General features: G+C 41.3%; 1 protein-coding gene across 1 annotated transcript; it reads right to left on the bottom strand.

Moving 5' to 3' along the window:
- Positions 1 to 9,952: 9,952 nt before the first annotated feature.
- Positions 9,953 to 100,421, bottom strand: LOC121863713 (cadherin-23-like). The gene is made up of 35 exons (XM_042362454.1): positions 100,160 to 100,421; positions 75,308 to 75,421; positions 74,568 to 74,752; positions 67,670 to 67,890; positions 67,206 to 67,328; positions 66,755 to 66,895; positions 66,036 to 66,260; positions 65,400 to 65,520; positions 63,448 to 63,669; positions 63,124 to 63,226; positions 62,736 to 62,825; positions 62,103 to 62,385; positions 61,374 to 61,560; positions 60,240 to 60,359; positions 56,711 to 56,880; positions 54,557 to 54,664; positions 48,558 to 48,742; positions 38,363 to 38,493; positions 36,866 to 37,021; positions 36,283 to 36,407; positions 35,808 to 35,915; positions 35,185 to 35,340; positions 34,791 to 34,907; positions 34,396 to 34,582; positions 33,901 to 34,127; positions 33,455 to 33,581; positions 30,899 to 31,074; positions 28,356 to 28,476; positions 27,899 to 27,987; positions 25,320 to 25,415; positions 24,351 to 24,499; positions 23,895 to 24,111; positions 13,995 to 14,182; positions 11,890 to 12,004; positions 9,953 to 11,584 (listed from the first exon to the last, which is right to left on the bottom strand). The coding sequence occupies exons 2-35, from the start codon at positions 75,418 to 75,420 to the stop codon at positions 11,210 to 11,212; spliced, it is 5,457 nt and encodes a 1,818-aa protein (XP_042218388.1). The 5' UTR covers position 75,421; positions 100,160 to 100,421; the 3' UTR covers positions 9,953 to 11,209.
- Between the last annotated feature and the right edge of the window lie 1,154 nt (positions 100,422 to 101,575).

The raw sequence follows: 101,575 nt of genomic DNA, 5'->3' as shown, positions 1-101,575 counted from the left end.
ATAAGTTAAAAAACAACCATAACATAACTCCTACCTCAGCATAGTAGGGAGAGGGCTAGGGGATGTGGATGCCCCAGCTGACTGGCGGGGGGGGCAATTTGGCAATTTGAATTTTTGGCGAGACCCAAATCTGTATAAGCAGGGAAAGCTTTCATAACACGTAAAAGAGGTGGTTATTTAGGAAATTCATACGAGTGATCTTTCATATCTTAAACGTTCATATGGTGAAGGATTCCTGTACAGTACTGCGGTGGTCACTTGGCATTCCATTATTATTATTATTAATTATGGATGTATCTCATATCCCCAGGGCTAATAGTACAGTTGTACCCCACTTAACGCGGTCAATTGAACCCAGAGGGTCCCGCGTTAAGTGAAATCCGCGTTAAGTGAACAACAGAACATATGGGATTAATTCCAATAGAAACCGGCCCGACCCCCAAACTCCACTTTTTGAAGGCACATACCTATGTTGTAGTAAAAATAACATCTTAATTTTATGATGGTACATGCACACAATTAATACTTAAGAGAAATAGAGAAATACAGTCGCCAAGTTAATGTCCATTCAAATAATGGACTCAACTCCCTCCCCCTCTCACACTACACAGCCGGCTAACAGATGGTCGGTCGGTCCCTCCCTCCCCCCCCCCACCCCCCACCAACCGTCCCAAGGAGATGTGTGGGATAACCTCAAACTAAAGTTAGGAAAATATAATTGACATTGCTGGATTCCTTGTAAGACCAGGAATATTTTGAATATAAATGTCATATATTTTGCACAAAAGATAACATAGTTACCTAGAGAAAAATTTTTATCTAAAAATTGTAAGTTTAAAGCAAAATATATGATGTTTATATTCAAAATGATCACCAAATTATAAGAATTCCAGCAATGTAAATTATATTCTGACCGGGTAATTTGTATGAATTTTATGAGCTAAAACAAATATCTTCAGTTAATAAAAAAAAAAATAATCTTCACGACACTATCTGTCAATCAAAGTACCCCACCTTGCCTCCCCCCCTCTTCCAACCGCGCGGTCAGTCCCAACCCTCCCCCCCACCCCCCACCAATCCTCCCTTCCAGAGTTTTTAACATTTAGTATTAAATAATACCTCAGATTAAAGTTAGGATAATATAATTGACATTGCTGGATTCCTTGTAAGACCAGGAATATTTTGAATATAAATGTCATATATTTTGCACAAAAGATACCATAGTTACCTAGAGAAAAAATTTTATCTAAAAATTGTAAGTTTAAAGCAAAATCTATGATGTTTATATTCAAAATGATCACCAAATTATAAGAATTCCAGCAATGTAAATTATATTCTGACCGGGTAATTTGTATGAATTTTATGAGCTAAAACAAATATCTTCAGTTAATAAAAAAAAATAATAATTCTTCACAGGGTAACAGATGGTCGGTCGGTCCCTCCCTCCCCCCCACCCCCCACCAACCGTCCCAAGGAGATGTGTGGGATAACCACTAAATTTTAATAAATAATACCTCAAACTAAAGTTAGGATAATATAATTGACATTGCTGGATTCCTTGTAAGACCAGGAATATTTTGAATATAAATGTCATATATTTTGCACAAAAGATACCATAGTTACCTAGAGAAAAATTTTTATCTAAAAATTGTAAGTTTAAAGCAAAATATATGATGTTTATATTCAAAATGATCACCAAATTATAAGAATTCCAGCAATGTAAATTATATTCTGGCCTGGTAATTTGTATGAATTTTATGAGCTAAAACAGGCAGGGTGGCGGGTGGGGCAAATCTAAAAATAGCGTCTCGGACACTCACCGCGTATATGTGGAAAAAATCCGCGTTAAGTGAAAGTTCAGCTTTGGCAAGGCACCGCGTATATGCGAAAACGCGTTAAGTGAAACCGCGTTAGGCGGGGTAAAACTGTACATTTATAGTAAAAGATTAGTGTATTTCTTTGCAAGTTAAATTACAGTTTTATAAAAAATTCTTGTAATATGGATGTAACATTTTGTTTTAAGGTTAAGTTTTAAATTCTAATATTGCCATATGTTACTTATTTTTTTATAGATATTCCGTATTGTACAAGTATTTATGTAATTTGGTGGACAAATCTATATCTGATCCATATTGTACAGTACTGTATAGAACTTTAATTTTGTCCAGATTTTTTCAATAAGGTCAATCTAAATGATACATTATACTGTGAGGAGTATGAGTGAAATCTGGAAAGAAATTACGGTATACCTGTATTGTTGTTTAAAGACAAGGGATAAGTAATTGAATTTGTTTCTTTGTTAAATTTCCTTTATGAAATTATATCATACAGTCAACAAAAATGAACATCTCTTGAAGAGCTTAAAGCATATGAGGTGTTCTCCATTTTTTCTTCCATCAACTGATTATTTTGTTCATGAATTCTAGTCAATCTCATGATAATATAGATGTACATGCTGATACACCAGTACTTTACATTACTGTACACAAGATAATTTTCAGTACTGTACCATTTAAATTATTATGGTCCCACGAGCAAAGTAATTCTTGTTTTAATATTATTAACTATTATTTATAAATTACTATACTGTATAGGCATTAACTGTAGCAGTGTACATACACTAATGCATATGTGTACTGTATGTGTTAGTATTTTATAAATGCTCAAGGTTTCATTTTCATAGCAAAATTTACTCAATCCTGGAGATGGATTTTCTTCATATAGAAGTAAAATGGGAACTGGGATATTAAGATATTGGTGTACTAGTTCTTGATGGATTTTCCTGCAGTCCTGGTACTAATACATGTAGTTATATGCTCCTGTTATCAAGTCTGATTTCATTTATTTTAATGTAAATTTTCATTGTTTTAATTTTCCTATTTAAATGTATCATGCTTGTTATTGTCATTTCTAATAGGATGTAAAGAATATCATCTGCTAATTGATTAACAGTGCATTGTAATAAGTTTTCTTGAACTGTATTGCTTAACCGGCCATTACACTTATAACGTTGTGGCATTATGTACCATCAAATGTACAAGTATTAAAGAAAAAACATTTGGTGCTCATATGTTGTCTAATTTCACCTTATATTTACTCCATTCTTCCCCTCCATATCTTTTATTAACAATATCCAATAATAATTCCCCAAATTAAGCTTTTGGGGAGGAAGAGTTTTAAGGTAGAATGAAATAATAATGATTTGCTTTTGGCAACCTGAGAGCCACAATATTTTTTACTGTTAACTCCAAATTTGTTATTTCTATAAGTTTGATGAGTCACCTGTGACTTTGGACATGTTACTGTAGGATCAGAGTTAAGAATCTGTTGATTGGAGTACGGTGTTAATTGACGACTCTTGAAATAATTTCACCCATCGTATTTTTATAAATTAAATGATTCTTGTATGTTTTTGTTTCCACTTTTATGTATATTTTAGTTAGACTCGGTCTTTGGATTCATTTAAACCTGCTACTTTCCAATTTGAAGAGAAACCAAAATTCTTCTAAATTTTAAGATTGTTGTAACATTAAATATAGGCACAGTATTCATTAAAGAGTTCAAAAAATATAAATTTTAGTAAAGGTTGTTAGTTAATGATCAAGAAATATTGGACCGGATATCCTTAGTGTGAGAGCAGTCATCCATATGAAGGAAGGTGTAACTTGTGAACAGTGAGCAACGGATTTGTTGATTCCAAGACTGGATATCTGGTAGGACTAAGCTCATGAATATTTTTGTAGTAATATAGTGCACTACCCAAGTATGACCACCAGGAACATAATGAGTTGAGACACAGAATAAATGACTTTTGAAAATTATTGTCATTTGTATGAGATTGGAAGGCCTCCTGCTTCTGCTTATTATCAGAGGTCATTAATATGTATAAGGAAGAAGACAGGCACTTGAAGACAGTCTTGGGGTACCCCATCATTTGTGGAGAAATAGTTAGCCCATGAGCCCTTCAAGACCACACACAATGTATGTCTGCTCTCTCAGCACTTATATGCTGTTTATTATAACTGTCAATTGTTCAGAAACACATAATAGGTAACAAAAATATTCCAAATTTTCTTTTTTTTTATCTACACATACAAATTACAATCTTGAGGGTAATATGTACTGTATATATTTAAAATATCACTAGTATAACTAGAGTTTACTTTATATATTCTAAAAATGAATACTGAATCCACTTTCAGATTTACTTAATACAATATTCTATATGTAGAATTACAGTATGTACACATAATTACAATCAAAACATACATTCAATAGTAAATTCAACCACATATAAATTTGGACTTTCAATAAATAACGTAATCAATTTCTTAAGTTTAAGTTAATGCAGGTAAACAGGAAATCTCTGCTGAGAATTAACCTGTCACACTACACATAGTGTGGCAACAAGATAAAACAAGTACTGTAATGCTTTTCTAAAATATAATAATCAACCTTAGTCCTTAGGATATATATTATAATCTTATAATTCGTTTATTTATATAACTTTGTGACTGGTCATAACTGCTATGTTCAGATGATACTGGTGGGTAGTCTCTTAAACTTTAGATGCACTCAACCAGACGGCTTTGTATAATATTCCTACACTTCAAAATGTGCCTTTTAATCACTCACTGTCACTTAACTGTTGGCACAACAGGCACCTCTGTCACCATTACAGTAACATAATGTCCACATAAAATATTGATCCCTGCAACATTTTACCAAGACTTTTAACAAAAACACAATAGTTGATGCTTATATAGTAAATATTTTTTTTTCCCTTGACTTTAACATCAGTTAAATTGATTTGGCTTGGATTCAGCAAGTGTGTGTAAATAATCACAACACATATCATTTGCTCAGATCTAATATCCTCCTGCGAGTGAGGTAGTGTACTGATGATGTGTTCCATGTTGGCAGCTTGTTTCATCTGATTCCTTGCATTCTCTATCAGGTTGAGGTCCAGTGAGTTCCAAGGCCACTCCAGTACTCAAAAATTCTTGCATAGCCTTGTGAAGAGTGGTCGTTTGGCAGCATGACATAATGGCATGTTCAGTTCCTTTTGTGGTTGGTGTTGAATTATTTGATCTGACATTTCTTGAAGGAGGTTGTGGTGGGCTTTCTTCATCTCTGCTATAGATATTTGGCCATTTGTATTATATTTTAGTAACAGTGATGTCACAACACAAAAGGATTGGTAGTTCTGAGACCTTGAAATTGGCAGGTCTCTAAAAATATTAAATGTAACATAAACTAACAATACAAGTAGTACCTAAACTCCATGGGAACAACAGCCGAACAGTGGAATATACAGCTCCTCCCCGACTTACGACCTACTCGACTTACGACCACTCGCACTTACGACCTGCCTCAGTCGTACCAAAATTTTGTCAAATTACGTATTTTCGAGTCCCAACGTCAGTATACAGAGAACATTTTTGTTTGTAATTCACATTAAAATGGCTGGCAAGCTTAAAAGTGAGAGTTTTGTGGTGCTGAGAAGAAAAAGAGACACCCATTTTAGATTTTCTATGTATTTAAGCATTTTTGACTTACGATCTGGATTTGGGTCCCTAACCCCGTCGTAAGTCGGGAGGAGCTGTACTAGGGGGGGAAACATTTCATAAGGACATGCAGAGCCATCATCCAAAATAGCAAATAGGATACTGCAATGACATCGAAAAAATAAAATAAAATAAAATACAGGAATTATTCAGTTATCGGTACTGTATACAGTCAACCCTCGCTTTACGCGGTCCCACTTTACCCTGCCGAACATGGAATGCTCACTTTCCGCGGTGCGTGTACCCCTTTACGAGGAGAGTGCCTGGCGGTCCTCTCGCGCCGCGCCATTTTTGGATCCAAACCTCCCGCCATCCGCCATGTTGTGTAAGCGGCGCGAGTAGGTTGCGCAGTGTATGTCTATGTTGCGTTATCGGTGACGTCATATGACGTAGCGGACTGTGATTGGGCAAAGCATCCTTACCTCCCTCCCTGCTAGCTGTGATTGGTTTAATGTAGTACTATGACGTGCCCCGCCGCGGGAGCGTTCAAGTCCCTTGACCTACCGCGTCAGTTACACCCCTCCCGGCTACACCGTGTATATCGGTATCCGTTGTTCCATAAGAATGGCTTCCACCGGACCACCACCACCACCACCACAAAGAAACCTTGCATTACCTGGACCCAGCCGCCCTAAGCCAAAGAAGACACGACGTTCCTTAAGCTACGAAATAAAATATAAGATCATACAAGAGTTGGAGAAAGGAACAAGACAGGTTGATTTCGCGTGCCAGCATGGTGTTAACGAATCAACTATCAGGACAATTAAGAAGGATGCAGCCAAGATAAAGGAGCACATGAACATCACAAAGTCTACAGGTGCTTCTATGATCAAGTATTTCCACAACCAGGTGCTTCTCAAGACGGAAAAATTACTTGTGAGCTACTTGGTGCTTCAGGCGCGACGGAACCTGGCGGTGGACACGCGCTCAGTTAAGGAGTACGCACGTGAACTGTATGCTGCAGTGTCACGAAAGATGGGAATTACAGAGCCCAAACCCTTTAATTCTTCCTCTGGGTGGTTACAGAGGTTTAAGAAGAGGAACAAGATCACCAATATCAACATTGGTGGTGAAGAAGCTAGTGCTGACCGTATTGCGGCTAGGGAATTTCCTCCGTTTTTACGTGAGATTATGGAGGAAGGACAGTACACTGACGACCAGGTGTTTAACATGGACGAATCTGGTCTTTTTTGGAAAAAGCTACCTTCCAAGACCTTCGTTGTGAAGAATGGCAGCAGGTGTCGGGGCCGGAAGTTGCAGAAGGAGCGCATCACCGTCCTGTTTACCACCAATGCCTACGGTACCTGTAAGCTCAAGTTATCGGTGATCCACACAGCACGCAAGCCGCACGCCTACAAGAGCATTGACATAACCAAGCTAAATGTCCACCGGCTGACCGCACGTAAGGCGTGGATGTTCTCTACACTGTCCCTCTCCTGGTTTGATGACTGTTTCGTTCACGATGTGAAGAAATTCTGTGAGCAACAGAATGTGCCATTCAAGATTTTGTTGCTGCTTGACAATGCACCAGGACACTCGCCCCTACTGTTAGATAATCACCCCAACGTAAAAGTGGTCTTCCTTCCTCCCAACACTACATCTATAATACAGCCCATAGACCAAGAATTGATCTGTAATGTAAAAGCTGCATTCTCTGCTAAAAAATTCAACCTCCTGAACGACTATACCTACACCAAGGAAGAGTTGCGTAACCTGAGTGACACCAACACCAATAGCAAGAGCGAAGATGACGAGGATCAACAGTTGGCAGAGCAAGAAGTACTTTTGAAACAATTCTGGAGAACATTCAACGTCAAGAAAGCTGTGGACTTCTTGGTGGAGGCATGGGATCAGCTGTCTGCAGCAACTGTTCGTCACACATGGAGACATGTGTTGCAAGGCATTCCGGGTGTTAGGCAGAGTAAATCTGTGACTGGTGAGGTTCAGACTGTTGCAGTAGCAGTGGACCTTGCCAGAGAAGCTGCGCAGAGTGTTACAGCTGCAGACTTCTCCGAGACCACCAACGACGACATCCTGGAGGTGATAAGGGATCCTGATGTGACTACCGACGAGATGGTAGATGATGATGACGTCAGTAAAGAGGCAGGTGGTGCGTCATCCCAAGAAGAACGCCGCTTATCCCATAGTAAAGTAAGGGGTGCCATCGAGTGTATCGAGAAAGTCAAGCTCCTCCTTTAATAATAATAATAATAATTAACGGTTTATTGAAAGAGCTTGGCAGCCAGAAGGTTGAAAATATACAGTTACATATTTGGGGAATGGGTTTCGAATTACAAATAATATACAAGTAACATAAGTGATACAAATAAGATATAATAACTAGATGGGGAAAAGCTCAAACTACAGTGCATTTCAGCATAGTGACAGTGCAAGAAGTAGTATTTACTGAGAGTGAATACACTGGTTTATTACAAGTTATTGATAATTTTTACAATGGTTGGGACTGGGCTGTTCTTATAGCGATCAGTTCGTGCACGTATGGGCTGGATGCGGTTGTGGTGTCGAACAGCAATTCTCGGGCAAGGGATCTCAGGTGGTAGTAGGAGCCGGTGTCGAGGATGGTGTAGAAGCTTCTTACCAAATTTGCTGATGAGGTCGTGGTGATGGTCAGTGAGAGTCGAAAGGGTCAGTGTGTTGAGCGCTTCTTGATATGTGGAGTAGGAAGGGGAGAGAATAATCTTGCATGCCCTCTTTTGCACTTTTTCTAGGTGTTTATGTTGTGTGGCATTTAGGGAGGAAGACCAGGTAGGGGAGGCATAGGTGAGCTTGGGAAGTATGAATGTTGTGTAAACACCGAGGAGCTCGGGTGCAGGAACTCCGAGGGACTTGAGTCGGAGGAGGAGGTGGAGACGGAAACTGGAGGATTCGACAACTTCACTGACGTGTGGTTTCCAATTTAGTTTGTTGTCTATGGTGACGCCGAGGAGCTTCGTGGAATCTACAACCTGGATTGTGTTCGGACCTAAAGTAATGGAAGGAGGTGGGACAATGTCGGAGGAGAGGTTGATGTGCATAACCATGGTCTTGGTATGGTTGATGGTGACATGGTTGTTGGTGGCCCAGTTTTGGAGACTGTTCAATAAATCCTGAAGGGCGGTATAGTCGGGAGCAGAATTGTTGACGCTGATCCCAATGGTGGAGTCGTCGACATATTTCCAGCGAGCAGGGGTTTCTCTTAGGGCATCATTGATGAGCATAAGGAAGCAGAGTGGTCCCATCTTGGTGCCTTGGGGGACGCCACAGGTGAGTGACTGAAAGGTGGAGACAGCCCCTCGGAAGCTTGGCGTCGGTCACTGAGGAAGTCTGTAAGCCATGGTATACGACTTTTCTGAAGCCCGAGGTCAATAGCTTTGTTGATGATTATATTGTGGTCGACTAAGTCGAATGCCTTAGTGAAATCAATGGAGGCAACAGCTACAGACGTTTTTCGTTTCTCGAGATGGTGGTATATGTAATCGAGAAAGCTAACAAGACAGTGAGTGGTGGAGGAAGTTTTCGTATTGCCAAATTGCTGAGGGTCTACGACTCCTGCAATATCAGCATAAGCCCAGTCGAACACAAAACTTTCACAGATTAGGCTGGGTATTGGGGTGATTGCAATAGGTCGTAGCTGATTTAAGGATTGTGGGCTGGTTGACTTGGGCACTGGTGATACATAAGAGGTCTTCCAGTCAGCTGGGCATCTGGCTTGACTGAGAGAAGCATTGATGGTGGAGCATAGGGGTTTAGCAAGCTCCGGGGAGAACTCCTTGAAGAGTTTCATTGGTAAGTCAATGGGGGTGGTAGAGCGTTTAAATTTTAGTTTGTCCAGGCGTTTTGCTACTTCAAATTCTTCTACTAAGTCCGACGACCCTGACACAAACAGGTATGAAATGTTCACTACCCAGCTGTTGCAGACTATGGAGCCCTACATCAAGGTTTATCACGACAACATAAACACCAGCCGTCAGCACAGCATAACAGAGTTCTTCGCCCGCAACCCACCACAGCCAGCCCAAGCCAGTGATAGTGACAGAGGCAGAGACAGTGATGATGACTTTGAGGGATTTGTCAGGGAGGCACTAGTAAGTGTGGATGACACCGATGAAGACTCACCTGAGTGCCAGTAGCCTGCCCTCTGCCTCGGAACCAGCCTCCATTCCCCTACGCCGACCCATCTCTTCTACTAACATAAGTGTTAACCCCAACCTTGTTTTTTTCTAACCTAACCTTCAGTTTATTATTCTCTTATTGATTGTTCCCTTCTATATTATGTGTGGGTGAATACCATCATAAAGTTAAGATGTTATTTTTAGTAAAACGTACGTATTGTGTCGGGAAAAAGTGGAGTTTGGGGGTCGGCCCGGTCTCTATTTCAATTAATCCCATATGTTATGTTGTTCACTTTACGCATTTCTCACTTTACGCGGGCCGCCGTGGGTTCAATTAACCGCGTAAAGTGAGGGTTCACTGTACTGTAATGGACATAATTGTTTGGTTTTTTCCTAAACAAGAGAAAAGAAAAGAAAAAAACAGTAAACATTACAATTACCCAAATATTTTGCCATAAAACAAGTTCATAAGATACCCAAACACATTTGCCTCATCTTGGACCTTTCCTAGACGGTACTGTATACTGTAATATATAGCCAAACCGAAAATAACATTACATCTATTACCAACAAAAGTGCCATACAGTACTTACTACCATACTTGGGGACACAAGAGGATGATTCTAGGAATGTAATGCTTGATAAATTTTCAAGTGTGATGAATGACATGAGTCATGAGAGGTCTTTGGGGTTGAAGGTAAACATCAAGTGGGTACAAGGCAGTGTCTTAAAAATATGTAGATTTCCTTCGGAAATGGTAATTTAGACGTTTAACTTCTTTCTTGTTAAACTGTATTTCACAGACTTTTTCTATTCATATATAACAAGTTGAAAAATTATTTGGGTGAAGGTAGGCACCTGAAGGCCTCGCCCGAATGTTCCAATAACAATCGTCCAATTATTTAAAAGTAACATGAATGTTTGGTTTAAAAAAAATTGGATTACGGATCGGAGGGTCACTTTCAGGATACAAATAAGTATCCTCAGTACTTAAAAATTGGTTGATTGTCAGATTCTTCATCACTTTTCATCTGATGAGCATGTTAGTGGCCTTGGAGGTCTTTTTTGGTCTCCCAGGAGATGATTTTTGAGGTGGAACAGAATTAGCAGGAAAACTGTGAACCACACATTTCATTCAGAGGAACTTTTTCATCCAACAGGGCAAGGATGTGAGCCATTCCTTGTTACCCTTGGTGACTGTTCTAAGAGGAAAAATATGGGGTAAAATTTTTTGTTTTATCAGAATGTGGCAGAAACTGATGCAACCACCCCAGAATACAGTAAATGTACATTTAAATATACTGGTCATGCAGGAATCTCATGCACAGAGGTTCAAGACACTAATGAGTTGGCAGACAAAATTTTTTGTACCTACCAGTAATTCAACTCAGCTGGCTGTAATCTGGCTTTAATTTTAGCATAAAAGTGCCTCTTATTGCATAACCTGGATCAACATTTTTTATGGACACTGTACAGTGGATTGTTGCTCATTCATTTTCACATATGGAGGAGTCTCTTTGATGTGTGGACCTATCGCTGAGCACTCCTGTAGGAGACAGTGTCAAGAGGGAGACCTCGCTCCTGCCATTCGTATGCTCTGGGAGGCTCTGAGCTTAGGAGTGATGCAGGAGGCATAGCACCATTGGGGTGTGGGGGACCAGGTGGTGGTGGCCCTGGGGGCAGCATGACGATGGAGCCTGGAGGAAGCACTTGGGTAACTGAGGGAGGACTTTCCAACAGTCTGAGGTGCTGCTGGTAGCGTTTCAATCGCCGTCGGTAGTGATTGTAGAGACAGCAGACAGAGATGGCAGCCACCGTACCCCCAACACCAATGAAGGCAGCAATCACCAGCACCCAAACTTCCACCCAGTCAGCCTGGCGAGACTCTCGACGAGGCACACAACGCTGTGACAGAGATAACCATGTTTGATGCACATCATAGTACAAATACTACAACTACCCTGTAGTACATTACTGTACTCATGAATTTGCTACATAGTTTCTATTTATATATATTTCAACATTACATCTGTACTTAATCATTATGTAAAAGTTGCTTATATAAAGAGCATAAAAATTTTACATTATAACTAGAATTGTTTTATTCTTAAGCATTTGAGCAGTGAGTAAGTTAAATAATATCATGTGACGCTACAATTTATTACAGTACAGTACCGTATACGTAATTACAACATACACAGACAACCTACCTCAACCTTCTTGACAGTGTACCTGTCAAACACCCTCTCCAACTTTGTATTTTGGGAAGCGTCGAGCAATACTTTGGTGTCATGCATGTTGCGGCCCACCAGCTGGAAGCACGACCTACCCACAATACACCAATTAAGACTCAACTACTTATGAGCACTAACCAGTAACCCAATGACATAAAAAAAAATTTGCATTCTGCATGTTGAATTGATATTGATATACAAAAAGTTTATTCAACCAGAAAAATACAGATAGAGTGGATTTAACATAAAAAGTATGACTACGATTTCGATTACCACATCAGACTGCAATTTCTTTAGTCTATGAACGTGTACCCCGGGTGGAGAACCCGTTCACCCTTACCTCATATAGGTATGGCTGACACACGCATTAAATACATGCGGCCATGGAAGTTTGACAAATTTATTTAAAATCGACAAATATACGTGTACCCCGGGTCCGTTATGTAACCCGGGCGGTTGCGCGCCCCAACCGGGGTACATGTACATTTGTCGATCTTTAGATCTTTTAGCCTAATTTTGAGTCATTGACTGGCATCATAGAAATAAACAAAACAAAACAAAAATAGGTGAAGTATACTACATGCTGAATATGTTTTGCTAAATAATTAAGTTGTCTGAGGAAAATGACATCTTGCCATAGCCTACATGAGAAAGTTCATATGAAGTTTAAAAGGAATGTTAATATGAGAGAAATAGCAATAAAACTGATCCATCATGTCAAGTTTCTAACAAGTTACATGAAAAGCTATACAGTGCAGTACTTAATCATCTTGAAGAGATTACAACAAAAAGAGAAGTTTTGTACAACATCTAGCGATGAATCTAGACATTCAGGGATAACACTGTCATCTGTAATAAAACTATTACATTTATTTTAATATTTAGTTTACAGTGATCCCTCAGTTAACGAATTACCTTCCATAAGATTCTTCACTTCAGTTAACGAGCAAACCCTCGGTTAATGAATTCCTTATGAATTTTTCCCAACGTGTTTTCGCCTGCATTTGGCTGCCCACCAGCTGTAGTATTAGTCCGCCAATACAGTAATCGGTTTTAGGGCTAAAATTCCTTACCATTTTAGTAAATATCAAGAAGGTTGTACTATTCAATAATTTTAAAAGTTTTATATTAAATTTTTTAGTCATTTTAACAATTATTGAACATAATTGAAGTACAGGAAACTAGTTATTTGCGCGCCCAACAGCCACTCAACACACCAAGCTTGGCGTCAGTTTGTTTACCAGTTCAGAGGAAGGAACATCTTGTTTGAGACTTCAACATAAATGCTTTTTTCTCTGCTTCCAGTCAAATTATTGGTCATTTCAAAATATATTTTACACATTGATAATATATAGCGCAATGCAGTGTTGATTTAAAGAAAATAATCTTGAATTATACCAAGTGAACTAAAATTTTATGGGTGAAATGGCAGCATGGGGTGACTTCTCTTCCAACCCCACTGCCTTCTCTTCTCCCTTCTCCTCCACCCCCATTCTAATTCCTATCAACATCATCAACCAGGAGCCTTCTACATGCACACGTCAAAGTAAATGTACCTTACTGCATTTATTTTTAGTTAGTATGTAATTTTCGGTGAGCTAGAACCAATTACCCAAAAACCCATTGAAACAATGGTTTCGGTTAACGAATTTTTCGGTTAACGAGCAACCTTCTGGAACGCATTGTGCTCGTTAACCGAGGGACCACTGTAGTTAAATTTCAATGACTAATATTGTGAACTACAGTAAAGTACAATCTTAATCAATCCTTACTTTTCACTGGAACATAAAAAATAATTAGATATGCAAATTTTCAAAATATTATTTGAAAATGGGACTAACACAGTCCTTATTTATTCAAAATTATAATTATTTGATAACCATCATATCCCAAAATTCTTATATTAACCATTATTCCATCACTTTGTCTAAATACCCATAATATTTACAGGAAAAATCACATCAGTCTATTCTTATACAGTACTGTATTAATATCATGTCCCTCTTAAGACCATAGGAGAGGACCAAGGAACACTAATCACCGAACAAGAAAACTTAAAATACTACTTCCCGTGACCTCACCCAGTGCTGGAGAAATCAATGGCACCATCAGCATCAGAGTAGTAAGCAGTATCATAGATGTTGAGGGAGGCGGCAACAGGCAGGACGTTCTCCACATCCTTCCTGAAGGTGCCAAGCTGACGACGAACCTCCCCTGGTGTGATGCCAAACACAAAACGCAACAGATCTGAGTCTCGTAGCACATAAATCTGGAGATGACAAGAAGGATTCTAAAAGGTGAGGTAGGACTGACAAATGATATTGGCTGAAGGCATTACAGCATATTAGATAAACATTATCTTCAATGTTGTCAATGAATATGATTCTAAAATAAAATTTTGTTAAGTAGGCTGAAACAATGTAGAATCTCAACTGTACTTTAAGTAAATATAATTATCAGGTCCACTATAGAATACCAAAAAAATGTATTTAAAAATATGCAAAATGAGTAGACCTCAACCAAAAAAGGTTGAGTGTATGTGTTAAGCAACCAATACTGTAAATAGAATTTTCAAGGAAGTGCTTCCAGTATTTCTTCAGTAACTGCTAACACCTGGGGGTAGGTAAAACATTTAGGGATAATTTTATTCAGCCACCTTCTATATTAAGACAAGTTACCAGAAATACTTTTATCCAGCTTCACCACTCATCGGCTCGTTAGCCGCTTGGGTGATCGGTCACGTCTCTGTTACTTTTCCTTTTCTTTTATCCTCTTCAGCAAATGATCGGCTCGTTAGCCGCTTGGGCGATTGGTCACGTCTCTGTTATGCACTGTTGGCAAGTACTGGGCATGCACCGGCTCCTGAATGTACCTGAACCTGCTCTAGTATTGGTCAAGTCTTGTAGATTGTTCCAAGAGTTCACAACTCTCACTCCGAAAAAGTTTGCCCTCACAGTTTTCTGGAATTGTGGTTTCTTCAATCTTGAGCTGTGACCCCTTGTGGGGCGAGCGTCCGCCAGCTCTAAGTAAGGACACTTGACTGAATAGTGCCCCTTGAGATGCTTATACACCTCAATTAGGTCACCTCTTGCCCGTCTGTAGTATAAGCTAGGCAAGTTCAGGTGCTCCAATCTCTCAGGGTAGCTGAGGTGCCGAAGTGCAGGCACCAGTCTGGTGGCCCTCCTTAGAACATTTTCAACCAACTGACAGTTCCTAGTATATCTCGGGGACCAGGCGGGGTGACAGTACTCCAGATGGGGAAGCACTTCATTCCTAAAGATCGTTACGAGGGACGGACCGTCTAGATATCTGGACGAACCTTCTTATAAGACCCAATAATTTATTTGCCTGATTTACCTTCTTGCAATGGCCCGAGAACTTCAGCTCATTGTCAACATACACACCTAGGTCCTTCTCACATTCAGTCTCAAATAGAGCAGTTTCTTCATCCCGTTGGGACATATGATACGCATCCTTCCCATTGGTACGCCCCAGGTGCATCCTCTTACACTTTGTGACATTGAATCTCAACAGCCATTTCTTCGACCATTCTTGGAGCCCACAGAGGTCCTTCTGCAGCTCTTCACAGTCCACTTGGTTCTTGATTTCCCGAAATAACTTGGCGTCAACAGCAAACATTTGTATGGAGGAGTGTACAACGTCAGGCATGTCATTTATGAAACAAACAAACAACAGCGGGCCCAATACACTGCCTTGTGGTACCCCACTTGTGACAGGTGCGAATGATGATTTCATGCCATTAATTACCACACACACTGCTGTCGGTCATGTAGAAAGTCTTCTATCCACGCTAGGACATTTTCCCGGATTCCGTACCCGTCCAGTTTGATTTTCAGCCTTTCGTGGGGTACACTGTCCAAAGCCTTGGCAATATCTTTGTAAATATTGCTGATATTACCACCCTGTTCCAGAATTTGGGCCCAAATATCCAATACCTTGAGCAATTGTGTTAAGCAGGAGCGTCCCGGCATAAAACCGTGTTGGCAATCCTTTGCAAGGTTGTTTTGAAGTAGATGTTCCATCGCGGCATCTCTGATAATACTCTCAAGTACTTTACATATTATGCTGGTCAGGGTCACCGGTTGTTCATGGAGTGACGATCGCCTTTCTTGAAGATAGGACTCACATAAGCCACTTTCCATTCACTGGGGACCATTTGTTCATCCAGACATTTACAAAACAGGATCTTCAGGGGCTCGGCAAGCTCGTTGCACAACTCTCTTAGCACTCTGGGATGCACCATGTCAGGGCTGGAACTCTTATGAACCTTTAGCTTTGACAGTTTATTTCTAATACCCTCTTCTGTGAACACAATGTGGGTCAGTGCTGTGTCGAACTGTCTGTCCTTAAACGCAGGAAGGTTAATCGCATCCTCTCTTGTGAACACCGAGGAAAAGAAGCTGTTCAATGCCTCAGCTTTATCCTAGTCAGAATCTGCGTAACTACCATCTTCAAGCCTCAGGTTTGATACTCCTACTCGCGTTTTTAATTTCGACTTTGCGTAGCGGCAAAACACCTTTGGGTTTAACTTGACCTCGCTTGCAACCAGCCTCTGGAACTCCTTTTCAGCTCTTCTACACTCTGACTTTGCTTGGTTCCTGGCTCGAGCATACATCCTCCTGTCCTGCTCATCGTTTGACCCAACCCACGTCTTGAATTTCTGGATTTTCTTCTTAACTCTGTCGACCGCCGCATGGTTCATGTGTAGGGATCCTTTCGTATTCCTAGAGGCACTGGGTTTGGTCTTGGGTATATATTTATCGATCAAATGGGTCACTTTACTAGTTATGATATTCAGCATAGTGTCTGCGTTCTTATCCCTTAATGAGTCAGGCCAGTTGATACCCCTCATCCCATTGTAATTTCCCTTGTAATATTTGCACCTTGGCCTGGCCTTATCTTGAACTAGGTAACAGTTAAATCTGAATGACAACACTATATGGTGACTGGTGCCAACTGGAGCAAGGTGTTCCAGTTGACCACCATACCCTCCTCGTTTGTTATGATGAGGTCTAGTGGCTTGGGTGTTTGCTCCCCTCTGTAATGTGTAGGGGTCTCGAACATGTGGGAACAGAAAATTATCTCTCAGAGTTTGTAGGTTGTGTATCTATGCTACTGTGCCGAGTAGCAACCTTGTAAATAAGCTACTGTGCCGAGTAGCATTTATATATGTAATTACATGGCAACACTGCACGTGTTACGTGGCAACATTGCCCCGAGGCTGCCATATGGCAAGGCAGTCTCAGTCTGACTCTGTGGGTCGTGCAAGGCACACGCTAGTCACCACTTGTATTTCTCCTTTCCGTTAATAAATGGACTTCAGTGTTACCCGGTGTTTCCCTACCCATCACTGCCTTCTTCAGGGAAGACTTGGAACCTTCATGGCGCAATGAGTAGGATTTGCGGACTTACAAGTGTGTGAACAATGGACAGTTAGCTGGCGATGTGCGTGTCGACTCTGTTGTGTTGTGTTGCATTGTGTTTCCCCGCGACGTGCAGTGTTGCGCCGTCACAGTGCGTTTTAGTGACGGTGGCAGTATTAGTGTCAGTGTATTAGTGTGTTTAGAGCTGAGAGTTGAGCATTGGCCTCTTTTTGTGGTACCCACGGAGTACGCAGGCGTACACCCTTCTCGTGTGACATCCAGGGAGACACTAACGTTCTCGCCTCCGCAGCGGCTCCAGCCACCAAGGCCACCCGCATCTGCTGTCTCAGACACACACACACACGCACGCACACTGTTTATGTCATATATATGTGGTTCGAGCTGATGAGGCACCACTTTATATACTAAACAGCGCAGTTCAAGCATACTAAGATGGGCGGTATGAAGGGACAACGTCAAGATGAGAGACACGACTGTAATAGGCCCCTGTCTCATCAACAGAACATATTATATAAATGGGTCAATACATCTGAGATTATATTCAGATTCACCCCCTGTAACTTTCCACTGTCTATGAGTAAGACATGAGTTGAACACGTGAGCGGGCAACTCTCCCAAGAGGGCGAGACCCATAGCTCAGCATTTCTGTAAACCCGCACTGCGAGGTCGTCACAGTCAGTAGCTCACCTCAACTTATATCGTAAGGACGTGACCTAACGTTTATTATACATAAACGCCGTCCCTTTCTCATTCACTCCTAGACAGTGAGACTTACGGTTGATCTACACTCAGGAATTATATACAACCTTTTATAATAAAACAAAGGAACTACCGTTTGGGTTTCGTTACTTAAAACCCAAATATAAATATATGTGAACGGACTGGTTAATTGGACAAGCAGCCGATTCACGACTCCCCTCCACCATCCCCTCCACCGGGTGCAGACTCTCATCCTTCACCTCCAGCGACAGACATTGCCACAATTCTGAGGTGGATGGACGACAGGGACAAGAGACGCAGAGAGATGGAATTTCAGAGGGAGGAGATACGAAGAGAGGAGGAAAAGGCGCATTTTGAGGCACTATTGGTGACCCTGGAGCTAACCCACCCTCCCTCACTTGCAGGTATCGCGCACCAGGGCGCCAGTACCCTCCCTCCTCCACCACACCAGCGTCCTCCAGGCACTCTTGCTACTCCAACAGCTCCCAAGGCATCTGTTCAACCCCCACCCGCCCTCTCACCAGACGTCACGTTTCAGCTTTTTCGTGAGTGGAGGCGGCGGTGGATAGATTACTCCACGATGGTGGACCTTGATAGCATGCCTCCAAACAAACAGCTCATCCAACTGCGGATGTGTTTGTCGTTGGAGACCGGAGACCCAGAGAGTTTTGGAGCACACGTTGCAAGTGCCTCCCAATTCTGTCTTCAGTGACGGATGTGCTCGACCTTTTACAGGAGCACGTTAAAGGTCGGAATAACAAGGCTTTGCGTCGCCGTGCCTTCACCAGCTGCAAGGCGGAGAATGAATCCTTTGACGACTTTTTTGTACGTTTGAAGAGTTTGTCGGAGGAGATCGACGTCTGCAAGGCGCACAGCCAGGAATGTGAGGAAGCCTGGATCAAGCACGGGATTTTGACAGGTGTCAGGCAAGAAGAGTTGGTGCAGCGACTCATTCCCCTGGACGCTTCCTCCACACTCCAGGTGGTAGTGACTGAATGTCGGTCGTACGAGGCCACCAAGTCCGCCACCTCTGCCTTACGGGCCCCACCTGCTGTGAGAGCTATCTCACAGTTCGAGAAGGGTAAGAAGGCAGCCAACAACGTGAAGGCTGCCGCACGTTCTTCCACGCTTCCGCTTAGTGCTTCCTGTGGCAGCTGTGGAAAGCAGCACAGCCCCAAGAAATGCCCGGCCACCGACGCACTGTGTCGTGGATGTGACCGTAAGGGCCACTGGTCTAACACAGACAGGTGCCGTGCACGAGGCCACAAGTGTCAGGCCTGCGGTCGCTATGGACACTACGACAAGTGCTGCCGCCAACCCAAGCCCAAAAGCCCGAGATGAGGAGGAAAGCAGCGCACTTCCCTCGGGGTGGTTCGCATGCAGCCCCCTTCAAATGGCCCACGCAGCCCCAAGCAGCAGCTGAGTCACATCAGGAGGGTGAAATCGACCACACGCCCCAGGGCTACCCCTTCCCCTACCATCCGCGTCGCCGTCACACACGGTGATGTGTCAGGTCACATCGAGGTGATACCGGACACCGGCCTGAAGCACCTCCAGAAACTGGGCCTCACCAAACGCGACCTGGGACCACCGCTGCAGCTGCAGTACTACAATGCGGACGGTTCCCAGATGCCAGACGCTGTGGGCTCCTTTCAAGCGGAGATTACCTATGGCGACAGGTCGTGTCACGGATGGATGGACATGCAGCCTTCTCTTGCTATACCTTTGTTGTCGTGGGAGCACTGCAAGGAGTTAGGCGTGGTGCACAGAGACTTTCCTGAGCAGATCCCAGCTGCTCGGTACACCGCCAGCAGGGTGCGTGAGTCAACGAGCGACGCGCCTGGCGCTGCCACACAGAGCTGCCCAGAACCCGCGTCCACTCCCGCCCCGCCTCCACCCAAGTCATGGCTGCTTCCTCTTCACAGCGAGACGTCTCCTTCAGCCGCAAGGGCCTACTTCCTGAAAGAGTACTCGGATGTGCTGGTGACGAAGGAGGCCCTACGCCGCGCCACTGAAGGCTATGGCGGGTCCACCTATGAGGTTACACCTGCGGGAAGATGCGCAGCCGTTTGCCATACACACTCCCCGGTTGATCCCTCTCACCTTCAGGGATTCAGTCAAGAAGGAACTGGATTCCATGGTGGCCCAGAGTGTCATCGTACCCATTGGTGACGACCCGTCCCCTTGGTGCCACCCTCTAGTCGCTGTGGCTAAGACTAACGGTGGAGTGCGGATTACTACCGACTTGTCTAAACTTAACAGCCAGGTGTCCCGTCCCGCCCACCCTTCACCCACACCTTTTGCAGCTATACGGAGTGTGGACCCGAGGGTACGGCACTTCTCGACAATGGACGCCCTCTGCGGTTACTGGCAGATCCCACTGAAGAAGGAGAATCAGCCACTGACCACTTTCATCACGCCTTACGGACGCTTCCGCTACTGCCGTAGCCCTATGGGATTCGCTGCTACGGGGGACGCCTTCTGTCTCTGTGGTGACATGGCACTTCAAGGCGTGACCAACTGCGTGAAGGTAGTGGATGACGTCCTCCTCTACGATGAGGACTACCTGACGCATCTTCGCCTCATCGACGAGCTACTGACCAGGTGTAGGACGCACGGCATCACTCTGAATGCCGAGAAGTTTGTCTTGGCCGCACCTGCAGTGTCTTTGTGCGGCTTCCGACTCTCAAGGGATGGCATTGCTGCGGACCCGGAGAAAGTTCGCGCCATAGCGGACTTTGCCAAACCTGCCAACCTTACGGATCTCAGGTCTTTCATGGACCTGGTGAACCAGCTGGCAGAATTTTCTCCTGACGTCTCCGCCGCTGCCGGGCCTCTCTGCCCCCTGATGAGCCCCAAGAGGACTTTCACGTGGACCCCTGACCACGACCTCGCCTTTCATAAGGTGAAGGAGACCCTGTCAAGTCCACCTATCCTCACTACTTTCGACCCAGCGCTCCCCACCGTCCTCCAGACAGATGCCTCGCGCCTGTACGGGGTTGGTTACGCCCTTCTCCAGGATCACGGTGGAGGAAAGTACCGGCTCATACAGTGTGGCTCTCGCTTCCTCACCGATGCTGAGTCTCGCTACGCTACCATCGAGCTGGAGCTGCTGGCAGTGGTATGGGCCTTATCGAAGTGCAAATTTTACTTGATTGGCCTACAGCACTTCGACCTCATCACAGACCACAGGCCCTTGGTCCCCATTCTTAACCACTATTCGCTGGACGCCATCGAGAATCCCCGCCTCCAGCGCCTGAAGGAGAAGATTTTGGCCTTCGTCTTCACCGCAGCTTGGCGTGCAGGTAAGGAGTTGTGCATCCCGGATGCCCTCTCCCGCTCCCCAGTCAGCCGCCCGACACCTGAAGACGAGATGCTCAGCACCGAGGCCGGTTTCTCCGTCAGCAACATCGTCACTTTGCAGGCCGTACAGTACCTCGCCAGCACCCAGGCCTCAGTGTCGCCACCCGACAGTGATCTGGCCCTTGAGGAACTACGGACCGCGGCACGCGACGACCCCTCCTACACTCAGGACTGGGTTCCCTCACGACCGTTTTGACCTCCACAACGCCCTACGCCTGTATTGGAAGATACGTGAGGACCTCTATGCAGATGGAGACCTCGTCCTGTACGGTGCCCGTGTGGTCGTCCCTGCAGCTCTCCGTCGTCGCGTTCTGGCTGGCTTACACAACAGCCATCGTGGAGCAGAGGCCACCAAGTGCCGCGCAAGGCAGGCTGTGTACTGGCCCGGCATTGACGCGGATATCGTCAATACAGTCTGTGCCTATGAGCCTTGCCAGATCATGAAGCCCAGTCAACAGCAGGAGTCCCTCTTGTGCGACGACGAACCCACCAGGCCCTTCGAGTCCGTGTCGGCTGATTTCTTCAGCACAGCTGGGAAACATTTCCTAGTCGTTGCCGACCGACTCTCTGGCTGGCCTGTGGTGGTTATCTGTGGCTCAGACACGACGTCCACGGCCACCATTCGCCACTTCCGGCACCTCTTTCGTGACCTGGGCGTCCCCGTACGTCTGCGGACGGACGGTGGGCCACAGTTCACCAGCCGGGACTTCACAGGATTCCTGGAGCGTTGGGGAGTCCGCCACATCGTGTCAACACCCCACTACCCACAGTCAAACGGCCACGCTGAGGCTGCGGTCAAGACAGTCAAGCACCTCATCCTCAAGGTGGCCCCTTCAGGCAACATAGACTGTGAGGCGTTTGACAAAGGACTCCTGGAGTTACGTAATACTCCCACCCACACAGGACGCTCCCCTGCCCAGATCCTGTATGGTCACCCTCTACGCTCTTGCGTTCCTGCACACGCCAAGGCCTTTGCGAAGGAGTGGCAGACCAGAGCCGAGAGCTGCGAACCGCCGCTTCCTCCGGCCAGTCCCACCCCCTGCTGCTGGCCCCCTGACCGAGGACGAGTCCCCTTCACCTCACAAGCGCGCCCCACAGTGCACCTCGACGCTCGGAGCGACTTAGGACTAAGAAGTCCGCTCAAGACAAAGACTATGAGCGTGAGGGGGGGAGGGAGATGTAGGTTATGTATATAAGCTACTGTGCCGAGTAGCATTTGTATATGTAATTACGTGGCAACACTGCACGTGTTATGTGGCAACATTGCCCCGAGGCTGCCATATGGCAAGGCAGTCTCAGTCTGACTCTGTGGGTCGTGCAAGGCACACGCTAGTCACCACTTGTATTTCTCCTATCCGTTAATAAATGGACTTCAGTGTTACCTGGTGTTTCCCTACCCATCACTGCCTTCTTCAGGGAACACTTGGAACCTTCAGAGTTTCTACAAAAAGAGTAGCAGGGTTATTCAAGTCATTTGGGGTGAACTTGTTTCTCCAGTCGATGTCGCCATAGTTAAAGTCCTCCATGATAAGGAGGTGGTTAGGGTTGAGCATCGCCGCATTGTCTATTAAGGCTCTTTAAGTTCCTCTGATTTAGTGAGCCACAGTTTGGGGATCTGTAGATACACCCGACGTTAAGTAAGTCCCCTCCCTTTAATTTAATTTTACACCACTTTGATTCTTCAAAAACATCCTCTCCCTGTACCCTCGCCTGGCTGGCTCTAAGGTCTTGCCTAGCATAGATAACCACACCCCTCTTGCAAGTTTCTTGAGAAAGGTTCGTAAATGAGTCATATCCAGCAATACTGAACTCACATTCCTCTGGGTCGATTCTCCTGTTCTTGTACAACAGTTCTACAACACCTACAATATCTGGTTGGTGTACTCTTAGTAGTGTTTCAAACTCCTCTCTCTTATCAAGGAACGTGTCAGTATTAGTGTACATGACATTCAAGCCAGAATTTGTTCTCGGTAACGTCTCTGCTCTTAGTAGTAAACCCCCCCCATTCTCAGAAGCTGCAGCATTTGCTAAGTACACTGTATTTTGCAGGGTGTGGTTAGAAATGTCATTGTTTACACGGCGCTCGCCTCTTCCTGTCTGGTAGGCGGAGCTGGTGCCACTTCCCGGGTGGGGGGTAGAGCGGGTGGAGGGTGCGCTGCTGCCCCCTGGCCCTGTGTCGGCACACTTGCTTTCCACTACCCTCCCCCTGAATATAACCCATGTACACCCGTCCCCGTTCCTCCTTGACTCCTCCCTCTTTTGCTTCAAGTCCTGCAGGAGCTTCTTGTGCTGTTCCCTCTGCATTACCGTGTGATCTGGGTGAATGAATACATCCCGAAATGCCTCATTAAGATACCGTATGTAGATGGAAAAGCTCAGGCATGGTCACGGTGCATTATTAGGTAAGATAAGCATTTTGAAATACTAAATAAGTGTAAAAAACAATGTACAAAGAAGTCTCGGTGTAACTTTATCTGCCTTCCTAACACTCACTATAACTTTTACAATTGCAGGTTCATCAGTGGGTGTAGAGTATGCAGTGATGAAAGCTGTGAAGATGCCATGGGCATAGCGAGTGAGAGGTGCATTCGTCCGCAATATGCCTGAGGGCTCCTCCAGCAGGAAAATACCCGTAGCATTGACTTCCTCATCAGGTAAGAGCTCCACTGTATCCTCAATGTGCGAGAAACTGATGTTGTGAAGCCCATACCTAAAAAAACAACCCGGAGAATGTCTAAGTTATTATTGTTTATTTTCAAGTTTACCTGCCACATAGCTGTAACCAATGAGTGGCTATCATATTACACAGTATACAGTATCATGTAGCTGATTATATATGAACCCATGCAATTGCTACTGTTTGATCCAGGAATCAGAAAATGACTTAATTTGCAATATGGAATAACAGCTGTACTGGGGAAGACACAAAAGTCTAGTAAGAAAGAGAACCTGATAGGGAGGGCAGTGGGGTCCTTGTCTTCTGCTTGGAGACTCACTACCTCTGTTTGCAGTGCTGCATCAACTCTCACACCTGATGTCTCCACTGCCTTTGCAAACATGGGCTTGTTATCATCCAGATCGTTCACCAGTATGTGCACCTTTTGAATACACATGTTACCTTATTAGCAAACTGTGCCAGAAAAACATAGCCATGTGTATGTACAGCATAATTATTACATGAAGAGCAACAGCAAAATATATATATTCCATACAAAATGCCCTAGAAAAAAGTATTGTTTTCAGTATATTGTACAGTACAGTATATAGGATATAATAGTGTCTGGCAAAGAAGGAAAATTTTGTGACCAATAAGGCAAATATTTAGGGTCTGTCATTTGGAGTGTAAAACCATTACTACCTGAAGATTATGTTCCTTCAATAATTCACAATCTTCAATTTCTTGTAGCCTTTAATAATAATCATAAGTCAATGAAAAGATAGAAAATGAGAAACATATAATGAAGACATCATAATGAATAAGTAAGAAGTACAGAAATATATAAACTGACCAACCCTGAATTCTATCATTCGATTACAGTATTTATCTTTTTATTTATCTTTTATAAATAAACACTGTACTTTGAACAGCTTATGGCCATACTGTTAGTCATTACAAGGACTAAGTTTCAGACTATGAAAGATGTCCCTAGTCACACTTAGTGATTCTCTCTCACTCTTAAAGGACCATTCCTTCTACAGTGGGGAATCAAGAACAACATACAATACCCTTCTCTCCTTATATAGTATTGCCAGTCATTTTCTCTAGCTTCCTTAAAAGCCTTACCAAATGTGTTCTGTTGAAAAGATCCTTAAATATCATGAACTTTCTATTAAATATTTTTAAATTCCTAAATCTGAATGTAAAAGGTTTAAATCTACCTGAAGCCCTCACTTTGAAAAATAAATTTGAGAACACACCTGCATCATGGCTGGGTTGGCCTGGTCATAGGTCTTCCTGCTGGACATCCTGCGACCAAGTTTGCCACACAATAGCGTCAGAGTCACTGAATCAACCTGAAAATAAATTCCTATAATACAATACTGTACTGTATTCTGACACACAAAATACTAACATGGTGATTCATGAAACTCGGGCTGTTTGGCCTAAGTCCTTATTCTTAATGAGTCATACATTAAAATTTATCCTCAGCTTGGGATAGTTAATTAACAGTTATGGTAGAATATTACTTAAATTTTAGGTTATTTTAGCTTCTAAATTAATGATGTAACATGTATGTCATTTAGATGCACTCCCAAAATTCTCATACAGTATCATGGAAGCCACACATCCTCAACAATGCTAAAGCAGCCTCCCGAAAGCTGGGAATGCTGTACAGAAGCCGTAGCTACTTCACCCCTGAGCAGTTGCTTCAAGTACAGTGGTCCCTCGGTTAACGAGCGCCTCAGTTAACGAGATTTCGGTTAACGATTTACCTTCCATAAGATTCTTAACTTCGGTTAACGAGCAATCCCTCGATTAACGAGTTTTTTACGAGCCGACTTCAACATGTTTTCGCTTGCATTTGGCGGTCCACCAGCTGTAGTATTAGTCCGCCAATACAGTAATCGGTTTTAGGGCTTAAATTCCTTACTATTTTAGTAAATATCAAGAAGTTTATACTATTCAATAATTTTAAAAGTTTAATATTAACTTTTTTAGTCATTTTAACAATTATTGAACATAATTGAAGGTAAAGAAACTAGTTTCTGGCGTGCCATCCAGCCTGTTAACACACCAGACAGGCGTTAGTCTCTCTCTGTTTTCAGTGGAGGTAACATCTTGCTTGAGACTCTCTTCAACTAAACGCTTTTTTCTGTGTTTCCAAGCAAATTATTGGTCATTTTGAAATTTATTTTACATATTGACAATATGTAATGCAGTGCAGTGTTGATTTAAAGAAAATAATCTTGAATTACACCAAGAGAACTAAAATTTTATGGGTGAAATGGAGCCATGGGGTGACTTCTCTTCCACCCCAATGCCTTCTCTTCTCCTTCTCCTCCACCCCCATTCTAATTCCCATCATCATCATCATCATCATCATCATCATCATCATCATCATCATCATCCAGGAGCCTTCTACATACACACCTCAAAGTAAGTGTACTTTTCTACCTTTTTTGTTGAATTTAGGCAATTTTCGGTGAGCTGGAACCAATTACCCAAAAACCCATTGAAACAATGGTTTCGGTTAACGAGCAACCTGCTGGAACGGATTGTGCTCATTAACCGAGGGACCACTGTATATAAGGGATTCATTTGTCCTAACTTGGATTACTGCGGTGGCTTTTCTTCTGTCGAATTGTAAGATAGGGTGGAATCAAAGGCATTTCGTCTTATTAACTCTCCTCCTTTAGTTGATAATCTTTCTTCCCTTTCTTTTTGCCGCAAGGTTGCTCCACACTCTCTCTCTTTTACAGGTACTTTAACGGGCAATGTTCGGTGGATTTGGCATCCTGTGTACCGCCAGCAACGCCATGGGCTTGTAACACACATCTTGCCTGAGGTGCCTACCGTTTCTCTGTGGATGTCGGTCACACTAGAATAACCCGTTATAGTACCTCCTTCTTTCCTCACACAGCCAAACTGTGGAATGCTCTGCCTTCTTCTGTTTCCATACTCATACAATGCTCTGCCTCACTTCAAAAAGCTGGTTTTCTGGCATCTTTGTAGTACGTATAGATTAATATAATATTTTTCTTTTCTTTTTTTAACTTCTTTTTACTCTTATTTTTTCGCCCGGATAGTACGCACCATTGTGGAGGTTAGACCAAGCACAGCGGCTATGTCCACAGCACGTTCCCCTTTCTCAAATCGGGTTAGTACATCCATTTTCGTAGCAAGGGTAATGGTCTTACATTGCCTCTTCACTACACTAGCATCAGTAGCACTTGATGGGCACTTGGAAGCCCTTTCGAATGGTTAGAGTACAGTTTTAGAGCAAAAGTACTTAAGCACACACGAATGATGTGAATTCGTAACAGAGACTGGCTTGGCATCTCTTGGGGATGCTGTGACGTTCTGTGAGTGAGGGCAGCGCCGAGCCGAGGGAGAGTAACAAGGACAGACAAGAGTGGGTGATGCGCCGTAGAAAGTAGTCAGTGACGACGCAAAACGACGTAGTATCGGATCACCGGGACGTTACACAAATTTTTGGTCTCTAAAGTTCAGCGACGTAGTACCAAAACAACGTTAAGCGAGGACTTACTGTGCAGTACAATTGTATTAAGTGATTATAAATACACGAATATCAATACACGAAAGAAGAGCTTATAAGCTCTTCTTTCATTTGTGGTGGTGGTGGTGGTGGTGTGTGGATTAGTGGATCCCATGTTATTGACCTGACCTGATGTTTTGTAAGGTCACCCTGTGAATATAAGCCTCTCTCAGTCCCTGTAAATTCAGTTGCCTCTGAAGATGTCTTAAATAAAGACGAAAGCTAAGGTGATATATATATATATATGAGGTGTGAACCTCCCAGCAGAGTGATACTTACCGCCTCTCTGTCGATGCGCCCCTTGACAAAGATCATTCCACGGTTGTCGAATGTCCTGTTCACCTCAAACAGACCATCATTGTTGCCATCTGTGTAACATCAGTAACGCCTTATCGTAATATTCACTTTAATGTCTGGTAAGATTTCAATTTGGCTATTTTATTTACCAAATACCTTCCTAAAATCAAACAATTTTGCCTTGAAATTATTTTATTTTTCCATATTCTTAAAATGAAATATATCATGTTTAGACATTTATACTGAAATAATTTAAGACTTAATTTTATGGCTCCAGAAACAAAGCCTGGCACCTGTGCTGTACGAACTTTCATTTATACAAACTATATTTTGGTTAGCAATTAAAAAGCAAAAACTTATATCTAAACCCTTAAATTCCAATTTCTTTATACAGTATATGCATGCCTATCTGCCTCCCTCCCTATCTCTTCTGACTCACAAGTGATGCGGTAATCGATGAGGGAATTGTCGCCACTGTCATTGTCTACAGCCGACACGTAGCCCACCACAGTGCCAATCGCTGCCTCCTCCTCCACCTCCAGCTCCAGTGGCTTGTCTCCCTGCATGGGTAAAAAAGTCTTAGTGAACACTCATTGAGTGAAGCAGGATGGGAGTTGACAGAACTGTACATGGGCAGTTGTAGCAAATGATATCTATCCATATACTGTATATGTAGGTTACAGCAACACCACCATTAAAATGATGCCACCACATGAGTACAGTAAAGCCTCTAATAATGACGATATTGTGTCCTCCAATATTGCAGTGTAAGTTGAATCATCGTATCGTGAATCATTAATTACCATTAAAATAAAGCAATAATAATGAGATGCATCCCCAAGTGTGACCTTTTCATAATCTTTGTGTGGCTTTTTACCCTCTTTTCCCCCCTAACAATAAAATTAATGAAAAATGCAAACTATTTTCTTTAAATAATGTTTATGAATACACCTTATAAATATAAATGAATAATGATAAGATCACACAAGAGGAGATGGGATGCTATTGTTGTCAGTGTTTACACCCATAATGTCAGTTATCCATCTGAAACTGCAGAAAATAAGACCCTGGTTGTTGCTGTAGTAAAATTAATGTAAAAAAACATTTAGGTTTTAATTAATGTTAAATATATAATGCACAGTAAAAGTAGCCATTGATGTTAAAGAAAAAAGAAGAAGGTGATAGTGGAATGGCAATGTATACTTGCGCCCTCAAGGAAACCGCGTCATTTATTTTATTAAGAATATGTACAAAAGATTCATTATTGTTTATTACTGAATATGTATTTGATTGAATTAATGTTTATATATATATGTGAAATGAACAATGCAATTCATTAAAAAGACGTAGAATATTAAAACACACAAGAGGAGATGAGATGGCATTGTTTTCGTGAGTGTTTACAGCAGTGACGATGTTTCTACATAAGAAACTGAAGAAAATAAGACCCTGGATGTAGCTGTACAGTAGTAAAATTAATGTAAACAAATTAATGTGTATGTTTTAAGTAATGTTATTTAATGTTAATAAATGGAACAATAGAAGTAGCTAACCATTCATGGTAATGAAAAAACGAATAGAATAGGAACACCATAGTATGTAAGTGCTTACATGTGAAAACATCGTCATTTCTCTACATAAGAATATGAAAGCAACACTTACTACTGTTCATATATGTTTTAAATAATACTTACTAATGTAAAACAAAAATTTTACTCACAAATGGTGGTAAAGTCTAAAACACAAGGACAGCCAATGAATATTGTGCTAGTTTTTACTCATATGATGAAGTCATCAGGTTCAACTCTGACTGAAGCTGAAGTTTTCCATAAAGATATCATAGCTGTTGCTGAAACTGTTACTGAACCCAAAGTTGTTGCTAAAACTGCTTATGAGGCTGAATTTGATGGTGTAGCTGAAGTTGATGGTGTAGCTGAAGTTGATGGTTTAGGCCTTCGATAAAGTTGTTTAAAGAGCCTTTCACAGCCACATTCTTTTCTCATTGTACATCTTTATGAGGAGGTCATATGCATTTTTCACGTCCCCGTTAATTTTAATGCTTTGTTCTGTTAATCTATCCACTTCAGAAAATATGTTCATTGCTTGCTCCATATAATATCCACAGACCTCTCACCTTTTTAAATGAACTTTTAACACATCTAGTTTCTCGGCTAAGCTTATACACTTTCTTTTAGCTTTTGAGCCAACACTATCATCACTTGCTCTCTTGCTCATGTTGAATAGGGATGCAAAAAATGCCGTAAGAAACCTGAGAAAGTTTTTTCCTTTTCCTGTTCAGATGCGACTGTTTATACTAGTGATGCTGGCATCACCACTCACAAACCTGGCAGCCTCGGTGTATAATACATATCGGGGTTTAGTTAGTATTTATATGAAAGTGTAATTTTACTTTATTTTTTATAATATTTTTGTCGTAAATACAAAGAAAATAAAGGTGGAAATTGAATTGGATCCTAAATTAACCAGGGTCTTAAATATGAATCGTTGTTAGTAGAACCGTCGTTATCGGAGGCTTTCCTGTACTGTACTGTATTACTATATCTGTCAGAAACAAGAGAATATGTCTCTTACAACAAGCTTTACAGAATAATATATAATTCACCAACCTAAAATGGTCCTGTGAAGACTGTCATTCTAAGCTGTACAATACCGTACAGTATAAAAAAAAAAAAAAAAAATATGCTAATGGGGCTTCAAAGGATAATTTTATTTTTTCCTTTTTAAGATACAAAATGGGACTACCCTGTACTTATAAAAATAAACAAAAGGCATCAAATATGTAGTTGATCACCAAGAAAGCCTAATTTTGACAGGGTCCATTAAGTGTGTACTGTATAAAGAACATAGTAGGTAGGAATTGTAGTTGCAACTGTGCCCACAAGAATTTTAATCATCCTTCAATATCTAGCAAGGTTTGGTCAGGTAGTACTTAGGTAAAAGACCCAAAACACTGGTGCTCACTGGCAGCCTGACAAAGGCAGGAGGGTTGTCATCAGCGTCGGTGATGTTGATAACGAGGAGGCGGGAGGCGAGCTGTGGGGGTCTACCCAAGTCCTGAGCTACCACCACCAGTGTATACTGTGTCCGAGTCTCACGGTCCAGCTCAACCCGTGTTGTAATCATCCCGGTTGTTGGGTCTGTACCAAGAATATAAGTCAATATATGAGATGTATGCACAGTACAAGTACTGATGAATTAACATGAGTCAATTATTATAAACAACAATGGAAATGAACTACTAAATAAATAAATAAAATATTAAAAGAATTAATGAAAAAAACAGATGAATAAGCGAATGAATAAAATAAGAAAGAAATAAAAAAAGAAAAAACATACAGGTAGAGAAATACAGTACTGTACTGTACTATATAAAGACAAATAATTATATAAATAATAGAGAAATAAGCAACTACATTATTACAGCACTGAGGGATAATTCTACTAATGTACAGGTTTTACATACAAATAAAGAATACAGTATATAATACACTAGCTAACTTAACCTAAAATATGACCCGTCTAAAACTCACTAAACTTGTCACCTGGAGAGAAAAAACCCCATATCAACTGAGCCTTTAGTACATCCTTACAATCTATCATTAACAATTTTATGAAGTAATCAAGAAAAAATAAATAAACATACCTGTGCAGTACAGGTAGTTCTGCTATAACGCGATAATTGTGTTCTTGTAAAATATCGTGTTATAGAAAATCGCGTAATAGAAATAACAGGGCTTATGGAGAAAATAGGGTTAGGTGCAGATTACTCGAAATCGAAAAAATTTAGTAGTTAGCCTAACACAAAGGATAGCACAGTCTAAATAAATGTTACATTCATATCTAATAATGAAATAATACAGTAAATTTAACACTTTACCTTGAAAAAATATGAATGTAACTTGATGGGGGAGAAGGGTGATTTTGAGGTTGATAACATCGAGCTTCTCTTCAAGTGTTATATCCTTTCTTTTACGATAATCACCGGGAATTCTATCATCAGAACACTTTTTGGAGATATTCTTCTTTACCATATTCACAGTTAATACCACAAAATTGGAGAAATAGTAAGCAAAAATCGCGTTATAGCAAACAAGCGTTCTCGTTATACAAATATTGTTCTGAATTCATAAATCGCGTTAGAGCAAATTCGCGTTATCAAAACACGCGTTATAGCAGAACTCACTGAACTTGTTAATGCCTAGTAAGTACAGTACTGTACATAAAAAATCAAGATAAGAAGCTGCGTCAATACATATAAAAAGGACAATACCATTTGAGTTTTCTTATTGTTCAAGAGAAACAACTTTTATTAACCCAGCTGCAGTCATCAAGCAACACATTTCTACTTAAAACATTGAGGAATCTTTACCTCAAATCTGCAGTTCATAGCGGGACAAAGTAAAATGTAGGAAAGTAATATTTATATCTAAAAACATACCAATAATGGTGGGTTATTGGAAATTGAAACCAGTTCACTGATTCTCATATCTGTTGTGAAAGCTAGACGTCGCATTCTGGATTGAACAAAAATTAAGTAATTTTTTTTTTTATACATCTCACTAAATCCAAACAAACTAACACTAAGCCTAATCTAATCTTGACACTGAAAGATATGTACAGTATACAGCATAAAGAAATTCAATTTCACTTATGACAGAAAACTTACCTAAAACTCTGTACTGTACATAGTTTAGGGTTTATAGTTTGCCTAATACAGTTAACCCTCACTTTACGCGGTTAATGTAACCCGGAGGGTACCGCGGAAAGCGAGAAACGCGTAAAGTGAATAACATAACATATGGGATTAATTGAAATGGAGTCCAGGCCGATCCCCAAACTCCACTTTTTGACGACACATAACTATGTTGTAGTAAAAATAACATCTTAATTTTATGATGGTACATGCACACAATTAATACTTAAGAGAAATAGAGAAATACAGTCGCCAAGTTAATGTCCATTCAAATAATGGACACGACTCCCTCCCCCTCTCACATTACACTGCCGGCTCTTCCCTCTCTGAGAAATTTTGGGGGGAAAACCAGGTATAGTAATAAATAATACCTCAAACTAAAGTTAGGATAATATAATTGACATTGCTGGATTCCTTGTAAGACCAGGAATATTTTGAATATAAATGTCATATATTTTTCACAAAAGATAACATACTTACTCAGATTAAACATTTTATCTAAAAATTTTATGTCTAATGCAAAATATATGATGTTTATATTCAAAATGATCACCAAATTTTAAGAATTCCAGCAATGTAAATTATATTCTGGCCGGGTAATTTGTATGAATTTTATGAGCTAAATTAAAAAAATTATACTTCACCGTGTAAAGGGGTACACCCACCGCGGAATGTGAGCATCCTGAGTTCTGGCAGGGCACCGCGTAAACGTGGAAACGTGGAATGTGGGACCGCGTAAAGTGAGGGTTGACTGTAATCTACTTAGTATAAATATTCTTTAGTCAAATACTTTAAACATCTTAACAAGGGCAGGTTGTACTAACCAATCTCAAAGACACCATCGTCGCTGCCATCGTCGAGAAATGAGTAAACAATCTTGCCATTGGGTGTGTTTGGGTCATCCGGGTCCTCTGCCTCTACCTGGAATACTGCCGTCCCCACCTTCGAGTTCTGGAAGTGATAGAGTCCCTCATAGTAAAACTTATTGCTCAAAAGACCTTGCTAAACAATTCCTGACATATACAATACAGTACTTTTTCAACTGTGACACAAACCAATTCATTTTACTGTAATCATGTAAGAAAATACAGAAAAAAATGGTAATGATTCAAAATGTAGAGTATTTCAACCCCAAAAAATCAACTTTTATTAAATTCATATACTGTACTGTATTGTTCACTACACTTAATCTTACCATACATCAGTAGAATCAATGTAATGTAATTGATAATGTAATGTAGATGAAATTTTTTCAAGTTTGCTTACATACCTCCAACACACTTGCTCCCTCATTAGGAGCAGGACGCAAGAATGTAGGGACGCCGTCATTGGTTGAAACATCACCAATGAAGAGCCTGATGGTGGCCTCCGAGTACTGCTGGGGTGAGCCCCGGTCCAGTGCCCGCACTGTAAGTTCATAGTGCTCAGTGCGGCCTTTACCACTGAGGGGTGCACGCACTGACACCACACCACTCTCAGGGTCCAGGGAGAACAGCCCTTTGTGGGAAAACAATATCATCATAGTTAAGAAAAGGTTATTTTAATTTATTGATACAGAATAGCCATTACACAAGAGTATTATCGTATAGTGCCTATGTGTGACAATGAACATAAAGAATAAAATAAAAAATCTAGTGAGAATATCAAAGACCTCCCCTTAAGATGTATCTATGTATTATAATAATCGTTATAAACTCACCATGAAAAGTTATTATCAAAAGCAAGTGGTGGAAAATGACTCAAACCACCAGGACTAGTGACTCACCATCAACTTCGCCCTGAGGTTCAGGCAGCTGGTATTGGACAAGACCATTGATGCCAAGATCTGGATCAGTGGCCAGGACAGTGGTCACGGGGCTGCCCACTGCTGTGTTCTCCGCCACCACCGCTGTGTATGATGACTCGCTCCACTGCGGTGACTCATCGTTCACATCTGTCAACTCAATTTCTACCTGTAAGTGATGAATTATTGGTTAGACCCTTGTACAGGAGAAAGGGGATAGTATCCTGTAGAGTCAGTATATTTATCAAGAACAAAGGCAGAAGTCGGGATACTTTAACAAGTGAGTTGATAAACACTTACTGGATACCATGCAAATAGTGTTACTTTATCAATAATAATATTAGTGCTAAGAAAAATAAGTGTGGTACAGTACTGACAATAACTGTGGTCTTGCGCTGGTTGATGCCGCCCCTGGGTGTGTCATGGGCAGTCACCTCCAGGGTGATGGTGGGTGTTGTCTCCCGGTCCAGCTGAGCCCCACGAGCCACAACAATCTGTCCACAAAACACAAGAGTTATAATGAACATCAACATAATATGGTGTATCAACTACAGTATAAAGAAAAATCAAGAAAAATTTCACTGATTTCCCACATAATATTACTGTTATAACTAAACACAACACAAGAAACATATCATTGGTTTCTTATATGAATGATTATCTAGGGTAAACAAATGTATAGTTCAACATGAAATATCTATAGAATAAGGCAAAATATCTGTCCTTTTAACATAAATCATAAATCATGGATACCAAGTGTGTGAGACAAACCTCTCCTGTGGTATCGTTGATAACAAAGAGAAGCGCCCCCTCCCCGCCCAGGGTGTAGGTCACTTCACCATGCTCTTCTGTGTCTGCATCTGTCGCCTCTACAGTTAGCACTGACTTCGGGAACCGGGCGTCCTCAGACAGCCGTGCATGGTACTCCTGGAGTGAGTACAGTGTCAGTGTTTTGTTGCTTTTCAGATAGTATTTACAGTATTTCTTCTAAAGTATTGTAACCTATTTTTATCAGTTAAAAGTCTACTTTATTATATTCTTATTGTTGTGAGGTTTGATACACATGTCTAATTCCATTTTAATCCTAATATTGTAATAAATGACCGATACAGTATAGTACTGCACAGTATATATATATATATATATATATATATATATATATATATATATATATATATATATATATATATATATATATATATATATATATATATATATATATATATATATATATATATATAGAGAGAGAGAGAGAGAGAGAGAGAGAGAGAGAGAGAGAGAGAGAGAGAGAGAGAGAGAGAGAGAGAGAGCTATAAAATTACTCTCTCTAGAACATATGTGTAATACAACACACATAATCTTAAGTCCTCTCTTGGTATGAAATAGTTTCTCACATTTTCTGTGAATATGGGACTGTTGTCATTTACATCCTCGATGTTGACGATGACAGTGGCCTGGCTGGAGCGATCTCCGGCAACGGCCAGTACCTGCAGTGATGTTGTCTGAAGAAAAAATTGTGCTGTAGTCGTATTTATTCTAAATAACTTTTGTTGACAGCTATGATGAAATTTAAAATTGTATTATACTGTGAATTCACTAACTGATGACACAGTAAGAGAACTGTGGTTATTGTGAAAGCAGAGACCAGTGTTAATAGACAAATTTCATTTTTAATCGTACTGACACTTTGAAATCTATAATAAAATCACATTTTAAGATTTTTTTTTTTTTTTTTTTTTTTATACAGTATATATAGAAATATGACAGTTACTATAAACTCCTGAGAATTAGAACACCCATAAAATTTAATATCATTTTGGTCATCACTTGATGAGCCTTGTGGAGTTAAGCAAAGAATGAGGCACTTACTTTTGTCTCAGAGGCTTCATAGTCCAGGCGAGAGTTAAGGGAGACTTGACCAGTGATGGGTGCCACAGTAAACATCTGGTCAGGGTCAGACCCAGCCACCTTTTCATAGCGTCGCACGGGCTGACCTGATGACATCAAACAACCCTACACTAGATTCAAATACAAAACTTTTGTCTGATGTCAAATAAAATACAGTAATACATCCTGGATTCATATAAATATCTTCATATACTGTAGTAAAGTGCTGAGGATACCAATACATTGATGAATTATAACAGTGGAAATAATGTCTACACACTAACAAATAATATTGTTATTTCTTGTGTGTAGGTACTGTAAGCTGCTGATGACCACCACTTACACCTGCCTTCATAATTAATAAGAAGCTGACAGTTCTATTCACTTACCTTGAATTTATACTTGGTTTAACACACAGTGGCACAACTCTTAGTTCAATGAGTGATGAATTAAAGACTGACGCTTGAAATGTGTAACATTGAGTATACAGATGCAATAGTTGTGATCTGACACTGGAGTAATGATCAGCTAAACATACTTTTATGGATGTAATGCTGAGGCAAACCTGTGACGGGATCTTTGGCGGTAACAGAAAAGACACCGGTGCCAGGGTCCTGCTCCTCCTTGACAGTCACTTCCAGCTGGGGACGTGCTGGCGTCCAGGGGGGTGCAAAGATCGGATTCTGGTCACTGAATGCCTGCACGTAGATGGTCACCTCAGCTGATGGGGAAAGATGAATACATTATACCAATGGACCATTTCAACTTGTTATGAGTGTGAGAAACTGTACAATGATAAACAGACAAAGAAAGAAAGAGGTGATGACAGTGCCATGCTTATTTTTGCTCTCCCACTGAGGACTCCCACTACCCCATTGTTGATCGAATTACATTGGCTATTAAACTTAGGATAGTGTTCAAACTCTGTCATGTGACTTCAGGCACTAATGTTTGATGAACCTATAGTATCTGGCCAACCTACTAATTCTTCTGACTACACATTCTGAAATGACTGTGCATAGTAGTGGTCATACTTCATCCCTTGAGGAGCTTGGAGCAGCACAGGAACATTCTTTTACTGCCTTATCTTTTTCTATACAACACCCAGATTGTATAATTGGTTGCCTGCATCCATGAAACAGTTGACTTTTATGGAGGCCTTTAAGAAACAACTTAAGACTTTTTTTAAGCTTATGATCTTGAACAGGATACAGTGATGGGGAATTGCAGGGTTTAAAAAGTATTAAAACTCAAGTCTTTGACTTTGTAGTGTTTTGAGTGCTAGTGAATTCTTAACCCTAGATCGGAAACCCTGACCCAGTTTGTGAACCTGATTTAAAATTGGTGCACTAATTTCCCACCCTATCCAAACTTGGAAAGTGTGGGTTTGTCATATTGTCCTGCCTCAGTGCGACATCAGTCGTCATCGGGGAAGGACACTCTCACTTCACTCTGTCCAGCCCTCACCTCCTGGTGACTAGCTCTGGTGCCAAAAGACCAGGGTACTCAACACATGATTGTTTGATGTTTTTTTTATTTGTTCACTCTAATGTGGATATTATGAGCTTGTGTACAAAATTTACAGAACAGCAGAAACTATGAGAATAATAATTAAATACTGTATATTATGAGACATGATTTGGTGCCTTCTAACTGTTGCTAATGTTTTTTTTTCATTTTCAGATTGATGTGCGGCCTGCTACGTTACAATGGTGAGGAATCAGCTTGTTAGTTGCTGGGGGGGGGGAGGATTAGTCATGTCTCTGCTATGCACTGTTAGCAAGTACTGGGCAATTTTCAGTGTTAACTCTCTTATTACATAAATAAAACAATGAGATCTTACTTCAAGAAAGGCTAATGCCCTGCAACAGTTGCTAGGAAGGGAGGAGAATGGAAATGAGTTACCTGGGTTGTGGGTAAAATGGGTTCCAATCTTGATATGTTGCAGTTTTCAAACCCCTAACCTAACCATACCATAAGAAATGGGCCCACTAAGACTGAGTACAGTATGTTAGATTAAGGTTTATTAGGATAAGAGCCCATTTGGCCATAGATCTATTACCTGTGTCAGTCTGGTTAGGGAAGGCTGCTGAGGCATTGTTGTCAGACACGGTAAGGGTGAGGATGATGACAGCAGCAGCATTGTGGTCCAGACTCCCAGACACTTCTACTTCACCTGTTGTCTCATTCACCCTGTAACACACAGTCTTGGTCTTACTTGGTTCATCATCACCCAAGTTTCTAATTCTAAAAATTTTTCCTTCACCATAAGTACAGTGGGGGATGTAAGTTATCTATTCACAGTGATGCCATTCGGCCTAACAATTGCGCCAAAAGTGTTTACAAAACTGGCGAACATCCCCAGGGAGATCCTTGCGAAGGAGGGCATAAGAAATTTCGCTTATCTAGACGATTGGCTGATAGTGGGAAACTCTTTCAAAGACTGTCAAAGGGCGACCCAACGTACACTAGTACTATTTAAAAAACTAGGATTAAAGATAAACCAGGTCAAATCAAATTTCCTACCATGTAAGAAATTGGATTGGTTAGGTCTCCATTGGGAAACTAATCAGCAGTCAGTTAGTCTACCTGAAGCAAAGGTAACAGATGTGATAAACCAAGTAGAAGCCTTTTGTGCAAAGACAGAGGTTTCTTGGCACGATTAGGAAAAACTACTGGGTCTGTTGAATTTTGCCATCATAGTAGTTCCTTTGGGCAAGTTAAGGAAGAAGCAACTAACTCATCTGGGGTCGAAGTTGCTTCACAGAAACAGAAATATTGCTTCTTCTCTCCCTCTTCAGATCAAGAATCATCTGTCATGGCGGACAAATTTGGACAATCTAATCGGTTAATCTCCCTGTGTTCCCCCTCAAACAGACTTGGTCGTTTGTACGGACGCGTCCGAGATAGGATGGGGATACCATTCCTCAAAAGGAGACTTCCGTCAAGGGAAGTGGAGCAACTCCCTTTGGGACAAACACATAAACATAAAAGAATTAACAGTAGTCCTATTCTTTTAGTTGGCAAACACAAATTTAAAAAACATGATGATTCTGTTTGCCATGGATAACAGAGCGGCAGTGTTTTGTCCCAATCATCAAGGCTCAACCAGATCTTGGTCCCTTCTCACACTGTTAGGAAAAAAAATAAAATAAAAGTTTGTGTAACACAAACACTTTACCTCAAAGCAACTCATATATCGGATGTACAAAACAATTGGGCAGATGCGTTGTCCCGTCTCAGGCCAGTATCGATGAAAACAAAATGGTCCCTAAAGATATTGAAGTTCAAGAGTTTAGTGAGGAAAAATGGGACTCCACAAATAGATCTCTTTGCTCTCACAAAACAATTACAAGCTGCCAATTTATTCATCTCTGGAACGATCGAATCTTTTAGGAAATGCTCTACTCATAGATTGGAACTGTTGGAATTCAATCTATCTGTTCCCATCTGTGAAAATGTTGCCCAAAGTGGTTCACAAACTCAGATCCTACAACCGTGAAATCTCAATCTGTTGGAATGGTGCCCGCATTGACTACAATTGCAACAAGGATGTCTAGACCAGGTACTGCACCCTCAGTTTGAGACACCCTTGGCACTTCACACTTGGAGTTTCTCAAAAGATGTTTAAATAGATTGTTGGGTAATTCCAATATAGTTAACCGAGTGATAGCAGGTCATAGACCCCAAACTTCTATGCAATATGAGAAAGCTTGGAAACTTTTTCACCAATCACATTGTCGGAAACAGTGGTGTTAGAATTTTTAGATTTACTGTTCAGAGTTAAAGGCCCTCAAGGATTGACAATTGCATCTTATAAATCAACATTGGTTGACCCTCTAGCGTGGGGTATTAATATTACTTTGAACCCCAGAATTTATCTAATGCTTAGATCGTCCTTTTTCATTCAGAGACCCCCTCGGCCTAAGAGAATCCCACCTTGGTCTCTATATAAAGTTACTAAATTTATTATGGGGCCTAATTACAATATAAATCTGAACCGGGACAGATTGCTCCAGAAGGCAGCCTTCCATCTCGCAATAGCAACAGGTATGAGAATCAGTGAACTGATTTCAATTTCCAATAATCCATCATTATTGGTATTTTCTGAGGAAGGTGTCACTCTTTTTTCTACGGAGATTCTAAGAAAAATGAAAGGGAGGATTATGAAGCTCAACCTATCAGGTTAAAACAGCTAATGAATGAGACAAGGGTTCCTCATATATTGTGCCCAGTCAAGAATCTTCAAGAATGGTTAACCAGGTTCCCTAGTCAAAGCCCCAATGTATTCTCATCACAGGATGGTAAGAAATTGTCTCCTAGTCAAATGACGAAATATTTATCTCAGTTAGTGAGTCAAGCAGACCCTGGCAAGAAATTTTTGGCACATGACGCCAGGAAATATGCAGGGTCTTTGGCCTTTCTGCAGCATATGAGCCTCAGTCAGATCAAAGAAGTGGGCTTTTGGAAATCTTCAAAACCTTTCAAAACAGCTATCGTCATCTATCTCTGAAAGATGTTTATAATTATAATCTGGACCGAAGCTAGCAGAGCCTTATACGCAGTGTCACCTCCCGCTCAGGTAATCAAAGCTAGACGTCGCATTCTGGATTGAAAAAAGTATTTTTTTTTCAAAAAAACAGCGACGTCGACATCCCACCCATCTCGACCCCTCGAGAGTAGACATTTGTTTACTGCTCGCCCTAGGGCAAGAGATGATGGTAGCAATGCGTGTGATGGAGGGTGCGGGAGGGGGTTTTGAGAATTGCAAATAAATGCCAGGTAGCGACGTGTCCTCCTAATATTACGTATTTATGTATTTATTAGATGTTTAAATTTCCTGTATGTTGGCCTGGCAAGTTAATGCTAGGCATTTACATATGTAGGTATAAAGCTAGACGTCGCATTCTTTACTTTATCACAAAAACATTTTTTTCTTCAAAATAAACGACTTTTTCTTATTTTATAGTTTTATAGATATATTTTTTAATTTCTAAGTCACAGTAAAGTATTTTAATATTTACTCTTGTGCTCTGTAATAAAGAAAACGGTTTTACTAAGGTGGACTATAATATTCTTAGTGATATAAGTTATGTGTTTATTTACAGACTTACACTTGAATTATACATAGAGAAATCAATTATTTATTTTTATTTATTCTATATTTTGTATAAGTGACCAAATTACAGTACCTGTAGCATACATAAGTGCCGCACTGTTTATGTAGCGTTTCCCCTCCATCACCTGTGTCACCTACCATGCCTCTGTGTCACCTACCATGCCTCTGTGTCATCTACCATGCCTCTGTGTCACCTACCATGCCTCTGTGTCACCTACCATGCCTCTGTGTCACCTACCATGCCTCTGTGTCACCTACCATGCCTCTGTGTCACCTACCATGCCTCTGTGTCACCTACCATGCCTCTGTGTCACCTACCATGCCCCAGCCCTGTCATCTACCATGCCTCTGTGTCATCTACCATGCCTCTGTGTCACCCATGCCTCAATTATGTCTCTGCCTAGGCCACCCACCATGCCTCTGTGTCACCCCATGCCTCTGTGTCATCTACCATGTCTCTGTGTCACCCACCATGCCTCTGTGTCACCCACCATGTGTGTCATCTACCATGTCTCTGTGTCACCCCATGTCTCTCAGTCATCTACCATGTCTCTGTGTCACCACCATGTCCCAGGTCATCTACCATGCCTCTGTGTCATCTACTATGTCCTGTGTCACCCACCATGCCTCTGTGTCACTTACCATGTCTCCAGGTCATCTACCATGCCTCTGTGTCACCCCATGCCTACACCATGCCTCTGTGTCATCTACCATGCCTCTGTCCTCACCCACCATGCCCTGTGTCATCCACCATGCCTCTGTGTCACCACCATGCCCTGTGTCACCACTCATGCCTCATGTCATCTACCATGCCTCTGTGTCACCTACCATGCCCTCTGTGTCACCCACCATGTCTGCTGTGTGTCATCTACCATGCCTCTGTGTCATCACCATGCCTCAGGTCACCTACCATGCCTCTGTGTCACCACCATGCACTCCATGTCTCTGTCACCCATGCCTCTGTGTCATCTACCATGCCTCTGTGTCACCCACTACCATATCCATGCCTCTGCACACCATGCCTCTGTGTCCACCTACCATGCCTCTGTGTCACCTACCATGCCTCTGTGTCACTTACCATGTCTCTGTGTCATTTACCATGCCTCTGTGTCATTTACCATGTCTCTGTGTCACCTACCATGCCTCTGTGTCACTTACCATGCCTCTGTGTCACTTACCATGTCTCTGTGTCACCTACCATGTCTCTGTGTCACCTACCATGTCTCTGTGTCATCTACCATGCCTCTGTGTCACTTACCACCATGCCTCTGTGTCACCTACCATGCCTCTGTGTCACTTACCATGTCTCTGTGTCATTTACCATGCCTCTGTGTCATTTACCATGTCTCTGTGTCACCTACCATGCCTCTGTGTCACTTACCATGCCTCTGTGTCACTTACCATGTCTCTGTGTCACCTACCATGTCTCTGTGTCACCTACCATGTCTCTGTGTCATCTACCATGCCTCTGTGTCACTTACCATGTCTCTGTGTCACCTACCATGCCTCTCGCCTACTATAGTGCTTCATTCCTTACCTGTAATGGTGATAAGTGTTACTTTTTGACCTTTAGTAATTACATGTACAGTATAGTCTCGTTTTACGCGGTCAATTAAACCCACGGAGGTCCGCGTATAATGCGAAACGCGTAAACGAAATAACAGAACATATGGGATTAATTGAAATAGAGACTGGGCCGACTGCCAGACTATCCTTTTTCCGACACAATACGTACGTTGTAGTAAAAATAACATCTTAAATTTATGATGGTATGCACACACAATTAATATTTAAGAGAAATATCGATAATATTAGGTTTTTTAACACTTACGTTAGTAGAAGAGATGGCTGGGCACACGGGGATGGGGGATTGGTTCCGAGGCAGAGGGCAGATTATTGGCCCTCGCCTGTATCACCTGTATCACCTGTATCACTATCCACCACAGAGGCTAGCAGGGCCTCCTTGTCAAACCCCTCAAAGTCCATATCCTCACTATCACTGACTTGGGCTGGCTGTGGTGGGTGGCGGGTGAAGAACTCGGTAATGTTTTGTTGACTGGGCAAGCAAGGTTAAATAGACCAATCACAGTTCGCAGCGGAGGGGATGCGTGGCCCAATCACAGTCCGAAACGTCATCTGGCGGTGACGTAAGAGCGACCTAGCACTCAGCTTGTCAGTGGCGCTTCCCGCGTAAATTCAGGAATGTACCGCGTAACTAATAATTGGCGAGTATGGACAGGTGCCGCGTAAATGACCAACCGCGTATAAAAAACCCGCGTAAACCGAGACTATACTATACACATATATGGGTCGATAATTTTTTATCGTTGTATTTTTGTAGGAGGGGGAAGTGCCTCGATAAGTCGGAATTTGGGATAACTCCGCAAGGCCAAAGCCCCATTTATGCCGAGTTATCAAGGGTTTACTTTCTTACATACATATTTGAGTTTGTGTCACATTTTTGGATCATAAAAAATTTCCATAGGAATGCATCTCAACTTTTATAATGGAAGTACAGTACTGTATATGGGAAAATTTGTTTCGCGTTACGGATTTTCGCGTTACAGAAAGATTTTCAGGAACAGAACCTTTCAGTAACCCGGGGATGCCTGCACTTATAATTTACTCATTGAGACTTGATTTAAATTGACAGAAATAGCTGTTTAGTACAAATTTACCCGACCAGACATATAAGACGACCTTAATTATTTCAACTAAAATTGTTGATCTAGACCTATACCTGGCAGGTAAGTCGACCCCCTAAACTGTGATTTGAAAGCTATGTCCTCAGTGTCAGCTAAACTTGCCAACATTTACTTTTTAACAGTTCTCCCATGTTTTGTTTTGATAGTACACTGTTGGCAGTATGTGGCAACAAGTGAACGAAGTCTACATCCTCTGGTACTGTACTGGTAAATGATTAAAATATTATTTTATTTATAACTAGAAAAATATAATGTATACAGTACTATACATATAAATAATAATAATAATAATAATAATAATAATAATAATAATAATAATAATAATAATAATAATAATAATAATAATAATAATATTAATAATAATAGTAGTAATTACTTTTACTTTTATCCTCTTTGCCACTGATCTGCTAGTTAGCTGCTTGGGTGGTCGGTCACGTCTCTGTTACACACTGTTGGCAAGTACTGGGCATGGACTGGCTCCCAAATGTATCTGAACCTACTCCAGTGTTCATTAAGTCTGATCTTGAAACAGCTCACACTCGGTGCCGTCACAACACTCTCTGGCAGGTTGTTCCAAAAGTTCACAATTCTGAGTCTGAAAAAGTTTGCCCTCACAGTTTTCTGGACTTGTGATTTCTTCAACCCTGACCTGTGACCCCTTGCATGGACACTCGACTGAGTAGTGCCCTTTGAGATGTTTATATACCTCAATAAGGTCACCCCTCTACTGTCTGTAGTATAAGCTAGGCAGCTGCAGGCACTCTAATCTCTTTGGATAACTGAGGTGCCGAAGTGCAGGCACTAGTCTGGTGGTCCTCCTTTGGACATTTTCAATCAGATGACAGTCCCTAGCGGGGACCAGACTGGGTGACAGTACCCCGGGAAGGGGAGCACCTCAGTCTTGAAGATCGTTACGAGGGACAGACAGTCTAGATATCTGAACGACCTTTTCATAAGACCTACTAGTTTAGGTCCTTTTTGCATTCCATCTCTATTAATGCAGTATATTCGTCCTGTTGGGATTTATGATACGCCTCCTTACCATTAGTATGACCCAGGTGTATCCTCTTACACTTCGTGACATTGAATCTTAGCAGCCATTTTGTCGATGACTCTTGAAGCTCATAGAAATTTTTATGCATCTCTTCGCAGTCTGTTTGGTTATTAATTTCCCTGAATAACTTGATATCATCTGCAAACATATGTATGGAGGAGTGTGTAGCTTCTGAAATGTTATTTATGAAACAAACAACAATTGGCCAAATACTCTGCCCTGTGGTACCCCGCTTTCACGGGTACATATGACGATTTCATACCATTTATCAGCACACACTACTTGCGATCACGCAGAAAGTCTCCGATCCACTCTAAGACACTTCCCTGAATCACATACCCTTCCAGTTTAATTCTCAGCCTTTCATGGGATACACTGAAGAAAGCCTTGCAAAATCTAAGTATAAATTGTCAATATTGTCGCCCTGTTTCAGAATTTGGGTCCAAACATCTAGTACCTTGAGTAATTGTGTTAAGCAGGAGCGCCCCATCATAAAACAGTGTTGGCAGTCCTTTACATGGTTGTTTCATAGTAGATGTTCCATCATCGCATCTCTTATAAGGCTTCAAGTACTTTACATACTATGCTGGTCAAGCTCATTGATCTACAGTACAGTATAATTATTCGTGGAGTGACTCGCCATTCTTGAATATAGGACTCACATAAGCCATTTTCCAATCACTGGGGACCTTTTGCTTATCAAGGCATCTACAAAAAAGGATCTTCAGAGCTCAGTAAGCTCGTTGCACAACTCTCTTAACACTCTGGGATGCACCATGTCAAGGCCAGGACTCTTATGAACCTTTAGCTTTGACATATTATATCTTGTACCCTTTTCTGAGAACACAAAGTGGGTCAATACTGTGTCAAACCGTCTGGTCTCAAACGCAGGAAGATTGTTCGCATCCCCTCTTGTGAACACCAAGGAAAAGAATTTGCTAAATGCCTCCGCCTTGTCATGGGCAGAATCTGCATAACTACCGTCTTCAAGCCTCAGGTCTGATACGATTACTTGCATTTTTAATTGCGACTCTGTGTAGTGATAAAATGCCTTTGGGTTTGACTTGACCTTGCTTGCAATCCGCCTCTGGAACTCTTTTTCAGCCCTTCTACACTCTGACTTTGTTTAGTTCATGAATCTGGCATACATCCTCCTGTCCTGCTCATCATTTGTCCTAACCCACATCTCAAAACTGAGCTTTCTTCTTAACTTTGTCAACTGCTGTATGGTTCATGTGTAATGGTCTCCTTGTATTGCTAGAGGCACTGGGTTTGGTCTTAGCGATCAAATGATTCACTTTACTGGTTATGATATTCAGCGTAGTGTCTGTGTTCTTATATATATTAGTGAGTCAGGCCAGTGAATACCTCTCATCTCCTCCCCCATCCTGTCATAATTAGTATTGTAATATTTGAACCTTGGCCTGGTTTTGTCATGAACCAAGTAACAGTTAAATTTGACAGACAACGTTACGTGGTGACTGGTGCCGATGGGGGCTAAGTGTTCCAGCTTAGCCACCATTCCCTCCTCATTGGTTATGATGAGATCCAGTAGTTTGGGAGTTTTCTCCCCTCTGTAATGAGTCAGATCTTTAACATTTTGGAATAGAAAATTATCTCACGGAGTTTTTACAAAAAGGGTAGCAGGAATATTAAGGTTTCATTTCTCTAGTTGATGTCGACATAGTTGAAGTCCCTCATGACAAGGAGGTGGATTGGGTTGAGCACTGTTGCATTGTCAATTAAGGCTCTTACGTTTTTGGTTTATTAAGCTACAGTTTGGGGGATCTGTAGATACATCCAACAATGAGTAAGTCTCTCCCCTTTAGTTTAATTTTACTCCACTTTGATTCTTCAAAAACATCCTCTCCCTGTACCCTCACCTGGCTGGCTCTAAGTTCTTGGCTAGCATAGATAACCACACCCCTCTTGCAAGTTGCTTGAGAAAGGTATATAAATGAGTCATATCCATCTAGATTGAATTCACATTCCTCCGGGTCGATTTTTCTGTTCTTGTAAAACAGTTCTAAGACTCCTGCTATATCAGGTTGATGTACTTTGAGTTGTTTCAAACTCCTGTCTCTTATCAAGGAATGTGTCAGTATTAGTGTACATATATGACTTTCAAGCCAGAATATTTTCTCAGTAACATCTCTGAACTTGGTAGTGATTCCGGCCTCCCCCTAATCTCAGCAGCTGCCTCGTTTACTAAATACAGAACATTGTATTTTGTGGGGTGTGGTCAAAGATGACATTGTTTACATGGCGCTCACCTCCTCCCCTGGTTCTGTACTGGTGCACTTGCCTCCACTACCTTCCCCTTGTACATAGCCCATGCAGGTCCGTCCATCCCCGGTACATATACAGTACGGTAAATAAATAAATACATGAATGTAAGATGTAGGATTAGTATTATTGTTATGTTGGTGCTACCCAGGAACCCCTGGTAGCAGAGATGAGCTGTGGCAGGCAGTTCCCGCCTGTCAGTCATGTAGCACGGATCTCCACATTAAAGTTCTCGGCTGCTGCATGGTGTTTCTCCTCCCCTTCAAGAAAACGCCTAATAATGTAAGATGTGAGAACTACTGAACAAGCAGAGAGAGAGAGAGAGAGAGAGGTCAGTCATCTGTTGTTCTCATAGTTGCCAGTTTAGCATTGTTTTCACTGTCTACCTTTAATGCCACTTGTAATAGTTTTTGGCATTTAGCCAAGTCATTGTTAACAATTAGTATTACCTTTTCAGATAATGCTTTACATGTACAGTAATGGTATTTCTCCTGATTTTTTTATGTATTTAGCAACTTTGTAGCAATTTTAGGGATGAATCTAGTGACATTCACAAACAAGTGTTGGCAACACTGGCCGAGCGGCTGCAGGCCAGCTAGCTGTCTCCTTGTTTACAACTGTACAGTACATTCGTGTTAACGTTTAAAAAATCCAGGAGCATGATATGAATATACTGTAACTGCATTTTGTTTGTAAGAAACCGCAGTTAACACCAAAAGATATTTTAATGTTTTGAAAGGTGTTGGTATGTGTAGGGGCTCCCATAATATGACTAGAGTAAACACTGACCTTAGGCTGAGTTCAGTAAAAGTTACTCGTGTGGAAAAATGCGACAGTTAGGTAAAACTTAGTTGTGAGTGCTGGAAATTAAGTGCCTGAGACCTACCGGTACAGTAGAGTGAAAATCTGATGTTAGTGGTGGAGTGTACTTAGAGGTTCACATTTTATACCTGTTGTATACGACGACCCCTAGTTTAGAACACAAAAACTGGAGCTTCAGTGGTCGACTTACTTATAAGCTGTAATATATACGGTATATTAAATGCTTCAACAACAGTGACATTACCAACCTACAATACAAGCAGAGGCATACCTGAAGGAGGAGAGGTAGTCATATGGGGAGTTTGGGGTGAGGGCAATGCCAGTCTTGTCCCTGGCCATAAAGGGTTGAGTGATCTCATAGAGAAGCTGGGCACCCAAATCCATGTCAGTGGCCCTTACCGTCACCACCTTCTCCCCCACCGGCAGCCGCTCACTCACGTACTGTACGTAAGATTCCTGTTTCGGGAAATAAAAGTTAAGTAAGAATAATCATATGTCAGTTAGAACATACATGGATGTACAGTATTACCAGTAGTACAGTTCAGTATGTCCTACCTGTAATAAAAATTATATCTGTCCCCCCAAATTTGCGGTGGGGGACATTTTTACTTGTGTACAAAGAAATGTATATTCCCGTATGTGTTTGCCCTAAGGACAATTATTTCTTTTACCTGTATTGTAAATATATGTGTGTCTAGACACACACACACACACACACACACACATATTTACAATACAGGTAAAGGAACTTACTGTCTCTAGAACGAATGGCTCTCTGTCCCAGCCGCAAAAATGCCAGCAACTTTAAAACTACCCACAGACATTCTTGGGCACATCCAGGGTGTCATCCGCGAAAAAAATCTACGGACTTGGGGTCGCCTGTATTGTTATTTTTTTATCATTCCACCTTTGATGCCCGTCTATATCATGACCAAAATATATAAGAAGTGGATTCATCAGTATTTTCTCTTTACAAAAGTTCTGGACTTCCTGATTTCTTTTGAAATTCCTCAGTACTGTACAGTATTTACCTAACTGCAAAACAAGAATACATGAAGCTGAACATCTAATCATGTGATTCTAACTTAAAGGTTTTACATGTGCAGTAACTCGGTACAACAAATTAAAAATAGAAGAAACAATCTGCCACAAATTAACAAAACTGTTAATGCGGTTTTAAGAAATAGAATACAGTAAGTCTTTGTTTAACGTTTCCCCCCTTAACATTGTTTCGTTATAACGTCGCTACTCTTTAGATACCAATAATTCGGTTAACGTGCCTACGACTCGATATAACATCATTTTTGCGTCGTCACGGACTACTTTTTACGGCGCATCACCCTCTCTCATCTTGCCGCGCTACGCTCTATCAGCATGGTGCGTTACCTCTCACTCGCAGAATGTCACACAGCTTACCCAAGCGACGCCAGTCTTTGTTAGGCTTCCACAGCACTCTTATGTGTTCAACTGTTTTTGCTCTAAAACTGTACTCTAACCATTCGAATTGGCTTCCAAGCGCCCATCAAGTGCTACTGATGCTAGTGTAGTGAAGAAGCAACATAAAACCATTTCCCTTGCTACGAAAATGGAGGTTTTAACCCGTTTTGAAAAAGGGGAACATGTTGTGGACATTGTTGGTGCGCTTGGTCTAACCCCCACAACAGTGCATACTATCCAAACCAACACAGACAAGATTAAGGCTAGTGCTGGAAGTGGTAGTTCTCTGAGTGCAACAAAGACAAGTCGTACTCGAAGTTCCGTGATTGAAAAGATGGAAAAGATGCTGGCTGTGTGGATGGAGGACCAGAATCAACGCAATGCCCCTGTGGGCCTTATGGTTATCCAGCATAAAGCAAAATCCTTGTTTGAAGACTTAAAGGCAGAAGAAGGTGAAGGATGGTTTTAACGTTTTAAGCATCATTATAACTTCTATAATATTAAGAAGACTGGTGGAGCTGCTAGTTCAGATATGGTTGTTGCCGAGATATTCCCGCCTGAATTCAAAAACATTATCGAGGAAGGAGGCTACCCAGCGAAGCAAGTCTTCAATGAGGATGAGGCTGGTCTCTTTTGGAAGAGGATGCCAGAAAGAACATATATCTCAAAGGAAGAGAAAAGAGCGCCAGGTTTTAAAGCGGCAAAAGACCGTTTGATGCTGCTGCTTGGCGCGAACGCTGCTGGCGACTTCAAGCTAAAGCCTATGCTAATTTCTCGCGCTGCCATCCCACGGGCCCTGAAAGGTTACTCTAAGGATCACCTTCCTGTCATTACAAGGCAAATAAGAAGGCATGGATAACCAACGTCATATTTAGCCAGTGGTTAACCGTGTACGCCATCCCTGCAATGAAGGAATACTGTAGCAAGGAGAACCTAGACTTCAAAATTCTTTTTGTCACTGACAATGCTTCAGCTCATCCTCCCAATATCAATGACTTACGGGACAATGTTCGAGTTGTCTTCCTGCCTCCCAACACAACAGCACTGATGCAGCCTATGGACCAAGGCATCATCAGTGCATTCAAGGCATATTATTTATGGCTAAAGGCTACTGATGGAGAAAATAAACCTACGATCCGAGATTATTGGCGGGACTTAAAGATTCTTCATGCAATTGACAACATTGGCAAGGCATTGGAAGAAGTTTCAGAAAGTTGCCTGAATGGTGTGTGGCATAAATTGTGGCCCGAGTGTGTCAACAGTTTTACGGGATTCAAAGAACTTGGTCCCAGCTGTGAATAGGGATATCCTCAGCTTGGCTAGACAGGCAGGCTTTCATGAGCTGGAATCAGAGGATATTGAGCAAGTCCTGGCATCCCATACAGAAGAGCTCACCAATGAGAATTTGCAACAACTAACAGAACACAGTCCCGTTGAAGACGACGATTACGAAGAAATAACACAACGAACGCTAACTACCAAGAGGATAGCAGAAGCGTTCAACATGAACCAGCAAGGAATGCAAATCTTCATTGATGACGAACCAAATAGAGAACGTAGCTCAAAGATTCAAGGCAGCATTGATGACAGTCTTGCTTGTTACAATGAGATCTACAAGGAGAAGAAGAAGAGGAGCACTAAGTAGTCAACGCTGGATACTTTTTTCGTCGCCAGAAGGCAGTAGCAGCAGCATCTTCACAACAGCCTGCAAGCGAGGAGGAGCAAACAGCAGCTGAGGAACCCCAGTCAGAGCGGGAGGAGGAGACACCCGCCGAGTCTCAGTGACTTCCCACCCTCCTCCGCTCCTGCCATCCTCCTCCTCCACTCACTACCCACCACACACTCCACCCATTAGTGAGTACAATACAAAATTATTTATATTATATATATATATATATATATATATATATATATATATATATATATATATATATATATATATATATATATATATATATATATATATATATATATATATATATATATATATATATATACAACTGCCCTCTTTATCGACAGGGGTTACGTTCTGTAAACGGCAGTCGATAAAGAAACCGTCGATACCGTGATGGTTACGTAATTTTTCTAACTATTATTAGCATATGTTGAATAAATGTACCTTTAAGCATTAATGCGTTTCCTTTACACATAACCTTAAATAATAGTGTATAAATAATAATATAATAAGTGGACAAAAATACTAGCAAACTTACGATTTCATTTATTGAAGTGAACATCGGTCCTTACAGTAAACAAAACAGTGTACAGTACAGTAAAAGTCCAAAAATCCGGATGCCCAAGGCAAATTGTTTACCATTTATTATTACAACACTTTACACTGAAACGCGGGTAGTTTCAACAAAAATATTGTATATTTCCATTCAAGTATTTATTCAAGTCAATTAGGAGGGAATATTATTGTAATACAACAGTTTTTTAACTAAACCATTCGAAAAGTGATTACGGTAACATCTTTTGAACGAAAGAAAGCGCAAGTCATTGTTTTCGTCACGATTTGATCCCACTTTCCACTGTAATACATACGTCATTTCAACAAAAATATTACATTTCCGTGAATGTATTATATCAAGCACAGTATGAATAGAATATCATTGTAATATAACAGAATTTTAACCGAAAACTATTAAAAAAACGAGTAACATCTCAAGAACATTGGAAGGTTAGGTAAAGTCTTTTGTTTTCGTCATGTATTTTATCCTATTTTACATTGAAATACGTCACGTTTCAGCAAAACTACTATTTATTTCCGAGAATATATTCATTCAGGCGCAGTTTAGGTAAAATATACATGTGATGTAATAATTTTTTAACTGAAAACGATTCGAAAAACACGTAGCCTCTAGCCCTGTTCAAGGAGAGGACTGGGAGAAGCTGTTTGGTGCTGCAGACGATGACAAGGAAAATGATTTTGATGGATTTTAATGAAAATATTCAGAAATATGGTATCGTAATATTTATTCAAGTCAATTAGGATATTATTGTAATACAATACAACAGTTTTTTAACTAAACCATTCGAAAAGTGATTACGGTAACATCTTTTGAACGAAAGAAAGCGCAAGTCATTGTTTTCGTCACGATTTGATCCCACTTTCCACTGTAATACATATGTCATTTTAGCAAAAATATTACATTTCCGTGAATGTATTATATCAAGCACAGTTCAAAATAAAAATCCGGCTAAATAATCCGTCGATAATCGAAACCGTCGATAAAAAATCCGTCGATAAAGAGGGAGTACTGTATATATATATATATATATATATATATATATATATATATATATATATATATATATATATATATATATATATATATATATATATATATATATATATATATATATATATATATATATATATATATATATATATATATATATATATATATATATATATATATATATATATACAGTGAGTTCTGCTATAACGCGTGTTTTGATAACGCGAATTTGCTCTAACGCGATTTATGAATTAGGAACGATATTTGTATAACGCGAACGCTTGTTTGCTATAACGCGAACGCATGTTTGCTATAACGCGATTTTTGCTTACTATTTCTCCAATTTTGTGGTATTAATTGTGAATATGGTAAAGAAGAATATCTCCAAGAAGTGTTCTGGTGATAGAATTCCCGGTGATGATCGTAAAAGAAAGGATATAACACTTGAAAAGAAGCTCGATGTTATCAACCTCAAAATCACCCTTCTCCCCCATCAAGTTACATTCATATTTTTTCAAGGTAAAGTGTTACATTTACTGTATGATTTCATTATTAGATATGAATGTAACATTTATTTAGACTGTGCTATCCTTTGTGTTAGGCTAACTACTAAATTTTTTCGATTTCGAGTAATCTGCACTTAACCCTATTTTCTCCATAAGCCCTGTTATTTCTATTACGCGATTTTCTAAAACACGATATTTTACAAGAACACAATTATCGCGTTATAGCAGAACTACCTGTATATATTATTTTCTAATAAAAATGCCATTGAATTTCTGTACAGGTGCTCCTCTACTTACGAACGAGTTATGTTCCTGAGGCTTGTTTGTAAGTCCAATTGTTTGTAAGTCCAACTTTACTCTTGTAGATACCAAACATATTGTAAAAAATGAAAAGATTATGGATATTTAGTACAGCTATACCCTTTAATACAGCCTTAAAGCCTGGCTCACTCTTCTCCTCTTAGGTACTGTTTGTTCTATCTGGAATTTTCTTCAAAATAATCCAGTCTCATCCACATTAAACACCTGTTCTGGCAGGTGACCCCCCCTCAGTGATGATGTTTGTATCTCTGAAAGTTTGTAAGTTGAACATTCTTAAGTAGAGGAGCACCTGTATATTTAATGTACAGTATTTCATGGGGCAAAGGGAGGCTGGGGAACATAACTCCTGTATTTTATCTATATTTTATGGGGAAAATTGATTCCGTTAACATCGCGTTGCGGTTTTCAGGAACGGAACCACGACGTTAAACGAGGACTTACTGTACAATATATGTTCAAGATTACATAGCACAATGATAATAAATAAATACAATATGCCTACTACTTTTTTCCATAGATAAAGGTTTTCAATATTACTGTATAATGAATTCAACTCAACATGGTGACACAAATTACTAATACCATGTACAGTACTATATTATATACAAGAAATAAAAATATTCTATTTGTCAAGTATCAACTATTGCACAGTGAAGCACTAGAAAACCTATATTAATGATACACTTCATTAAAGTGATAAAATTCAACACCCCAAAATATAACAGCTCTATAAAATACAAGGAAAAGCTCTTGAATAAACTTACTTGGTTAAACTTGGGTGACTTATTGTTGACATCAATAAGGGAGACTGCGACTGTGGTAGTGGCTGTCTGACGTGTCTGTGACCCGCTGTCCACCGCCGCCACCACCAACTGTACACAACACACAGCATTAAATTATGATAAAAATATTAAAATTTGATGGTACTGTACAGTGGTCCCTCGGTTAACGAGCACAATTCGTTCCAGAAGGTTGCTCGTTAACCAAAAAATTCATTAACAGAAACCATTGTTTCAATGGATTTTTGGGTAATTGGTTCTGGCTCACCGAAAATTACATACTGTACAAACGAAAAATAAATGCAGTAAAGTACACTTACTTTGAGGTGTGCATGTAGAAGGCTCCTGGTTGATGATGATGATGATGATGGGAATTAGAATCGGGGTGGAGGAGAAGGGAGAAGAGAAGGCATTGGGGTGGAAGAGAAGTCACCCCATGCTGCCATTTCACCCATAAAATTTTAGTTCTCTTGGTGTAATTCAAGATAATTTTCATTAAATCAACACTGCACTGTGCTATATATGTAAAATATATTTCAAAATGACCAATAATTTGACTGGAAACACAGAAAAGCCATTTTTTTCTAAAAAACAGTTTTTGTGATATAACCCAGAATGCGACGCTTAGCTTTTAACCTCGGTATGTTAATGCCGCAATAAAAAGCGTTTATGTTGAAGAGTCTCAAACAAGATGTTCCTTCCTCTGAACCGGTAAGCAAACTGACGCCAAGCTTGGTGTGTTGGGTGGCTGTTGGGAGCGCAAAAAACTAGTTTCCTGTACTTCAATTATGTTCAATAATTGTTAAAATGACTAAAAAATTTAATATAAAACTTTTAAAATTATTGAATAGTACAACCTTCTTGATATTTACTAAAATGGTAAGGAATTTAAGCCCTAAAACTGATTACTGTATTGGCAGACTAATACTACTGCTGGTGAGCAAGCAAAAGCAGGTGAAAACATGTTGGGAAAAATTCGTAAGGAATTCGTTAACCGAAATTTTTTCGTTAACCGAAGTGAAGAATCTTATGGAAGGTAATTAGTTAACCAAAATTTCGTTAACCGAGGCGCTTGTTAACCGAGGGATCACCGTATTACTAATTCAGAAACAGCAGTGCAAGTTCAGGTTCTAATACAGTACTGTAATATCTATACAGTACAGTACTCAGTATTTATTAATGTATGCACTTATTTATTTTCCAAGTACAGCTAGGTCCCGACTTACAACTGCTTCGACTTACGACTGTCGGGACTTACGACCGCCGCAGTTGTGACCATTTTTTTTTTTTTTTTCCCCAAATGACACACACATTTTCTATACCGAAACGTTTCCAGTTAATGTAGTCTCCATGTATAATTAGAAAATTATGGGAGCCCCATGTGCATTCAGCTGACTACATAAAAGGTAAGTGCTGTCACACTGTATCCATTCCTCATTATTTATTACTTTCACTGTACTGTATCCATTCCTCAATATTTATTACTTTTACTGTACTGTATTTCATTGTAGATTTTTTATTTAAAAAAATAAATAAATAAATTTTTTATTTTTTTATTTTTTTTATCTATGTCGGACTTACGACCTGGATTTGGGTCCCGAACCCCGTTGTAAGTCGGGGTTTAGCTGTACCAGTATACAGTATGTACGTTCAAAGAAAGAGTGTGTTTTCTGATAATTTTTTTGTATAGTATCAATATCAAAATAGGCAAAGACAAAATTTCAGGAACAATGAAGGGATCCTACACAGGGCACAGGCAATGTTACTGAGTAGACTAATATGCAAAAATCTTCTTAAATCTTATATCACATTAAATTCACTGAGAGGTAATGAATGCAGAAAAAACTGAATCACCTAAGCTTGTATGTGTGACATACTTTATTTCAACATTTGCCACACAAATACCTGTTCTGAGTACATTGATCTAAAGTAAAGTTCATCAGTTATTCAACCAAACTTCAAACATTAAGTTGACCTATGTTTGTGTCTCACTAGCAACAAGGACTAGTAATACTGATAGTTTTTCCTTTCACAGTAGACTAAAGGTAATTCAACAAAATAGTCTGATGGCCTGTTAACATGGCCAGGCAGCATCTTATATGATAGTTCAGATTTTAGAATCTTGAAATGGAAACTGACCTGGTACTTAGGGGTGATGTCACGGTCGAGGCTGGCCCCCTGGGCAACAATGATCTCGCCTGTGGTGGCATTCATGATGAAGTTGTCTCTGGCGCCTGCTGTCAACATGTACATCAGGGCTTCATCAGGGCCGTCAGGGTCGCTAGCTGACACTTGTACCACTTTCGAGCCTTAAGAGGACAATAAGAGGATAAAACAACCAATGTAATGAATAGGATGAAGCTTATGTTCAAGTGTGGCAAAATGATAATATAGCGAGTAATAGGAATAAATTACAGAGTGACGCAAGGGTGCATGGGTAGATTTTATTTGAGTGGGGGGGGGGGGTGCAGTCCCCTACCCAAATAAAGACTCTGCTGCCAGAATTTTATATCTAAAATTTAAGTCCTCTACTTTTTTTTATCAAAATGCACTAGTATATCAATATATTGTCAGTTACATTCTTTTCTGAGAATAATTACTGTAGATAGGTGAAATATCCATAATTTTTTACTGACAACCTTATTGAACAAGAAAACTGAATCAATTCTTCTTGTGAGAAGAAAGTGAATCAAGCAACTAAACTAGTAGGTCTTATAAGAAGGTCATTCAGATACCTAGATGGTCCATCCTTCTTGACGCTCTTCAATAGTGAGGTGCTTCCCCGTCTGGAGTACTGTCACCCCATCTGGTCCCCGAGATATGCTAAAGACTGTCAACTGATTGAAAATGTCCAAAGGATGGCCACCAGACTGGTGCCTGCACTATGGCACCTCAGTGATCCAGAGAGATTGGAGCACTTGCAACAGCCTAGCTTTATGCTACAGACAGGCAAGGGGGGACCTAACTGAAGTGTATTAATATCTCAGAGGGCACTATTCAGTCGAATGTCCATACCTGTAGCTGGTGGACGCCCACCCCACAAGGGGTCACAGCTCAAGGTTGAAGAAGCCACAAGTCCAGAAAACTCTGAGGGCAAACTTTTACAATCTGTTTTTTACAATCTGTCACAGAGTGTTGTGACGGCCCCGAGTGTGGGTTCTTTCACGACCTTACTTGACCAACACTGGAGCAGGTTCAGATATATTCAAGAGCCAGTGCATGCCGAGTACTTGCCAACAGTGAGTAACAGAGATGTGATCAACCGCCCATGCGGCTAACGAGCCTATCAGTGGCGAAGAGGATAAAAATAAAAATTTAAATAAAAAATATACCCACAATTATTTACATGCGATAGTAAACATTACTTAAAAGAAGTGTGATGACCTATTCTTCTTTCTGCCAAATACAGTACGGGGAATACCAATAATCCTGTTCATGTTATTTTCAATTACAGCTCCTCCCCGACTTACGACGGGGTTAGGGACCCAAATCCAGGCCGTAAGTCGAAATGGTCGTAAGTCGAAAATGTTTAAATAATACGTAGAAAATCTAAAATGGGTGTCTCTTTTTCTTCCCAGTACCACAAAATTCTCACTTTTAAGCTTGCCAGCCATTTTAAAGGGAATTATTAACAAAAATTTTGTCAGTACACAGTGCAATCACTGATGTTTGGACTCGAAAATACGTAATTTGACAAAATTTTGGTACGACTGAGGCAGATCGTAAGTGCGGGTGGTCGTAAGTCGAGTAGGTCGTAAGTCGGGGAGGAGCTGTACTTTTGTGGTATAGGCACAATCAATGTTCAAAATAGTGATATTACTAGACGTTGCTCTCTCATGGTTGTGTGGAGGTATGCTTTCATATGACGTAGTGCACTGAATGATCTCTCTGGTGTACATGATGTGGCTGGAATTGTAGAAGTTCTGTACAGCTGTGGCATGAAGTCATTAAATTCTTTTTGGTACATAAATTCTACAATGGTACATGTAGTAGCATTTAATAAGTTTAATTCCAATGGGTTTTCAAGCAGAAAACTATTATACAGTATACTGTATTGTATTTCAGTCACAAGTATTTCTTTGTCTAGTGAGTAGAATGTGCAGATAATATCAAGGCTAGATGGGGAAGGTGAAGAGCTTAATATGAAATCACTAAGAGCCCACAGAACCTGGTCATTACTGTACTTTCAAACCAAGACCCATCTCCCCAATAACTTGTCAAGGCTTCGAAAATAAATCATGACACTGTAGTATTCCTCGGCCGTTTGAACTTCGGGAGCATCCAATGACTCTCCGAGGAGTGCTTGCAGGCACCGTGAAGACTTGGTTCTTTGTGGTTTCACATCACGGAAAGAAAACTTTGTGCCATCTATTTCTTTCTTGATGGTAGAAGACATCATTTGAGCAGTGGACCACAGTTGCTGGAAACTTTCATCACTTCAACACCCGAGCAACACCAATTTTGTAAGATGATTTAGTTATGTTACACCAAATACAAATTCATAGCCACATACTGCATGTAGTAGAGCATTTACATTTGCATAGATTTTTGGGTTGCAATTATCTGATAAGGTAACAAGACCCCTGATGACTTTAGGCATTTGATCAGTGACAGCTCTCACAGATGCCCAGTGACACAACCAACTAGTTGCACATAACGATTTCAATGTGAGGTTGATGTCATTATCCTTCACCTCAATGTCTTTAAAAAATGCATGGCACTTGGAACTCGACTCAAAAAAATTATACAGACTCTGTATTGTTCCAAGTGCATTTTGGAGAGGTTCAATATTTGCCATTATATCCTGGATTGCCAGGTTCATGGGATGACCATAGCAATGCACATGAATACCAAGTGGAGAGCATTCCTTCATCTGTGCAGCTAATTCTTTTCTTTCACCTCTCATATTTGAAACTTCATCAAAACACTTCACAACAATGTTCTTCAACTCCAAATTAAGTTTTCTGATAGCACTTTTCACTAACTCATATGGGGCTTCACCTTTAGTACACACAGTTGGATAGAACCCAGCAAAGGCTTTCCCTTGAAATACATACCTCAAACATAGCAAAACCTGTTCTGTCCTGCTAATGTCTGACATACGAACACACACAATAACTCGGAATAGCCCCTGGAGGGCTCTCAGCTCATAAACTCTGAGACACTGAATGGAAAGTACAAATTTTCAAATATGAATAATATTAGGGTAGCCATGTTGCTTGCAGTGCTTGCCCGAATCATTGATATGCTATTACCCGAATTTTTTGTCTTTTCAGAGTTTTATGGGGGCTGCAGCCCAGCCCCCCCCCCCCCTTGCACACCCATGAGAGTGAGAAATAAGATAGGATGGTACAATACTGATAAAACTGGCTAAGGTTTTATGCTGCAATTAATTCACAAAAAAACATGAAAAAATATTGTATCTGGACTCAAACTTACCAGATATTTGTACATTATGCAATATTTCCCCCTATATGGATGTGTAAGAATGTACTGTATCTATAAATGATCAATTTCAATTTTGACAGAATGTTGACAATCACAGTAGCATTGAATCTGTACTCAGACTCTACCCACAGTCAGGTAGAAAATGATCACACTTTTAAGAACTTTGGTCCTGATGAAAATCAGGGATGACACGACAGGTGGCATGATAAGGACGACTCACCTGGGGGAGCATCCTCCAGTACCTGGGCCTGGTAATCTCTCTGACGGAATCTGGGAGGTCTGTTGGTGTCCCGCCCCACTGTGACGAACACTCGCACGTCAGTGTGGCGCCGTGGCTCACCTGTTGGATGGCATGGAAGCGTGCTTGTGTACATTTGGTGTAAATTTATCAAAGGGATCTTTTCCACACAAAATATGTTAATACTTATGCTAAAACCAGTGTCAAATATCATTTACTGTAAATAAATTTCAACAAGTCCAATAAAAAAGTTATCAAACAAAATCCAAAATAACGTAAATTGGTATAAAAAATCTATGAAAAGTGAGCTGCCACAGTAACATTATATGAGGCGTTGCGAGCAGCAGGGACGAGCTTATTAATTTTTGTTTTTGAGAAAAATGCAAATTCAAAGTTTGTGTAACACAAACACTTTACCTCCAAGCAACTCACATACCGGGAGTATATGCTTTCTGTTTCTGCTTTGCCACAACTCTCTTCTAGCTTTCTTCATGTTTCTGACACTTATGACAGTATCCTGACACATTCTTCTCACTATCACTACTTGAAGAACTAGTGGTGTGCACTAATAATGCCATAAAATGGGTAATTCCAGGAGCAAACATCACTGTATATGCAGATTTTGCATGCGAGAAACAGTTCTGACTTGTGAGTGAGTATCAGACCCTCTCCCATTGGATGAGTGGCCACCCAGTGGACAAGGCGGCCTCTAATTGGCTCGCACGCTTGCCCATGCAGCTATGCTAGAATTCTGTAGCATGCTGAAAAGTGCACCGTAATTATAAATCATAATTTGCTGGGGAAAAGGGCAAGAATCCTGTGTTTCTCGGTCGCACATGAAAGAGCACAGTTTGAGCTAAAAGGAACCATAGAAAATGGATTTTCCAACAATTGATCAGCTTGCCCTTACTGCTCGCAACTCTTCATATTCACTTTATTAATATGGTTGTGGTATTTCCTACAGTGGGGGACTTCTCCAGTGGGATATTGTTCTTACATATTATAATACATGTAATCCAGATTCTATCAAGTGTCAGCATAACACTCTGAATTTATGAATATTTTGAATGTACTGTATCATTCCCCTATCAATTGTCTTGAACTACTGACGTTTACCTGCATCAGTAGCACGGATAGTGAGGGTGTAGGTGGATGTGGGGGTGTCAAGGTAGGTCAGGGGTCGCTGGATGGACACTTCTCCACTGATGGGCTCCATGAAGAATGCTTCGTCCTCAGTGTTGCCCTCCTGCAGGGAGTAGAACACCTTCCCCCCACCCTGAATCTCTCCATCAATGTCCTTCGCCTGGAAAAACACTAAAAGTTAGTCATTCTCACCAAGAGCTTAAGATGATAAATTCCCAGGTGCACTGAATGTGATGACTTAAAGGAACAGTTGTTAAATATTTATTATACAGTACAGTAAGCCTCAGAATATAGTTTGAATGTATAAGAGTCCCTAAATTATTTTAGCAATTGCTAAAGGAATACCACACCAAAAGTGGAGCATTCTTTTAAAAAACAGAAACGTCATCACCAATTACAGTTTAATTTATTTATCTTAGTTTAAATCAGCAGCAGTTGTCAGAGAAGAATGAAACTCATCTGCGCATAAGATTAACTTTAATTACACCTACAACGACAAATGTTTACAACTCACAATGAAGACTATGGTAACAAAACTACAACACTGAAGGTATGACAAGAGCTCTATTGCACTTCCTGTAGGTGAGCTAAAAAATGGCTTAAAATTTAATTAACAGATACAGGTAAAGTAGTCAGATTTTGTACCAAAATATTTATCTAAACTTCATGTTGACTATACAGTACCAACAGAGCAATAGTGACCTTAACAAAAAGTGGTGGGTCAAAGGATGCAGCGCCCTCGTCTACTGTCCTGCGGTATTCTCTCTTAGAGAACTCTGGTGCATTGTCATTCTCGTCTTCCACATTGAAAAAGATGTTAACAGAAGTGACCTTCCCTCCGCCGTCAGTGGCCGAGTATGTGAGGGAGAAGGTCTTCTGCCGCTCATAGTCTAGACACGTCTCCATCCCACAGTTGGCAACGTAGATTTGGCCAGTACTGCTGTTTACTCGGAATTTCTCTGCTCCGAATCCTTTGAGACTGTAGCTGTAGGTGGGAACATAAGCTATAAAGGTTATATAATCCTGGAGCTCATGCATTAAGAATTTCATATTCCAATACCAAGAAAACTCTACTTCTAAACAAGCGACTCCCACAAATATTCTAAAATATACTTGTAGCCACCCTGACAATATTGCTACACTTAATTGTATGATGCCCTACTTAACTGTAAAGTCATTATGACACTTTTATACACAGATTATTGTAGTGTAGTACAGTACTGTACAGTGAAAATATTCATTCTGAGCTACAGTACCTCCTCCAACTAATATTTATCATCAAATAACCCTGTTCTTAACTTGCCCAACATTTTGGAATAAATCAATGTTTCTCACCTGAGTTGTCCAAAGATACCAGAGTCTGAGTCATTGGCAAGGAGGGTGGTGATGAGGAACCCACTGCCCACACCCTCGCTCACACCAAACCTGCTCACGGATATGAATAGCTAAATCAGAGATGAACTGGAGTATCAATATGGGTGTTTGTCTATGAAAGTCATTTGTAAAAGGAAACTGATATGATAACTAAAAATATTCACAGGATTGTATATTTTCAGCTAAATTATAACATTACAGTTCTTTACTTAAAAAAGAGTATGAATAGTATTTTTATTAAGACACTAAGGTTATGTCACGTCACGTGTTCCTGATTCTGTACTGTAAATAAGAATAATTATATCATGAGGACCATTAACCAGGACCAGTGAAAAGGAGATGACTCTACCTGTAGGAGGAGTGGAGGAAGGTAGGGGAGTTGTCGTTAGCATCTGTGACAGTGATGTTGACGACAGCAGCTGACACTGGTACTCCTCGTTCACTCGCCACCACTGTAATCCATCATTATAGTACTAATGTAGGAACACTAGCACATTTACTCCAGCAACTGATATCTGATCCTCCTTCTAAGCCCCATGCAATGTAATGTACATACACTGTTAATGCAGTAATAAAGTATAAAATATTTCTAACAAGAGTAAAGTCCGTGTATAATGAATAACCCAAACTTACTGTATTCCACAAAGAAATTTAAAACACAATTTATTTAAACCTTTAAAGAGGAAATTTGAAGCATCAGAATTTTCGTAGTCAAGCCGTGAGGAGTCAGCGACCTTGATGATGACAGGAGTCCTGCCAACAGCTGTTTCGGGGAAGATGGAGAAGACACCCTGGGAGCCAAAAATGTCCTCCAGGGCCAGAGAGAAGCGGGCATTCTCCCCCACGTCCCCATCCGTCACCACCAGGTTTAGGCCCGGCAGCGGTGTCCCATTGGCTAAAGGGAGAACCACAATACAGTATAGTCTCGATTTACACGTGAAGAAATTCTGCGAGCAACATAATGTTCCATTCAACATTTTGTTGCTCCTTGACAACACACCAGGACACTCACCCCTACTGTTGGATCGTCACCCCAACATAAAAGTGGTCTTCCTTCCTCCTAACACTACGTCATTAATCCAGCCCATGGATCAAGAGTTTCGGCTCCTTAATGACTTGACCAACACCAAGGATGAATTGCAGAACCTTAGTGACACCGATAGCGAGAGCGAGGATGAGGGTCAAGAAGAAGAGTTGGCGGAGCAAAAAGTTCGCGTCAAACAGTTTTGGAAGAAATTCAACGTAAAGAAAGCTGTTGATTTCTTGGTGGAGGCATGGGGGCAGCTGTCTGTGGCATCGATTCGTCACGCGTGGCAGCATGTGTTGCAAGGTATCTCAGGTGGGAGGCAGAGGCAACCTGTGACTGGTGAGGTTCAGTCTGTTGCAGTGGACCTTGCAAGAGAAGCTGCACAGTGTTACAGCTGCAGGATTCTCAGAGACCAACAACGACGACATCATGGAGGTGATCAGGGATCCTGAGGTGACTGCCGACTAGATGTTGGAAGACGATGACGTCAGTGAGGAGGCAGGTGGTGCGGCAGCCCGAGAAGAACAGAAGTTAACATATGGTGATGTAAAGGATGCCATCGAGTTTGCCGAGAAACTGAAGCTCATCCTTTCCAAAGACCATGTCAATCACCAGTATGAAGTCTTCAATAACCTTCTAGACCAAAGTATGGAGCAGTACATCAAGATGTATCACGAACACATCAACACTAGCCGTCAGCGTAACATCACCGACTTCTTCGCTCGCAATTCACCACAGCCAGCCCAAGTCAGTGACAGTAATGGTGACTTTGAGGGGTTTGTCAGGGAGGCCCTGATATCTGTGGTGGATAGTGATAGTGATTCACCTGAGGGCCACTAATCTGCTCTCTGCCTCGGAACCAGCCCCCATCCTCGTATGCCGACCCATCTCTTCTACTAATGTAAGTGTTAAACCTTGATTTTTTTTACCTGGTGCAGTATATTAATCTCTTATTGATATTTCTCTTCTATATTATGTGTGTGTGCATACCATCATAAAATTAAGATACTATTTTTACTACAACGTACGTATTGTGTCGGAAAAAGTGGAGTTTGGGGGTCGGCCCAGTCTCTATTTCAATTAATCCCATATGTTCTGTTATTTCATTTACTCGTTTCTCATTTTATGCGGACCTCCACGGGTTCAATTGACTGCATAAATGGAGACTATACTGTACAGTACAGTACTGTATGTCTGCTTTAGTTTCTGGAAAAGTTGTGAATCCTCCACAAGTGGTGAAAGTACAGTACCATGTATATTATATATTCCAGTAAATTACATCTCATTGAAACTGCACATGATGATAAGGCTGAACTTCCATTATAATCTAGTGATTAATTTGTAATTTCCAATACTATAGCTCAAAATCATCTTTAACCCTTTCACAGCGGGAGGTTACCCTAAGCTGAATAAAATCGTCTGGCGGTAGTCAGAATAAAATGGCAAGTGCGTGACACGCGATGAAAAGGTTAAGTTAATACAGAATGTTCTTCTAAAGAAAGCTTTCCTTCCTTACGTTAGAATTTCATATAAACACCTCCAAGCTAAGCCAATTTAAACTAACTTTCACATGATAAAATATACAGTACAGTACTGACCAATATCTTCTGGGACAGTAACAGAGATCTCATCTTGGCTGAAGATTGGTCGTTGGTCGTCAACGTCCGTCACCACCACCGTTACCTGTGACACCGCTGCCTCTCCATCCTTCTCCTGAGCCTGTGGCAAAACAAACTTTTGTCACATCTTCAACACAACTGGGAATAACTTTTTTAACAAAACTAACTTAATACATACCATCAAATGGGAAAATTCAAAAGACATGATGTATCAAATCACTTATACAGTATGTTGTATCCCATTTGTCACAGGGAAGTGCAACTAGTTTTGCATGGTACAAATATGTTTTTTGTAAATGTTTTTTATTTTTTTATGGGGTATTAGCCCACCTGTGCACAGGTCATTTTTAATGACCCACATCAAGGCCTGGGGGGCGAAAATATAATAAAATAATAATAATTATTATTATGATGATAATATTAATAATAATAATAGTAATAAAATTAATAAAAAAAACAAAAAATAAATAACAATTATAATAAAAGAAATAATAATAATAGTAAATTTTTTTAACAATTATAAATAATAATACCTGTAATACACAAATAATAATAATACCCCTGTAATAATAAAGAGCCATAAATAAATACTGGTATCCAAATACATAACCTTACCCGAATACTGAATGTATAGAGACCTCCATTGTTGAGGATGAGAGGGTCTTCCCGGTCAAGGGTGACCTCAGAAGTGGAGAGAGTGGCACCAAGGGAGCCGTCTTGGAGAGCACGCACATCAGTGAGGGTGAAGTAGCCAGAGTCGTCACCCTGCAGAGAAAGGGTGAGAGGGCGCGGCTCCCCAAGGTCACCATCTCGGGCATGGACCTCCAGCACTGATGTTCCCTGGACACAGAAGGGAAGGTTACTCAGTGGTCTCTCTTACAACAATTTGATTTATTTTATTATATGCTTTTGCAATTACAGGGTAATGAAAAAAAAATTCAAGGTCATTAATGATAATACTGTACTGTATATGCAGGACAGTATTACTAACCTAAAATGTTTCAAAATATATAAATTGCACACTTCTCTTCATCTACATTACATTAGAAGACAAAACATCCTGACACCAATAAGACTCTCAAAGTATAAAACATCTCTACAACTGAACACTACTATAAAATAAAGCTGTGTATTTTTTTACTTCAAAACTATGATTGGAATTTTTATTTCTGTATTCTCTGACACCATAAATGATGGCTCACCCTAAATTCTAGTGACATACACTACCATGAACACTGAAGTTAGAAAAATTAATGAAGAAAGATTCATAAATTTAAGCTCATATCACATTTACATCAAGACCTTGAAGGACGATGAGGATATTGTGTACTTACAGCCGGGCTAGCCTCCCTAACAGTGGCGCTGAAGGGGGCGTTAAGGAAGATGGGCGGTTGGTCTTGCACATCTTTCACCTCGATCACCACCGTCGCTGTGGAAGTGAGACGCTTCTCTGACCCTCCATCTGACGCCTTCACCTGAGGGGAGATAAAAGAAGTGAGGATGTATAAGATGCTTGAATTATTATGGTTCATTTTTAATAACATGCACTTATTTAAATATGTGACCACATTACCTCTTCTCTGAAATATACCATTAAGGATGCGGAAATTCATAATTAATTTACTTTTCTTATTTGATTAAAATTCAATATAGCAAAACACACATACTAAGCTATATGACCAGATTTCATCTTAATTAAAGTCTATCAATCAACTGGTAAATGATCTGTTACATGTTTTAAGCCAAGTCTTCCTTACTCCTGAAGAATGAGCTGTGTGATCTTACCACCATGGTGTACTGCCTCTCTGTCTCGTAGTCAAGGAGTGCCTTGAGGGAGATGATGCCTACATAATTGCCCTCCTCCACCCTCGCCTCTCTCACCTCGAACTTGGCACACGCCTTCGGGGTCTGTAACATAAACACAACAATACAGTACTGCTTTGTTGATCTTCATGCCGACCACAATACCCATTAGAAGATATTAATGTAGAATTTTGAAAATTTAAGACATTCTGAATTAATAATAAAATGTTTATGTTGAATGTAAATGCTTGAACTAGGAAACAGCTGTCAATAGTTGTCACTACTAGGTGGAGGGTGTGGAAGAGAGATGACCGTATTGATAATACAGTATATTAATGTTTGTTGGAATCTGTAAAGATCTAGTATTGTACTCTATCTCTCTTTCTCATAAAATAACACAAACACACATATACACAGCACACAACACAACACAACACTGTATGCACCTCCTCCTCGACACAATGTAGAGTAACCTCAGCATTGCTCCCTCCATCAGCGTCCGTGACCTTCATCTGAGAGAAGAGTGTAGAGCCAGGGGAAGCAGACTCCATCACCACGAAGCTGTAGGGTTGATCATGGAAGAGCGGCCGGTTGTCATTCACGTCCAAGATAGGGATCTCCCGACGAAGGGGCACTGTGTTAGGCTCATCCCCATACACTCTTTCATCTACAGGAAGGGAAGAAGTTGTCAGTAGGGTGGTGTCGGTTGTGGGGGATGATGATGATGAGTGATGGTGTCAGGGCTATAGGGTAACTACTCTGGGGTGGATCCAGGAGGAGTCCTGGGGGTCTGGACCCCCCCTTTTCATCAGAAAATTCCAATACTTTTTCTTTAATGCAGTATTGTACTCGGGCGTTTTTGTATAGTAAAAAGTAATTACTAGTGAACCTCAGAATATCTCCTAATATCAAGTGCATATGGCTTCAAAATGGCCTCAAAATGCCCATGATATTGGCAGTGTTGTAAAAAGTACTGGACTTTGTTACCTAAATAAAAGTATTGTTACACTGGCAAAATGATACTCAAGTAGAAGTAAAAGTACCCAAAGATCAATGTACTCAAGTAGAAGTAAAAAAGTATCTCATTCAAAAAGTACTCAAGTACTGAAAGTAAAAGGTAACAACAAAATTATTGTCTCAAATATTAAAATAAATCCACAGTAAATGTTAAAAAGAGAGTTAGCCAAAGATAAACATAAAAGAAGCATAACATTAGACATGTTTATTTGCGAATCATTCTATTGAGATTAATCAACAACTGATTCTCAAAATCATGGCTGTCCAATCAGGATCTTTTAGGCCTAAATGTAAGCCCAGCAGGCAGCATGACCTACCAAAAGAGAATATGTTCAGCCAATCTTCTCCCTACAATCCATCTCAGGGATAGTGAATGTGCTGAAAATATATCCATCCAACACTATGATCACTTTCTTCCTTATCCACACAAGTATCGTCGACGTGGACTTATGGTCCCCAGACATAGTGTTGTCTCTGCTCGCATTAGGTTAGGATACAGACCTATCTGGCAAGTATCTGAGGCGGGGGATGACCCACACTTCTCTTCCTGTAAACTCTGTAACTGTCCCAATGTTAACACCCTTCAACACTATTGCCGTGACTGCCCCACTGTCAGGGACCTCCTACCACAGGGAGTCACTAACCACTATATGTCACCACCAACTTATTTGTAATAATTTAAATTTAATTCATGTACTCTATCCATGCTTTGGTGGGTGCTAACTCCCATTGTCCTTAAATCATATCAATATTGTCTCCATACCATAAGTCATAGCGTGTCCTGCAAGACACGAGTAATGTATCAATATATTAGTGTCTGACCACATGGTCTTGTGACTAGGCTTGTCGTCCCATGGAGCTCAACATAACTAAACAGACACCCACAAGCAGCAGATGCAGGTAGTGGGGTGTTGAGTTTGAGACACAAGTCACATAATGTCAGGAAAGACCTCAGTAGCTCTATTCCATCACCTGGGCATACCAAGTAGTAGCTATCAAGCTCCTTCAGTTGAGGAGTTTGTGGATGAATGTTGCCTCCATAAAGACTTGAGTCTGACTATGACTCACTGTGAACTGTCCCTCTAATTGGGGTGTGGCTGTGGTGACGTTACTTTTTTATTCTAATTGATGAGTGGCTGAATTTTTTGCACCACTAACATCTGACGGGTGTTGGGAGGGGAGAACAGTGGTACTGTACTTACGGTAATTATTTAAGCAGGATTTTAAATACACTCAGTCTCACACATGTGTATAGATACAGGTTTAATATCTAAGATGGAATTATGTAAAGCATTTTAGAATCACAGCCTCTTTGAAATTCATTTTAGGAAGACCAAGCCCCTGAAGGAAAGGTGGGGGAGAAGAGAAAGGATTTGATGGGGGAGGGGGGGAATAAGATGCTAGGCTAGGTGAGATGGGTGGTCAAGGTGCTAATAGACACAAGATGATCAAAGGGAAAGTCCGCTGTCATGGCCACTACCACCTGACCTGACCTGACTTCACCTCACCTCACGAGACCTCGAGGTATGTGACCACGTGGTGTCAGCATCATCCCTCCCTCACCGCGAGACACATCAAAGCAACCCTCATATGACCTGTTTGCCGCCAACGGCACCCCCATCGCCTCCTATGGCGCACACATCCTCGCCTTAGACCTCGGTCTTCCCAAGACTCTGCGCTGGTCCTTCATGGTGGCAGCGTCTCTCAACCCACCCTTGGCTTCGACTTCCTCACCTTCCACAAGCTCGTCGTCGACCCAAGCAACCTCTGCCTCATCCATGAGCCTACAGCACACACGATCCGGAGTACACGTGCCGCAGTGGCCGACACTATCACCTGCCTCTCGCCGTCCAACGAGTTCTCCTCCCTGCTCAAGGACTTCAAGGAACTTTTCTCACCCCGAGTCTCTCCACCACCACCTACGTCGGGAATCTTCCACCACATCGAGACTAAAGGACCTCCAGTCTTCTCACGCCCTCGCCGCCTTCGCCATGAGCTTCTGAACGCAGCCAAGGCGGAATTCAACAAACTTCTGCAAGATGGCATCATTCGACCTTCAAAGAGTCACTAGACATAGCCTCTTCATATGGTTCCAAAGCCATCATCCAACGACTGGAGGTGACTACAGAGCCCTGAACCTCGTCACCAAACCTGACAGTTACCCTATCCCACATGTCCAGGACTTCCACCACAAACTCCATGGCAAGACCATCTTCTCAAAGATCGACTTGGAACGTGCCTTCCATCATATTTCAGTGGCACCTGCAGATATCCAGAAGACTGCCCTCACCACTCCGTTCGGCCTCTTCAAGTATGCCTACATGAGTTTTGGACTACGCAATGCAGCTCGGACCTTCCAGAGGTACATGGACCACATGCTTCGCGACCTCAACTTTGTCACTGTCTACATAGACAACATTCTCGTCGTATCTTCAATGCCTGCCGAGCATCACCACCACCTATAGCTCCTTCTCCAACGCCTGCAAAACAACAATATGAAAGTTCATCCCGCCAAGTGCGTCTTTGGAGCCTCCTCCATCAACTTCCTCGGTCACAGAGTCTTGCCGAGCGGCATCCAACCCCTACCACAGAATGTAACTGCCATCAAGGAGTTCCCCAAACTTGAAACAGCAAAGAAGCTCCGAGAATTCCTGGGTTTAGTCAACTACTACCACCGCTTCATTGCCCAGGCTGCTAACATCCTCGCTCCTCTCCACGATCTTCTCAAGGGACTCCCCAAGACGTCTCACAAGCCTCTCATGTGGACTCAAGAGGCTTTTACAGCATTCACCACTATCAAGCAGCACATCACACGCCTTACCCTGCTGGCTCACCCTGCCCCCAACGCCCGGACCACTCTCACAACAGACGCTTCTTCTACTGCCGTGGGCGCCGTCTTACAACAGGAGATCAACGGAACTCTCATGCCCATTGCCTTCTTCTCACAGCTGCTTCAACCACCTCAACTCAAGTACAGTGCCTTCAATCGAGAGCTCCTGGCGATATATCCTGCTGTCAAGCATTACCAGCACTTCCTCGAGGCCCGTCAATTCACCATCTTCACTGATCACAAGCCCCTCGTCCACGACTTTGCTTCAGCCTCCCAGACACATACACTTTGTGTTCTTCGCCACTTGGCTTACATCTCGGAGTTCACCAGTGACATCCAACATATCAAGGGCAGCCACAATGAGATCGCCGAAACCCTCTCTCGTTGTATATCCAGCATTCTTTCCTCATCTCCACCCATGGATTACAGACAGCTCGCCGTAGCTCAAGAGAACGACGAAGACCTTGCAGCATACAAGACATCTCCCTCAGGTATCGCCCTCCAAGAACTCCCCGTTCCCAGCACGAACATCAAGTTGTGGTGCGACATGTCCTGTGGGCAGCCTAGACCGTTCATGCCTCGCATCCACCACCGCGCCATCTTCGACTACATCCATGGTCTCAGCCACCCAGGTGTACGGGCCTCCCAGCACCTTCTCACGCAACACGTCGTCTGGCCCGGCATCAAGGCTGATACTAGGAAATGGGCTGCCCAGTGCCTGGCCTGCCAGTCCTCTAAGATACATCGACACACACGGGCTCCCTTAGAAACTTTTCCTGTACCCAAAGGTCGCTTCCAGGAGTGCACCTCGACATCGTGGGACCTCTTCCATCATCCTGCGGTAACACCTACATCTTCGCCTGCATTGACCGTTTCACCAGGTGGACAGAAACCATTCCCATGCCTAATGCTACAGTAGAGTCAGCCGTCCAGGCCTTCCTGTCTGGTTGGGTCTCCCGTTTCGGTCCTCCCACGACTGTCATCACTGACCGAGGAGCCCAGTTTGAGTCACAACTCTGGCATAGTCTCCTACAGTTCCTCAGCACTTCCAGGCACCGCACTACTGCTTACCACCCTCAATCCCACGGCATGGTAGAGTGGTTTCATCGGCAGCTGAAGGACACCATTAAGGCACAGCATGACCCCTACAGCTGGACGGATGCTCTACCCTTAGTGCTTCTTGGCATCCGCACATCTCACAAAGAGGACATGGACTACAGCCCAGCAGATCTCACCCAAGGCAAACCCCTTCGCCTACCTGGGGACTTCTCACTTACTCCTGACCTAGACCACTTCACTCCTGCCGTCCATCACGACCTACTGCAAACACTATGACAAGCAGTTTCTGCATTCAGAGCTACTACCCCACGCCAGCCTTCTCGTTGCCCTGAACACATCCCTCCTACACTACTCAACGTTGAGTATGTCTTCGTCAGGCGCGATGCTCACCACAGCCCACTTCAACGCCCCTACAACGGACCCTTCCCGGTTTTTGAACGGTCAGCGAAGTTCCTGATGATCATTTGCAATGGCAGATACGACACCGTCAGCACAGATCGAGTGAAGCCGGCCACCTTACCCGATGGGCCCCCAGCCCAGCATTACCCCCCAACAAACCACGCCTGCACCAGTCTGCCTGCAGCTGCCACTTGCAGCACCACCTTGTCCACAACATTTCTGGGTACCCTCTTTTCATCCTCAGGTACCTACTGCTCCTGATACGGACCCTGCTCCTGACGTGAACCCTGCTCCTGATGAGGATCCTGCATCCGGCCCTATGGACCCAGACACCCCACCTGGCCCCCCTGAGGACTTTGCACCTGCCGCGAGAGAAACACCACATTCCTCGCCTGTTCGACCTTCTCTTATCTACAACCCTCCTTCTCCCTTCGCTTCTCCCACAGATTTCGTGTCACTAGACGGAGTCGTCACCCGTAGCGGCCGAGTGGTTTACACCCCCGCCCGTTATGTCTCACATGTGGGATACAACCCTGCCGACAACAAGTTTCCTGCAGCGCTCAGAGGGGAGGGGGAGTATTGTAGTGGATACTCTTCCCTACAACTGCTGGTTGATCACTTGCCGTCCGCTAACCAGCCAACCAGCGGCGAGATCAGAATGTGATGGGCCTCACTTTCGGAGTGCGCGGTGATTGGCCCGTTACCGCCTTCACCTCAGCCAATCAGCAGCGCCGCTCACTTCACACCTCCCGAGCTGATCCAGCAGAATCATATAAATATCTCCCAGCCTCGCCGTGAAGGGGATTCTACTCAACGCTCTCAAACAGACAAGACCTCCTCTCAACAAGCTCCTCACCACACAGCAACTCCCGAGCACTGCATTGTACATAATATATATATATATATATATATATATATATATATATATATATATATATATATATATATATATATATATATATATATATATATATATATATATATATATATAGAAAATGCCATTGTGAGTTTTCTTTCTCACCTCCATCCTTAGTGCTAGATCTCCTACGTGTACGTATGTATGTGAGCCATACCAAGAGAAAATAGACAAACACAAAGAGAAATTTGACAACTGGCCACATACAATATGCTACAATGGCACTGAGTGTAAGTTCTTTCAAGACCAGACTTGACCAACACTGGAACAGGTTAAGGTACATTCAGGAGCCAGTGCATACCCTGTAATTAACAACAGTGCGTAACAGAGACGTGACCGATCGCCCAAGCGGCTAAGAGAATAAAAGAGAAAAGAAAAGGAATGGTGGGCCATAGTTCACTTTATGGTAAATATATTTAAAAGTTGCCAACACCCACTTATATACTGAATCTTATAAAGGGAGAAATTGAAAGAAAAAACAATATTAATAATTTATTCTATAACGTTTCTGTTGGAAATTTATATTTTTCAAGTATTTCAAACAATAGAATTGCCAACAATATTACTTATTCAAAGTAGGCAGGACTTTAAAGTAGAGAAAAAATGTGAGGTATAATACTAATTAACCCTAAACAAACTTTTGAAAACCTTATTGATCATTTAAAAGTCCTAAGACTACAAAAAGTTTACTTTATTCATGTTTTTGGTGTATAATATGTAATGGTGTTGTTTTCGGTTTTTAGTATGTGATGGTGTTGTTTTCATTGCTCATAGGAGGAGGAATCCATACACTCAAAAAATTTTTTTAACACTTTTACATGTTAGGAAATGTCAGGTAAGGTTTTCAAAGGTTTGCTTGGTGTTACTTTTAGTATTTAGTATTTCCTTCAACTTCAAAGTGCAGACCACTTTAAACAACTAATATTGAGGGTAATTTTATCGGTTAAAATACTCAAAAAATATAAATTTCCGACGGAAATGCTATAGAATAAATTATTTTAATTTTTTCCTCTTTTGCCCTTTATAAGGCTCAATATATAAGTAGGTGTTGGCAACTTCTAAATATTAACCCACTTTACTATTCAAGGGGACTTAACGATGTAGGATTTACACCAAGACTCACCTGTGACAGTAATGATGGCCTCGATCATGGACGTGGTTTCTCGGTCGAGGGGATGGACGAGGGTGACGACGCCCGTGTTCCTGTCCACACTGAGATGATCTCCAGACACCGTGAACGATACATCTGTGCCTTCTGGGTCCCGTCCCCGCAACGTGTACACAGACGACCCCACCGGCGTGTCCTCCCTGCAGAGAAGTGTTGGCTCAATTTACCAATCATTTACCAAATTTGCATTTTCAACCAATATGGCTCTAGAGTTGAGTAATGCATTTTTCCGTTGGTTAAGACAATTTTAAAACACTTTTCTTCTATGACGTTTCCCTCGCAAATGACCCAAAATTACCTAACCTAGCCTCCTAACCAGGGGGCTCTGTCCCCTTGGATCCCCCAGTAAATTTAAGTCATTTGCCACATTGGTTGAAAATGCAAATTTACCAAACACACTCTTGATAATGAGCGTATATGATATATACAGTAAATTATAATAAACATTCCATGTGCTAATCTTTCCAGTGATATAATACAGGTTAAAACAATATCTGTTCAGCTGAATTTCAGAAGCGTGCTGCCAAGAGAAAAGGGGAATATAAATGATGACATATAAGACAATGATCTTTAATTATCTTAGTTCTGAATTAGTGAATGAATAAGATGGGAGATTATTCAGTCCTCCTAAACTTTATTTTGTTTAAGCTATAATGATATTCTTTATTTACTTCTCATGAGGTGATACGACTTACCTGAGAGAGAACCTGTCCATGTCACCACCAGGTAAAAACTCAGGAGCTCTGTTGAGTTGCTGCGCCGTGGTCATAGCCGTCAGCATCATCACCACCACCACGCCCACCTCCATTCTGCTGGGCCGAACCACACATCAAACATCACCATAAACAAGAAATTGCAGAATGGCTGTTCAACATTTATTGTCTATGTAGATATTATTTATATAAAAGAGTGGAGGTTGAGAATCTGCCTACTATATTTGTGAGTTAATAATGTGTCAATTTTGTCCGGGATAATGAAAACGAATAACCAATATACCCGTATAGTGTGAGTATCAAAGAAGAATGTTAAAAAAAAATAATTAATGGGTTGAAATATTTGTATACAGTGATTATTATTATTGGTCAATTTAGGATAGTAGCCAGGTTCTCAATTCCGTTATTTTATTGTTTGCAACCACATTACTTAACAAAAATAAGACAGAAGGACTGTGAAGAGCTGCAGAAGGATCTCTGTGGGCTCCAGGAATGGTCGAAGGAATGGCTGCTGAGATTCAATGTCACGAAGTGTAAGAGGATGCACCTGGGGCGTACCAACGGTAAGGAGGCGTACCATATGTCCCAACGGGATGAAGAAAATGTACTAGTTGAGACTGTGTGTGAGAAGGACCTAGGTGTGTATGTTGACAATGAGCTGAAGTTCTCGGGCCATTGTGAGAAGAAGGTAAATCAGGCAAATAAATTATTGGGTCTTATAAGAAGGTCGTTCAGATATCTAGACGGTCCGTCCCTCGTGACGATCTTCAGGAGTGAAGTGCTTCCCCATCTGGAGTACTGTCACCCCATCTGGTCCCCGAGATATGCTAGGGACTGTCAGTTGGTTGAAAATGTTCAAAGGAGGGCCACCAAACTGGTGCCTGCACTTCGGCATCTCAGCTACCCTGAGAGATTGGAGCGCCTGAACTTGCCTAGCTTATACTACAGACGGGCAAGGGGGGACCTAGTTGAGGTTTATAAGCATCTCAGGGGGCACTACTCAGTTGAGTGTCCTTACTTGGAGCTGGCGGACGCTCGCCCCACAAGGGGTCACAGCTCAAGATTGAAGAAGCCGCAAGTCCGGAAAACCGTGAGGGCAAACTTTTTCGGAGTGAGGGTTGTAAACTCTTGGAACAATCTACCAGAGAGTGTTGTGACGGCACCGAGTGTGAGCTCTTTCAAGACCAGACTTGACCAACACTGGAGCGGGTTCAGGTACATTCAGGAGCCGGTGCATGCCCAGTATTTGCCAACAGTGCGTGACAGAGACGTGACCGATCGCCCGGGCGGCTAGCGAGCCGACCTTTTGGTGAAGAATATAAAGGAAAAGAGACGTGACCGATCGCCCAAGCGGCTAACAAGCCGATCAGTGGCGAAGAGGATAAAAGTAAAAAAAAAGTAAAAGTATGACACTTTCTGCGCTGACGAGAAATAACGGAGATATAGGTACACTCGACGCAAAACTCTAAGGTAAGAAAACAATCAACATTAAGGGGGGTTCTGAGGTCAGGTTCTACATGGTTTTTATGGTTAGGTTAGGTTAGGTCCCTCCGTCATCCCTGCCATGGGCATGGGGAGCTTAATTCAAAAACGGGCGGTAAGCGCCAAAAACGAAGGTCAGATTCATTAGAACCATAGGAAAAACTTATTTTTATGGAAAAATCGAAACCTGGCTACTATCATAAATTAACCTTATTATTATTTTATTATCGTGCTCATCATTCTTATAATTTCTATCATTTACTTTATTTAATGCTGTACTCCCACCGTCACGAAATGCAAACAGGCGCAAATAAGATAATAGGTGTTATGAGAAGGACGTTCACATGCCTAGATGGTACGTCTCATAACACTCGTCAAAAGTGAGAAGTGAGATGCTTCCCCGTTTGGAGTACTGTCACCCCGTCTGGTTCCCCAGATAGGCTGTCCTAGAGACTGTCAGTCGACTGAGAATGTTCAATGGAGAGCCACTAGACTGGTGCCTGCACTCCGGTACCTCAGGTAACTGGGTTCTCTCCTCCCTCCACCTTAGCACACCATCTTTTACTTTTACTTTACTTTTATCCTCTTCGCCACTGATCGGCTCGTTAGCCGCCCGGGCGATCGGGCACGTCTCTGTCACGCACTGTTGGCAAATACTGGGCATGCACCGGCTCCTGAATGTACTTGAACCCGCTCCAGTGTTCGTCAAGTCTTGTCTTGAAAGAGCTCACACTCGGTGCCGTCACAACACTCCGAAAAAGTTTGCCCTCACAGTTTTCTAGACTTGCAGCTTCTTCAATCTTGAGCTGTGACCCCTTGTGGGGTGAGCTTCCGCCAGCTCCAAGTTAGGACACTCAACTGAGTAGTGCCCCCTGAGATGCTTATACACCTCAACTAGGTCCCCCCTTGCCCGTCTGTAGTATAAGCTAGGCAAGTTCAGGCGCTCCAATCTCTCAGGGTAGCTGAGGTGCCGAAGTGCAGGCACCAGTCTGGTGGCCCTCCTTAGAACATTTTCAACCAACTGACAGTCCCTAGCATATCTCGGGGACCAGATGGGGTGACAGTACTCCAGATGGGGAAGCACATCACTCCTGAAGATCGTTACGAGGGACGGACCGTCTAGATATCTGAACGACCTTCTTATAAGACCCAATAATTTATTTGCCTGATTTACCTTTTTCTCGCAATGGCCCGAGAACTTCAGCTCATTATCAGCATACACACCTAGGTCCTTCTCACATACAGTCTCGACTAGTGCAGTTTCTTCATCCCGTTGGGACATATGATATGCCTCCTTGCCGTTGGTACGCCCCAGGTGCATTCTCTTACACTTCGTGACATTGAATCTCAGCAGCCATTTCTTCGACCATTCCTGGAACCCACAGAGGTCCTTCTGCAGCTCTTCACAGTCTGCTTGGTTCTTAATTTCCCTAAATAACTTGGCGTCATCGGGAAACATTTGTATGGAGGAGTGTACAACGTCAGGCATGTCATTTATGAAACAAACAAACAACAGCGGGCCCAATACAATGCCCTGTGGTACCCCACTTGTGACAGGTACAGATGACGATTTCATGCCATTAATCACCACACACTGCTTGCGGTCATGTAGAAAGTCTTCTATCCACGCTAGGACATTTCCCCGAATTCCGTACCCTTCCAGTTTGATTTTCAGCCTTTCATGGGGTACACTGTTGAAAGCCTTGGCAAAATCTCGGTAAATATTGTCAATATTACCACCCCGTTCCAGAATATGGGTCCAAATATCCAATACCTTGAGCAATTGTGTTAAGCAGGAGCGCCCCGACATAAAACCGTGCTGGCAATCCTTTACAATGTTGTTTCGTAATAGATGTTCCATTGCGGCATCTCTGATAATACTCTCAAGTACTTTACATATTATGCTGGTCAGGCTCACCGGTCTATAGTTGTTCGTGGTGTGGCGATCGCCCTTCTTGAAGATAGGACTCACATAAGCCACTTTCCATTCACTGGGGACCATTTGTTCATCCAGGCATTTACAAAACAGGATCTTCAGGGGCTCTGCAAGCTCGTTGCACAACTCTCTTAGCACTCTAGGATGCACCATGTCAGGTCTGGGACTCTAATGGACCTTTAGCCTGGGCAGTTTATTTCTAATGCCCTCTTCCGTGAACACAATGTGGGTCAGTGCTGTGTCGAACCGTCTGTCCTCAAACGCAGGAAGGTTAGTTGCATTCTCTCTTGTGAACACCAAAGAAAAGAAGCTGTTCAATGCCTCAGCTTTATCCTGGTCAGAATCTGCGTAACTACCTTCCACCAGCCTCAGGTCTCATACTCCTTGTCACGTGCCTGTGGCGCTCGGGAACTCGCATAGCGTGAGGCATATGTTCACGCCTACATTTCATACAAGCTATTAATAAATTGTTAATTGTACTTATTATATTATTATTGATCTTAGTTACTTAGGTTAATTGTATATTTATGTATGTAATTTATATGCATCATTGTCTTACTCTGTTAAGTCAACTCAAGAGTAATATTAATTAATTATATAAAATATCCAGCAAATGTCCTGAATCACGTGATATGAGACGCTCTCCTCCCCGCGTGGGCACGCTTCCGCAGTAGCGAAAAACCGTGGCATAGGGTAGACGTGTCCATTCGTTCTCTAGCCTTGACCCTTGTCTAGTGCTTTATCCAGTCTTCTGCAATGCCCTAGGGGTATCAGGTATTAGTGACACGTTTAGTTAGGCCTAGGAAGGGATCCTGGTGGTAAGGTATCTCCTGTTTGGTAGGGATAATCATTTTGTAGTGATTGTTGTATATATATATTTCGTATGTCTTGTGTAATATAGTAATGTTAAGTAATATTTGTTTGGTCTAACTCCTTACAGCATATTTTCGCCCTTCCGGCATCACTCTTATTTTATTATACACTTACTTATTCCCTTAAATTCATGTTTGCTAGTCATTACTCCCTTTAGAACATAAATTGAATTAATTAATTATCTTCTCTTTTGTGATTCACTTATTTCAACTGTTCTTACTTTTTCAAGTACATTTAGTTGAGTAGGTTTTTGGTGAGGATAATTATTGCCGTGTTCCCTATTTGTTCCTTTATTTGTTAATAACTTGGGGTAGGATTCACTCCCCAAGTATAAAGGGTAGTGGGATCACGACAAGTGGGGGCCTGTCCGGGAACTAACCACCATTGTTGTGTCATATCAAGTGTTGTTACTCGCCAGGTGTTGTTTCATCGCTAAGTATTTTTGGATGCAAGTTGCTGTGTTCACAGTGTTCATTTATATTGCTCCTGTTATTGCTTAAGCTACTGGTGAGTTAACCCTTATCTTGTGTACCAGGTGTTTGGTTAATCCCTTGCTGTGTTTCACAGTTTATTGCATTTTGATATTATTAATTAGCTAGCTAGTTAGCTTAGCTGCCACGGTTACTTTTTTTTTCGCTACTCGATTTTGAGTTCAACATGTTTGACCTGGAAAGCTTTTTGGCTTCACCTTCAGCCGAAGTACTGAAGGGGCTTACTAAGGCAGAGTGGCAATCCCTCGCTGCTTATTATGAAGTAGAAGGCCGCTCTTCCATGAATAAGGCTAGGTTAGAAGAGGCTGTCCTCAACTACCTTATTGACAATGAAATCATAGCCCAACCGTCGGGAAATTCAGAGGAAATTGTTACACCAAGTAATTTGGCCTTACAAGTTGAACTCAAAAGACTCGAGGTGGAGCTGGAAACTCTCAAACAACGAGGTTTGGCTCAAGGTAGTAATACTTCAACATTCAGTGTAGACAAATGTCTCAACAGTGTTCCTAAATTTAATGAGGAAGAACCAGACAAGTTCTTCTCTCTTTTTGAGAAAATTGCCGGACTTAACAAGTGGCCTGTTTCTCAATGGTCTCAACTTATTTATAGATCTTTCACTGGTAAAGCATAAGATGTGTTTTCTGCCCTCTCTGAGGATCAATGTCGAGACTATGCCCTTGTTAAGTCCGCGGTTTTGAGTGCTTATAAACTTGTTCCTGAAGCCTACCGGCAACAGTTCCGTAACTGCCGGAAGACTGACAAACAAACATTTGTGGAGTTCTTCAGGCAGAAACAGGTCCTTTGTCGGAGGTGGATTGAAAGTGAGTCTGCCCATGTAGAACATGACAAGCTTGTTGAACTAATCCTGCTAGAGGAGGTTAGAAAGTGTATCCCAGGCGACATTCGAGCACACTTGGATCAGAGAGGTATCTGTACCCTGGCTGATGCTGGTCCAGTGGCTGACCATTATTCCTTAACTAATAGAAATGTAAATTCCAGGTCTTATGCTCCCATGTCCCAGTCCTTCACTTCCTTCAAGCGGCCCACACCAACATCTACACCGGGGTCCCTGCCTCTTGTCATACCGACCCGACCCTCAGGTTCTGCATCATCTACCCCGGGTGAGCCCATGGTCCATGGGACAGACGGATCCACTCCTACTGGTGAGAGAAACTCTAGTTGCAGGTACTGTAAGAAGCCAGGACATGTCATCAGCGACTGTCTCAAGTTAAAGAAAAGAAATTCCTCTCACCAAGGATCCCCTGCTCTTCTGGTCAGGGTGGCCGAGCAGTCTGAGAAATTATTGGAGCCCTGTGTCACTGCCCTCAGTCAGACTGTTGCCCTGGATGCTTCCCCCTCTTCTATGATATCAACCTTGGAACCATTTTGTTCTCCTGGTTCCTTAGCTTTGGATCAATTCAGTCAACCCATTTCTGTTAAACTCTTGAGAGACACAGGCTCAGCCTTATCTCTTGTTACTAAAGAAGCTGCTCCATTCCTGGATTCATGCTATACTGGTAGCTGGGTGCTTGTGAACGGTTTGACCGGTGGGTCGCGTATTCCCCTTTGTCAAGTGTACCTGCGGTCATCCATAAAGTCAGGCTATGTCACGTTAGGAGTAGTAGATAGCTTACCTGTAGAAGGGGTCTCTCTATTGATAGGAAATGACCTCGTTGGCGACATGATGTTCCCTAATGTTGTGATCTCATCTTGTCCCACTGCCGAGAATAATACTGTGCAGTTAGAAGTAGACTTTCCAGGGTTGTTCCCTGCGTGTGCTGTGACCCGTAGCATGAGCCGCAGTACAGAAGTAGAAGAGACTAGTGAAGTTGATGAAGTTTCCCTCCAGGACTGTGAGAAGTCCGAGGATAATCTTATCCAGCCGGACCATACTGATCTTGGTCTCAGTGAATTTTTTGAGGATTCCCCACAACCAGATAACCTCCAGAGTAGTTCTGATGGAGATAGAAACCCAGATGTCACTAGTTTTGGTTCCTCTCCCATCACTAGGAGTAAGTTTAATGAGCTACAAGCAGGGGATCCTGAGCTAGTAGGTTTTCTCAATAGGTCAGTTACTGAGACAGAAGCTGAGCAAGAATCAAATTGCTACTACACTAGGTCTGGTGTATTAATGCGGAAGTTCCGTCCCTCCAATCCTCCTGCCAATCACCCTTGGTTAGTTCATCATCAAGTTGTTATTCCCAAACCTTTGCGGCAGGACATACTTAGTATCGCTCATGATGGGGTGGGTGGTCATATAGGAGTTAGGAAGACCTATGCAAAAATTTTATCCCAGTTCTTTTGGCCTAGGATGAAGAAAGGCGTCAGCTCTTACTGTCGCACTTGCCATGATTGTCAGGTAGCGGGGAAACCGAACCCCAGTGTTAAACCATTCCCTCTGCAGCCTATCCCAGTCATTGAAGAGCCCTTTAGTAAGGTGGTCATAGATTGTGTCGGTCCCTTACCTAAGACCCCTCGTGGTCATCAGTTCTTGCTAACCATTATTGATTGTGCAACCCGTTATCCTGAAGCCATTCCCTTGCGCCGCATCACAGCGAAGAATGTTATCAAAGCCTTAACCCATTTCTTCACTCAAGTAGGCCTTCCTACAGTGGTGCAGTCAGATCAGGGTTCCAATTTTACTTCCCGGTTGTTTAATCAGGTAATGCAAACCCTGGGAGTCCGGCAGTTGAGGTCTTCGGCCTATCACCCTCAGTCACAGGGGGTGGTAGAGAGATTTCACCAGACACTAAAACTCATGTTGCGCACCTTCTGTCTGGAGACTGGGAAGGATTGGGACGAGGGAGTTGACCTGCTTTTGTTTGCTGTTCGGGACAGTAAACAAGAGTCGCTAGGATTCTCGCCCTTCCAGCTCGTCTATGGACATGAGGCGCGAGGGCCTCTTAAGGTGTTAAAAGAGTGTTGGTTGAGTGATCAGAGCGCGACGCCCTTAGCTTCATATGTGGTCCAATTCAAGGAGAAGTTGCGTCTGGCTGTAGAACCCAGTCCAACTTAAGGTGTGCTCAGGTGAAAATGAAACTGCATTTTGATAAGGCCCATCAGGCAAAACCTAGAGAATTCCAAGTGGGGAGCAGGTGTTGGCCTTCCTGCCCTTACATGATCACCCTTTTAAATCCAAATACAGTGGTCCATATGAAGTACTAGAAAAACAGGGGTCCGTGAATTATGTGATTAGCACCCCTGAACGGCGTAAGAAAAAACGCCTTATCCATGTCAATCTTTTAAAGTCATATCATGTTCGTAACGAAACCCTGGGAAAAGCAGTTGCTTGTGTTGATCAATCCTTGCCAAATTGTATCATTGTGCCAGAGTGTAAGGATGATAAAGATCAGTGTTTTTCTGAAATAATGAATGGGTCTAGTGTAAAAGTTGAAAACTCGACTATCTTGGAGGACCCCAGTGCTAAGTTGTGCCATCTCTCTAGTGACCAAGCCAATAATATAAAGTCTCTATTACAGGAGTATCTTATTATAGTTGGTGATTACCCACTCTCTTGTTCAGTGCTGGAGCATGACGTTGAGACCAGGGGAGCCAAGCCAATCCGACAGCGTCCCTACCGTCTTAATGCCTTCAAGCGGGAGTGTGTGCGAGCCGAGGTACAGCGTCTTCAAGAGCTAGGCCTCGTCGAACCCAGCATCAGTCCATGGGCATCCCCTGTTGTTCTAGTTCCAAAGCCGAATGGGTCAATGCGGCTGTGTGTGGATTATCGCAAGGTGAATGCTGTCACTGAACCCGATGGTTATCCCTTGCCACGCATCGACGACGTGATCGACGATCTTGGACAGGCAAGGTACGTGACCAAGTTGGATCTCCTCCAGGGCTACTACCAGATAAGACTGACTGAACGCTCCAGGGCCATCTCTGCTTTTGTCACTCCTGAGGGGTTGTACCAATTCACAGTCCTTCCGTTTGGTATGCGGAACGCCCCTGCAACCTTTCAACGCCTCATGAATTTCATCACGTCTGGTCTGGAAGGTGTCCGCTGTTACCTAGACGACCTCATCGTCTTCAGCAGTTCCTGGGAAGATCACATGAGTCGTCTACAAGCCCTCTTCTCCGTACTGGCTGCAAGCAAGCTGACGGTGAACCTCGTCAAAACTGAGTTCGGCCATGCCCACGTCACTTTCTTGGGGCATGTGGTCGGACAAGGGGAAGTCCAGCCTATAGCAGCCAAAATTGAGGCAATTCAACAGTATCCAGTGCCAGGCGATAAGAAGAGTGTGATGAGGTTGCTGGGTATGGCGGGGTACTACCGCCGTTTTTGTCCAAACTTCTCCTCCGTTGCCTCTCCCATGACTGACCTGCTGAGTGGCAAGAAAACCTTCAAGTGGACTACGGCTTGCCAGGAATCTTTTGAGAATCTTAAATCCCTGCTGGCAAATGCTCCTGTACTACTTGCACCTGACCTCCAGAAACAGTTCACTCTCCATGTCGACGCCAGTGAAATTGGCGCCGGTGCTGTGCTTCTGCAAGAGGGTGAGAGTGATCAAGTGCTTCATCCGCTGTGCTATTTTTCTAGAAAATTTAACAAATATCAAAGAAACTATGCCACCATTGAAAAGGAGGCTTTATCACTGATCATGGCACTAGAAAACTTCAAAGTATATATTGGCAGCACTGCTTATCCCATTCAAGTGTTCACTGATCATAACCCACTTACTTTTGTTGACAAGATGAAACATACCAACCAAAGACTTTTGAGGTGGGCTCTATCACTTCAGCCCTATAACTTGAACATTTCCCATATCCGCGGAAAAGAGAACGTGTTGGCTGATGCACTTTCTCGAGTCTGATTATTTAGTAACTATGTCTATATGCAAATTATTTTTTTGTTTTATTGTCATTGAGTACCTTGTGTTTATATTATGAATTATTTTGCTTCATATTGATTTAAACTGATTGTGTTAGTTATTACTTTCACTGTGTAGCTGTATATCCATTTTCGCTTCCAGTTAGTTGTAAGCTCACTTTTTTGGGGGAGGTGTCACGTGCCTGTGGCGCTCGGGAACTCGCATAGCGTGAGGCATATGTTCACGCCTACATTTCATACAAGCTATTAATAAATTGTTAATTGTACTTATTGTATTATTATTGATCTTAGTTACTTAGGTTAATTGTATATTTATGTATGTAATTTATATGCATCATTGTCTTACTCTGTTAAGTCAACTCAAGAGTAATATTAATTAATTTTATAAAATATCCAGCAAATGTCCTGAATCACGTGATATGAGACACTCTCCTCCCCGCGTGGGCACGCTTCCGCAGTAGCGACAAACCATGGCATAGGGTAGACGTGTCCATTCGTTCTCTAACCTTGACCCTTGTCTAGTGCTTTATCCAGTCTTCTGCAATGCCCTAGGGGTATCAGGAATTAGTGACACGTTTAGTTAGGCCTAGGAAGGGATCCTGGTGGTAAGGTATCTCCTGTTTGGTAGGGATAATCATTTTGTAGTGATTGTTGTATATATATATTTCGTATGTCTTGTGTAATATAGTAATGTTAAGTAATATTTGTTTGGTCTAACTCCTTACAGCATATTTTCACCCTTCCGGCATCACTCTTATTTTATTATACACTTACTTATTCCCTTAAATTCATGTTTGCTAGTCATTACTCCCTTTAGAACATAAATTGAATTAATTAATTATCTTCCCTTTTGTGATTCACTTATTTCAACTGTTCTTACTTTTTCAAGTACATTTAGTTGAGTAGGTTTTTGGTGAGGATAATTATTGCCGTGTTCCCTATTTGTTCCTTTATTTGTTAATAACTTGGGGTAGGATTCACTCCCCAAGTATAAAGGGTAGTGGGATCACGACACTCCTACTTGCGTTTTCAATTTCGACTTTGCATAGCGGTAAAACGCCTTTGGGTTTGACTTGACCTCGCTTGCAACCAGCCTCTGGAACTCCTTTTCAGCCCTTCTACACTCTATCTTTGCTTGGTTTCTGGCTCTTGCATACATCCTCCTGTCTTGCTCATCATTTGATCCAACCCACGTCTTGAATTTCTGGGTTTTCTTCTTAATTTTGTCGACCGCCGCATAGTTCATGTGTAGGGATCCCCTCGTATTCCTAGAAGCACTAGGTTTGGTCTTGGGTATATATTTATCGACCAAATGGGTCACTTTACTAGTTTTGATATTCAGCGTAGTGTCTGCATTCTTGTACCTTAATGAGTCAGGCCAGTTGATACCCCTCATCTCTTCCCTCATCCCATTGTAATTTCCCTTGTAATATTTGCACCTTGGCCTGGCGTTATCCTGAACTAGGTAACAGTTAAATCTGAATGACAACACTATATGGTGACTGGTGCCAACTGGGGCAAGGTGTTCCAGTTTGGCCACCATACCCTCCGCGTTTGTTATGATGAGGTCAAGTGGCTTGGGTGTTTGCTCCCCCTCTGTAATGTGTCGGGTCTCTAACACGTTGGAACAAAAAATTATCTCTCGGAGTTTCTACAAAAAGAGTAGCAGGGTTATTCAAATCATTCGGGGTGGACTCGTTTCTCCAGTCGATGTCGCCATAGTTAAAGTCCCCCATGATAAGGAGGTGGCTAGGGTTGACCATCGCCGCATTGTTTATTAGGGTTCTTAAGTTCCTTTGATTTAGTGTGCCACAGTTTGGGGATTTGTAGATACACCCGACGATAAGTAAGTCCCCTCCCTTTAATTTAATATTACACCACTGGGACTCTTCAAAAACATCCTCTCCCTGTACCCTCGCCTGGCTGGCTCTAAGGTCTTGCCTAGCATAGATAACCACACCCCTCTTGCAAGTTTCTTGAGAAAGGTTCGTAAATGAGTCATATCCAGCAATACTGAACTCACATTCCTCTGGGTCGATTCTCCTGTTCTTGTACAACAGTTCTACAACACCTACAATATCTGGTTGGTGTACTCTTAGTAGTGTTTCAAACTCCTCTCTCTTATCAAGGAACGTGTCAGTATTAGTGTACATGACATTCAAGCCAGAATTTGTTCTCGGTAACGTCTCTGCTCTTAGTAATAAACCCGCTCCCCCCACATTCTCAGAAGCTGCAGCATTTGCTAAGTACACTGTATTTTGCAGGGTGTGGTTAGAAATGTCATTGTTTACAAGGCGCTCGCCCCCTCCTGTCCAGTAGGCTGAGCTGGTGCCACCTCCCGGGTGGGGGATTGAGTGGGTGGAGGGTGCACAGCTGCCCCCTGGCCCTGTGTCGGCACACTTGTTTCCACTACCCTCCCCCTGAGCATAACCCATGTACACCTGTCCCCGTTCCTCCTTGACTCCTCCCTCTTCTACTTCAAGTCCTGCAGGACCTTCTTGTGCTGTTCCCTCTGCATTACCGTTCAATCTGGGTGAATGAATACATCCCGAAATGCCTCGCTCCTTGCTAAGTTTTTTGCCTGCCGAATAACCTGCCATTACCTAACCCTTGAGAAGATGGCTGACGTATCACTTTTTTCTCATGCAATATTCTAAATATCCATTTTCTACACATTCATTTCTACTTTATAAAATCCATAATTTTATTTTTCTTTGTCAGCTAAGTTGTGTTCAACACAATACTTGCATATACCCCTCTTTTACACACTCCTTCCTACCTCACAGGAAGTGAGTCCATTCTCCTGTATATTGCGACAATAATTACAAGTTTTCCAGTCATGCTGCGAAGTCAGTAGATATTATTCTCAGCCATATATTATTCTTCAAACATTCTACGCAGACGACAAACACAGATGCTGTTACAATACACAGCTACAAAGACATATTAACAGGGTAATTGAGGAACAAGAGCATTACTACACGTACAGTACCGGAATTTTACCTTGGTAACAGCTAAACAACAGTGAAGAAGTACAACATTTTCACAATGGCACAGCTAAGCAATGGTACAGAAATATCAATGTAAGAAAACAAACACTAACCAGGACCGATGTACGATAGCAGGTCACATCATCTTGTAAAATAGAAAGCAAATGCACATAAAAATTTCACTGATGTCAAAATTGCCCACTAATTGGGCATCTCCAAGAGTAATTAGCTGTGATGAGATTAACCTCCCATGCCAGATACAAGCGATAATCATCAATAAATTGCGAAGCGTCCCTGGTGGGGTAGTTAAACTATGACCTCAGTAACCTCGCCATCCCAGGCCCCACACTACTCAACTCTGACCTCTATAAACATACATTATTATACGTTAGCTGGCGTCTTTCAGTTCTCACTTGCTGTTAATGTGGCAATTACCAGAAAATATATTATGTGTATGGATTAAGAAAGTAAGAAAAAGATATAAATGTATTTAAATGGTCTATTATTTGTACAATACAGTATAAGACTTATTGTCATCGACGATTGCGTGAAAATGTTTGAGCGTTCCTTCAATAAACTCCCAAAATTTGAACAGCCAACGGAGCTGTACATGTTCGAAGAGCTGTGTACTACAGGTCCTACAAATGTTGTAATGTATTGTTTACTGCTTGTAATGGTCACCTCATCTGATGTACAATCTTTGGGGTAAAACTATATCTCTGTGTCATCAGCGGTGAGAGAGAGAGAGCATCATTGACAAGCGTTTCCCACCCAGGTACTTTCTCCTACTGATTCTCCCTGAGAGTCGACAGACGTGACCGGTGGGAATATTTAAAAAATCAAGACGGTGGGTTGGCGCGTGCATCCCATTTTTTACAACAATCCTATTACTACTACTTAGCTGTCACTCAGAATCGAGAATGACGATCATCCAGCTATGAGACAATGATATGAGTTATTGAGCATGTCACCTTCATTGGAGTTTTAAGGTAACTAAAAAGGCCGATACGGGACCGGCAGGGTCTTTCACAGATATTGCACATGTGGGTGACTCCATCTAGTGCGGGAGGGGCGGCGGCAGCGTCATTCCGCCGTTGGCGTTTAACTCTTGTCTGCCTCGGTTTGCAGTCAGACTAATTTGAAAGTATTTACACCTTCTTGTGTAGTGCTCCTCCAAGCATTATGGTGTGGAGTAATCGTCTCCCAGGTGAGGGGGTCGATTTAACACTTTTTTTTCAGGTTTGTCTTAAGACTATCCTTATACCTTTTCAGTTGCCCACCAGAGTTGCGTTTACTATTCGTTAGGTGACTGTAAAGTACAGTAGCTGCTTTGGCAGTCTACTGTCGTCCATGCGGGTAACATGGCCAGTCCAACATAGTTGTTCATAGAAAATGGTAGCCTCGATGCTCCTACAGTTAATGTCACCGAGAATACTGGCATTTGTTCTCTTGTCTTCCCAGCGAACTTGGAGGATGGAATGCAGACTACGTTGGTGAAAGTTTTCAAGTGCCTTGGGGTGCCTCCTGTATGTGACCCATGTCTTTCTGCCATATAGCAGGGTGGGGAGGACCACTGCTTGATATACAGCTCCCTACAGCTGAAGACACTGGTATGGAGTCTGCCAAAGGCTTAAAATGCACTTGTGATCCGATGCTAAATCTCTTCATCGATGTCTGCGGTGGTGGACAGGTGGGAGCCGAGATACCAAAAGTGGGTAACATTAGAGAGAGAGTATTACCGTTAAGCTGGATGGATGGTGGTGTGACTGAACCAGGGGCAGGCCAAAAGAAAATCTGAGTCTTAAATACATTCACCACAAGGCCGAAGTGTGCATTTGCATCTTTTTATTGATTTTACTGTGTATGGCTTGTATGTGGTTTCTCCAGTTAAGTTTCTCATCAACAATAACTTCTCCTCCCCCATCACCTGCTCTGTCATCTGATTCAAATGACTCCCTCCCCCAGTAACCCTCCACCTCTCCATCACCACCAGTTCCCGCACGCACACCATCCCACCCATCATTTAACGTAAGTGTTAGAACAAATTGTCATTATTTTTTTTCTTACTACAGTAGTGTATTATTAGGTTTGTTTTTAATATAGTTATTATTATTATTATTATTATTGTATTATTGTTATTATATTACTGTAAATAAAACATATTGAAGGAAATAGATGAACAATTACAGTTTTTATAGGGAGCGTTTTCCCTAACCCCTGCCATTTCCTTTATTTATTATAGATAATTAAGTTTGATTTGCATGCTTTTTGTATTTACACGGCCATTCTCATGAATGTAACTACCATGTAAATCGAGAGATGGTTATACAGTAATTGTCATCCCTAAAGAGACGTGACCGATCGCCCAAGCGGCTAACAAGCCGATCAGTGGCGAAGATGATAAAAGTAAAAAAAAAAGTGAAGTCTGAACCAGTCAATTTGAAGCTTGGTAAGCTTGTCTGTTGGTCCAGCTTTCCAAGACTCCTTTTATTTTGACCCTTTTTTTATGGATTATATGGAGACAAGATCAAACAATCCACTATCTGAACAATTTGAGCTGCCGTTCAGCCATTATGATGAAAGTTGTCAAAATATTCTCTGCTACAGACCCTACAAAACGATACGTTTCCTTATAGAGATCAGAGGTCACCAAAACTGCCCAGTACTGAATTCAGTTTTTGGATTTTATTGTTGTTTTCTGCGCCTCGAGTCGATGACGTTAATAATCCACTAGTGAGAGACATTAGTGAGCTCACTACCAGGGCCGGATTCAGGAGTGGGCAAAGTGGGCAGCTGCCCAGGGGCCTCCACATATTACAATATTTTATTTATTTGTTTATTCATTTGGATTATTTTTATTTTCATTCTTTAAAATTCATGTTTATCTATTCCATCACGTAAAACTATGTTCAGCAAGAAGAGTGATAGAAATTAGGCTAGCTATACCTGGTTTTCCTATGAATGGTATATTTTTAATGAACGCTATTGTTTGTGTTGCTAATAATATATTTAGAATTCCACAAACATATATTGATTAAAAATGAACTACATGGAATAACGAAATTGAGATTAAAAAACAAAACAAATAAAATATTTTTTTCATTATCACTTCCATTACGAATGCCATCAGGGCGCTGTGTTCTATTTTCCTCAATATAACTGCATATGGCTTCAAAATTCTCCAAAGAAGTGTTCAAATTTCAAAATTTTCCCGGGGGGCTTACAGCTCCCCCCGGAACTCCCAGATGTTTAGGTTCACTTCACTCGCCACCCCACCCTCTTGGGTAGTTATAATGAGGGGGGCCTCCACAAAGAGGCTGCCCATGGGCCTCCACAGGTCTAAATCCGGCACTGCTCACTACAACCTTCACGGGAGAAATCTGTTCCGACTAATTACCCAAATGTACCCAAATGTAGCCGCAATGAAGTCAAATAATGGTCCTACATGAATAAATCTGACTGCCAATCACTTCTCGACTAGTATTTGGTGTCACGAAGTCACAAAAAATTGGTAAACTTAATTTAATCTGAGTTAATAGATCGAGTGCATGTACCTAACCTAACCTAACACAACTCGGATTAAATTAAGTTTACCAATTTTTTGTGACATTATGACACCAAATAATAATCGAGAAGTGATTCACATCCCGATTTACGCTTGTAGGACCATCATTTGACATCATTGTGGCTACATTTGGGTTCATTTGGGTAATTACTCGCTCCCTCGGTACAAGCACGAGATCTATTAACTCAGTTTAAATTAAGTTTTCCAATTTTTTGTGACTTTGTGACACCAAATACTAGTCGAGAAGTGATTGGCAGTTCGATTTATTCATGTAGGACCATTATTTGACTTCATTGCGGCTACATTTGGGTACATTTGGGTAATTAGTCGGACCGGGAGAAATCCTCTCTGCTAATTCAATTTTTCAATTTCAATTGTTTATTCCTTGATAGAGGAAGCGGGATCCTAGTGCTGTCACTAGGTACCCCTGAACAATGACACCAGAAGCATCTGGCAAGTGTGACAAGTATATACAGTATAAATATTATAAAGGGGCTTACTAAAGCCTAAGGAAGGAAGGATATTCCTTTAACACAGAATCAATATTATTTACAAAATATCTGGCCAGTATGGGGAGGATCATCGTGTCTCCGTCAGGGGGTCGTGGAGTGGTGGTCCAGCAGGCGTCACGGAAGCGTTGTATGTGGGGACATCTTAGGGGGTGGTGGATAAGGGTGCTGCTGTCGGGTCTTCTACATAATGCACAAGAGCGTTGCTCAGGGGATGCGGGGATACCAATCTCCCAAGCAAAGTCATACCCAATGATGATACGTCTCCGCTAATAATATCAAAATGGCGTGACACATGCGGACACTCTCCAATGAGCTTTACATCTCCCATAACTCCTATAAACTTAAACAAATAACATTAATAATGAAATAGGAATAATAAATAAAGAAATAAAATAATAAATATTTTTTCCGTGGTATAATAAAATGTTGCAACTGAGAAACACCCTCTGGCCTGAGTGTAGAACTTAACTCAAGGTATAAACCTAACCTGGCGATTCTTTGTGTCTTTTCCCGTTTCTTTACTGGTTTATACCTTAGATGATATTTTTCACTAATAACATTTTTACATTGAAGATTCACTTGAAATTTATGAATCTCCATCATCGAAACTCATTTACTATAAATATGAGGGCAAGTAACGTGATACTAGGATGCAGGTGTAACAAAGCAAGTTTCAAGGTGTGTCATCTTAGTCCAGGGCCTGTTTTTCTGCTGGGTACACATCGCCTTAGGTTTCACCCGAGTCGTGTGGAAACAATGTGTCATTTTAGGTAGGAGGTCTAATGTTTGGATAGTCCTCACAATTGTCACCTTCATTGCAGTTACGCAAGTCACATGATCAGCTACAAGCAAGAACTGATAATTCCTGACACAAGATTTTCTTATCAGAAAATTATTTGATAAATTAATAAAAGATATCGTCCAAGTCGGGCTAGAGTATCCATTTATCCATTTATATTTTTATTTATTAATTTAGACGAAAGAACCTCCCGACAGAAGTACAATACCGGAAGGTATCAGTGACCTCTCTCAGTAATCTTCCCAACAAGTGGGGAAGTATGCGTAAGGTTTACTTTTCAGGAAATGACGACACACATTCCCAAGTAGTTAACGTATAAACTCTGGATTGTCCCCACACACAGCTAAACAGCTCAACACTCTCCGTGTGTTGGAGTCAATAAAACTAACATCTGGTATCTGTAAAACTTCACATTTCTTCGGCATCTGTTAAGAACCATTGCAGTCAAGGAAAGCCGGAAAAAACAACAAATACCTAAAGGAGATTAACGGACAGAGAGAGGCGTAGATAAGTGTTTATCCCGTCCATAAAAAACATACAGAATTGGGACCAGATTCTCAGATATTTCTACAGTATGTCAAGGTAGATATTGTGAATGTACGAGTATCTAAGCATGCTTATTGCTACAGCACAAAAAAATTTACCTAATATTCTGTCGAAATTGAGCTGGCACTTCAAGAGATGATTAGAGAAACACTGGGCAGATCAAGAAAACGTGTAAAATCGTGGAACACCGGATATATGTAGTAGAGCCACTAGTCCACATGATTTAGTATCGATTATCGTCACATAAATGGGTGGAAGTCTGGACACACAGGCCTGAATGCACGTAAGTAGGAAAGTGACTGAGTGTATCCCGTGAGCGGTGTTGAGTCCCACAGACCACCGTTAGCCACAGCACCACGGGCTTAGGTTACCACTAACCTTTAATGACTGGGTGGAGGTTGTGGTCCACCAGTACGTATGTATGTCATCGTCTGGTTCTGAACACTGTTGTCTGCCCAAAACTCCGGGTGCTCACTCTGTTCTATCAGTAAATGTCATATGGCCAAAACTTCATGTCCTCGCATATTGCCACCCTGTTCCAGAATTTAGGTCCAAACCAGGGGCGTCATTTCAGATTTTGCTTGGGGGGGACACCATTACATGCAAAGAGTAGGGGTCAAAATCCTGCTCCACCGAGGTGCCGCCGGGTGGTGCTATATAACAGACGGAACACGCTCCAACACGTTTTATATTTTCAATTTTCATCTGCCCAGTGTGGACCGTGTGGCTGCTAGCAATATGACTTACTTCCTTGCTGCTACTCAGTTTATAAATGAGAGGCAGTGGGATCGATGAAAATGGATGAATACTTATCATTTTGTTTAATTATGCACAGTAAAAATACCATTGAGATGTTCTCACCAAATTCAAATTCGTTTATATGAAAAAGGAATATAATGAAAATTTTCCTTGGCGAGCAAGACAGCCCTTGGGAGGGGTAAGCCAGGTCTAGGGGGCAAGTGCCCCCCCCCCCACAATGACGCCCCTGGTCCAAACATCCAGTACCTTGAGTAATTGTGTTTAGCCGGAGCGTCCCGGCATAAAACCATGCTTGCAATTCTTTACCTGATTTTTTCGTAGTAGATGTTCCATCGTGGCATCCATTATAATGCTCTCAAGCTGGTCAGGCTCACTGGTCTATAGTTATTCGTGGAGTGTCGATCATCTTTCTTGAATATAGGACTCACATAAGCCATTTTCCAATCACTGGGGACCTTTTGCTCATCCAGGCATTTACAGAACAGGCTCTTCAGGGGCTCAGCAAGCTCGTTATACAAGTCTCTTAGTACTTTGGGATGTAGCATGTCAGGGCCAGACTCTTATGGTTCATAAGCTTTGACAGTTTATTTCTTATACCCTCTTCTGAGAATACAATGTGGGTCAGTGCTGTGTCAAATCGTCTGTCCCCAAACGTAGGAAGATTGTTCGCATCCTTTCTTGTGAACACCGAGGAAAAGAATCTGTACAACTTTCAACACCTCCACCCAAATTCCCCATGTTAAGGCTATTCTAACTAAACTGCACGGGCTTATTTCAAGTAATATTCCACAGCCAGCCTTTCTGAAAATTAGAATCGTAGTACATTCTGTTTTATTTTTCGTGAACACCACCAATCCCATCTTTTATAAGTTCAGTTTTTAGATAGAATTTGCTGTCCTTATCCTCCTTTCCTTTATCCTCTTTGCCACTGATCGGCTCGTTAGCTGCTTGGGCGGTCGGTCATGTCTCTGTTACGCCGCACTGTTGCCAAGTACTGGGCATGCACCGGCTCCTGAATGTATCTGAACCTGCTCCATTGTTGGTCCAGTCTGGTCTTGAAACAGCTCACACTCGGTGCCGTCACAACACTCTCTGGCAGGTTGTTCCAAGAGTTCACAATTCTGACTCTGAAAAAGTTCTCCCTCACATTTTTCACGACTTGGGGCTTCTTCAACCTTGAGCTGTGACCCCTTGTGGGGCGGGTGTCTGCCAGCTCCAGGTATGGACACTAGACTGAGTAGTGCCCTTTGAGATATTTATACACCTCAATTAGGTCACCCCTTGCCCGTCTAGGAGCACATGAGTTTCTGCATTGAAATGATAATAAGATATGAAGACAGTTTGTAAATAATTATGCTAAGTATACAAATGCATATGTATGTGGATGTAACTATGCATTTCCGTTTATATTACATACATAGTACATACATACATACACACACACGCACACACACACACACGCACACACACACACACACATATATATATATATATATATATATATATATATATATATATATATATATATATATATATATATATATATATATAAACAAGACAAATAAATGAAACTAAGTTTGGATGCACAGAGACAAGATAGGCTGAAAGCGATACTACAGAAGCTTATAGGGAAATCTTCAAATATCAATGACTGGTTATATCCTGAATTCGAGTCAAATAACTCAATGAAACAGATAAGCGAGAACTAAACACTGAAAAAATCTGTGTTAATATTACACCTTGTGACATTTGGCAACAGGCAGCTAGTACTGGAAAGTGACCGTGGGACAGCACCTACAAACTGGATGACCTCCACTCTCACGGACTGACCCGGTTTCAAATACACAAACACACACTGAATAAAAAGCCTCCGTTACACTAGGATTCAGTTTGACATTCAATTCACTCGACTGCCATAATTTCGGCAACCATGCAGTTAGATACACATTTCACTCGGCAGGTCCCTAAATATGAGTTTTCTGTTGTGGGTGACAGTGGTAAAAGCTCTTGTAATAGGAGAAACTCAGACGTAACCTACCAAAACTAAACCTAACATAACCAAGACTAGCTTAATCTAACCCAGCACACAATTTGACCTAAGCTAAGTTAACCTATCCAGCTACCCTAAAGTTAATTCCACCCTATCCTTACTCTAATTTAAACTTTACGAATCTAAGTAAACCGAACTTAGTTTAAGATAACTTAACCTAACCCCTGACCTAACCAAGTAAAACTTAAGCATTAACCTAATCCCAAACTTAGCCTAAACTACCTACAGGTTATACGGACTTATAAAATTTAAGCTGGTGGGAAACTGTCCTGTCGGGAAGCTAGCTCCGCCTAGTCTCTCCAAGACGCGCTCTCTCTCTACACAGTGTTATAAACTGCCCCCTGGAGATATAGGTATGTATTTTCTCTCGCTTTCTATACTTTGCGTATCTCACAAATAGGCACAAATTTATATAGGCTACACGAAAAACAACCAAATAACATCTCTTGGTTTAAGCTTACCCAAACATAAAAACAATATGCATGTACAGTATATATATATATATATATATATATATATATATATATATATATATATATATATATATATATATATATATATATATATATATATATATATATATATATATGTGTGTGTGTGTGTGTGTGTGTGTGTGTGTGTGTGTGTGATTTAAAATTAGAACGGAAACAAGCAAAAAATGGTAATCTAAAATGACCTATATCAGCTTGGACATTAGCAGGTGCCAAAGTTTGAAACATAAACCTCGCCTGATTTAACCTAAACATTAAAACTGCCAACGCATGAACAATGACAAGATATTTTTACCCTTTCATTTCAATATGCATTCTGTACGCAGTTTAGCGACTTTGTGTAAATCATTAATGGTACACATTTAACCGAATACTGTGCATATATAATTCGTTGTTTATAGATTTATTTGTCATCTCTATGTACAGTGTTATACAAAATTGTTGATTTTATAATGCATTATGGGAGATAAAACTGCGTGTTTAGTGTGTATGTTTCTTTTCGTGTCTTTGGTGAAGAAAAGCTGTGTTGTGAGGCCTAAAAGCGTTAAAACGGTTCTCAGTCACCAGACTTCTATCATGTCTTTGGACCCCACGAACCATGCGTGACCTGCTAAGACGGAAGTCAATAGCCGCCACTCACCACTGTCCAGCCCAAGGGGCAAATATGTCAGTACAGTGTACTGCAATGTATGTCATGATACTACAAGCGCCTTGGTTTGTACGTATATCAGTGTTGATTGATCTGAATAGTTTGTTTTCCAGACAAAAATATTTATAAACCTGATTATTAGGGTACGGTATATCCATCAGATTCAAGACTGGTACTGTATATGTATATTATATCCATTGATACAATTATGAAGGTCATTTAGGTCCACATATTTAAAGTTTACTCTTCAACTTATTAAATAATCAACAGATTATAGGATACGTACGTGAATACTCAGTTTTACCTGTAAAGTGGAAAATTTCAGTTCACGTATACAAAGTTTACGTGTTAAAAGATTGTTCAGTATGTCTAAAGTTTAACGCCGAGCAACACACTCAGCGGAATTAATCCCAAATTTAAGGTTATGTAATTAAATGAAACCTACACATGCCTTAGTGTGAAAGTGTGTATAAAGTTTAATTTCGTCCGTGAGAGAACTGAGAGCAACAGGGTAGCCTTGTACCGTTACTTAGGTAAGGCTCTCCAGGGTCAACCCGTTAACTGATTTGAGCACAGTTCCGTGGTTTAAACAAAAACTAACCAACGTTCTAACGGCTAGTTGGTTTTAATTCAATGCACAAAAGGAACACACATTCGTTCTCAGCTCTCTCAATAAGTAATAAGTCTCAAATAAAAGGAAAGCTGTAGGGTAAAAATATGAATTTGTTGATATAAAAATATGCCAATAGTGTACAGTATATAATTATCGCCGGCACATCGAAATTACAATGGGTCAATTAATACACAAACAATAGTCAGTGGTCGCTACCACTCTCAATAGGCTTAAACTTACCCAAACATAAAAACAAGCCAAAACAATATTGAAAAGCAATCGGCGGTCTGTACAACCGAGAGAAATATTCAGATACAATTTGATTTGAAACAAATATACAAACAAGGAAAAGAGTCCCCTGTGTTCGCAAAACACGACACAATTTTATATAATCAACATTAATCAAACAACAGTTAAAGAACACCAGGGAGAGTTCCGTGGAAAAAAATCACTACGGGGGTATAGCATATCGAATGACAAAATAATTGAGGCGATGCAAGTTTAATTATACTGTAATCAGAAGAACAAAAAGTACACTATAGTAAGAGCATTTATTTCTTTTTTCATTTATTTACTCTAAGTTGAAAATTTCATTGAACCTTACAATGCCACACAATATTTGGCTTTGTATCAGGGGCATTTGAAAGTTTTACAATTGTTACAACTAGTGCACACGAGCTAGAAAGTAGAGTAATTACCGTATTAAATATAGACTTGGTACTTGAGGTAATAAGGCATTCAGTACATACAATACTTTGTAAGTGGAGCAATTAAACCACCAGTATGATATGCAAAGTAGTACACATATCAGTCATTATGAACTAGTTTTCATTAGTAGTTTCAGTTAAACTGGTGAAGGAATGGGGTCTCAGACCACCTGATTATTCTGAATAGTGAAGTTCACTTCATGTTTAACAGGTTATGTGTCATCAGGAGAATAAGAACTTGACTGTTCATAAGATGTACTCGTATATTTGGTTAGACTTCACTCTTCAAACTGTTGGTTGGGTAAAACTATGGCTTGGCTGACGATCAGAATAAGAAGTACAGTATTTAAACTGCCCCCCCCCCTACCTCCTTACACATACAGTATGTGTACGAGGGGCTGGGATTATCAGTTTAAGGAATAACTACGAAATAGCGATAAATTATAAATGTAATTTTTTCGTGAAAATACGAGGACGATCATTTAGATAATCATACATACTATAAATTAATAAAAAATAACATAACCCAGCCTTATATTACCTAATCTAGGTATATTTTGGTTATGTTATGACAACTTAAATGAAACAGCATCTTTCACCATATGCGAACTAATTTACATCAAGGCATAGTCATAAAAACTAAAAGTTATCCTTATTTGGCAAGAACTTTACTTGCATTTTAAAGTTGAATAAAACGATTATCAGTGAAAATGAATAAGTAAATTATATAAATGGCGACCCAAATTTATTGGAAATGCCTAGTTTGTTAAAGTGTTGGGGCGGAATGGATCCTTATCTGACAGCGTTGAAGTCTACAACTCATATCCTTGACATCAGTATATATATATATATATATATATATATATATATATATATATATATATATATATATATATATATATATATATATATATATATATATATATATATATATATATACAGGTATATATATGAATTACACGAAAGCGCATGGGAATTTCGTGTTTGCTTGTTTCCTTGTGGTTATCAGCATATAAATATATGTATATATACAGTATATATAATGTGTGTGTAAGCTGTTATTTTTAATTCGTTATAAAACAAATGAATAAATGTACACTGTAACAGTATAATATGTACTCAGAATTCATCTTATTATCACCAACAATGATCTAATGGGATACGTAAACCTTGAAACTTCCATTTAATGCTGCGGTATTTTTGGTAACCTTTGATAAAAAAGATCCTTCTCGCTTGTCTTGAGTTATTGGGTGTGGTCACGCTCCTTGTACTATCTTATAGCTCTTATCTGTGCTATATATATACAGTACTGTTTAACATAATATAAAACAAAAGAGTTAAGTTTTGACGAAGTTTTAATGAATTTTGTATATTATTTGATAGCTTTTCACTGTGCTAAGCCGTGTCCTATATATACTGCCAGGCAAGAGAATTCTACAATTTCTACAAAAAGACATGGATATTCACTTGGTATCATTATACTGCTTTATTGTAAGCACAGATTTCAGTTTGGTGGCTTTACCTTCCAGAGTGACTTTACCTGTATGAATCAGCTGCTGGAGAAAGGTAAAACAGGTTCTTGCGGAACACAGCTTCGTGAGCAGCACATAATTTTATCACAAACACTCTTCTTTACCACATATTTTCCTTTTCTTCGCTTACTTTTCGGACATTGTGGGCACTTGTTAATATATTATCTACTATTTGGTCACACACTTGGCCAACTTAAAGGCATATCTAAGAGTAAAACAGGTGAGGAATAAGGAGCTCCAGTGGAGGCAGTCTTGGCCTACAAGTCTACACTGCTGAGGAACCCTTGAGGGGCCGCGCTTCCAGATGTACGAGGACTGCTTCTTCCGCCTTCATTGTCACTTTTAATGGAGCTTTAATAAATTATTGTTTACCAAATATAACTCCAAAAACGGAGAGGCTACTATTTGTAGAGAATACTTATAAAAAAATATGTAACTAGGAAAACGTAACAAATGGATTTCTTCGTATCCGTGTTAGCAAACAAGTGACCTGGTGGAATTTTCTCCCCCCTAGCGGTATTCTCCCACCTGTTTACCCCCCTTACCATTCCCTCCCCCTTCTCCCTTGCAGCACCGTTCGTTTTCGCTACCCCTACCTCACAACCACCTTCCCCTCTCATTCTCTTAAATAAAGTAAAGCAATTCTTTAATGAATTACTAATATAGGTCACACGTAAACGAGAATGTCCAGGATACTCACGTATGTAAGGAATGTGCATATCTAAACATATAAATGAGTATTATAGAGTAGATAATTTTCGAAAATACGTTAAATTTTGTTTACACACACACACACACACCGAAGGGTCAAGACGTACCTGGCGCTCCTCTCGGAGCAGCCAGGTCAACTGTTAAGTTGGCCCATACCAACCCCCTCCCGTGAACCCTCCTCCCCACCGGAATATCAACAAGTTCTCGCCAGAAGTTACAATTTCATTTAGGAAAGGAATGAAACCAATGTTAAACAGTTTTTTTAGTTTAACAAATTTATTGGCAGAGCTTGTAGTACAGTTTGCCTATTCTGAGTAATTCAGTCAGGTCTTGACACTGAGGGTGGTATCACTTCTCACTGTCACGCAGGACAGAGGTTCACACACAAAGAAATACATCATATTCATTAACAACTATAAATGTATATAGGTCAGGTTCATATGGATAATGTCACTGTTCACTGCCATGCAGGACAGAGGTTCGTACACAAAGAGTTGCATCATATTCATTGACAGTACATATACATATATGTAAACACACACACACACATATACATACATATACGTATATACATACACATATACATGTACACGTACATATACATGCACACACGCACACATACATACATATACGTCGGTCAGATTCATGTGGGTAATGTCACTTTTCACTGCCATACAGGACAGAGGTTCGTACACAAAGAATGCATCATATTC

The sequence above is a fragment of the Homarus americanus genome, unplaced genomic scaffold (genome assembly GCF_018991925.1).
Source record: "Homarus americanus isolate GMGI-L3 unplaced genomic scaffold, GMGI_Hamer_2.0 scaffold48354, whole genome shotgun sequence".
NCBI classification, from domain to species: domain Eukaryota; kingdom Metazoa; phylum Arthropoda; class Malacostraca; order Decapoda; family Nephropidae; genus Homarus; species Homarus americanus.
This window is presented reverse-complemented; position numbering and strand designations above follow the sequence as displayed.

Excerpts from the sequence above, each read along its gene's own strand:
- LOC121863713 (XM_042362454.1), bottom strand. The coding sequence starts at position 75,420 with ATGGAGGTGGGCGTGGTGGTGGTGATGATGCTGACGGCTATGACCACG. Across the intron at positions 48,743-54,556 it reads AGTCACCCAAGTTTAACCAA|GAATCTTACGTACAGTACGT; the intron begins GTAAGTTTATTC and ends TTCCCGAAACAG. Across the intron at positions 25,416-27,898 it reads GGCGCATCGACAGAGAGGCG|GTTGATTCAGTGACTCTGAC; the intron begins GTAAGTATCACT and ends ATTTATTTTCAG.